General features: G+C 37.8%; 4 protein-coding genes and 1 long non-coding RNA gene across 6 annotated transcripts in view; 3 read left to right on the top strand and 2 right to left on the bottom strand.

Moving 5' to 3' along the window:
• Nucleotides 1–32,584: 32,584 nt before the first annotated feature.
• Nucleotides 32,585–35,549, top strand: LOC127964199 (taste receptor type 1 member 1-like). Its single transcript, XM_052564338.1, has 4 exons — nucleotides 32,585–32,893; nucleotides 32,996–33,748; nucleotides 34,046–34,258; nucleotides 35,394–35,549. Exons 1-4 carry the CDS (start codon nucleotides 32,585–32,587, stop codon nucleotides 35,547–35,549), a joined length of 1,431 nt encoding a protein of 476 aa, XP_052420298.1.
• A 6,112-nt stretch (nucleotides 35,550–41,661) lies between these two features.
• LOC127963628 (anthrax toxin receptor 1-like) lies at nucleotides 41,662–98,145 on the top strand. Its single transcript, XM_052563640.1, has 18 exons — nucleotides 41,662–42,149; nucleotides 49,930–50,001; nucleotides 50,300–50,371; nucleotides 51,199–51,280; nucleotides 51,556–51,589; nucleotides 52,995–53,074; nucleotides 54,743–54,811; nucleotides 55,005–55,085; nucleotides 57,204–57,264; nucleotides 58,040–58,138; nucleotides 70,120–70,189; nucleotides 70,316–70,394; nucleotides 72,544–72,639; nucleotides 83,348–83,389; nucleotides 85,683–85,778; nucleotides 87,008–87,175; nucleotides 89,113–89,193; nucleotides 96,523–98,145. Exons 1-18 carry the CDS (start codon nucleotides 42,007–42,009, stop codon nucleotides 96,928–96,930), a joined length of 1,833 nt encoding a protein of 610 aa, XP_052419600.1. The 5' UTR covers nucleotides 41,662–42,006; the 3' UTR covers nucleotides 96,931–98,145.
• Nucleotides 62,228–68,284, bottom strand: LOC127963621 (uncharacterized). The gene has a single exon (XM_052563626.1). It carries the CDS (start codon nucleotides 68,188–68,190, stop codon nucleotides 62,695–62,697), a length of 5,496 nt encoding a protein of 1,831 aa, XP_052419586.1. The 5' UTR covers nucleotides 68,191–68,284; the 3' UTR covers nucleotides 62,228–62,694.
• Nucleotides 98,146–101,447: 3,302 nt separating the features above from the next.
• On the top strand, nucleotides 101,448–108,252 carry LOC127963112 (uncharacterized). Its single transcript, XR_008154735.1, has 8 exons — nucleotides 101,448–101,950; nucleotides 102,648–103,122; nucleotides 103,537–103,832; nucleotides 104,038–104,105; nucleotides 104,897–105,083; nucleotides 105,162–105,298; nucleotides 107,552–107,569; nucleotides 108,077–108,252. It is a non-coding gene; the product is annotated as an uncharacterized LOC127963112 (long non-coding RNA).
• Nucleotides 108,253–119,091: 10,839 nt separating this feature from the next.
• Nucleotides 119,092–144,179, bottom strand: part of LOC127963746 (glutamine--fructose-6-phosphate aminotransferase [isomerizing] 1) — a 37,420-nt gene continuing 12,332 nt past the window's right edge. Inside the window, exons 10-18 of one of the 2 annotated variants that reach the window (XM_052563812.1) lie at nucleotides 143,329–143,424; nucleotides 141,647–141,744; nucleotides 137,936–138,056; nucleotides 137,696–137,853; nucleotides 126,218–126,332; nucleotides 124,037–124,164; nucleotides 122,790–122,957; nucleotides 122,431–122,592; nucleotides 119,092–121,287 (exon numbers count right to left, since the gene is read on the bottom strand). In XM_052563812.1, the coding sequence (XP_052419772.1) occupies nucleotides 121,243–121,287; nucleotides 122,431–122,592; nucleotides 122,790–122,957; nucleotides 124,037–124,164; nucleotides 126,218–126,332; nucleotides 137,696–137,853; nucleotides 137,936–138,056; nucleotides 141,647–141,744; nucleotides 143,329–143,424 (1,091 nt within the window). In that variant the 3' untranslated portion in view covers nucleotides 119,092–121,242. Of the gene's footprint in view, nucleotides 121,288–122,430; nucleotides 122,593–122,789; nucleotides 122,958–123,476; nucleotides 123,680–124,036; nucleotides 124,165–126,217; nucleotides 126,333–137,695; nucleotides 137,854–137,935; nucleotides 138,057–141,646; nucleotides 141,745–143,328; nucleotides 143,425–144,179 lie in introns of those variants that run through there. The other variant, XM_052563813.1, reaches the window with a different exon arrangement.

Below are 144,179 nucleotides of genomic sequence, written 5' to 3'. Positions count from 1 at the left end.
GTCCTGAGCAGTTAAACTGTTCATTATTCTTCAGAAAAACTCTCCATCTAACATGGGAAACATACAAATCCTGGAAAGTCACCTATAGGAAAAATAAAATAAAATAAATAATAATCCATGGCAATGGTTTTGCAATTTATTCCCTCAGTTTATAAACCATACTTACCAATTCTTAAACTGTCCCATTTGGTGGTACTTTAAAAATGCTCACATTTAATTATCATTACAAACAGTAAACTGTGCTATTTTGGGACACCATAAATATAAACAAAAATGCACTTTTAACATACTCTCTTTGTATTCAAAAAATGTATTTAGCCACAACTTGTAGAACACTTCAGTGTAGTAGTGTATGAAAGATGGGTTAATTGTACTACGAGTAGTAACTAAATACATTTTTAAATACAGAGCTAGTACTTTAAAAATGCATTTTAGTTCAAATTCATGGTGTCCCGAAATAGCAGAGTTGAGTACAGTGTTAGTTCACCCAAAAATGAAAATTCTTCCATTAATTACTCACCCTCATGTCGTTCTAATCCCGTAAGTCCTCTGTTCATCTTACTGACCCTCTTGACCCTCCTATAGACAACAATGTAATTACCACAATCAAGGTTCAAGCAAGGAGCTTGGTAAAATAATCCTTGTGACATCAAGGATTTAACCACAGTTTTATGAAGCTAAAATAATACTTTTTTTTGTACGCAAATAAAACAAAAAATACAACTTTATAGCCTTATGTGATGACACGGCTGAGTCAGTTAGATCCATCTGCAGCATTTTATTAATACAGGTAACTAAACAGAGAACAGCAGACATAAACTCTACTAAAGGCTGGCATCAAAAGGGAACTCAGGCAGACGTTCGTAGAGAACTCAGATAAGTACAAACAGAGGGGCAATTTGGCATACGAAGTCTGGCAAACGGCATAGATAAGGACGGGTAGCAAAGGATAATTAATCAGGTTTCAGAGTCCAGAGATAATACTGAAATGTGCAACACAGACCAGGGGTAAATCAAAACTTCACAAATAACAAAGGGAAAAGCAGTCCAGATAAAGGAGAAAAGACAAGGTGCAGGTGATAAAACTAAAGGTAATGAAGATAATTAAGCAGGGTTAGACGGGGATGATTGCGGAGAGGGACACTGGGAAATGCAGTCCTAATATTCAGGAGAGAGGGATCTGATGCCGCCGGGGAGAGGAGTCCAGGATGTCCTGAGACCTGACCCAGGAGTGCTCCTCAGGACCGTACCCCTCCCAGTCAATGAGGTAATGTAGAACCCCGCCATAATGTCTGGAGTCCAGTACCGCTCGCACCCGGTAGGCCTCCTTACCGTCAACCTCAATAGGAAGATTCTGCACCGGCGTGTTCCCCTCTTGGACCTCCTCTCTCCTGGAGGTGAATGGGTGTCTGAAAAGAGACACATGAAAGGTAGGTGAGATTTTGTAATGAGAAGGAAGAGCCACCCTAAATGAGACAGTGGTGATCTGGCGCATAATTTTGAAAAGACCAATGAAGTGAGGGGATAGCTTCTTGCTGGGTAGTTTGAGACGGAAATCTCAGGCTGAAAGCCACACCCACTGGCCGGGACGGTACCGAGGACCCCCGCATCTCCTCCGATCCGCATAGTGCTGATATTGTATCATGTAAATGTACATGAGCAGCATCCCAAGTAGCCACGCTGCGCCGAAGCCAGAAATCTACCGCGGGGAGATCGGAGGGCTTGCCCACCCACGGGAAGAGCGGAGGCTGAAATCCCAGGACACACTTGAAAGGTGTCAGTCCAGTGGCGGGCTTAACCAAGGAATTCTGAGCGTATTCAGCCCATTCAAGGAAACAACTCCACTCCTGCTGATTTTGATGGAAGTAGGAAACGAGTTAGGTCCTGATTCAACCTCTCAACCTGCCCGTTGGCCTGAGGCTGGTAGCCCGAGGTGAGGCTAACATTAATATTGAGCTTTGAGCAAAGTTCCCTCCACACACAAGAAGTAAACTGAGGGCCTCGGTCAGTTACAATGTCCTCAGGAAGGCCAAAAAGCCGAAACATATGATTGAGGAGGGCCTCGGCGGTCTGTAAGGCTGTGGGAAGACCAGACAAAGGGATGAAATGGAATGATTTTGAAAATCGGTCAATTAAAGAGAGGATGATGGTGAAACCTTGGGACTGAGCAAGGTCCATGACAAAGACCACAGAGGCTGTAAGAGGCCAGCTGGTTTCAGGTGAGAAGACTTGACCATGTTACAGGTGGAACACTGATGAACAAACTTGTCAGCTCGAAGGGAAGTCCACCAGAAGCGATTGAAGAATAGCTTAGTGGTGGCCGTGATACCTGGATGCCTTGCGCTGGGAGTGCAATGAACCCATTGGAGTACACGGTATCAGAGCTCGGGAGGAACAAAGAGGCAGTTCCCCGGACACTCTGGGGGTGCTGGATGTCTTTGCTGAGCTGTAGAAACCTCGGTGATGATATCCCACTGCACTAGTGCGACAATGAGAGAGGAGGGCAGAATGGGGACTGGTTCTGAACACTCGTAATTACTGTCGAACTGGCATTAGAGAGCATCTGCCTTGCCGTTCTTAGAACCTGGTCTGAAAGTGATTTTGAAATTAAATCTGGAGAAGAAGATGGACCAGCAAGCCTGGCAAGCATTCAGACATTTGGCAGATTTGAGATATTCCAGATTTCTGTGGTCAGTAAGTACAGTGAAAGGATGACACGCCCCCTCCAGCCAATGCCTCCACTCTTCAAAGGCGGCCTTCATCACCAGAAGCTCTCGATCTCCCACATCGTAGTTGCGCTCTGCTTCATTGAGCTTGCGGGAATAAAAAGCACTGGCATACATTTTAGCTGGATTACCATGACTTTCTAACACAGGCACCCACGCCTGTGTTAGAAGCATCCACTTCCACAATAAACTCTCTCTTGGTATCTGGGTGATGGAGAATGGGTGCTGTGGTGAATCTCTTCTTTAAACTTTCAAACGTTGCAGTGCATTCCAAAGACCAGCGGAAACATCTTCCTCCTCCTTGGAGTAGAGAAGTGAGACTTGTCCTAGTGCTACAAGTGAAAGGCTGCCTGCGGGTGTCGCTGTTGGACAGTGTTTTCTCTACTTCCTGTTGGCCTTCTGTAGCAAATTGTAGCTCCGTGTAGCTGTTTTTATTTTATTTTTTCTCTAGAATCTTTATCTTACTTTCACTGTCTGTTTGTTTTTTTTTTTTTTTAAGTGGTAAAATATAACTTAATTCACACCATATTTCTGATATTATCGATCAATCTTATCAGATTAACTTTGATCGTTCACTTTTCCATGAGTGCAGTACACCTGCAAAGCGTTAGCACTCGTTAGCTTGTCATTAGCGTTTTCTTTTCTCCTCTCCTCTCTCTCGCTCCAGTTTTTCAAAGTGCATCAAACAACCGCAGTAAGAATATTTCATCAAGCACGTTGAGTAATGGCTTCGCCTGCTATCGTTATTTGCACCTCTTGCCACATGTACAGTTTATCTATCTCTGTCGCTGATGAGGGATTCACATGTGATAAATGCAGGGAAATAGTTAGGCTAACAGAGAAGATTTCAGAATTAAAGACAAGCATTCCAAACTTTAATTGAGGACAGTAAGAATGTTAGGGCTCTAGATATGGCTTTGGATGTGTCTAGCTCAGGGATTCCTGTACATTGTTAGATTCCGGAAACAGAGCCCCTGCAGCAGGGCAACTGGGTGACAGTGAGGCAGCGTAGTCGTGGGTCAAAACACCGCTCTTCTGTTCCGATCAAAACATTAAACAGGTTCTCCCCACTCAGTGATGCACCCACTGAGAAACCTGATGAAAGTGCTCTAGTTATTGGTGATTCTATTGTACGGAACGTGAATATAGAGACACCAGCCACCATCGTCAAATGTTTACCGGGAGCTAGAGTGCCTGACATCTTGGCAAATTTAAAAGTGCTGGCTAATGCCAAACGTAAATACAGTAAGATTGTTATTCATGCCGGCGCTAATGATGTTCGACTTCGCCAGTCAGTAAACACTAAAAATAACTTTAAAGAGATGTGTGAACTTGCAAGCACGATGTCAGACACTGTAATATGCTCTGGTCCCCTTCCTGCTTACCGTGGTGATGAGATGTATAGCAGATTGTCATCACTCAATGGCTGGATGTCTAAGTGGTGCCCACAGCATAACATAGGTTTCATAGACAATTGGACGAGCTTTTGTGGCAGACCTGACCTGTTTAAAAGAGATGGTCTTCATCCCTCCTGGGGTGGCGCCACTCTTCTCTCTAGAAATATGGCAAATAGTCTGAGAGTTCATACTTGACTAACTGGGGCCCAGGACAGGAAGCAGACAGACTGGCTAAACCGACCATCTGCTAGCTGCCTCCCGTCACAGAGGTCAGCTAATTCTCAGCACATAGAGACTCTTTCACTTAGATATCACACTATAGAGACTGTGTCTGTTCCCTGAACTAGAAAATACAAAAAACGTCCAAACCAAGTTAAGGTTAACAATTTAAGGTTCAAAAAATAAAAAAACAAATACAATATGGATAAACAAATGATAAAGCTTGGCTTATTGAATATCAGATCCATTTCTACGAAAACACTTTTTGTAAATAATATGATAACTGATCATAATATAGATGTGCTCTGTTTGACAGAAACCTGGCTAAAACCTGATGATTACATTATTTTAAATGAGTCCACCCCCCAAGATTACTGTTATAAACACGAGCCACGTCTAAAAGGCAAAGGGGGAGGAGTTGCTTCAATTTATAACAACGTTTTCAGGATTTCTCAGAGGGCAGGCTTCAAGTATAACTCGTTTGAAGTAATGGTGCTTCATATAACATTATCCAGCGAAACAAATGTTAATGATAAATCCCCTGTTATGTTTGTACTGACTACTGTATACAGGCCACCAGGCCACCATACAGACTTTATTAAAGAGTTTGGTGATTTTACATCCGAGTTAGTTCTGGCTGCAGATAAAGTTTTAATAGTTGGTGATTTTAATATCCATGTCGATAATAAAAAAGATGCATTGGGATCAGCATTTATAGATACTCTAAACTCTATTGGTGTTAGACAACATGTTTCAGGACCTACTCATTGTCGAAATCATACTCTAGATTTAATACTGTCACATGGAATTGATGTTGATAGTGTTGAAATTATTCAACCAAGTGATGATATCTCAGACCATTATTTAGTTCTGTGTAAACTTCATATAGCCAAAATGGTAAATTCTACTTCTTGTTTCAAGTATCGAAGAACCATCACTTCTACCACAAAAGACTGCTTTTTAAGTTATATTCCTGATGTATCCAAATTCCTTAGCATATCCAAAACCTCAGAACAACTTGATGATGTAACAGAAACTATGAACTCTCTCTTTTCTAGCACTTTAAATACAGTTGCTCCTTTACGCTTAAGGAAGGTTAAAGGTGCTGTAGGGAACTTTTGTAAAAAAAAAAAAAAAAAAAAACAATCAGAGCTGTGGTCCGTAACTTTGTTTGTGTTCAAAATGTAGAAAAATCTATATAATAAGCGAGTACACCATGAATCCATTTTCCAAACCGTGTTTTTGGCTTGTCCTGAATCACTAGGGTGCACCTATAATGTGTTTATATTCGGACTATTTTAGATTGCTTCGGGGGTACCGCGGCAGAGTAACCCAGTACCTTTGTGATTCTTCATAGACATAAACAGAGAGAAGTAATTCCGGCTACGATGTTCTTCCGCAAGACGCAAGCAGTTCTGTTTATTAACTGCTAGAGCGTCAAAAGTTCCCTACCGCAGCTTTAAGGAAAACAGTTTGACACCATGGTATAATGAGCATACTCGCATCCTAAAGAGAGCAGCCCGAAAATAGAGCGCAGCTGGAGTTAAACAAAACTAGAGGTATTTCGTATTGTTTGGCGGGAAAGTAACATATCCTACAGAAAAGCATTAAAAACTGCTAGATCTGATTACTTTTCTTCTCTTTTACAAGAAAACAAACATAACTCCAGGTATTTATTCAATACAGTTGCTAAATTAACGAAAAATAAAGCCTCAACAAGTGTTGACACTTCCCAACACCACAGCAGTAATGACTTTATGAACTACTTTACTTCTAAAATCGATACTATTAGAGATAAAATTGATTTCAAGGGCAGCTGGGATGAGAGGGAGCGGATAGCGGTATTTGACAGTTATCTCATTGAGCCCCCCATCTTGTGCAGTGTCGCTGGACCTGCACAAGGTCAAGAACAGGCAAAGAACATACACGAGGCAATCAATGTAGCAATGAGAAAACGCTTGGTAGAGACAGGGGTTAGCTGGCAATACTTCGCAATCTGTTGTACAACTGAGCTGGATTTAAACAGGAAGCTACAGGAAGTGGAGGAAGAAGAAGAGCACAGTCAGTAATGAGGAGATGGCGCCCTCTGGCGGCTGGATGAATGGATGGTTGATGTTACAGATTCCTCCCCCCTAGGAACACCTCCAGGTGTTCTTCGTGGACGTCCCCTTGGTCGAGGTGCTGGACGATCCGGATGTGCATGATGGAAATCCCGGGTCAATGATGGGTCTAATATGTCCTTGGCGGCCACCCAAGATCTTTCTTCTGGGCCGTAGCCCTCCCAGTCCACTAGGTATTGTAGCCTGCCCCCCCGACGTCTGGAATCTATGATATCCTTGACCAGGTAAGCCGGAGCTCCATCAACATCCAGTGGTGGGGGAGGCTCCCTCTCCTCGGAGGCAGGACCGGAAGCAGGATGAGCGGGTTTTAACAGAGATACATGAAATGAAGGAGAAATGAGATAATGAGCTGGGAGCTCTAACCTGTATGTTACTGGATTAATTTGCTTTATTATCCGAAATGGGCCTACATACCGTGGACTGAGCTTTTTGCAGGGTAGCCGTAACCATAGATCTCGAGTCGATAACCATACTCTCTGACCCGGCTGATAGTTTGGGTGGGGACTTCTCCTACGATCTGCTTGGGTTTTCTGGGCTCTGATTGCCCTCTGTAGCCTCACATGAGCGCTGTCCCAGACTCTTTCGCTTCTTCTGACCCAGTCATCCACTGCCGGAACTTCTGAAGGTTCACCCGACCAAGGGAACATGGGGGGTTGAAATCCTAAAACACACTTGAAGGGGGTGAGTCCTGTAGATGAGTGAGTAAGGGAGTTTCTTGCATATTCTGCCCAGGGTAGGAATTCATTCCAACGTTCCTGTTCTTGACTACAGTAGGATCTAAGATATCGCCCAATTTCTTGGTTTACTCTCTCCACCTGTCCATTTGCTTGAGGGTGATAACCTGATGTTAAACTGACATTAATGTCTAATTGTTTGCAGAAGGCTTGCCATACTCGGGACGTGAATTGTGGGCCTCTGTCAGAAACAATATCCTCTGGTATGCCATAAATTCGAAAAACATGTTGAAATAAAGCTTGTGCTGTCTCCATAGCTGTGGGTAATGCTTTTAGTGGAACCAGACGACAGGACTTAGAAAATCTATCAACAATTACCAGTATGGTGGTGCAGCCGTTAGAGCTGGGTAGATCTGTGACGAAATCCACTGCCAGATGAGACCAGGGCCGCCGAGGGATAGGCAAGGGTTCCAAGAGACCAGCTGGAAGTTTTCGTGGTGTTTTTGACTGTGCACACATGCTGCAAGATTTGACATACAAAGAGACATCCTTTGTTAAATTAGGCCACCAAAATGAATTGCGTATCAGTTCCTCTGTCCGCTGAATGCCATGATGTCCGGAGCTCAGAGATGTATGGACCCATTGCATGATGCGCTGCCGAAGAGATCCTGGAACGTATTGGCGGTTAGGGGGGCAACCTGATGGTGTGGGTCCTGTTAGTTGTTTTCTTTGAATTTCCTCCATTATATCCCAACGAATAGGTGCCAAAATGACTGATGGGGGTAGAATTGGTCCTTGGCAGCATGAAGTTTCTTCTGACTCATATATTCGTGACAACGCGTCGGCTTTACCATTCTTGCTTCCTGGGCGATATGTTACTGTGAAATGAAATCTTGTGAAGAATAATGACCACCGAGCCTGCCTCGGGTTCAGACGTTTAGCACTCTTGATATACTCCAAATTTTTGTGTTCTGTAATCACCTGAAATGGATGACGTGCTCCCTCCAACCAGTGTCTCCACTCAGACAGTGCTTCCTTGATGGAAAGTAGTTCCTTGTTTCCTACATCATAGTTTTTCTCTGCTGTGGTTAGTTTTCTGGAAAAGAAAGCACATGGAAAAACTTTACCAGGGTTTCCTTGTCTCTGGGATAGAACTGCTCCGATGCCGACGTCAGAAGCATCTACTTCCACTATGAATGGTAGGTCAGGGTTTGGGTGTTTCAGAATTGGAGCAGTGGTAAAGCTTGTCTTCAGGGTATCAAATGCGGTCTGGGCAAGCGTTGTCCATGATAGTTTCCTTGGTTTCCCCTTAAGCAAAGCAGTGAGTGGTGCTGCAATGGTACTGTAGTCTCTGATGAATCTCCTGTAAAAGTTAGCAAATCCTAAGAATCTCTGTATTTCCTTTACCGTAGTGGGACGTGGCCACTCTGTAACTGCGTCAACCTTCCTTGCGTCCATCTCCACTCCATGATGACTGATCTTGTAGCCTAAAAAAGTGGTATGTGAGACATGAAATTCACATTTCTCAGTCTTAACATATAAGTGGTTTGCCAGTAATCGAGACAGAACATCTTTCACATGTTGGATATGTTGGGAGTGGGTACCTGTTCTTGATAGTGATGGAGTTTAGACCACGATAATCGATACAGGGGCGTAGGCCACCATCCTTTTTTTCCACAAAAAAAAAAATCCAGATGCTGCTGGTGATGTGGATGGGCGGATAAAGCCTGAATCCAGAGCTTCTTCAATTTATTGAAGAAATCTGCGGGTCGTGAATGGTTAGCCAGGGATTTCCTAGTATTATTGGATGCTGGGGTGTAGTTGTAACATAAAATGAGAGGGTTTCAGAGTGGAACACACCAATCTTGACTGTAATAGGGATGGTTTGATGAGTGATACCTTTGCCAATGGGTTGAGTGTTGATGGCGGTGATGTGAATCAGTGGTATGCAAGGGATCACAGGGATGTTGAGTTTAGCCACCAATTCATGGTGAATTAGGTTCAGAGCCGATCCTGAGTCAATTAATGCTGAAACACATTGTACGTAACTTGCATAAGTGATGGTCATAACGAGAGTCAAGCACTTGGTGAATAGATTACCTGAATGTATACTCACTTTAGATGGTGTGGGCTTGTTGGGGCAGTGACGGCATTGATGACCTGGTTGCCCACAGTAAAAACATAGTCTCTGTACACGCCGTCGTTCACGTTCCTCCATTGAGATTTTGGTAAGGCCGATTTGCATGGGTTCAACAGGTTCCAGGCCACTAGCAGTTGTGGCAGACATTGAAGTTGTTAGGGGACAGGTGGGATGGTTACGTATCAGATTATCAATACGGATTGTGGTGGTTATAAGTTGCTGTAAGTCCATATCCATGTCCTTACAAGCAATCTCTGATTGTAATTTGGGGTGAAGACCTCGCTTAAAGATTGGTTTAAGCGCGGCCTCATTCCAGCCACTTTGCGCTGCTATGGTGCGAAAATCTACTGCGTATTCTGCAGCAGTACGATTTCCTTGACACAAATCCAACAACTGCATAGATACATCTCTCCCTCCAGCTGGGTACTGAAAAACCTCAGTAATCTGCTTCGAAAAATAATCGAATGAGGTCCGTATCATATCATCTTGATCCCACACAGCAGATGCCCATTCGAGAGGTTTGCCAGTAAACAGTGACATCATAAATGAACATTTAGTGGTATCACGTAGAAAGGCCTCAGGCTGGATCTCAAAATAAATGGAACATTGACGAAGAAACCCCTTGCACCTTTCCGCTGTGCCATCAAATTTATCTGGTAAAGAAAATCTTACCGCCTCAGGTCGAGTCGCTGGGAGAGATTGTATGTAACGGGTGAGATGTTCATTAGCGGCTCGCAGAGATGAAAGTTGAGCTTGGAACTCCGTAATCCTCTCATTTTGATAAGCAAAGGCGGCCTGAAGTTGTGAAATCTCCGCTGGATTCTGGTCAGGCGAAGTATTCTGTAAGGATGACCGACTCGGTTGAGTATTTGAATCCATTTGCGGAGATGTTTATTGTGGAGAAAACCACACACAAGGATAAGGCAGATAATCGTGGTCAAATAACAAGCAAGGTCAATATCACAGCAAGCAGTCCGTACAGCAAACAAATCCAAATCGTAATCCAACAAACAAGGTCAAGAACAGGCAAAGAACATACACGAGGCAATCAATGTGGCAATGAGAAAACGCTTGGTAGAGACAGGGGTTAGCTGGCAATACTTCGCAATCTGTTTAACAACTGAGCTGGATTTAAACAGGAAGCTACAGGAAGTGGAGGAAGAAGAAGAGCACAGTCAGTAATGAGGAGATGGCGCCCTCTGGCGGCTGGATGAATGGATGGTTGATGTTACAGTGTTGTGTATTGTTAGAATGTGAGTTGGCTGGCCTGTCAGGCCCATATGGTTATCTTGGAATGTGTTTGAAGTCGGATGGGGAGACCAGAAAGTTGATCTGTACAGCATCTTCCAGATAATGGCAGTAAACATTGGCAATTTAATACCTTATAGCTGTAGACTATGGGGCCAGATTCTGTAATTTATATGCAAATATCAAAAAGTCTAAAAGGACTTCCTAAGGAATAAAGCCCAAGTGATCGTACATGATCCTAAGCAAATGCTACAGAATCCCCCCATTTTGGCTGATGAAGATCACCTGCAAATATCATCAGACAACAGTTTTCATGATAGTCGGACAGCAGGTGGATCCTGATTGTCAGATGGCAGGTGGATTTTGATTGTCAGATGGCAGGTCGAGCCTGATGGTCAGATTGCCCTAATGGAGAAACCGCCACTGCCCAGCTCTATTTACCATTAGACTCTAGTAGTGATTCTATTTCTCCCCTGCTAGCATGTTTAAAGGATATCAAAGAATGAATGGATGAACATTTTCTTCAGTTGAAGACCGAGGTCATCCTGTTTGGCTCCAAACCACAAATTGACAAATATAGTGCTTTCTTGGGGCATCTTCTGTCAAATAATCACTCTTATGTAAAAAATCTGGGGGTCATCTTTGATTCAGCTATGAAGTTTCACAAACAAATAAGTTTGGTGGTCAGGGTCAGCTTTTTCCAGATAATGTGACTTCGAAAGTTAAAACACGTTCTTACTTTTAGGGATTTGGAGACCAATATTCACACTTTTATTTCCCCAAGGCTTGATTACTGCAATGCCTAGTTTGCTGGAATCAGTCAGTCATCACTCTCATGATTACAGGTTGTCTAAAATGCTGCAGCTCATTTCCTGACTTAGACAAAAATGAGAGAACATATTTAACCTGTCCACGCCTCTCTCCACTAGCTCCCTTTAAAACAAATTGATTATAAGGTTTTAACTTCAAAAGTATTCAAAGCTATTTATGGACTTACTATTTATAAATCAGAACTTTTATGTTTTATTCTCCTCTGAGAACACAATCCAGCTGTTTTTAGACGTTCGGATCCATATGCAGAACTTTTATTATAAGAATGGTCAGACAGGCAATAATCAGTAATGGCGTCAGGTATGTCAGGGATGACCAGAATCAATAACAGAAACAAGCAGATGTCGGGGCAGGCAGCAGAGAATCAGAGTCAGTAAAACAATCCAAAGGTCAGGTATGAAAGGAACAAACAAGGAAAAACGCTCGGAAATGTCAGGCTGAACGAGACTTCGCAAAGTGTCTTAGTGTGAGTAATGGTTATTTGTGTGTGTAAATGAGGTGCAGATGTGGCAAGGAGATTAGCTGATGAATGAGGTGCAGGTGTGGCAAGGTGATTAGTGATGCAGTAACTCTTGGGAGATGAAGTTCGAGTGTGGTGCAACAGTATTGAGAGGTGCTAGTGTCCAAGTGATGATATGTTGACATCTGGTGGTTGATGGGTGGAATGGTCCTGAGTGGAGTGCCCTCTACTGAAGTTCATGGGCACTCCAGCTGATGATCATGACATAGCCACCCCCCCCCCCCAATGAGAAGCTACCAGACACTCAAAACAATGTAGGAGGGCGGTGGAGCAGAGGCGGAACAGGGGGAGGGACGGAGGGCCAGGTCCGTGTGGAAGTGCGGTGGCCGGGGTCCGCTGGCATAGCAGGTGAAACTGGAGCCCTTCCTGGGCCTAACATGGAGATCAGGAGCACTTCCTGGACCAGACATGGGAAACAGGGGCCCTTCCTGGGCATAACATGGGAAACAGGGACCCGCCGTGGGCTTAACTCGGGAACAGGGCTTAACTCAGGAAAAGTGGCCCGCCATGGGCTTAACTCGGGAACAGGGCTTAACTCAGGAACAGTGGCCCGTCGTGGGCTTAACTCGGGAACAGGGACCCGCCGTGGGCTGTACTCAGGAACAGGGGTCCACCAAGGCATAGCAGGTGGCGTAGGAGCCCACCAGAGCAGAGTAGGTGGAGCTGTAGCCCACCAGGGTGGAGCAGAGGACCACCACAGCCGAGAAGATGGGACAGAAGCCCATCATGGCAGAGCAGAGGACCACCAAAGCTGAGAAGACTGGACAGAAGCCCACCAGGGCAAAGCAGAGGCCCACCACAGTGGAGTCGATGGAGCAGGAGAGTAAGTCTGGTCAGGCAGGACTGAAACAGAGAACATAAACAGGTTAATGGCGGCCTCCGTGGCCATGATGAGGTGGTTAGGGAGTTCCCAAATGGCCTCCATAGCCGTGTCAGGGCAGACGGTGATTTCTTGGATGGCCTCTGTAGTATGGAGCTAGACGAGTCTCAAAAAAAGATAAATGCACTGTGGCGGGGGAGGTGTGGTTTAGCGAAGTCTGCAACGGGAGAGCGAGTGAAGAAACGAGCGGCGGTAAGTGGTTCAGGTGAGAAATTATTAACAGCTGGATCTCGTTGCAGTGATTGGCGTGGGGAACCAGCATTTAAGCGGCGCGACAGCCGCCAGAAGAAGAGAGAGACGGGGACTCGTGATTGTGTGAAGCGGAGGAGCTGTCGAGCCGGACAGACGCAGTAGTGAAGCCACAGTACATTTATAGAGACGCGCACCTGCCGCGCTGGTTATAGAGACGCGCACCTGCCACGCTGGTTTATTTTGTTGTTTGTTTCTTTTATATAAAAGAATAAAATCTCTCACGAGCCCCTACGCCGACTCTGGTCTCCTTCCTCTACCCTGATCGAACAGCATTACATGCACACACTACATTCACATATGCACACACAGGATTCATACATCAACACACACACATGATTCATAAATACACACAGAGGATACACAAAATGCGCACAAAATTCATAAATGCTGTAACGGATATGTAGGTCATCGATTCATGGGTTAAATACAGGCATACAAATGAAACCTTTTTGCACTAAATGCCTGGCCTGGCGCCAGCCTGGCTGGACTTAAAATATTTACAATACCCGTGAGATCCTCAAAGGGGACATGAAATCCCCCCCCTCCCCACACACACACATAAGCACACACACGCAAACAAACTTTTCTTTATACTTTTTATGTAAGTCCTTAATAATATGTATTTTGAATATGTTTGTGGGTACAATGGTTAATCCTTGTTATGCAAGGATTATAATTTTACTAGCTTATAAGTGGAAATGTCTCTCCTCATTCTAACTCTTTCTCAAATAGTCATGTTTATGTAACCCCCACTCCTTTGCAGCTCATAAAACTTTATGACCCCCCTGGGCAACAGTACAGGAGAGAAGCCAAGTCACTGGTTTCTTTTCCCAATGCATTCTAAACTATTACCTTTTGTTTTTATGTTTTCTAAATGTATTACGTATTTCTTTTTGGTACAGTAGATGTTTCCCATATAAATTGGGACTATCTGCAATTTATTAGCGTGTGTTAATCTTTAAATGTGTGTAATTCTGCATTTGAATGTAACTTCGTGTTTCTATCAGTTATATATATGTACTGTTTGGTGTTTTTGTAATCGTCATGTTTTGACAGACCTACTTATCTAAAGCAAAGTAATGAAAAATGTATTATTCTGGAATTACGAACTTGCTAGAATATCCCTCATGAAATCTGACAAGCCCTAAATCATTAGGGTGGGTGTCTCCACAGAGACAAAGGAACTTTTCCCTCCGCTTCAGATCGCCGACATTCATTGGTTGTTCACGCGAAAAGAGGCGTGAACCATCCCAAGCCATAAGAATCGACCGAACAAGGTCCGCCTCTCTCTTCTTCCTCTCTTCGTTCTCTGACACGCTGCTCTCCTGTGCGACCCTCGTCACTCCCTCGAGTCCCTCGGCGCGGCTACTAAATCACCTTTCATCATAAATCACCTTTATTTATATAGTGCTTTAAACAAAATACATTGCGCCAAAGCACTGAACAACATTCATTTGGAAAACAGTGTCTCAATAATGCAAAATGATAGTTAAAGGCAGTTCATCATTGAATTAATTGATGTCATCTCTGTTCAGTTGAAATAGTGTCTGTTTTAATTTGCAATCAAGTCAACGATATCGCTGTAGATGAAGTGACCCCAACTAAGCAAGCCAGAGGCGACAGCGGCAAGGAACCGAAACTCCATCGGTGACAGAATGGAGAAAAAAACCTTGGGAGAAACCAGGCTCAGTTGGGGGGCCAGTTCTCCTCTGACCAGACGAAACCAGTAGTTCAATTCCAGGCTGCAGCAAAGTCAGATTGTGCAGAAGAATCATCTGTTTCCTGTGGTCTTGTCCTGGTGCTCCTCTGAGACAAGGTCTTTACAGGGGATCTGTATCTGGGGCTCTAGTTGTCCTGGTCTCCGCTGTCTTTCAGGGCAGTAGAGGTCCTTTCTAGGTGCTGATCCACCATCTGGTCTGGATACGTACTGGATCCGGGTGACTGCAGTGACCCTCTGATCTGGACACAGACTGGATCTGGTGGCCACGGTGACCTCGGAACAAGAGAGAAACAGACAAATATTAGCGTAGATGCCATTCTTCTAATGATGTAGAAAGTACGGTGTTATGTGAGGTGTTCCGGTTCCAGTTTACCTAATTAATGCAGCCTAAAAATCCTTTAACGGATTTGGATATTAAAAGCATATTAGTATGTTATGTGTATGCCAGGTTAAAGAGATGGGTCTTTAATCTAGATTTAAACTGCAAGAGTGTGTCTGCCTCCCGAACAATATTAGGTAGGTTATTCCAGAGTTTAGGCGCCAAATAGGAAAAGGATCTGCCGCCCGCAGTTGATTTTGATATTCTAGGTATTATCAAATTGCCTGAGTTTTGAGAACGTAGCGGACGTAGAGGAGTATAATGTAAAAGGAGCTCATTCAAATACTGAGGTGCTAAACCATTCAGGGCTTTATAAGTAATAAGCAATATTTTAAAATCTATACGATGTTTGATAGGGAGCCAGTGCAGTGTGGACAGGACCGGGCTAATATGGTCATACTTCCTGGTTCTAGTAAGAACTCTTGCTGCTGCATTTTGGACTAGCTGTAGTTTGTTTACCAAGCGTGCAGAACAACCACCCAATAAAGCATTACAGTAGTCTAACCTTGAAGTCATAAATGCATGGATTAACATTTCTGCATTTGACATTGAGAGCATAGGCCGTAATTTAGATATATTTTTGAGATGGAAAAATGCAGTTTTACAAATGCTAGAAACGTGGCTTTCTAAGGAAAGATTGCGATCAAGTAGCACACCTAGGTTCCTAACTGATGACGAAAAATTGACAGAGCAACCATCAAGTCTTAGACAGTGTTCTAGGTTATTACAAGTAGAGTTTTTAGGCCCTATGATTAACACCTCTGTTTTTTCTGAATTTAGCAGTAAGAAATTACTCGTCATCCAACTTTTTATATCGACTATGCATTCCATTAGTTTTTCAAATTGGTGTGTTTCACCGGGCTGCGAGGAAATATAGAGCTGCGTATCATCAGCATAACAGTGAAAGCTAACACCATGTTTCCTGATGATATCTCCCAAGGGTAACATATAAAGCGTGAAGAGTAGCGGCCCTAGAACTGAGCCTTGAGGTACTCCATACTGCACTTGTGATCGATATGATACATCTTCATTCACTGCTACGAACTGATGGCGGTCATATAAGTACGATTTAAACCATGCTAATGCACTTCCACTGATGCCAACAAAGTGTTCAAGTCTATGCAAAAGAATGTTGTGGTCAATTGTGTCAAACGCAGCACTAAGATCCAATAAAACTAATAGAGAGATACACCCACGATCAGATGATAAGAGCAGATCATTTGTAACTCTAAGGAGAGCAGTTTCAGTACTATGATACGGTCTAAATCCTGACTGGAAATCCTCACATATACCATTTTTCTCTAAGAAGGAATATAATTGTGAGGATACCACCTTTTCTAGTATCTTGGACAGAAAAGGGAGATTCGAGATTGGTCTATAATTAACTAGTTCTCTGGGGTCAAGTTGTGGCTTTTTTATGAGAGGCTTAATAACAGCCAGTTTGAAGGTTTTGGGGACATGTCCTAATAACAATGAGGAATTAATAATAGTCAGAAGAGGACCTATGACTTCTGGAAGCACCTCTTTTAAGAGCTTAGATGGTATAGGGTCTAACATACATGTTGTAAGTTTAGATGATTTAACAAGTTTATACAATTCTTCCTCTCCTATAGTAGAGAATGAGTGGAACTGTTCCTCAGGGGGTCTATAGTGCACTGTCTGATGCGAAACTGTAGCTGACGGCTGAATGGTTGCAATTTTATCTCTAATAGTATCGATTTTAGAAGTAAAGTAGTTCATAAAGTCATTACTGCTGTGGTGTTGGGAAATGTCAACACTTGTTGAGGCTTTATTTTTCGTTAATTTAGCCACTGTATTGAATAAATACCTGGGGTTATGTTTGTTTTCTTCTAAAAGAGAAGAAAAGTAATCAGATCTAGCAGTTTTTAATGCTTTTCGGTAGGATATGCTACTTTCCCGCCAAGCAATACGAAATACCTCTAGTTTTGTTTTCCTCCAGCTGCGCTCCATTTTTCGGGCTGCTCTCTTTAGGGTGCGAGTATGCTCATTATACCATGGTGTCAAACTGTTTTCCTTAACCTTTCTTAAGCGTAAAGGAGCAACTGTATTTAAAGTGCTAGAAAAGAGAGAGTCCATAGTTTCTGTTACATCATCAAGTTGTTCTGAGGTTTTGGATATGCTAAGGAATTCGGATACATCAGGAAGATAACTTAAAAAGCTGTCTTTTGTGGTAGAAGTGATGGTTCTTCGATACTTGTAACAAGAAGTAGAATTTACAATTTTGGCTATATGAAGTTTACACAGAACTAAATAATGATCTGAGATATCATCACTTGGCTGAATAATTTCAACACTATCAACATCAATTCCATGTGACAGTATTAAATCTAGAGTATGATTTCGACAATGAGTAGGTCCTGAAACGTGTTGTCTAACACCAATAGAGTTCAGAATGTCTATAAATGCTGATCCCAATACATCTTTTTCATTATCGACATGGATATTAAAATCACCAACTATTAAGACTTTATCTGCAGCCAGAACTAACTCGGATGTAAAATCACCAAACTCTTTAATAAAGTCTGTATGGTGCCCTGGTGGCCTGTATACAGTAGCCAGTACAAACATAACAGGGGATTTATCATTAACATTGGTTTCTCTGGATAATGTTATATGAAGCACCATTACTAAATAGTAGAGCGACCACCAGCAGCCGGTGTCATCACACGACCCGCTAGGCTACTGCCTGTCAAATCTCCATTTCAGGTCCTTCGTTGACCCAAGTTAATTGGCTACTTAACTGTCTGACTGTTTGCATCAGTTAGCCACAAAATTCTCATAAACCGCACAGCCCGTATGAATATAGCTCGTTAAACGTAGAACAAACTTGCATTGGTCTTTTTGTGTGTGTGTGCTGTGCTTCTCTCACCAACAGAGAGTCAGGATGTTCCAGGCATCCAGTCCAGCAGTCCACGGGGGCCACCTCTCGACATGGTTGAAAGCAGTGACGACCCCCTTCCTGCCCAAGGACGCCAGTAACCTGCAGCACCCAGAGCAACTAGACACCGAGCTAGATGAACTGATGGCACGTGATCCAAACCAAAGCGACTACTACAAAGAACTCGCCAGGATCTTCGGAAGCCTAGTTCACATTCTCGTCGCCCAGGCACGGCTCGGTGAATGGAGCAACATCGCGGAGGAGGCCTGGAAGGACCAGGCCCCAACCCAGAGTCATCTTGATCAGCTCCTCCTCGAGACCCAGAACCAGCGCGAGAAAGAGGACGACACCTGCCCTGATGCCAACATTCCTGGGCAGCCTTGTCAAAAAGGGGGTGGGCCGAAAAGGAGTCAGCAGGGAAGACATGATCGACACAGGATTAAACCTGACAGTGATCTCATCTCACCTTTTCAAAAGACTCCAATTTGAAGCTAAGAGACAAGATCGAACTCTTACACCTCAAACTTATGAACTGAATGTACAGGCGTACAGACAGAATGACATCCAGTTTGAACAGGTTGTTTCCATTCACCTGACAATCGTTCTGATGAGTCTTATACATCCCATGTATGTCCCACCAATGAACACTCATACATTTCTCATCGACAAAAACCTGCTAGAACACTTTGACCCTTTTCTGATCCTCAAACAGCTAAAAGACTTTGCTCAAGTGCGAGAACCTCTTTCCCGCCAGCCACACAGGTTCCTAGAGCCAGACTGTCAGGTCACAGAGGTCATGGGAACTCCCACAGAGCCAGACGGTCAGGTCACAGAGGTCACGGGAACCCCAGTAGCCAGCCATGAGTACAACGCCCTAACGACAGGCTCAAGTTCAAGCCTCTGTACCTTAGTCAACAAACAGGGTACGGTGGTACCAGCTTACACCAAAGGGGTCGCTGTTCGGCTCAACCTGCAATGTGGTCAAACCTTACACCACACGCTGGGTTTCTTCCAATCCTCACCTGAATGTGTGGAACTCGGACTCACACTTGCAAACAACAAGCATGTCAAACAAAAACACCTGTTCCAGCAATGTGATAACATCACAAAAACACACAATGTGATCGTGTACTGGAAGAAGGTAAAAGGACACTCGAAGCTACCAAGTGTAGACAAGGACTTAAAAGATCAAACTGACACCCTTGCCAAAACTGGCACACTAAACAACATTCTGTGGTCACTCCCAACCCACCCACCCACCCACCCACATTCAAGGTTGAAATAAACTTTAAAGATTATCTAAAACTAGGGAGGGATAATGTCAGATGAGTTATAATAGTGTTCTATGTATTTAAAGGGGGGGTGAAATGCTTGTTTTCACTCAATATCCTGTTAATCTTGAGTACCTATAGAGTAGTACTGCATCCTTCATAACTCCAAAAAGTCTTTAGTTTTATTATATTCATAAGAGAAAGATAGTCTGTACCGATTTTTCCTGTAAAAAAACGACCGGCTGGAGGCTTTACGTGTGGGCGGAGCTAAAGAATCACGAGCGCGAGTAAGCTTTTGCGTTGAGAGCGTTTGGAAGCTGTGACATTACCGTGAGGAAAAAAACATCCAAAACAAACCATGGCTAACAGTCAGATTCAGCATATATTTATGATCCAGAATCAGATCCAGAGGCTGAAATTTAACAAGAGCAGCATTAGCAACGACGTCTCTATGTGGTATGTACTGAAACTGTATATATTTGCTTAGCGGTTTTGGAAAATGAATTTTGGAAAGTTCCACTTTATGTCGTATTATTTTTTAAGCTGTACATGTGGAAAGTGCAGTTTGATGCCAACATCGCATGTTGTTTACTTGATGTGCTTACGCGCCGATATCTAAGTTAACAACACAGATATATTTGAAGCAGTTTTACTCTAGGCATGCGGTTCCAACACACGATCATGACCCTTTTTCGTTTGGACTGCATTATCCTTAAGAAATAAACGATGTGCAAATCCGGCGTCAAACTGGGCCTTGTTTGTAAACCAAGCATCTTCGAAATGCAGGGAACAAACAAAAACATTTGCACAACTCCGTTGATGCTCTGTAAAAAAATAAACTCCATCCACTGGTCCCTTAATGCTGTTTTTTTTTTTTTTTTTGGTAATCTGTGCAGGGTTGTCTTGCCCTGGCAACCAAAAACACACTTCTTTTGTGACATTTCGTGACACTCTCACTCTGATCAGTGAATGTCTGTGCTCTCAGTGCTCTGCTATACGGGAGCGCGCTCTTCCGGCAGAAGTGCTCTTAGGACCCATATAAGGAAATTCCGCTCCATCTAACGTCACACAGAGCCATACTCGAAAAAAACTTTCCGAAACTTGTGACAAACCGGAAGGAGTATTTTTGGAACAAAAATACTCTTTCAAACGTACAAACTTAAATTTTGTCCATGTTTAGCATGGGATTCCAACTCTTTAACAGTGTAAAAAATTCAGTATTCATGAAATAGCATTTCACCCCCCCTTTAAGATAACTATACACACAATCTCTGAACAAGCATTACACAGTTAAATTCCAAACATTTAATATAATAGTTGTATATAATTACATATGTTGAATTTAAAGAGCATTGTCCAAGAGCATAAACAAATGCTTATTATAATATAATATAAATAAACCATATATGTTCCCTGAATATACCATATATACATTTTCTATATATATTTTCCTGGTAATCCACAAGCCCCAATGTGAGAACTAATGCAGTAAATTTTATCTCACATTCACATTACTGTGAGCTGACTGGAGTGTAGTTACAATAGTATACAAGTAGTATACAATAGTTTAACATTTAATTTTTGGTATTTGTCAGACAGGCGACTTAAAGTGCATTCAGGCTATACATATCAGCATGTTCTCTGGGAATTTAACTCGCAACCTTTTGCACAGTTAATAAAATGCTCTAATAACTGAGCCACAGATACCTTATAGCAACAGTTGTAGTTAACATCTTTATTTTCATAAAATAAGTAAACTGAAAACAAACTATATACTAATTGCAAAAACTGACAGGTATCTACAGGGAAAGATGGCATTGTTGATACAATGGGTGGTTGAACATTTTTAGGCACATCAGCGCTATCCTGTCTCAGGGAGTATGAATGATCTTTTAAAATTTGTCCAGTGGGAACATCGTTTGTGGATAAAAACAAAACAGGGACATTTTTTCCCCCTGCAGGAAAATGACAGCTACAGATGCGAGAATGGACACTGGGCTTCCAGTCAGCTCGTCTAAGGATAAATTCAAAATAAGCAATGTTAGTTATATGGAAGTTACACCTTTACAGATTAAAATTACAAAGTGGGTGTAATAATAAACTTCCTAATCATCGGAAAGAAAGAGGCCGGAACCAGTGCACAATCAAAATGAAACTTTAATAATCACAAAATAAACAAAACAGCGCATCAGCCCCTCTCAGAAGAATTAACATAAATAACAAACATAAAAAAAAAACAGGTATTATTTTGAATATTTTAAACAAACACATATCTCGACGTAACATTGGCCTTTAATAAAACTGCAGCGGATCTAATCTATTAAACAGTGGCAAAGTAAACAAGGATTTAGATATTTTAAGAGAAAGACAAAGGTATTTTAGCTGTTGATTTGGTTATGAAAAACGTTTATTCTTGCTAGCTTTTCAACTCCATCTGACCGTCAAAGTAACAATAGTTTGTTAAGCAATATGCACCATTAAAGTTTCGTCGTGGCCACATGGAAATCATCGTAGTGGGAGCTTACCTTGTTTACGGCACGAACCCAGAGTCTCTGCTGGGTAACATCGGATGGAAAACGAGCATCTTTCATTCAACGACTTGTGCTTGCATCTCGGGACAAAACAAAACACCACTGTCGAACTACAGTCTCTCCACAGAAATAAAACTGCGGTCAAGCCAGTCGCCAAGTAATCGGTTGCCTTAATATCACAGAATTCTGTGTACAATAATATTTGTAAAAACTACAATTTGAAAAGACTAAATATATAACGTTAAGTAAATTAACTGAGGTAAACTTCTAAGAATGTGAGGCTGAAACGCCAGCTAGTGAGAGATTTCATGACGTCTAAAGTCCCCGCCAAAGGGATGTAGTCCCTTTTAGCAACTTGTTAGCAACCACCGTTTTTAAGACACAATAAAGTTTAAAAAAATCACAAGCAGTTTATAACTTGTGGGTTTTTATGTCATAGATCAAAATGTGAAAATATTTAGAAGCTTTGTTAACCACAGACCTTATTTCAGGCGATTTAGCAAAAGCCCATTCAAAAAACCCATAGACTTTAGGACGAAGGAACCCGTAGTGCTAAAATGCTAACTCACTTCCGCATTTTGGCCTACAAAGTGACATCATAACTTTGGCACTTTATTGAGTTCCAATGAGGTCGCTGTGTCCATTTCTTTTACTGTCTATGGGTGGCACTGGCACACCCGTGGCTACGCCACTGATCCAAAGCAAGTGATTTTAATACAACTGTAAAAACTGAGTTCAGAACATTACTGTTTGTTTCACAAAAGTTTGATTTGTACAATTTGATTTGAACATTTGTGCAATGTATGCACTGTATGAGAAGACGTTTGTGGTGTAATGCTCTATTTAAAAATGATTGACATGCTTTCTGAGTTAGATATGCAAATAGATGCCTGTATCAGTGAATATGGTGGTTTAAGCAAATTGAAGTGTATTTTAAGAAAATTAAGTTTAGAATGTAAACCTGACTGCATTTACATGGCTAGCCACTATACATTCCTATTTCTGGGCCAACGGACAATCTTTAACCATGCTTCTCAGTGGCATTTACATTTTGCTTGTGGGCTTTACTAATTGTTTCTTTTTCAAACATTCTTTGTCAATATCTGACTTCAGCCTGGAAGGAGTTTACAAATTTGGTGGCCTTTTCCTTTTGCATGAAATAGAACAAGAAACAACCTTGTTTTCTCCAGAGACCACTGAATGTTTCAGGTAAGCAAGGACCTTTTACCATTCTAGGGTTATCAGTAAGCAATACTTTATAATCAAAGCACTTTATTAAACAAAGTCCCATTTCTAAACTGAAAATGTATGTTATTAACTTCCTCACTTATGTTTTCAAGGCACATTTCCTCAAAATCTGGCTATCAAATGATGCAAGTAATGAACGTTTGCTGTTGAGGAGATTAATAACTCCACCACTCTTCTGCCTAATATTTCTCTGTGCTATAAAGTTTTTGACTACTGTTTTAATATAAAGCATTTAAATTCAGCCTTAAAATTTCTCAAAGTATGGCTCAACAAAACCTAAAGTAACACCCAACAACTATCAGTCTAAAGTGATTGCTGTAACAGGACCATATGGAAGCTCAAGAGGTATGACTATTGCACCACTGTTCACAATGGACCTCATTAACATGGTCAATTATGTGTTTATTTTTTTAAAATAAAATTTACATGACAAAATATACACTTACTTCCCAGCTTTTGTTCAGGGCAATTAAGTTACTGTATGTGTTTTCATCTCTTTCAAACGTGTATAATGGAGCTTCTAGCTATGCATTAACAAATGAACTTAGGTATCCTTTTTTTCATAAAAACAATCCCTACCAACAAAGACCTCATAGAGATGATTATTACATAAGTTGTTTAACAAGTATTTAAAGGGGTCATATTTTATTAAAAAGAAGTTTATTTTGTGTATTTGCTGTAATGAAATGTGTTTATGCGGTTTAAGATAAAAAAAAACATTATTTTCCACATACTTGTTACGGAATACCAGGACAGGAGGCTGTAAGTAACAGAGACTTTATTGTGGCACAAGCAGAGGAGCGGGTAGTGCTGGGTGAAGTGATGTTGCTTCAATTTATAACAAAGTTTTCAGGATTTCTCAGAGGGCAGGCTTCAAGTATAACTCGTTTGAAGTAATGGTGCTTCATATAACATTATCCAGAGAAACAAATGTTAATGATAAATCCCCTGTTATGTTTGTACTGGCTACTGTATACAGGCCACCAGGGCACCATACAGACTTTATTAAAGAGTTTGGTGATTTTACATCCGAGTTAGTTCTGGCTGCAGATAAAGTCTTAATAGTTGGTGATTTTAATATCCATGTCGATAATGAAAAAGATGCATTGGGATCAGCATTTATAGACATTCTGAACTCTATTGGTGTTAGACAACATGTTTCAGGACCTACTCATTGTCGAAATCATACTCTAGATTTAATACTGTCACATGGAATTGATGTTGATAGTGTTGAAATTATTCAGCCAAGTGATGATATCTCAGATCATTATTTAGTTCTGTGTAAACTTCATATAGCCAAAATTGTAAATTCTACTTCTTGTTACAAGTATCGAAGAACCATCACTTCTACCACAAAAGACTGCTTTTTAAGTTATCTTCCTGATGTATCCGAATTCCTTAGCATATCCAAAACCTCAGAACAATTTGATGATGTAACAGAAACTATGGACTCTCTCTTTTCTAGCACTTTAAATACAGTTGCTCCTTTACGCTTAAGGAAGGTTAAGGAAAACAGTTTGACACCATGGTATAATGAGCATACTCGCACCCTAAAGAGAACAGCCCGAAAAATGGAGCGCAGCTGGAGGAAAACAAAACTAGAGGTATTTCGTATTGCTTGGCGGGAAAGTAGCATATCCTATAGAAAAGCATTAAAAACTGCTAGATCTGATTACTTTTCTTCTCTTTTAGAAGAAAAACAAACATAACCCCAGGTAATTATTCAATACAGTGGCTAAATTAACGAAAAATAAAGCCTCAACAAGTGTTGACATTTCCCAACACCACAACAGTAATGACTTTATGAACTACTTTACTTCTAAAATCGATACTATTAGAGATAAAATTGCAACCATTCAGCCGTCAGCTACCGTATCACATCAGACAGAGCACTATAGACCCCCTGAGGAACAGTTCCACTCATTCTCTACTATAGGAGAGGAAGAATTGTATAAACTTGTTAAATCATCTAAACCAACAACATGTATGTTAGACCCTATACCATCTAAGCTCTTAAAAGAGGTGTTTCCAGAAGTCATAGGTCCTCTTCTGACTATTATTAATTCCTCATTGTCATTAGGATATGTCCCCAAAACCTTCAAACTGGCTGTTATTAAGCCTCTCATAAAAAAGCCACAACTTGACCCCAGAGAACTTGTTAATTATAGACCAATCTCGAATCTCCCTTTTCTGTCCAAGATACTAGAAAAGGTGGTATCCTCACAATTATATTCCTTCTTAAAGAATAATGGTATATGTGAGGATTTCCAGTCAGGATTTAGACCGTATCATAGTACTGAGACTGCTCTCCTTAGAGTTACAAATGATCTGCTCTTATCATCTGATCGTGGGTGTATCTCTCTATTAGTTTTATTGGATCTTAGTGCTGTGTTTGACACAATTGACCACAACATTCTTTTGCATAGACTTGAACACTTTGTTGGCATCAGTGGAAGTGCATTAGCATGGTTTAAATCGTACTTATATGACCGCCATCAGTTCGTAGCAGTGAATGAAGATGTATCATATTGATCACAAGTGCAGTATGGAGTACCTCAAGGCTCAGTACTAGGGCCGCTACTCTTCACGCTTTATATGTTACCCTTGGGAGATATCATCAGGAAACATGGTGTTAGCTTTCACTGTTATGCTGATGATACACAGCTCTATATTTCCTCGCAGCCTGGTGAAACACACCAATTTGAAAAACTAATGGAATGCATAGTCGATATAAAAAATTGGATGACGAGTAATTTCTTACTGCTAAATTCAGAAAAAACAGAGGTGTTAATCATAGGGCCTAAAAACTCTGCTTGTAATAACCTAGAACACTGTCTAAGACTTGATGATGGTTGCTCTGTCAATTCTTCGTCATCAGTTAGGAACCTAGGTGTGCTACTTGATCGCAATCTTTCCTTAGAAAGCCACGTTTCTAGCATTTGTAAAACTGCATTTTTCCATCTCAAAAATATATCTAAATTACGGCCTATGCTCTCAATGTCAAATGCAGAAATGTTAATCCATGCATTTATGACTTCAAGGTTAGACTATTGTAATGCTTTATTGGGTGGTTTTTCTGTACGCTTGGTAAACAAACTACAGCTAGTCCAAAATGCAGCAGCAAGAGTTCTTACTAGAACCAGGAAGTATGACCATATTAGCCCGGTCCTGTCCACACTGCACTGGCTCCCTATCAAACATCGTATAGATTTTAAAATATTGCTTATTACTTATAAAGCCCTGAATGGTTTAGCACCTCAGTATTTGAATGAGCTCCTTTTACATTATACTCCTCTACGTCCGCTACGTTCTCAAAACTCAGGCAATTTGATAATACCTAGAATATCAAAATCAACTGCGGGCGGCAGATCCTTTTCCTATTTGGCGCCTAAACTCTGGAATAACCTACCTAACATTGTTCGGGAGGCAGACACACTCTTGCAGTTTAAATCTAGATTAAAGACCCATCTCTTTAACCTGGCATACACATAACATACTAATATGCTTTTAATATCCAAATCCGTTAAAGGATTTTTAGGCTGCATTAATTAGGTAAACCAGAACCGGAAACACTTCACATAACACCGTACTTTCTACATCATTAGAAAAATGGCATCTACGCTAATATTTGTCTGTTTCTCTCTTGTTCCAAGGTCACCGTGGCCACGAGATCCAGTCTGTGTCCAGATCAGAGGGTCACTGCAGTCACCCGGATCCAGTACGTATCCCGACCAGATGGTGGATCAGCACCTAGAAAGGACCTCTACTGCCCTGAAAGACAGCGGAGACCAGGACAACTAGAGCCCCAGATACAGATCCCCTGTAAAGACCTTGTCTCAGAGGAGCACCAGGACAAGACCACAGGAAACAGATGATTCTTCTGCACAATCTGACTTTGCTGCAGCCTGGAATTGAACTACTGGTTTTTGTCTGGTCAGAGGAGAACTGACCCCCAACTGAGCCTGGTTTCTCCCAAGGTTTTTTTCTCCATTCTGTCACCGATGGAGTTTCGGTTCCTTGCCGCTGTCGCCTCTGGCTTGCTTAGTTGGGGTCACTTCATCTACAGTGATATCATTGACTTGATTGCAAATAAAAACAGACACTATTTCAACTGAACAGAGATGACATAACTGAATTCAATGATGAACTGCCTTTAACTATCATTTTGCATTATTGAGACACTGTTTTCCAAATGAATGTTGTTCAGTGCTTTGACGCAATGTATTTTGTTTAAAGCACTATATAAATAAAGGTGATTGATTGACTACCAAAGACTCTTTTTCATCAATTTTTCATGAAGTGATGTCTTCTATTGCTGACTTTTCCTGTGATGTTAGCGTTGAGGAACTTCTCTCCAGATTTAACTCCACCTGTTCAAATGTTTTAAATGCTGTGGTTCCTTTAAGGATTTTTCAGTCTAAAGCCCATTCTGAACCCTGGATTGCTGATTCTATTCGTTCTCTCAGACGTTGTTGTAGAAGAGCAGAACGAAAGTGGAAAAAGGACAGGCTTCATGTTTCCTTTGAGATTTTAAAGGACTCTCTTTTTAAATATCAGAAAGCAGTGAAAAAAGCAAAATGTCGACATATGTCAGATATTATTAACAAAAACTGCTCTAGACAAAGACTCTTTTTAACATTATTAATGCTACTCTTAATCCATCGGCCTGTCGGTTTTCTGGGGAATCTTCTCTTTCATGTGAAGAATTTTTATTATTTTTCGATGGTAAAATGAGGGATCTCCGGCTGGGGATAACTCCCTCGTTTTGTAATCCATCTAATTACTCTATCGCCAATACACTTTTTAGTCAGTTTAAACTAATCTCTCTTCCAGATTTGCTGGAAATAGTTTAGCACCTAAAGCCCTCGGACTCGTCCTTGGATATTATTCCTCCTTTTTTATTTAAGAAAGTTTTTATTTACATCGCTCCATATCTTTTGTTCATCATTAATCACAGTTTTGAATCTGGCATTATGCCTGACTGTTTAAAGCATGCAGTGGTTTACCCACTGCTTAAAAAACAGAATCTGGACCCATCAGTTTTAACAAACTTTAGGCCCATTTCTAATCTGCCTTTTATCTCAAAGATTCTGGAAAAAATGTGTTTTCACAGTTACAAAATGTTTTATCTGACAATTCAATGTTTGAAACATTTCAGTCAGGTAAATGCCATTCTACCGAGACTGCACTTTTGAGCGTTCTTAATGATATATTGATATCATGTGATTCAAGTGATTTTGCAGTCCTGGTGCTCTTGGATTTGATGGCTGCTTTTGATACAGTCGATCATGCTATTCTCATTGACCGTTTAGAACATTGTGTTGGTCTAAGAGGTGTTGCTCTAGATTGGTTTAAATAATATTTTGCAAATAGGAGATTTTCAGTCAAGATGGGTGAACCTTACTCGAGTTACGCTTTTTTGCCCTTTGGGGTTCCTCAGGGTTCTATTTTGGCTCCTTTGCTTTTTTTCCCTCTATTTGCTCCCACTTGGCTCAATTTTTTAGAAAACATGGTTTGTCATTTCACTGTTATATGGATGACACTCAGGTTTATTTGCCTGTCAAATGAAACTCTGTGGGTCTTGAGTCTCTTATGACATGTTTGGCAGATGTTAAGACTTGGCTTTCCTTAATTTTTTTTTAATTTTCAATGAAAAAAAAACTGAAATTATATTTGTTGGTCCATCTGAATTTTCAAATTCCCCAAAACTGGATTTGGGAGGGATGACTCTGTTTAAAATCATGGGTAAAAAACCTTGGCTTCATTTTTGATGATGGCTTAAAGTTTGACGGACAAATAAATTCAGTTGTCAAATCTAGCTTTTTTCAGCTGCGTCTGCTTTCTAAAACTAAGCCTTTTCTTTCTTTTAAAAATTTTGAAAAAGTAATTCACGTTTTTATTTCATCAAGGCTGGACTACTGTAACTCACTTTACTTTGGGATTAGCCAGACAGCTTTATCCCGCTTGCAGCTTGTTCAGAATGCTGCGGCTAGACTCTTGTGTGGGGTCAAAAGGAGGGAGCATATTACTCCTATTTTATGCTCACTAAATTGGCTGCCTGTTTGTTTTAGAATTGATTTTAAGATTTTGCTCCTCATCTTTAAATCTCTGTAAGGTTTGGCTCCACTTTATCTCAAGAAGTTGCTGACCGAGTATAAACCCTCTAGATCCCATCGGTCTTCCAACCAGGATCTGTTGTTTACCCCAAAGTTGAGGCTTAAGTGCAAGGGAGACCGTGCTTTCTGTATTGCTGCCCCCAGGCTTTGGAACGCCTTGCCACTGTCCATTAGACAATCCTCTTCTCTTAATATTTTTAGTAAGTCCAGGCTAAAGACATTTTTATTTTCAAAAGCGTTTGGCTGATGAGATATTTGTACAATTTTATTTTATTTTGTTCGTTGTGTGCTTTTCTCTGTTTTTAATGACCTAGTGGAAAGCAAATTGGTAGATGGAAGTTGTAGTTAATTGTGCTATATAAATAAATTGTCATTGTCATTACTCTGCCAACACTAGGAACTGGTTCCAAGAGTCCTGGTGGCCATGGCAAAAGGTACGGAGGAAGCGGCCAATCTCCTGAACCTTCCTCTCTGGGGACCTCTATCAGAGATGATGTCTTCTGAAATGCCAAAGTATCTGAAGACATGATTAAACATTAACTCGGCCGTTTCCATGGCCGTGGGCAGACCTTTTAGAGGGAGAAGACGACGTGATTTAGAAAATCTGTCAACACTGATCAGGATACATGTATTATTGTCGGAAGGAGGAAGATCAGTGATAAAGTCCACCCCTAGGTGTGACCACGGGCGATTAGGGACGGGCAGAGGGTGGAGCTTGCCTGATGGTAGATGGTGTGGACTCTTGGAGATGGCGCAGTCTGTACATTCGTACTCATACCTTCTGACGTCAGAAGCCATGTTGGGCCACCAGAAGCGTTCCCCTAGCAACGAGAGGGTTTCATTGACCCCCGGATGACCAGTGCCAAGAGATGTATGAGCGGAGTGCGCCGTGTCCTGGGGATGTATTGGTGTCCCGGTGGGCAACCCGGCGGGGTGTTGGCAGTGGGATTGAAGGAAGAAAGGGTCTCTGCGGACCAGGAAATGAGGCTGACAATGACTTTCTCAGAAAGTATGGTTTCAGGCTCTTCTAGGTTTGCTTCGGGGGTGTGACACCGGGACAGGGCGTCAGCCTTCACGTTCTTGGCATCTGGGCAATATGAGATGGAAAAGTTTAAGCAGGTGAAGAATAGCGCCCAGCGGGCCTGTCTTGGATTCAGCCTCTTTGCGACCCGCAAATATTCAAGGTTCTTGTGGTCTGTGAGGACTAGAAAAGGATGTTTGGCTCCCTCCAGCCAATGCCTCCATTCTTCCAAGGCCAACTTAATGGCCAGCAGCTCATGGTTGCTGATGTCGTAATTCACCTAATTCAGATCGATGGCACAGTCCCACGGCCAGAATAGGATAACCAGTGATGCAGCCCTGGAAACAGGTGTCGCCCCGCTTCAGGACCTCGCCGGTCTTCCACGAGGTGACTGGATTATGCTGCTCCAACCACGGGCAACCCTAGGATGATGTCAGTGGTGGATTCCTCCAGAACCAGCAGGTGGATCTCCTCTTGATGGAATAGTCTGGTTTGGAGGGTGATGGGGCCCACACTATAACGAACACATCTTTGATTCAAAGGCTTTCCAGTTATTGTGTGGACCTGGTAAGCTGACGGCGTTGCCGTGGTAGCAAGCTTGAGTTGATGGCAGAGGGCACTGGAGATGAAGTTGCCGGCTGACCCAGAATCGAGGAGGGCGGAAACTGGAAGAGAGATGTCAGCAGCAGTAAGTGTCACTATAGTGGTGAGTGGTTTCATTTGATACTACGAAGGGAGAATGGCACTCATCATGGGATGAGGAGGACGGACAGGGCATACGGAGATGATATGCCCCGGAGATGCACAGTAGAGACACCGATTCTGGCCCAGCCGTCTATGTCTTTCAGCAGCAGTGAGTCGATAGGAATCGATGAGCATGGGCTTGCTTGCTGGTTCTGGGGAGCTGACTGCCTCTGGTCAGCAGAGTGGCGAGTTGGCATACGCCTGGCCCCTGGTGCTCTTCGAGGCATGACTGCATACGGGTGGAAAAGCGGATGGAGAGTTGAATGAAGCATTCTAGCCCGATGGTGTCCTCATATGCAGCGAGATGCAACCGCACTCGAGGTTCCAATCCCTGATGGTAGGTAGTAAGCAAGGCCTGCTCATTGCATCCGCTGGTGGCCGCTAGAGTCCTGAACTGAAGAGCATATTCATTGACAGACATTTTCCCTGTTTCCAGTTATAAAGCTTCTCACCAATAGAAGAGTCCCAAGCTGGTTTGCCAAAAACTTCTCGGAAATGGTCGATGAAGCTAGAATAAGACTGGATAACTGGGTTATTTTGTGTCCAAATTGAATCGGCCCACTGAAGTGCTTTACATTGCAATTGAGATATCAGGAAGGCCACCTTAGATCTTTGGGTAAGTGCGGTTGCATCTCCAGGACCAGCGAGCATTGGAACAGGAATCCGCTGCAGTCCTCCGCCAAACCAGTGTTGGGCGCCGGCTAAATAAAGATAAATGTCTTGCTATATAATGTGTTTATTGAACCAATCAGATAAGAGTAAATGGAGAGTCAGCGAGACCCTCATTTAATTGGCTACAAGAAGGTGGTGGACCAGCCCTCTCCCTCACACTTGCAAAATTGCTAGTCGCATGTTTTGTGTGTTTGATTTCTTTCCAGGTGTCCCCCACGTATTGTGTTAATTTGCCGAAGGTGTTTCCTATTTTGTTACATTAGTACCAGGTGTTCCTCATTCTCCCATTTGTCTTTTGGGACAAACAAAACCAAAATGATTCCAGTTTAGAGTTCATTTGTCAGCTGTTAAACATGTTCTGTGAGTTTAGGAGGTTACCCTTTGTTTCACAATAGTTTTATTTGAAAATGTGTGTGTGTGTGTGTATGGATATATATAAACAGCATATGAGGAGACATATGTGGTTTAATGCTCTATTTATTAACTGATTGACATATGCTTTGAGAGTTTAGATATGGAAATGGACTTATGTATCATTGAATATAGTGGTTTAAGCAAATTGAAATGTGTTTTAAGAAAATTAAGTTTAGAATATAAGCCTGACTGCTTTTAAATGGCTAGCCATGGCACATCCTCTTTTCAGGACCAACAACCCATCATAAACAATGCTTCTTAGTAACATATACATTTTGCTTGTAGGCTTTACTGATTGTTTATTTTTCAAAGTTTCTTGGTCAACTTCTAAATTCAGCTTAGAAGGAGATTACTTATTGGGTGGCCTTTTCCCTTTACATGAAATAGAACATGAAACAACCCTGTTTTCCACAGAATCCACTGAATGTTTCAGGTAAGCAAGTCCTTTTACCATTCTAGGGTTATCAGTACACAGTAATGTGAATCAAAGCAGCATTTCCATGTGAATCAAGTCACAATTCTAAACTGAATATTCAATTGCATACTACTAACTTACTCACTGATGTTTTTAAGGCACAGTTCCTCAAAATCTGGATATCAGATGATGCAAGTAATGAGATTTGCTGTTGAAGAGATTAATAACTCAACAACTCTTCTGCCCAATGTGTCTCTGGGCTATGACATTTTTGACCACTGTTCTAATATAAAGAATTTAAATACAGTCTTAAATTTAATCTCCAAGAATGGCTTAATAAGACCTAAAGAAATACTCAACAACTATCAGCCTAAAGTGATTGCTTTAACAGGACCATATGGAAGCTCAAAAACTATTACTATCGCACCACTGATCACAATGGACCTTATACCATTGGTAAATTGTTTATTTTTATAAAGTTTAAATAATGAAACATATACTTCCTACCTTTTTGGATTATCAGGTTGCTACATATGAGTCTTTACTTCTCTTTTAAAGGTGAACTATGGAGCTACTAGCTATGCATTAAGCGATAAACGTCAGTATCCTTCTTTTGTGAGAACAATCCCTAGCAACAAAGACCTGATAGAGATGATTATTCACATCATACGGTGGTTTGGATGGAACTGGGTTGCCTTTCTTGGTAGCCAAGATGATTACAGTTCAGATGGACTAAAGCTGTTTAACAAGTATATAAAAAATACTGGCATTTGTTTGGCCTATCAAGAGGGTCTAAGTCTAAATGCAAACTATGGTCTAACACTTAAAAAGATTGATAAGCTCAAAATTAATGTCATTGTTGTTTTTGCTGTGCCACAATATGCAAGCAAAATTATCAAAGCAGCCATAGCAAACAACATCCAAGACAAAGTATGGATTGCAAGTCAAGCATGGGCTATGAATCAGCAACTTCCAAGAGAGCCAGGAATTGGAAAAATTGGCACAATCATTGGCATTACAGAGAGACTGTTGTCATTGCCTGGATTCAATGAATTTGTCTATAAAATCAGTAGAATAACCGATATTAGCCATAATTATAGAGCTGAGACTGGCATCCTGGGGATGAGAAAGACATGTAATCAAGTTTGTGATTACTGCTCTTTGTTGACTGCAGAGGAGATCATAAATGAAAATCCCACATTCTCTTTTGCCATCTATGCTGCCATATATACCATAGCTCATGCGTTACATAAGGTTCTGCAGTGCGACATGAATGAATGCCACAAAAACACAATGCTCAAACCATACATGGTAAGTGAATTTATCTGAATCCATGACAAGCAAACTATTTTTAAAATTACATAATTGAAGTAATGTTTTAATTAATTAAATAATGAATTATCATATATCTGTTTACAAAATAAATTATATACTATATATTGTAGTATTGTTTAATTATGTAACTTTAATAAAATAGAAGTAATTTAAATGTTATTAATTTTATAGTAATATGATAATAATAATAATAATAATAAATGATGATGATGATTGTTATTATTATTTAAAAGTAATGTGTCTTTTTTTTTATTTGAACACACCTCACAACAGCTTCTTAAAGAGATAAGTAATTTGGATTTTCCACTCAATGGCCGTCAGGTGAAATACAATGACCATTATGATCCAACAATCAGTTATGCAGTTGTGCTCTGGCGCACTGATGTGAATCCTCCACAGTTTGAGATGGTTGGCACATATGATACTCATCCTGAAATTACTTTTAGTATCGACAACTCTCTCATGCCATGGAATAACAATGGTTCTGTAAGTCATCTTTTTGTTAAACCTTTATATGAACATTTAGGTTAACTAGTTTGACCAATAACATGCAGGTATGGTACATAATCGACCGATCGTGGCGTGTGCGAAGGTGAGATCTACAGAGAACGATCAAAGCAATGCAAATGTACGTACATGTCAGGTGTTTGTTCGTTCATTCAACTTGAAATATTGAACATCCTAGAGTGCTGAATGCATGTGCATATTGGGTGTCCTAATGGGCCTATTTACACCTGGACACTTAATTCTATTTGATAAAAAGTTTCCATTTACACTTGGCCACATAAATGTGTTTTCCCTTAAGTTGTATATAAATCTGGTCTTCAATTTAACAGAGTTCACACCAACGAAAGCAAGAGATATGCACTGCATTTTATGTTATTCATTATCAGCTAATTTCAAGATCAAATACTACAACAGGAGAGAGTGTGGCATTAGCAGGAAAGATAGGTTAGTCTCAGTATTTTTAATGAAGTGTGCTGAGTCCCTGCATCTTACTTTCAGTTTCATTTGTTGTGGTTTGCATATTAGCTTGCAGAAGAGATACTCTGCTACTCATCCATGGTGATGCGTGTTGCAATGGCGTTGTCATATCTGACTATAACATGCCACATAGCCTATAAAACATTCTCACACATTCATTTTTTTAATATTTTGGGAGGAAAAAAAATTGCATATGTGGTTTCAACAACCATATGCATTTATACTTGTCCAGTTTCGTCTGGAATGCAGCCATGGAATTTAAATCAGATCGCTCAAACCACTTCAGGAGGTGGTCACCTCCTGAAGTGGTTTGATCAATCGGATTTAAATGCATCTTGAAAGTGTTTTGGAGAGCATTTTCACCTGTTCTTTTGACGATCAGATAGCTATCAGATCAGAGAAAACACATTAAGTGACCAGGTGAAAACAGGCTCAATGTGTCAAATTTACGAGGACACAAAGAGACACACTTTCTGAAACTTTTTTGCATAAATTTTCCATTATCTTCACTGCTGCACACTACAAACAATTGGCACCTGAAGACAGAAAAGCATGTCATGGTGTTGACATTCATTGTAGTAAATTTCCATTTTGAAAGGGAACTAACTGTCTGTACACATTTACTTGTTCTTTAAAGGTTATATTCTCAAACTGCTCTGTTGAGTGTAAGGCGGGATATTCAAGGCAAACTGAAGGATTTCATAGTTGCTGTTTTTCCTGTAAAAAATGCCCATCCAACAGCTATGTGGATTTTTCTCGTAAGTACCTTAAGCAGAGGTTGATGAGATTTTAAGATAAAGATAGTCTACCTAAAAAATTTAACTGTCATTACGTACAGTGCCTTGCGAAAGTATATTGACAAAGCAAAAACAGAACTGTCACATCTTAGTAAATGCTTAGTAAGTGCTGAAGCACCTTTAAATTCCATCAATTGTTTGGCCAGGACTTCCAGTTCTAGGAAGAGTCAAATTTTTCAATGAAGCAGAATTTTTTTCTGAACTCTTCCCAAGATGTGTGGCTTAATGCAAACCTGTTTCTGAGCTCTACAGGCAGTTATTTTGACCTCAGGGCTTGGTTTTTGCTCTGATATGCATTATCAGCTGTTAGACCGTTTATTTAGACAAGTGCCTTTCCAAATTATACCCATTCAATTGAATTTGTCACATGTTAACTTCACTCAAAGTGTAGTGGCATCTACAAGCAATATGAATTCCTGACTTAAATTTCAACTGTCCAAGATAAGAGTATGAATACTTATGCAATGGAATCATTTTAGTTTTTTAATTTGAATAAATTAGCAAAGATGTTAATAACCAGGTTTTTCTTTTGGTTTACCATTATGGTGTATGGAGTGTAGATTGATGTGGAGAAAAAATAATAATTGAAAGTTTAACAGTTTAACATAAGGCAGTAAGATAATAAAAATTGGAAAAAAATGAAAGGGTGTGAATACTTTCGCAAGGTACTGTATAAATAGGCATTTATGTTTTATGCAGAACCCAAAAGAAGATATTGTCCCACATCCAGTTACTTTTTAGAAGAAAAAAATGCAACTACTAGACATTCCAATTATTTCACTGTTTTTTTTTTTTTTTTTTCAGGGGACTTTTATACCTGTTTTCCATGTGCAGAGAGTGAATGGTCTGAGGAGGGCAGTATGGCATGTAATACACGTTCTGTTGTCTATCCTCAGTTCACAGAAATCCCCTCCATTGCTATCATACTTTTTGCCGCATGCCTAATTATTCTCCTTATTGCCATATTTTGCATTTTCGCCTACTATTACGACACACCAGTGGTAAAGTCTGCTGGCGGCAGCATGTGTTTCCTAATGCTGACCAGTTTGATTTTGTCTAGCATAAGTGTATTCTTTTTCTTTGGAAAACCTACATTTATATTTTGCCTCCTAAGAAATTCCATATTTGAATTTTTCTTTACTGTCTGTATTTCCTGTTTGACTGTCCGTTCCTTTCAAATTGTTTGTGTTTTTAAAATGGCTGCTCAGTTCCCTAAAGCACACAGCCTTTGGGTAAAACACAATGGCCAGTGGCTCTTCATTGCGTTTTCTTCTTTCCTTCATTTAATTTCTTGTGTGATATGGATGACTCTCGATCCTGTCAAACTCGTTGCAGACACATGGACTTATAAAGATCAACTTATGCTCATCTGTGAAATGGGGAACACTATAACATTTACCATAGTTGTGTTCATAAGTTGGTTTCTTGGTTTCCTGTGTCTATTGTTTTCATATATGGGAAGAGATCTGCCCAAAAATTACAATGAGGCCAAATCAATAACATTCAGTCTCATTTTGTACTATCTGACCTGGATTGCATATTTCACAGCATACCTCACTATCAAAAGCAAATACATCATCATTTTAAATGCAATTGCCCAGATATCCAGTATAAACGGAATTATCTTTAGTTATTTCATACCAAAATCTTACATTATAATATTCCAACCTCAAAAAAATACTCCTGCATACTTTCAAACATCTATTCAGAATTATACCCAAACCATTAGTAGGACTTAGACTCCGACATAACGCTGTGGCTAATACTGCCCACAGCACATTGTGTGGTAGATGAGGATTTGATTAGAACTAAAAACACGCATAAAAAGTCTTTAAAATTTATTAGATAAAGGGGTTTGATTGATAAATAACCAGTATCTAACCTGTTGAAAAAATATTTACACTTTTTTTAAACTTTATTATTAATACGTTTGATCATTAACTTAAATGCATCATCCAAACATATGAATTTAGTTCTCGGATTGACACACCTGTGACTGGCAGATCAACATGCCTGTTGATTTCACTCCAATATGGTAGTAAATTTAATTAAGCAAAATATGTAAAATGTTATGATGATATTTAACAAGGTGACTGACAGTGCAGTTTAAAAAGTGACATGATTCACGTAACTAAGCAACAGAGAATCCATTAAAGACAAAATAATGAAAAGTACTATGTCCCAAAGCTTGCCTACTATTCTGCTACATACTAAAATGTATATACTTTATCTTCACAAAAAGAGTACATAATTTTAGGGCATAGTATAAATGAGGATGCCACATTAGCCTGACTCAAACTTTGTTTAAAACCTGGCTTAGATTCTTTATTATTATGTTACACAAACACAAAGGCAGAGAAGGGGGATCTATTCTGGGGATCAATCTGCATTATGAATTTAAATCTAAATGGAATGTAAACACAAATATTTGTTGTTGTTGTTGTTTGTTTGTTTGTTTTTTACTTGTAATAAAGAACATTTTCAAGGCCTCAATAATATGGTGTCAAGTCAAGTCACCTTTATTTATATAGCGCTTTAAACAAAATACATTGCGTCAAAGCATCTGAACAACATTCAGCAGGAAAACAGTGTGTCAATAATGCAAAATTACAGTTAAAGGCAGTTCATCATTGAATTCAGTGATGTCATCTCTGTTCAGTTTAAGTAGTGTCTGTGCATTTATTTGCAATCAAGTCAACGATATCGCTGTAGATGAAGTGACCCCAACTAAGCAAGCCAGAGGCGACAGCGGCAAGGAACCGAAACTCCATCGTTGACAGAATGGAGAAAAAACCTTGTTGGGGGGCAGTTCTCCTCTGACCAGACGAAACCAGCAGTTCAATTCCAGGCTGCAGAAAAGTCAGATTGTGCAGAAGAATCATCTGTTTCCTGTGGTCTTGTCCTGGTGCTCCTCTGGGACAAGGTCTTTACAAGGGATCTGTATCTGTGGCTCTAGTTGTCCTGGTCTCCGCTGTCTTTCAGGGATGTAGAGGTCTTTTCTAGGTACTGATCCACCATCTGGTCCGGATACGTACTGGATCCGGGTGACTGCAGTGACCCTCTGATCTCTGATCTCCGGTGACCTCAGAATAAGAGAGAAACAGACTAATATTAGCGTAGATGCCATTCTTCTAATGATGTAGCAAGTACATCGGGTGGTATGGGAAGTGTTCCGAGTTCACCTAATTAGTTCACCTAACGGATTTGGATATTAAAAGCATATTAGTTTGTTAATATGTGTTTCGACGGGCCGCGAATAAAAATAGAGCTGAGTATCATCCGCATAAAAGTGAAAGCTAACACCATGTTTCCTGATGATATCTACCAAGGGTAACATATAAAGCATATCGTACTGAGCCTTGAGGTACTCCATACTGCACTTGTGATCGATATGATACATCTTCATTCACTGCTACGAACTGATGGCGGTCATATAAGTACGATTTAAACCATGCTAATGCACTTCCATTAATGCCAACAAAGTATTCAAGTCTATGCAAAAGAATGCTGTGGTCAATTGTGTCAAACGCAGCACTAAGATCCAATAAAACTAATAAAGAGATACACCCACGATCAGATGATAAGAGCAGGTCATTTGTAACTCTAAGGAGAGCAATCTCAGTACTATGATACGGTCTAAATCCTGACTGGAAATCCTCACATATGCCATTTTTCTCTAAGAAGGAATATCATTGTGAGGATACCACCTTTTCTAGTATCTTGGACAGAAAAGGGAGATTCGAGATTGGTCTATAATTAACTGAGATCAAGTTTTGGTTTTTTGATGAGAGGCCTAATAACAGCAAGTTTGAAGGTTTTGGGGACATATCCTAATGACAATGAGGAATTAATAATAGTCAGAAGAGGATCTATGACTCCTGGAAGCACCTCTTTTAGGAGCTTAGATGGTATAGGGTCTAACATACATGTTGTTGGTTTAGATGATTTAACAAGTTTATACAATTCTTCCTCTCCTATAGTAGAGAATGAGTGGAACTGTTCCTCAGGGGGTCTATAGTGCACTGTCTGATGCGATACTGTAGCTGACGGCTGAATGGTTGCAATTTTATCTCTAATAGTATAAATTTTAGAAGTAAAGTAGTTCATAAAGTCATTACTGCTGTGATGTTGGGAAATGTCAACACTTGTTGAGGCTTTATTTTTCGTTATTTTAGCCACTGTATTGAATAAATACCTGGGGTTATGTTTGTTTTCTTCTAAAAGAGAAGAAAAGTAATCGGATCTAGCAGTTTTTAATGCTTTTCTGTAGGATAGGTTACTTTCCCGCCAAGCAATGCAAAATACCTCTAGTTTTGTTTTCATCCAGCTGAGCTCCATTTTTGGGGTGTCATACTGGTTTCCTTAACCTTCCATAAGCGTAAAGGAGCAACTGTATTTAAAATACTAGAAAAGAGAGAGTCCATAGTTTCTGTTACATCATCAAGTTGTTCTGAGGTTTTGGATATGCTAAGGAATTCGGATACATCAGGAAGATAACTTAAAAAGCAGTCTTTTGTGGTAGAAGTGATGGTTCTTCCATACTTGTAACAAGAAGTATAATTTACAATTTTGGTTATATGAAGTTTGCACAAAACTAAATAATGATCTGAGATATCATCACTTGGCTGCATAATTTCAACACTATCAACATCAATTCCATGTGACAGTATTAAATCTAGAGTATGATTTCGACAATGAGTAGGTCCTGAAACGTGTTGTCTAACCCCAATAGAATTCAGAATGTCTATAAATGCTAATCCCAATACTTTTATCTTTTTCATTATCAGCATGGATATTAAAATCCATGCTGTACAATATGAAATATTTTTCTCATAATTTACAAGTAGTTGAAAACATTAAATATATTGTTAGTAATCAGCTGGACAAAATAAATAACACTAGCCTAGTGGTTTTTGGATATTTTACTTCAAATATCTTACAAATTGTACCTTTAAGTCATTTGTGGATTAATGCGAATTGGAGACGTGAACTGTTTAAAACGATTCAGTTCGATTTTGTGAACTGGTTAAAAAAGATCGCGAACTGGATATCACAAACTGCTTTGTTTTGAACTCTCTCACAACAGACACGGAAGAGAAGACAATGCTGAATAAAGTCGTAGATGTTGCTATTTTTGGGCCAAAATGTATTTCCAATGCTTCAAAATATTCTAACTGACCCTCTGATGTCACATGGACTACTTTGATGATGTTTTTCTTACCTTTCTGGACATGGACAGTGTCCCGTACACACAGCTTCAATGGAGGGACTGAGAGCTCTCGGACTAAATCTAAAATATCTTAAACTGTGTTCCGAAGATAAACGGAGGTCTTACAAGTTTGGACAACGTGAGGGTGAGTCATTAATGACATAATTTAGATTTTTGGGTGAACTATCCCTTTAACAACTCAGATATTTTAATTTAAATATATCTGACTGATAAAACATAATAATTCCTCTTGTTGTGTATCATTCCTTAATGTATATATTTATCATTAAAATTTATTAAAATATAATATGATCCTTAAGCTTTTGAGAAACATTTATTTGTTCCTCTCTTCACTGTATTGCATTGTTTTTTTTTAAATTAAGCATTTAAAAATCATACAGTATTACTAAGACATATTATTGAGTTGTATAATAATTTCATATTATTATAGAGTGAATTAATATTTATATAATTTCATGTAAATGATCTGAAGTAAATATCTCATTGATTACTTTACAGAATTTCATCATACATTTTGCCCATATAAACATCAGCAACTGCACAAAATTGCATATAAAAAACGCATGCTAACACATGCATACTTACATTATTTATATTTTTTCTAAATGTTCAATAAAGTAGTATACATATAGATTTTTTTATGTAAAGCTTTACAGGAAGAAAGTTTGGAATTCGATCAAATGTGATGCTGTCAATATACAAACATTTTCAGTAAAATTTCTTACCACTAGATGGCAAAATAACAAGCTTAATAACTTTTTGGGTTTCTTTATTACTTAAAAAAAAAAGAGTATGGAAAGTTGTTGTGGAGTCAAGGGGCTGAGAGAGACAATGATTTTGCGACACACACACACACACACACAAGCACACTCCATCAATCTAGCAGCAACTGGGGTAGCAAGCAGAAGTGTGTCAGACTTTGGGGTGCATGTGCACATTTACATGCATGCATTTGCCTTCTAGAACTTCTTTCTAACCAATAATCTTTCTTAAAGATATTTTCTTTTTCTTTTTTTTCATAAAACCTACACTCTACTGCCACAGGACAGAAACAAAGACAAATCTAATCTTTTGGAGAATGGTTTCTCCAAATTAACTGCAAAGAACAGCTGCAAGGATTACAAATTGTCAAGGACCCTGTGGAACATTCATTTTCTCTCATGGTCACATTTGTATTTTTCCTGTAGTCCTGATTTTGCTTGACTCAAACAGTGCTTTACAACATGTGCAGACTTTGGAGGATAGCAGTTTTGCTCTGTGTCAAATTGGTGGACACCGCGAATGGAAATAGAGCACTCGTGCCAGAAAGAGGGACAGCGGCTTCCTCCTGCTATGGAGGTTTTGACCTCTACTTTGTACTAGACAAGTAAGTTATCCTAAAAAATGTTTCAATACATGGTTAACACAGTGTACATGCTGTGTTGGCATCTGTATATCATGTAAGGCTCACTTTGTTTGAGGGCTTTAACCCATTGTTTTTAATTTTTTTTTTTTTTTTTTTTTTTTTTTAGAGAGATATACGGTCTATTTTGTGGCAAGGTTTTAGGTTAAGTGATGCTTTCATTTACTGTATTAATGTTTTATCCTTACTACAGTAACTACATTTTTACATCTAGGTTTTTTCTCCCCTTACATCAATTGTTTTGTACTTATATTGTTTTACTTTTTGTGAAGTATTTTGCCTGAATAGTGTGCATATGATATATTTCTTTAAAACAATTGCCATGTTTGATATTTCATTGTTTAGTGCATAATGACATTCACACAATGTTTGCAAGAGAGAGAGAGAGAGAGAGAGAGAGAGAGAGAGAGATTCTAACAATAAAGATAACTGTTTTCCCATGTCTCTTCCAATAACAATAATGCATGAGGTGGGAAAATGGCATGTTAGGGGTCAATGTGGACACGCTGGCTGGATGCAAGTGCTGCCCCTTGAGGACAGTTTACAAATATGCAGCAATGAGCCAAAAGACTGCAAGAGAAGGATAGATTAAACAGCTGGGTTAAGAGGCCATTTGCCATATTGGTTCCCACATATGCAGTTTAATAGAAAAGTAATCTACACTAAAAAAAAAAAAAAAAAAAAGTTCCTATGATTTAGGATTTGTTTTGAAATAGTTTTTACCTTGAAATTGCTATTAGATAAAAATAAAATTAAAAAAGCAAGTAATATTGAATTGTATTTGAAATTTTGAGTGTTTTCTTTTCAGATGTTACTTTTTATATTTTAGAAATGATTGTTGTGCATTATGACTACAAACTGAGGTTGTTTTACTCTTGTTTGATCATTTACTTGGCATGTCGCAAGCTACCTTGACCTAATTTTGGCAGGCATTGTTGCGAAAGCCCTAGGACTTATAAAAGCACATGGAAAATCAATTACATACAGTTCTAAAATCTGTCATCACACTGTGATGTTTACCTGTGTGCTGTTAGCTTTTTTTATACAATATATATGCACACACATGAACATAGAATAGATTGGATGTGGATCGCAGTTTCCAACTATTTTGTTTCAGTCTAAACTTTTAACGCTGCTTGGCAACTTTTCCACTGATTGTTACGTTCATGTTCGATAACTGTTTTAAGTATAAAAAACACAGCTGTGTAAAACATTCCTCACGACTTGCATGTCAGTTCAGCTGTGAATCTGATGTTATTGTTGGACAGATTCATACTGTTATACAGTGACATACAGCTATATGCCAACTGATTTCCACTTTAGTGCCTTGGTTACTGCAAATCAAATTAGTTTTCATTTCATTAAATTTTTATTTTATTTTATTTTTTCAGGAAGACAATTTTCCTGAACATGACGATATTGATTATGTTATTGTCTGTTGGTGCAAAGAACATTTATAATGCAATATTCATGTAGTGTTCAGTCATTATCAGCACCCAGTGGCTGAGCAACAGCATGATTTCATCATCTTTCATCATACACAAGACTTATGAAGTCAAATATTACGGTTCTACTAGATACACAAAATAAATTCTAGAAATGATATGGAGAATAAAGTTAATGAATGCCCTGATGACAGAACATGCCATGTAGTCCAAATTCCTGAAAATGCTAGTGCAAGTTTTCTATTTTGCATTTGTACAATTTAATACAACAATTTAAATTCAATTAAATTACATTAAAAAAATTATAATTATTGTTTTTATTATTCTTATATAAATCAATAATTAATTTGAAATTAGTGAAATTATTCTCTCTCCACCCTCGATAACACGACTTAGGTGCCCTTGAGCAAGGCACCGAACCCCCAACTGCTCCCCGGGTGCCGCAGCATAAATGGCTGCCCACTGCTTCGGGTGTGTGTTCACTGCTGTGTGTGTGTGCACTTTGGATGGGTTAAAAGCAGAGCACGAACTCTGAGTATGGGTCACCATACTTGGCTGTATGTCACGTTACGTCACGTTACATCACTTATATATACATTGTGTGCGTGCGTGTGTGTGTGTGTGTGTAAATTTTCTCTAGAATGATTTATAATGTGCTTCAATGGGAATAAAGCTCATAATTGCTTATAATTCAACATTGTAGCTTTTCTTATTGTACAAAATACTAAATCTTTATTTCCAGTAAATAATAAAATCTATTTGAACCCAACTGTACTATTGAAGCAAAAAAGCAAAGACAGAAACCGTCAAATGCAGTCAAATCTGACGTTTGCAATAGCCAAGTCAAGTCACCTTTATTAAGCGCTTTAAACAGTACAGGTATGATTCAATGATGCAAACAGAATAGAATTTTGCTGCAAATCAGCTCTAAAAAAGGAAGACAATAGTAAACAGTCATAAAGCAAATTCAGTTCACTGTTAATTCAGTTCAGTTTAAGTCAATCAATAATTGAACTGGTTTAATTAATCTTTAAAGCAGCTTTGGAGAAAACAATAATGTCATCGTCCAGCTCACTTCATTTCTTAATCAACAGTGTCAGGGAATTGAAGTCATTAATTTTGCCAAATATTAAGGAAAAATGCCTAACTAAGAAAGGTGAAAGTAGTAAGAAACCCAAAATCCATCGGTGACAAAAATGGAGTGAAAGAAAACCTTGAGAGAAACCAGGCTCAGTCGGGAAGGCCAGTTCTCCTCTGGCCAACAGTTGTCATATTCATGTATTTTAAAATGCTACAGCAGATATAAACATAACTGGTCAGTCTGTGTAAAAGTCTATTATCTTCAGCTGACAAGAAAAGATGCAACAGAATGTATTTAGTATTTAAAACAGAAGCCTTCTAACTATGATGGGATAATGCCCACCATTAAGTTCTGGTTGTGATTAAAACGGGTTCGTTTATCAACACAAATCAATCAGCAATCACTTGGATGTGAGTTATGGGAAAGTCAGAGCTTGGTTGCTCTACTTATGGGCCATTTCTGCGGCTTCACTTTATAGCTGTGGGCTTGACGGTTTTGGCTCCTGTGCTCAGGAGGGTCTGTGAAGGCCATTTACCATTCTCCTCCATTCATTCAGCTCAAGAGCTTCTGCAGACAGTGCAACAAGAGAACAGTTGAGAAACCGGTGGGAATGAAGAAACGTGTTATGAAACTAATAATGTCACTCAACTCTAATGACCAAGAAGGCCTGTTGTTGTTTCTGGAACAATTCTAGAGCTTCTGCTTCTATTTGGTCAATAATATCCAGTGATCAAAATATTTGAACGTTGTCCTAAATGTGTAACATACCTTTCTCTGCCAACTTGACATATCAACTTAGAATAACTAGTTGACAATTTTTCAGCAGTAACGCAACTGAATGTTAGTTTTTACCTTGCAATGAAGAGATGCAAAAAGCAAAACTCCGTTGCAAAAGCCTTTAAATGTCATCTGAAATGTTAATCTAAAAGTAGCAGTTTTATCTAGCTTATATATATATATATATATATAAAGAGAGAAACATATATAAAGTTTGCAAATTAATCTTTTGATCATTTTGGTTCTTTTGAATTTGTTAAACTGGTTCACACAATTTTCTGAATTATTTATGAATCGCATGATCTGTGATGAATCTTTACTTGATCGAAGAGAAAACACTAAATGTACCAAATAGAACAGACCTACAAAGGTTTGTATAGGATTTTTCGAATAAGGGACCTCACCTTGTGGAGCTGGAATTAGGGCACCACCTGCAGGTGGGTGTGTGGGTAGCAGAGGGGACCACATGTGTCAAACTTAGCTCCTGGAGCACCATTCTGCATACCATGGGAAATCAAATCATTTCCTATACAGTATGCACAAAACAGTATGCTGGAAGAGTAGTATGTCCAAAATCATAGTTTTCAAAAAACTGTGAACGAAAAGTACCCAGATCACTTACTACTTCCACCTAGATTATAAAGTGTGTAGTCGATGACACTACAATCCCATGAGGCCTCGGGAGAGGATTAATGAATGGCAGTGATGAAGTATGTCCAAATTTGGTTTATACTATTCATACTCATACTATATAGAGCATGCGTTTTTTAATGGTCATTTTTAATGAAGTAAGTTTGAGTTCAAACATGGTACCTACTAAGACAGTAAATGATTTTGGATGCACCTTCACTGTCCTGCAGAGTTTAGTTCTAACCAGCTCCAACACACCTGCCTGGAAGTTTCTGGGACTCCTAACTTCATAAGTGTGTTCATAAGTGTGTTTAATTAGGGTTTGAGCTAAACTCTGCGGACAATGGTCCTCCAGGTGCTCAACATAATTTATGTTTGTAATGTCAGTATTGATGAATTAGGAGTTGACTGTATGAATACATAGACTCAAGCTCTCAGCAAGGCTGCCATTGTTACAATAGGTCATGGCATTATTATTATTATTATTATTTAAAGAAGGCCTACCATACTATACTACCTACTATATTTAATTAGTTATATCAGTTGTTAGATTTTGGAACATATTTTTATATTGACCTATTTCAACTTTATTGTTTTGCTTATGAAAATTCTATACTTTTTACAACACTGTAATGATTTTTGTGACTGGCTGACTATACAATATACTTTGCTTAACTGAACAGTAAAGCATTCAATACTTCTGGTACAGTTTATAACCAAGCCTTCACATTATGATTTAATCATGGTTTTATTAATCATGTGGCTCTGAACACCAAACTATTCCTGATCAAAGGTTAAATATAATGGGAAACCTTATGTACTAGGCTAACTGCTATTGTTTTGAGCCCAGCTATAATTGAAATGCCCTCATTGAACTGTTCTCATTCTGAAATGAAAGCCAAGAGATGCGGTTGGGGGTGGGTTTTGCACTCTCATCCATTCCCAAGAATTATCTAAACCTTTGGGTTAGGGAGGAACTGAATAATGTGACAATCCAGTCCAATTTCAGTGAAAATGAATAGGCAATCTTGGGCAGCTGTATGAAGGCTAGTTCATTAAGAGTTATAGCTATATAAATACATCCTTCGCTTTTACACGCTCACACACACATACCAGTTGCCTCTTGTTAAACCATTTCACCATCAGCTCCAGATGTCCCAAACCCGTCCTGCTTTGGCTGCTTTAGAGGCCTGGATCTCTCTAACAATGGAAAAACAGTGAGAGGGAGAGAAAAAAAAGAGGGAGGAGGACTGAGGCAGTGCCTAAACAATCCAGATACCTTTGCCACATTATCTCACATCATCTCAATGCAATAAATAATTCTAAACGTATAATGAGTCGGAGCAGAACCTTTTTTTTTTTCAGCTAGTGGCCCCAAAGGGTATTTGGACACACTTGTGTTTCTTCAACTACAAGAATTTTTATGTCCCAGCGAGTGGCTTTTATTCAAACTAACAGATTTTTATTTTTATTTTATTTCGCTGTTGTTAGGAAAGTGTCTTGTAAAACGTTTTTACTGACTGTTCCATCATCACTTATTTTTGTTACTTTTCTAATGTCTTTTACTTTTTGTACTATTTAGTTCTTGTCACAAAACCGTATTTTCAGTTTTCAGAAGGATTCTCTCTATATTAACTAGTTGCTTATTAGCATAGACATTGCTAGCATATTGGTTGTTTATTAGTATTATTAAAACACATAGTAATGCCTTATACTGCATGATCATATTTTAGATCCCTTAATCTCTACTTCAAACTTAACAACTAGCTTACCAACTCTTAATAAGCAGCAAATTGTAAGTTTATTAAAGCAAAACGTTAACATAATACCTAGCTAATAGTGAGAATTGGTCCCCAAACTAAATTTTGACTAGAGTTTTCTATTGGCTTTTGGATTATTGCAGACAATAAGCTCTGTGACCTACAAAAACATTTTGTTCATTATGATAATCTTGATGAACACAGTGAAGCTTAAATAGTCTCTACAAGTAAAAAGTTAAACACAGGGGTTTTAAACATAGGTTTTAAATTACACCATGGTCGAATGACTTTACAGTAAACTTGAAACAACTCTTTCAGTCTTTCCTGGAAAGTTTGAGTTGAATAGTTTACAGGATTGTGATTATAAACACAACGATGTGAAAGCAAACTAGTAATTATGAGTTTACCTATTCATTGTGTTTAGAGTTTAGTTTAGAGTCCCTGACAACCACTGTAGCCCATTTAGCCACTTGTTAAAACCACCTGACATACAAGCTTTAAAAAGCACTACTGAGGAATTTTTTTTTTTTTTTTTTTTTTTTTTTTTTTTTTTTGTAGATTAAATGTGCCAATATATTGTGCTTGTGCTACTGGACATATAACATATATGAAATCATATATATATATATATATATATATATATATATATATATATATATATATTTCACATGATTTCATCACAATTTGTTTGCTCATTTGCAAATGTAATACCTTGCGACTTTAGAGCCCCCTCATATTTAACATGCATTACCTAACCCTGTAGCAGATCTTTAACGGTGGAGCTGGGGAAGGTGGAGGGTTTTTGAAGTACTGCAACTGCTACAGCAAGCACTAGCCATGTATTTGAATAGCAATGATATTACTAGTAGACTGATTTATGGACCTATCAGTATACACCTTCTAAAGTTTCATTACAGAAGTTTGCATTAAGATTCGTATTATCCTAGTATTATTGTTAAACAATGAATGACCAATAATGTCTCAACACCAGCAGCCTTTAATTCTGTTTATGAATATAGAATATACAATTATATAGAATTCTAATTAATATGCCAAATATGCATACATTTCCATTCTTTTAAATCATATTAAATACAGTATGAATGTATCTATGAAAGTTTCACTGTGCCATTTCGTGAAGATAAACTGGTATAATTTACAGTGTGCCAAATCATACAGCATGCCTTGAGTACCTTATTGCTTTTATAAATGGCTTACCACTGCTCTCTTTTAAACATAGCTTTAGAAAGTACACAAGTTCTTTCACAGGCAGATTTCCAAAATATTACTGGCACTTTACTTTCTGTGGATGTAATTGTATTTGTTTTAGAGGAGTTTTCCTTCTGTCACACCCCTAGACTGTTTTGTTGTATTCCGTGTTCCAGTTTCTCCCCAGTCTGATTAGTTTGATTGCTTATTTGATTCCAGGTGTGTCTGCCTAGTTCCTTCATTGTCCTGAGTTAAAAAAAAACCAGTCAATTCTGTTTGTATTTGTCGGTTCTACTTGTTGGATTGTCTGTATTCCCTTGTTATTCCTTGGATTAAGGACTGTGTTCACTGTGAAATCTCCTGTGTATCCTCATTCCCTCGATCCGCACTCCTCGCCATCACAAATCGTGACACCTGCACAGAATCCTGCATAATTGTCAAACTAGTCATCTGTAAACTGAAATACGGAAGAGAAAACTAATTAGAAAAGAGTTGAATTTAATTAAAATTCCCAAGTAAAGTTTCACATGCATTACTACTGTATAATATAAAAAAGTATTAAGATTGTTGATCTTTGTCTTAATTCAGAGTCAATGGAATATTGACAGCTGGCATTACATTCATTCAGTCAGACAGCTGTTCTAGGAAGATAGTCGATACTCGAATGATTTCCCTCAAAGGAGCCTAAAAATGCGTCGATGTAGTTTTTGAACTGCTGCTTTAAAAAATCTTTTTCACACAGCTGTAAATCTCAAACTTGGCTATTCCTCTCAGCTTGTGAATCTTTATTGCTCCATTGATGTTCGACTTTAAGTGTCCAATATGTCTGTTTCTCCCTGCAGATCAGGAAGTGTGCAGCATCACTGGAATGAAATATATAACTTTGTGGAACATCTGGCCCATAAATTCATAAGGTAGGCAGTGTCAGAGTCTCACAAAAATCTGTGAATCTGCATAACTTTTTCTATATTTTGTGGATGAAAAAAATAAATAAATAATAATAATAATAATAATAATAATAATATACGTTGAGTGATATTGAGTGATTAGTTTCATCTCTAATTTTTATTTGGCTTAATAAACGTTCTGTAAATTATTTCAGTGAAGTATAAATAGGAATATGTGGGATTGCATTGAGACATTTGTACAATTAAATTGTGCTTTTTAAAATGATAATCTTAGTCTAACATACATGTTTGTTGTTGTATCTAGCCCTCAGTTGCGGATGTCCTTCATTGTGTTCTCTGATCAGGGCAAGATTTTGATGCGGCTTACAGAAGACAGGTGAATTAATTATTAATGTTCTCTATAGTATTTTGTGATTTAACTCAAGTCGTTCACACAAATCCTTTGCGGCATATCAGCTTTTGCAGTCTGCAAGGGTTTTTATTGTAGTATGGGTACATGCCAACAAATTACTGTAGTTTCACACTTCTGTTACCAAAAATAAAGGTCAAATCTGTCTGAATAATTTATCTGGCAGTTAATGACCCATAAAGAATGGCACATCTGCTGTAAGCCTAAACCCCTGGTCTTGACGATTGTCTCCTTAAAGGGGTAGTTCACTTAAAAATTTATATTCTGTGATTATGTCTGTTGTTCCAAACCTGAATAAGATTATTTCTTCTTTTGAACAGAAAAGAAGATATTTTAAAGTATTTTGGTAACCAAATAGAAGCCAGTAGTTTTGAATGCCATAGTAAAAAAAAAATACTATGGAAGTCAATGGCTACCAGCAACTGTTTGAACTGAGTGAACTATTCCTTTAAAACAGCACTTCAATGAATTCAACATGTGGCTCACAGTTTCTAAAGTTTGTATGCCAAATTCATTGTGACTAAGACTTTTCCATGTTTCCAGAAAACTGCTGGTTGTTAATGGTTGTCAGTGCCAATGAGTATTATTCATGGTATAATTTGTCTGTAGTTGTTGAAAATCTACTCCTTCCAGAATAAACTTACACTCCTGGTCTCCTGAATCCTCGTGTGTGTTACCAATGTTTGGTGGTTACAGTGAAACGATGCACAGACGTAGCAAGGATAAAGCATGATTGTGGCCATGAGGTATTTTTCATGCCCTTTTCTCTCTCTTTCATTGTTTGCGTTTGTCAGGGAACAAATACGGAAAGGTTTGGAGGAACTCAAAAAAGTGCTGCCAGGTGGAGACACTTTTATGCATGAAGGCATTCAGCGGGTAAGTGAACCAATAGAAACCATCTTGGCGTCAGTACCGCCCACCCAGCTATGACAAATAGCTTGAAATATCCTTCACGAAGGTTATGTTTGGCCACTACTCAGACAAATGGACCTAAAAACATAAAACAGTTCAGATTTTAAATTATCTTTCACAGCTGGTTAAATATATTCCTCATCTGTCTGTGAAATAACAAGTAACTGCGAATGTTGTTTGATCTGCTTGAGATTACAATATTTCTGATGTTTTTCTTTTCTCTTTTTTTGTGTTACTAGGCCAGTGAACAGATTTACTATGGTAACACTGAAGGTAGGCCCATTTTTGAACACATCTTGCTGAAGTTTAGACTAGTTTAAAGGTGCCATAGAATGCATTGATACAATATTGTAAATTGTTTTCTGATGTCCTCAGAGTGTGTATGCAATGTTTATCTCAAAATTCCCCACAGATCATTTTTTATAGCTTCTTGGAATTCCCACTTTTAGGGTATGAGCCAAAACGCTCTGTTTATGTGTATGTCCCCTTTAAATGAAAATGAGCTGGTGCTCCTGGCTCCCTTCCAGTGTTGCCAAGTCTGTGGTTTTCCCACAGAATTGGGCTTCTTTACACTGTTGCTGCATTTTTTTTTATGTCCGAGGGAGGTTTTGTTTTGCGAAACCTGGCAACACTGCTGCCCTCTCAGAAGAGTGCAGAGCTTCAAGATCTCATGCTCGAGGGCATAACAGTGTTACTGTCCTCACACATTGCTTTCAAACACAATTTTTAACTACCACATTCCTATTCATGATCATTTTGGTAGCACGTGAGGGCAGCATTAGTGAAAACAGGCATTGACAATGGTAGCTTTAGCAACATTATCCTTACAAAGAGACAAGAATCTCTTTGAGAACAAAACATTATGTGTGATGCTTACTTTGTCTGGATCTTTGCACAACTCCAGTGCTGAACTGCCCCCCCTTTGTGAGGCAGTCGAGTCCGGTGTAAAATGTTAGTACAAAGTATAGGACTTTTCCGGGGGGGGGCAATTCCTTCGAAAATTAAATGTAACCACCATGTCCTTAGCAGTCTATGGAAACTCCTATGTTTGTTGATGCATCCCAACACAAGACACTTTAAATGGCTTTTTGGTTCTGAAATTGTACCTCCAGCAGCTACAGCAAGAGAACAGTAATGCTGGACCGCAGCTTCTGACTCAGTATCACTCACTCACTGTGTATATGCTAATAGGGCAGAGACCATCAGAAATGGACAGGACTTTCACCGACTATGTCGTCATAAAGCACTACTCAGTAGACATTTCACATCGAATATGTCACGGAATGTACATGGGGCTACATATTGTGGGTTTTCGTCATGAGATCAGGCTTGAATAAATGATGACAGAAATTTCATTTTTGGGTCCTAAAACCCGTACCTGATAGCACATGTACATAGATCTTACAGATGTCTGTCAGATGTACACAGCTGATGCTTTCCAGATTAAGCAATCTTTAACAGATGTCCTGCAGATGAACATGTGCTATCTGGGGTATGACATTGTTGCTTATACTACGATAACCTGCAAAGCAGTCTGAACTGGTTATTTAAGCTGGTGACTAGCTGAGCCAATGTAGCTTGTTTAAGCTGTTTCAAATGGTAAAATGGATGAAAAAGGTGTAACTCAAAATCTGGCATTAAGTTGCAAACATGATGAAAACTTTGTTTCTATGTGAAGGATACCGCACAGCCAGTGTGATCATCGCCCTTACAGATGGAGAACTGCATGAAGATCTCTTCTATTATGCTGAGAGAGAGGTGAGAATGTTTAAAGCATCAGGAAGAGAAAGAAAAGAGTGGAGGACTTGGCAGTCCCTTGTAAGAAGTATGCTTTATGTTAAGAGTTTTTTATGGAAATAAATAATAGTTAAGAATATATTTAAACAAACTGAATGTAATGTTTTTGGACACTTGATTGCATGTTAATGCAATTTCATAAAAAAAATATTTTAATTGCATTTATAAGATGCCACTATGACCCTCTTAAGTAGGACTTACTGAAAGTAAATCTTTGTAATTTATAATGAAACAAATTGTCTTTAAAATATAGTTAAAGGTTTCTGCCAAATGCTTTATTGTAATTTCTGTTGTAACTTGTATATCATGTACGTAAATATATTTGTAATTACACATTTGTATGATGAAATGGCAATTTAGTGCATTTCAAAATGTTAAGACATTAAAAACACAATAGAGTTATAATTATAATTAAGTACTTTACATGTGCTTTAGAATGTTACACATCATAATCTTAAGTGTACTGTACTTAAAGCATGACAAAATATTATTAAAACATAAAAATTTAAAATCTACTTTTTATCACTTTTTATTTGACATTATTACAAAATGCATTTTAAGTCCATTTAAATAGCATTTTATTTAATTAATGTTATACTATCTACAAGTTTTTTATAGACTTTTTAGAATTTGAAGTACACTACAAGTGCACATTCATTAAAATTAAGTGTATTTCATTTTCGCAAGGGGTGTCGTCACTGAAAGCAATGTTTACTTTGGTGTTCACGAGGTAAAGTCAGGGTCATCGGTGTCCCATTTGAATTAATTTGCATGCTGGGAATTACATCACACGTTTCTCTTTTCTTCATCATCCTGTAATACAGATGGTAACAATATTACAACAGTATCAACCTATAAGAGCCATTGCTTAAACAAATTAATAATAAAGAACAGCAAATCTCATGAGCTATCATAAACCGGTATAAATCATCAACATGTATTTTTATGTACAAAATATCAGCCACACTCACTGAAATAATAAGTCAACAAGCTTGCCCCCCACCCTCCCTCCCAATTTTGGGTGAAATGCACAGTTCACTGGCTGCCACAGAGCCAGAGACAGACACCTTTTTTGCACTGCACATTATAACCAACGATTCTGTTGAGTTTATAACTGCAAGATGAGATGACTTTTTGAGAGTGCTTGAACTCCCTAGACTGAAGTGAAATTGTTCTTTGATAATGTAAACTTTATTTTCTCTCTCTCTCTCTCTCTCTCTCTCTCTCTCTCTCTCTTTTGTACAATGAAAGTGTTATAATTAGTAATATTTTTTTTCAGCAGTGACATACTGTTAGCCTGTATCAGTTTGTTGCTGCTTTGTGTCACATGAAAAGCAAGAGAGCCCCCTCCCCTTCACTCATATCCCTCAAAAATGATTACCCTGACACTACAACACATTGCCAAATAAATGAAACATGATGGAACATAAATTTTTGTTGAAATTGTTATATAGATTATCTCTAGAGATTGCACTGATGCATGATACAGTACATAAAAATGACTGAATCAACAATATTAGGTTAATAAGTTAAAATGAATTTTAAAATTGTGTCCCCTAAAAGCACAAGTGATGATCTGTAGATGAAGCAGTTAATGTGATTGAAGTGTTTCTGCTCTGTTTCTCTCAGGCCAATCGCTCTCGCAGCCTGGGTGCCTCTGTGTACTGCGTAGGAGTGAAGGATTTCAATGAGACTCAGGTGTGTTTGTGTGTGTGTTGTTTGGTGGTATGGTAAGCTTTAAACAAGATCTTGGCACTTATGCCAAAGTGTTACAAGATTTTTATAAATTATGATTGGGGTGTATATGGACTAGCACTTGTTTAAGTAAGTATACTTTATACAATTTGTTGTAATACTTTTTATTTATTTATTTACTTTTCACTTTTCCTAGCTGGCCAAGATCGCAGACAGCAAAGATCATGTCTTTCCAGTAAACGATGGCTTTGAAGCTCTACAGGGTGTCATTGGTTCGGTGAGTGTTTATGTAGATTATTTAATACAGTACACTGCATTCTATGTGAAAAATTCTGTTATGGGCAAAGTCACAATTAAATTTTTATATAAAACAAATACCATTATGATTGTTTCCATTCATTTACCAATTTTATTTGTCAGTTTTATTATTATTATTTTTTTATTTTTTTTCAGCATTAATTTAATTCAAAGTAGTTAAAGAATTACAGTGCACCACTGCAGATTGTTATTTTGGTATCATGTCGATTTAATATTTTAAATTAAATTAATTTTAAGCAATTAAACTCAAGTTTTTATTTAAAAATAAGATGATTTGTTTTACAGTGAAAAGTTCATCATGACCAGTCATTCATGCACTCTCTGTGCATTGCTTTCTTTATGCTGAATTAATTTAATACTAATTTGACCAGTTTAAGAAAAGTTCCTAGACATCCATCAGGACTTCCAGTATATATATACACACATTTTAAATTAACATAAGGTAGTGCTACTTTTATGCTAATTTTATATATAGCATAAAAGTAGCACTGCCTTATGTTAATTGGAAAAATTGTGTTCCCTGTTCACAGACTAAACACATTTCTAAGTGCACTATTGGTTAAAGTGTTGACTTCCTCCTTATTCACATTTTTAACAATTGTATTTTTTTGTGAAAAAATGTATAAGATTGCATAATCAAGAATCATATTTCAAGTTTTTTTTTTTTCATAATTTATTTCAAATAATTTATTTCTAATATATATTATGCAACATAAATATCAGTTTCATTTTAGCAATTCTTATGCAAGTGTTATATCTTTAAAATAAATAGTGTGATATCGTATCAGCTTTATATTGACCATCTACCACCCTGCTGTCTAAGATAGCGGCCTTCACAAAATCTGTTTTCGTCAACCACTAATATTAGTGGAGAAAGATGCTTCAGCGACAGATTTTACAAACAAGGACAAACAGAGCCATGTCAACCTAACAATGCTTGACCTCATGGGTAAAAATGAACCTATGAATCAGCCTCTTAATGAAAAAAGAAGAAGAAGAACAGAAGAATTAAAGAAAAACACAGAAGTGAAGAACAACAAACAAGAATATTCATTCAGTCCCATCTGATGATGCTGGATTGTCTCTAGTATCAGTGAGACCTGCCATGCCCTGCCTGGACCGCTTTGATCCCACAGTCAGCTGGAGTCTGTCCGAACAGCATCAAAGCCCAGTCACTGTGTCCTTTCTTTTTTGCAATGAAAACCAAAGATTGAGATTTTTTAAAGCTCTGAATCTGAAGTGGAAGAAACTTGGAGATGTTTGGGTAAAGTCTCATCTCGCCCATGCAGAGGCTGACTGTTTCATGAGCTGAGACTGGGGTCAGTCCAGCTGGCCTCCATCTGCTGTCAATTAGCTGCATGCTGAAAGATCTTGGCTGAAGCTCAGGAGAAGAGTGTTGTAAATCAGCAGGGAGCTCGGGATCTGAAAACATACTTCCATGGATGACAGAGAAAGGCAGTAGATATGTAGATCAAAACAACCTCGCCACACATAGGTGCTGGTATGGCTGATGAAGGCTATTTCCAGGATGAGAGGAAAGAGGCGGAGAAAGCAGATTTGATGTTCAAAACAAAAATGCCACATGAGGATTGTCCAGTTGAGGCTCTGAAGGAGAAGTGTTGCTATAATTGGTGGATTCTTAAAAAGAAAAGTCTTCTCCATTTTCTATTTCCATTAACTGTTTGTTAGATTAATTTAAAGGGGCTTTTCACATCTAAGCATTCTGCCATGAGTTACTCACCCTTGAGTTATTCCAAATCCTGTATATCCTATATATGTAAATGCTGTTGAAAATAAAGAAATGTATTTTAAAGAATGTTGGTAACCAAACGGTTTCTGGTCCTCAGTGATTTCCACTGTATTATTTCTGTACTATGGAAGTCAATGACGACCAGTAACTGTTTGCATTCTTCATACTATATTATCTTGTATTCAGTAGAAAAAAAGAACAATTCAAGGGTGAGAAAATTGACAAAATTGTCAGTTTTGTGTGAACTGGCCTTTTAAAGACATTGAACTGAATGGTCATTTAGCATTAGCTCAGCTGACCCACTGAGTTTATCTTTGTACCCATCAGATCTTGAAGAAATCCTGCATAGAGATCCTTGCTGCGGAACCTTCCAGTATCTGTGCTGGAGGTAAGTACAGTTCTCACTAGATCAACTGCTTGAGTAACAGCAATAAGGTCTGCTCAAGCAGCAATATATAATAGGTTTAATAGGTTTGATACAGAAAGTGAACATCTGATCAAATTGATGTGTTGATTTTAATATTTAAAAAATATACCTTACATTACATACCTTACGCAATCACACATCTGGAAAAAAAAAAAAAAAAACAGACTGAAAACACAGACTGAAAAACCCCCAAAATGTGTTCTTGGAACGTTAAAAAGGCACTTAAAATAAATTAAACATTTGATTTAATTTTATTTAGAAGTAAGTTGTTGACTTCAACTATTCAAAATTGCAAATGTTCTTTTAATAAATGCTGTCTGGTAATTTTCTCAGACATTATCTACTAATTTCAATAGGAATGCACACAATCTGGAACTATGCATGAAGCTGAAAGATTCTCGCCCAGATTTCACAATGGGTTCAAGTGGGTCATGTGAATTTGCTGTGTTGACCAGCAGAAAGCTGTTTGGTTTGAAAGTGTCTTTGATATGAGCTGTGCTTCATACAGTTACAACAGACAATGGACCTGTCCACCCACAAAATTTAGAAGAAATATTGATAATATGAAACAAAACAAAACAATAAAATAATAAAAATACAATGAAAAAAAAAAAAGCTTTGAACCATGTTTTTTTTTTTTTTTAGAAAAAAATCTTCTGATTTGTTTTCTCGCAACTGTCTTTCAAAATTTGCCACGTGATTAAATATTGTTATTTGTGAACTTCTTGTTTTAAAGAGGCGTTCCAAGTCGTCGTGAGAGGAAATGGATTCCTACATGCTAGAAATGTGGACAAGGTTCATTGCAGCTTCAGAATAAATGACACTCTTACCAGAAGTAAGTACCTTGACATTTTTTCAAACTTTGTGCCATTTAAAACAAATAAATAACAGTTCACCCAGAAATGACCATTCTGACATTATTTACTCACACTTTATGTTGTTTCAAACCTGTATGATGTTTTGGGCATCACTGTTTTTAAATAAGTACAAATCATGGTTACTATGAATTGTCAAGTAACAAAAATGCATCAAAGAAGCATCATGAAGGTTTGTTCAGTGAACAGACCTGAAGAACAGACCAGAGGTATCAAATAAAAGTTTTGTTTTATGGAAAGATGTTTTGTCTTTCACAGAGAAAAAAACAAAAAAAACAAACAAAGTCACTGACTACGTTTACATGCAGCCGATAACCCGTTCAAAACCGGGATATTAGCAATAACCCGGTCGCGCACGGCCATGTAAACACCGGCAAAAACCCGGATATGCTCATATTATACCTGGGGTACCCCTTTTCTAACCCGAATATTTGGTCTTTTGAGTCTTTGGATACAGGAAGAAGAATCGGAAATGACGCATATTGCGTCTTACGTCCAGACGCTAACCGTGCATCGCCGTTTACATCGGGATATTGGCGACTGATTACACATTCCATGTATACTGGAGTAACTCTCTCTGCTCACGCATGTAAACGGGTTATCCCGAATGTTTCAGAAACCCGAATAGTGACCTTAACCCGACCATAGCCCGAATTTTAACAGCTTGTAAACGTAGTCAGTGATGGTGTTATGGAGTGACAGTTTTCATTTTGGGGTGAACTATGCCTTTAAGCCAACTATTACATTACATTGCATTACCAAGACCACGTATGCTGAACACATCACAGGCTCAGTGAAGACTATTAAAGGCTAAATGTTGTGTGGGATGACAGCAGTCTTATATAAGACATTTCTGTGCCTTTTTGCATAATTACCATATGGTTGGAATGATTTGAGTCAGAATCTATAAACCAGCTGATTAGCTATCATTTTTCCACCAAATGTCCCAGAAGGCTAATTTTCATAAAAACCTTGGAACAGCCGAGAATGCCATGCCAGTCCCATTTGTATTTTTGGCTAATAGTAGTTTTTAAAGGCTGCATTAGGAGTTTTACAGGATGGATTCTTGCCAAGGAAATATAAGAAAGAAACACTTGCACACAAAAGGCTTACCGCATTCGGATAGCCCTTCAGGCAAATGTCAGCTCTGCAGGTCTCATGTTTAAACAGGACCTGTGTATTTCTTGCACAAAGTGTTGCAGAGCCTGGTGGATGAGTCACAGGAATGATTAAATTAAATCAGTATGCTATCAGAAGTACAGTGAATCATAACCGAATTTTGCTTTAGGACGAACATTTTATGTTGGACATCAAATGGTAAGAAAACCATTCTTCATAAAATGCAAGTCAGTGGCTGCCCGTTTACGAGAATAATAAAGCTTTATAATATAAAGCTTAATAAAAGCTTAATTAATATAATAAGGCTCCTGACGATATATTGAGGTCTTATGAAGCGAAACAATAAGTCTGTGCAATGCTATCTCATGACCAATTTGTACGTATTGTACGAGATGGCTAATTCGTACGTATTTGTACAACCTCACATGATTTTTTATGATTTGTCTAGACCCCAGTGACGCGTAGGTTTAGGGGCGGGGTTAAGTCTAGGTCATTCATTCAAATTCATAGGAATTGTGCAACTCGTAAAATACATATGATTTAGCACAATTTAAATGAATTAGCCACCCCGTAAAATATGTACGAATTGCTGTGAGATCAGGCTGGTCTTTGCAAGAAACTATTATTTAAAGCATTATTACCTGTAATCCACAGCATAATCATAGGACATAAAAATATAGTCTTACAAACTGATAACTATAAAGACAAAGTTATTGTTTAAATGACAATTTTCAACTTTAACAATAACAGCACAGAGAAACGATATTGTTGTATTCAGTTTCTAAACAATTAATGATGAACAATTAACATTATCTTGAGCATTTGAAGTGGTAGACAAGACAAAATAATAGCAGCATGCAATAATAAAATGCAGAATGTCTTTCTTTTAGCCACTAATTAATCAAAAAGTAAAATAGTTACAAATTGCCAGTGTTGTTGGCAACAGATTTGCAATACATGGCATCACCCACTTGAGAACTTTTACAAAAAGCTTTGCCTTTACAGAAACAAAGAGTTGTTTTCTGCTTCAGCGGCTAGCAGGACAGAGAGTCATGGTTTACATATGTCCCATGATGGCTCTTTTTTTTTTCCATAACTGCCATAGTAATTAATTTAAGCATTGTATAATAAACTAAATCTGCCTTTAATTGTCTGGTGACTTTCTCTTTTGAAGTAAAGCTATTAAAGTTCAAGTGATTCTATGTTGACATTTCATATGCAGCAATACTGTAATGGTATTAAAGCTTCAGGGAGGGTCTCATTCTCTACAAACAATCGTAATTTCATTCAAATTGGCACTGGTTGTAGATCAAAGCCCAGTCATCTGACATCAATCCCATTTTACAGTATCAGTAATGGGTACCAGCTCTGATGCGTCTTATCTCTTTGCCTGTGTTTGCTCTGATTAAAGCCGGACGTTTCAATCATGGCACCATGCTAATTGTTTGTGTCTGATAAAGACCAGAACATCCGGTTGATGAGTGTAACTGTGTCATGGAAGTAATTTGACCTTTTTTAGTCCACTTTTCAGCAAACTGGTCCCACTTTCCCCTCCTCAAGGCACATGCCCAGACCTACAATAAATCTACTCTGACTTTGAGAAGGCCTGTTGTTTATTTGCTCTTGACCACTGTAAACACTAGAGAGGATGTCCTGTAAATGAATGAAAATGTCCATCATGCACAAACCTGCTCTCCTTACTTTGAACCCAAGACTGATGGCAGGCTGTCGGAAAAAGAGCCATGTGTGGTTACAGCGCGTTGACCTTCTGTCTTGCTTCTGACTAGTCTGTAGATTAGAAATTTTCATACTGTCCTAATTAGAATACAAGATGACTTTTAGTGCATCTAAATATAATGAAATACATGGTTGGACAAAATAATATAAATACCCATTATTATATGGGTTTATATAATTTGTGTAGGGGTACAATAAAAATAAAAATAAAAATATTGTGTCCAAACAACACAGAACTACTGCAGCAAAGTGACAACAAACCTCAATAGTCACTTTGAAGACCCTGTTTCCTCACAGAGACATCATTGACATCATTGAATTCAATGATGAACTGCATTTTTGAATTGTTGACACACTGTTTTCCTATTTAACGCTGTTCAATTGCTTTGTCACAGTTGTTCAAAGCGCTATATTAATTAAGGTGACTTGACTTGACCGAGAACTTCCAATGAAGCCAACATTCATGAAAGAGCAAAAATTAGAATAACAGACACCAATGATAAAATGTGAAAAAGATGGTGTCGTTGTCATAAAACTTGGACAGCGGGAGCACCATCATGAACTTCAACATCACCTCACTTGAATAATATCAAACCACTGTGGATAGTTTTGGAGAGACGAGTAATAAGCAGATTCCCAATCTATACAACAACAAAACGGTGGACTATTCAGACGTTGTATGAATCTATTCTTAGAAGGTTGGAAGCTTTATTAAGGGCAAAAAACTTCAGTAAAGAAGTGCCTATGCCTATTTCCCCAGGTGTTCACATTTTTGTCTGGCCTTGGATTTGCTTTGATGGTATGGAGTTTCATACGTATACTAATGTGCGCCAATGCAGGCTGATTGGGTCAATATTGCCCACAATCCCTTCTGTAGCAGACCCCGCCCGAATGATGGCCCAAGCTTTACTGATGTTAATGAAGTTTATTGAGTCCGTTTTCACTCAAAAATCACCGTAAGACTCCAAGAATCACCGTAAGAGCTAAACCAACAAAGTACAAGAAGCGCGAATTACAGACTAGTTCAAACCTCTATCATTAACATACAGTGAATTACACAAAACAGTCATTACAACAAACAGTTATCAAATATATACAGACCTTATGCATTTTCGGGGGGTGCTTAAAGTTGCAAACGTTATCTGCGACACAACTCTGATGAACTTGAACTGCGTGCTCTCCCTTTCCTTCCCTGTAGACTACAACACCCGTCAAAATAAAAGTCCCTCTTTAGTAAGACAGATAATGCATTTCTTAAACCCATTTAAACTCACAGAAAGTCTGTTACACTCCCACCAAATTATAAATGTTATTTTGACATGCATAATTTTCAAACATAAGTAATTTTAACTTATAATAACCATTTTGTGTGCATGTGTGTAAAGCAAAGTCCTTTTGAAGATTTGTTCACTCCGCTTCCAATAATAAGACCAACTTCTGAGCTGGTCTCTCTACGACTGAGACCTTGTTTACCCGTTCTCCTTTTTTGTTTAGTTTTTTGTCACCGAGTGCTATTGTGACTTTCCTTACTAGTCCATCTTGGCTAGTTACAGTGTCTATGACCCGTCCTAGTCTCCACTCATTTCTTGGAAGGTTCTCATCTGTATCCATGACCACATCACCAATCTGCAAATTCCTTTTTGGAGCATGCCAGCATTGTCTAGCCGTAATGTTGTGGAGATACTCTTTTTTTCCATCTACTCCAAAACTGTTCAGTAAGGTACTGCACCTGTCTCCATCTCTTTCTCCCGTAGATGTCTTCTCTTATGAACTTTCCTGGTGGTGGTAGGACCGTGGTGGCTTTCATGGTAATCAGATGGTTAGGTGTGAGTGGTTCTAAGCTCTTGGGGTCGTTCAGGTTATCCACTGTAAGGGGGCGACTGTTGACTATCGCCATGGCTTCATAAAATAAAGTGCGCAGTGAAGCATCGTTAAGCCTGCCTGATGAGAGGGAAACTGTAGCATTAAGAACACTCCGTACAGTTTTGATTTGACGCTCCCATACACCACCTGCATGACTGGAATGAGGGGGATTCATTACAAAATCACACTGTTTATCTGCAAGGAAAGCGGTGAGCCTTTCTGGGTCAAGCTGCTGTAATGCTGAGTTCAGTTCGTTTTTTGCGCCAACGAAATTGGTACCTTGGTCACATCTGATCTGCCGTACTGTGCCTCGAATTGCAATAAAGCATCGCAAACTGCTGATGAAAGCATCTGTGGACATATCTTCTAACATTTCTATATGAATGGCTCTTGAACAAAAGCAAGTTAGAAGCAGACCATACCTTTTGTGCTGTTTTCTTCCTTCTTTAGTCATGAATGGACCAAAGCAATCCATACCACAATACACAAACGGTGGGGAAGGCTCTACACGTTCTGTGGGAAGATCACTCATCCGCTGGCCTTCCACAGGTTTTCTCAACCTTCTACAAGGTACACAGTTGCGAATGTAAGATGTGACAGCTCTGTTTATTCCAGGTATCCAATAGCCGGAAGATCTGATTGCATTAATTGTGAAACCCTTTCCTTGATGCTTTACACTTTCATGATAGTGTGCAATAATCAACTTTGTTACATGATGATCTTTAGGAAGGATCAGTGGGTGCTTGAACGAGTGAGTGCATGATGAGTGGATAAGTCTTCCTCCCACCTTGATCATACCATGAAGGTCTATGAAGGCGTCCAGGTGATGAAGTTTATTATAACCTGGAAGTTGTTTTCCTTGACTCAGGACATCCATTTCTTTCTGATATGCTTGTTTTTGAACTCCTTTTAGAATCAAGCCTTTTGCATGTTCCTGTTCACCTACAGAAGCTGGCGCATTAGTTTTATCCTTCTTAATCCGTCTCACAAGGCGTGCAATAGCTTTGACAGCATTAGACCAAGATGAGAACTTTGACAAATGGTCTACAAGATCTTTACTTTCTGTGGTTTCTGTTTGAAACGTCTGGATCTTTTTAACTTCTGGATCTCCTATTGGAAGCTCCGGTACAACATTTGAGGTCTCTATTTCTTTCTTCCACAGGAATGAAGGACCTGAGAACCAGTTGGACGAGAGCAATTCATTTATTGTTCTTCCTCTTGAAGCATTGTCTGCTGGGTTATCATCTGTTGGGACGTATAGCCATTGTTTGGGTGCTGTGCTTTGGCGTATTTTTTGGACTCTGTTGGATACAAACGTATGAAAACGACGGGCGTCGTTATTGATGTAACCCAAGACCACCTTTGAGTCAGTCCAAAAGAATTCATTGACATTGGTGAGGTCAAGCTCTTCTCTGAGCATATTGCTCATTTGGACTGATACCACTGCTGCCGTCAACTCTAACCTTGGAATTGTAGTAATCTTTACAGGAGTAACCCGGGCTTTGCCAATGAGGAAAGTGCAATGAATCTCATCCTTCTCATTGATTACTCTCAGATAAGAACACTGACCATAACCACAGGTACTTGCATCAGAGAAATGATGTATTTCCGTTTTTACAATTTTACCGAAATCAGCAGGCACATAGCATCGTGATATGTCCACCTTTTCCAGATTGACAAAGTCATTCTGCCATTTCTCCCACCATGGGCTAAGAGCAAGGGAAAGTGGATCATCCCAGCCTGTACCCTGGTGACACATTTCCTGTAGGATCCTCTTACCATTGAGAACATAGGGAGCTACAAAGCCCAAAGGATCATATATGGAGGCAACCGTTGACAATATGCCACGACGTGTTGTAGGTTGACCTTTTAGTGGGATATGGAATTGGAAGCTATCACTCTGTATGTTCCAATGAATTCCCAGCGCTCTTTCAAGTGGCATGTCATTGAAGGTAAGATCCTTTGTTTCAAAGTTTACAGCACGTTCTGATGCTGGTATGCTCTGCAGAACAGTGTTGTCATTTGACACAAACTTGTGAAGTCGAAGACTTCCCTTTATGCACAACTCTCGTGCTTCCTTTGCCAGCTGAATGGCCTTTTCCACCGTCTCTACACTTGTGACTCCATCATCAACATAGAAGTCTCTTAAGATGAACTGAGCGGCTAATGGGTATGATTGACTATGCTCACTGGCTAGATATCTTAGTCCATAGTTTGCGCAACCAGGCGAAGAAACCGCGCCGAAAAGATGCACTTTCATCCGATAATCTTGAAGCGCTGAATTTGTGTCTCCGTTTTTCCACCATAAGAAGCGCAGGTAATCTCGGTCATTTTCCTGGACATGAAACTGGTGAAACATTTTTTCGATGTCACATATTACAGCTATAGGATGCCTTCTGAACCTAACAAGGACTCCGGTGAGATTGTTTATCATGTCTGGTCCTGGTAACAAATGTTCGTTGAGACTTGTGCCTTTGAATTTTGCGGAACAATCAAAAACGACACGTAGCTTGTCTGGCTTTTTTGGATGGTAGATGCCATGATGAGGTATGTACCACTTTTCGCCAACAGTTCCATCATCATTCACTGTTTCTACATCACCTCTTTCAATGATGTCATTCATGTAAGCAATGTAGTCTGTCTTATATTTCTCGTTTCTACAGAATTTCTTGTTCAAATGATTGAGTCTGACCTTGGCAAGCTCTCTGTTATCAGGTAAGTATGGCCGTTGTTTGAACGGAAGAGGCATTTCATAATGTCCTTGAGCATTTTTCTTTATACCTTCTTTGAGTTTGTCTAGGAACACAATATCATCCTGAGAAATTGTCTTTTCATCTGCTGTGACATCCTTAAAGTCCGACTCGAGTACACGGATGGCATCCATAGGTGTCAAAGCTGGAATCTCCTTTGTGGCTATTCTGTGACACAGACTGACTGATGTTGATCCGTTGATACCTGGTGTGGAGCAGCCCACAACACTCCATCCTAAGTCAGTTAGAATAGCATAAGGTTCATCATCTTTTCCTAGTATAACTTGCCTGGGAGCTAGCACTCTGTGGCAGTTGTAGCCAATAAGTAAACCTACTTCACAGCTGAGAAGAGGTGACATTTCGTCTGTGATTACCTTCAAGTGACTCCAGTTCTTTGCCGTTTCCTGCGTTGGTATGTGATCACGATTGACAGGAATACACTCCTTGGTGTATACTGGAGGCAGATTGATATGTACTGATGAATTGTACCCTCTCACACGAAGATCAGACACTCTTTTACTTTTAATTATCATACTATCTCCCATCATGGTGGTAAGTTTGAGTTTTATTGGCTGAGAATCCACTTGCAGTGTATTACTCACTTCTTCATCAATGAAAGTGGTGTCACTCTGAGTGTCTAACAAAGCATAGACAAGCTGTTCATTGGATGGATTTTTGATGGATGACACCCACACAGGTACAATCATGGATGTAATGACTGAACGACCTTGTCTTGTGATATTAAGCGATATGGCATCTGTAATCTCACTCTCACGTGCATGCTCCATGCTTACCGTTGGTTGCTTTCTGTTTCCGTTATTCTCATAGTTGTAGTCATGAAGACATGTGGGATGTCGCAGTTTGCATACATCACATGTGTGGCGATGCCGACAATCCTTAGCACAGTGACCTGGTTTCATACACCCAAAACAGAGTTTGTTGTCTTTGACATAGGACCTTCTGTCTTTCAGAGACTTTACCATGAATTCTGGGCACTTACAGAGTGGATGGCTGTCATCTTGACACAACATGCATGGTGTTTTTAACTGTCCTTTAGCCATTGTCTGTTTGTCACTGTTTTCTGTTGTTTGTGTTTTGAAGACAATCGCCTTGTTTCTTTTGGTTTCATTTGAGATTCTTCTCTCATGAGGTGACTCGCGTGAATGAAGAGCATGTAGAGAAGTGATAGGATTACACACTATTTCTGCTTCAGTTGACATGAATTTTACAAAGTCTTGAAAGCTTGGAAATTCCTTGCCATCCATAAGTGATGTTGTGACTTGGCGGTTCCACCTGGAGGCTGCCCAGTCAGGAAGTTTCTGTACCAGCTTTTGATTCTCTTCACAGTCGTTTAATATTTCCAGGCCTTTAACATGAGGTATGGCTTGCAGGCAGGCATTTAAGAAGTCTGAAAATGTTCTCAGGCCTTCTGCATCTTTGGATGGTATTCTTGGCCACTTTGACAGCTTTTCACGGAATGCTCTTTGAATGACAAATGGCTGCCCGTATCTTTGGTTAAGCTTGTTCCAAGCATCTTTGTACGCTTCTTCATCATTACGATAAAAGGTGCCTTCAAGATATTTGTGTGCTGAGCCACTGACATACTTTTTCAAATAATAGAGTTTATCAGCTGCAGAGATGCCTTTTCTATCTATAAGTGACATAAATGAGGCTTTCCAGTCCACAAACTGAATTGGGTCTCCATTGAACACTGAAGGCTCGGGTATGGGTAACCTGTTGATGGCTATGCTGTCCTGAACTGCCTGAGCAAGATGGGACACTTCACTGAGAGGTGTTGACTGAACAACACTGCAATGATGTAACATTTCATTTCTCTGCCCTTGATGATCATTCGGTATTGACTGACTTCTTGTCTCTTGTTTTATTTCTTCATCATAGGATTTTATTCTGGCTCGAGCAACCTCTATATCCTTTTCCACCTGCAGCCGTTCCAGTTCAAACTTTTGAGTTTCTAACTCTCTTCTGAGTTGCTCTTCTAAAGTTCTTATTTTTTCCTTTTGTTGCCTTTCTGTTTGCATCATCTTATATTCAGCCTCTTTTGCAGCCAGTTCTGCTGCAGCATCTGCACGTTTGCTTGTTGCACTAGAGGATCTGGAATGGCTACTGACACTTGTTTTTGAAGCACTGGAACCATATATAGAGCGAGCATAACTATGTGCTAAAAGTTCACGCAGCCTGCCCCTTTCTCTTTCTGCATCAAATTCGCCATCTACAAATGCCATTCTTTCAAGCACTATTTTGATTATGTCATTGGTCACAGCTTCACATGCATCAATTTTACGTCTTAAATCTGCAGTAGGTGTAACATGTTCCCTTATGTCACTGAAGAGTTTCAAAATATTATTTTTTTTGTCCTCAATAGAGTCAGCCATTTCAGCCAGCTGTTTATCAGTTATGTCAGTTTTTAAGCTCTGTCTTGCTTTACGAGCTTCTATCTTCCATTGCTCATACAAAGTGTTTAATCTTTTTTCTTTCTTACAGCATTCATCTTTCTGATAAGCAAGCATTTTCTCCGTGGGCATATGCGGACGTTCTGAACGTCGAGTGAGTTCTTTACTGTCTTGCTTTTGACACTGAGATTCAGGTTTATCTTTATCCTTATTTTTAACTGCTTCATTTTTATCCTTTTCACCTTCAATATCCGTCTGAAGCAGGCTTTCAGAATCCGGTTCGTCCGTATCCATTTCCATAGTGAACTCGTTGACTACAGCGACTCTGCTCCGTAGACCATCACGCTGATTCCGACGTGCAGCAATCCGTCATATTGCCATCGTGAGCATGCACGTGCATCGCGGATCTTAACCAGCGAAGGTAAAGCTCTTACTGTAGCAGACCCCGCCCGAATGATGGCCCAAGCTTTACTGATGTTAATGAAGTTTATTGAGTCCGTTTTCACTCAAAAATCACCGTAAGACTCCAAGAATCACCGTAAGAGCTAAACCAACAAAGTACAAGAAGCGCGAATTACAGACTAGTTCAAACCTCTATCATTAACATACAGTGAATTACACAAAACAGTCATTACAACAAACAGTTATCAAATATATACAGACCTTATGCATTTTCGGGGGGTGCTTAAAGTTGCAAACGTTATCTGCGACACAACTCTGATGAACTTGAACTGCGTGCTCTCCCTTTCCTTCCCTGTAGACTACAACACCCGTCAAAATAAAAGTCCCTCTTTAGTAAGACAGATAATGCATTTCTTAAACCCATTTAAACTCACAGAAAGTCTGTTACACCTTCTGCTACACAAAAGCTTGTGATGTTACACTAAAGCCCAAAATGTATACTTTATTTCCGACACAAATTGTAGCACACGTGTACTGCCAAATACAAGTTGAAAAAGTAAACAGACATGCTATTGTGTATTTTTTTCTTTTGCCACTGGGGCAAATGAGTATGCCAAATATTTGCTATTTGTTGTAGTTTCCATTCAAACTAGGACAACTTTGCTTCCGAGAATGGGAATTTGTTTTATGTATTTTCATTTTCACAGGTTTTTGCTTGATCGCAGTATGCATCAGACAGTGAGTGAATGGACTGTGAGTGTTTAGGGGTTTGGGGGTGTTTAGAAGAGCTGTCTTTGATTTACATTTCCTTTCTTTAACCTTGAAAATCCTCAAGTAGTCAGTTGATTGCATACGAGACACAATGGCTATTGAATTCATCTCAGTGGCCATTTCCCTCTTGAAAGACAAAATTTGGTATCAAACAATCATTCTTACTGATTTATCATGTAAGTCGAAACCATGTGCACATCTTTACTTAGTAGTACAACATGACCTTCCCTCGTGTGCTATGGGTAAACAGCCCAATAAAGCACAGTGACAGCATGACCCTCTGCCAGAAGTTTGATTCTTTGGGATTTGAGCCGACCGCCTACACCAACAAACAGATTTCTGCAGGAAAAGAAAAACACAGAAGTGTTATATTTGTCATTTTTCTTCTGTGTTCTTGCTTTTGCTGTGTCAAGAGCTAAAGCAACAATTTGTCCATTAGATTTTTTGAGTGTAGTAATTCAGAGTTGCATCTGAGAGATACAATAAATATTCTATTACATTGTTTTTTTGGTTGATATTGGCGTCTCAGTTGGTGGCCCTTGACAGTCAGATTTTGGAGCAATGGCCCCATTACCCCTGTTCTGTAATCCGTGACCAACTTTGATTTTCTTTTGGATGCTTTAGGGCTACAAGGGGTTATGTGCTTTGCATAAGAGTTGATTCTAGGTTCTAGCCTTGAACATTTAAATCCAATGTGATAAAGATGTAGTTGATTTGTTTTGCAACTACTAAAAATTAGATGCAGTCTTTCCTCAACAACTGATTAATTTTTTCATCAATTGTCTTCTTATGCAACAGGAATCAGACAAGAATATGCAAATATTTCATGCTGTATTTTCCAGATTTGCTCTTTGAAATGTGATCGAGTATTTGTCTTTTTTTTCTTAGTGGTGAAGCCATTGGTAGTGGAGGACACGTATCTGCTCTGTCCAGCTCCTGTTCTTCGAGAGGAGGGAACGTAGGTGTATCAGATACATATTTCTACTTTCTTTCTACTGGGAGAAATGTTAACTGTGGCTTATTAAGGAATGCAATGTAGTATTTTCAAAGGATTTAAGTACTTTTTACATTATGTGTATTGCAGGGCAGCCTCCCTTTACGTTAGCATGAATGAAGGCCTGAGTTTTATCTCTAGTTCTGTTACTATCACCACTGTAAGCTGTGTAAGTATTATTCTAAATCATATTTTGAGCTTTGTTTCTTGTGTTTTGTGTTTGAGACAACCAGTGGTTCCCAATCCAGGGGTCTCATTTATAACACTCTCTGTACATTTAATCCTACAAGGGTATGTATGCAAAAAAGCAAAATTTTGAGAAACAAAATTTTTCTGTTTTATAAAATCATACGTACGCCAGAACCTGTTCAAAAATCTCTTTATAAATCCCAGTCAGGGGAAGATTGTATGTACGTGCATTTTCATCATCTCAATTAATGAGAGTGGAATATTTAATGTAAATGTGTATATCGAAATGAAAACAGATTCTAAAATCATTGCTTACTTCATTACTTTTCTCACACCAGGAGAAAGAGTGTGTACCTGTGTCCGCATGATGTAGAATGTCCGTTAGGTGTGTACATATTTACCCAAAGTTTATTTTTTATATATCCCGATATGTGCTTGGAAAATTACGTCCGCAATTTCTATGTCTATTTTGTGCGTACCAACGTTTATAAATGAAACCCATGGTCCTGGAGAACCCTCAACACTGCACATATTAGATGTCTCTCTATTCAAACACACCTGATTCAACTCATCAGGTCATTAGTGAAGACTCCAAGACCTCAAACGGTGTGTCAGATAAGAAAGACACCAAAAATGTGCAGTGTTGGGGGTTTTCCAGGGACCATGATAGGGAACCACTGCTGAACACTACTGTTTAACAGTTTGTTGTCAGTAAGATTTATTTATTAATTTATATAAAAGATCAGTGTATTGGCTTTCCCAAGCCAACTTAATAACTGTTTCAGATTTTAATAAGTTTTAAAAAAGTAGTTTATTCCAATTATGTTAAATCAAAAAATGTTAACGTCAATACTCCAGGCTTCAGTTTCACATGATCTTTCAGAAATTATTGAACAACTGTTCCTTAAAATGGTGATACTTTTTTTTTTTTTCATGTTTAATTAAATTTTATGTAACATTCTAAAAATCATTTACTTTTGATCTTTTAATGAGCTCTTGCTGCGTAAAAGTATAAATCAATAACCAATAAATAAAATAAAAATGTACCCCAAGCGTTTGATTCTTGTTTCCAAATTGCTTAATGTTGGAAAAAGTAGTGGCTAGAGCTCCACTATTCAGAATTCAGCTATGTATTAATCGTAAGGCTTGAGCCATGCATCACTCAAAATTATTCCCTAACTAACACTCATTGTTGTAGTGTTTTAGCTTTTGAAAATGCAGCCAAATTACTGTGAAAAAATTTGTTAAAGGGTTGGTTGAACCTTAAATGAAGATTATATCATAAGTTACTCACACACCCATGTTGTTCCAAACACGTAAGACCTTTGTTCATCTTCAGAACACAAGTTAAGATATTTTTGATGAAATCAGAGAGCTATCTGACCCTTAGACAGCAACTGAAATGTTCCCAGGTCCAGAAACGTAGAAATTACCTTGCTAAAACAGTCTATGTGACATCAGTGGCTCAACTTCCGTTTTGTGATGCTACTAGAATACTTTTTTTTTCTCAAAGAAAACAAAAATAACATAATTTACTCAACCAAGTTACTTCTTCTGCTATTTTAGAAAGTATTACAATGCATACGCACGCTTACCCACAAGTGTAAACAATGCTTATTACGCAAATTATGTTCACATGCGCACTTTCCCCCTGAACATAAACAACGCTGATTACGTCCAAGAATACATTCTTGGGTACTCTTCAAAATTGCAGAAGACATAACTCAGGGGAGGAAAATGGTTGATTAAACTGTTATTTCAGGATTCTTTGTACAAAGAGAAAAGTTTTCTCATATCATTGCAAAACTGAAGTTGAGCCACTGATGCACACGGACTATTTTACTGAAGTATTTACTATGCCATTGGGTTATGAGATCTCCTGGTGAGATCACTTGTAACTTAGTCCATCCCCTCATTTAATAACTATCCCTTTCAGCACGCATCATCTGTTATTTTCATAGCTAGCACCTTTTCATGCAAACATTGTTTGAACTAAAGAGACTGAACAGGTGTCATCATCGTATTGTTCCATTACATTTTCCAAATGTTTTTATGTATGTCATTTGGATCTGATTTTATAACAAAAAAGTCCCATTTAGAGTAGTGTTCATATATGTTCCTCCCTGCAGTCTGATGGTACGATCCTGGCCATAGCACTACTGATAGTGATGCTACTGCTGATTCTGGCTCTCCTCTGGTGGTTTTGGCCCCTCTGCTGCACTGTGGTGAGTCTTCTGCGTGGAAAATCTTAAACTTACTCACATAGAAGTCCTACTACATATTAGAACATCAAAATCTGCGTCTCCAGAATTGCACAGAAAACTGGATTTTCTAACCTGGTGTGGGGTGCACTTCCAATAAAGCACCAACTATGGTCACAAGTTCCATTATTACCAACACAGTTTAACAATCTGGTGTTTCCTCAAACCATAGTCTTAACAAACATTCACAAAGAGCATTGCAAACTTTTGTGGTCGCAACTACAGCTCTCATTGGAAGAAAACTACTGTTTGTTTTTTATGACATTTGGAGAGAGTGCACATGCGTTTGAGTCTGCATGGGAAACTTGAAGGAGTTTGACGTAAGAGGGACGAATGATAAAATCAAAAATCTGGAAATAAAGCAAAACAATAGTTAAACCATAATTTCGAGGTAGTCCTCAGGTGCCATGTTCATTATTTTCAGGAATAATGCATACGCAATAAAGTCACCCACGAAAATGCCTTTTATCCAAGCCCTTTTATCACAAATGTCTTTAGTATATCCTGACAGTATTTTTTAACCCCAAAACATGTTTTTGCAGGTACAAGCTGCAAATAAATTTGGCCCGTAATCTATATTAGTTGACCTTCAAGCCCAAAGTATATTAAGGCCATGTGCACAGCATTGGCGTGAGGTCAACTTTGAGTCAATAGATGATACTGCACGTGTCAAACTCGTCCATCTGTGGTTGAAAATACTTGCAAATTTAAGTATAGCCATGCCTTTTGGATGACATGTACTGTAGTTGCGGTCATATTTTTTTATATAAATTTTAATTAACTTTTTAGAATGTGTTAGTTTCTCTGGTCAAACAGATACACAGAGTGCATGTTAATATAAAAGAACAATGGGAAAGCAGTGCATTGGAATGCAAAATCATGTTCTGTGTGAATGACGCCTGAGTAGTACTCTCAGCTGCACATTTCAGCCATTTATCATCAACCTAAAATGCAGCCAACCAAACATAAAAGTTTCACTGTTTATTTTAAAAGGTCCACTGTAAAATCAGCATCCAGCGCCCAAACAAACATTTTTGCGCTTGTGAAGGATTTTACATGGATATTAGAACGTGAGTGAAGCATAAAGCCATGTTTAGACTACATAATGAATAATAGTTATGTAAACAAATGTTACAAATATTTTTTAAACATTTAAATTCTTGTGGTATGAGACAGGCTCGTGTACCCAGTGCCGTTTCAGTTTAGCTTGACATTTGTATGCTGTTCATAATGAATGTCACTATAGGCTAATTTGTCAAGTCAAGTCAAGTCAAGTCACCTTTATTTATATAGCGCTTTAAACAAAATACATTGCATCAAAACAACTGAACAACATTCATTAGGAAAACAGCGTGTCAATAATGCAAAATGATAGTTAAAGGCAGTTCATCATTAAATTCAGTGATGTCATCTCTGTTCAGTTTAAATAGAATCTGTGCATTTCTTTGCAATCAAGTCAACGATATCGCTGTAATAATTAATTCTTTACATTTATATAGCGCTTTTCTAGACACTCAAAGCGCTTTACATAGACAGGGGGTATCTCCTCATCCACCACCAGTGTGCAGCATCCACCTGGATGATGCGACGGCAGCCATATTGCGCCAGAACGCCCTACACACCAGCTTACCGGTGGAGAGGAGACAGAGCGATGAAGCCAATCAGTAGACATGGGGATTGTTAGAAAGCCATGATGGTCAGAGGCCAATGGGCGAATTTAGCCAGGATGCCGAGGTCACACCTCTACTCTTTCCTTCTACTCTCTGTAGATGAAGTGACCCCAACTAAGCAAGCCAGAGGCGACAGCGGCAAGGAACCGAAACTCCATCGGTGACAGAATGGAGAAAAAAACCTTGGGAGAAACCAGGCTCAGTTGGGGGCCAGTTCTCCTCTGACCAGACGAAACCAGTAGTTCAATTCCAGGCTGCAGCAAAGTCAGATTGTGCAGAAGAATAATCTGTTTCCTGTGGTCTTGTCCTGGTGGTCGTCTGAGACAAGGTCTTTACAGGGGATCTGTATCTGGGGCTCTAGTTGTCCTGGTCTCCGCTGTCTTTCAGGGATGTAGAGGTCCTTTTTGGGTGCCGATCCACCATCTGGTCTGGATACGTACTGGATCCGGGTGACTGCAGTGACCCTCTGATCTGGATACAGATTGGATCTGGTGGCTACGGTGACCTCGGAATAAGAGAGAAACAGACAAATATTAGTGTAGATGCCATTCTTCTAATGATGTAGCAAGTACATCGGTTGTTATGGGAAGTGTTCCTGGTTCCAATTTACCTAATTAATGCAGCCTAAAAATCCTTTGGATTTGGATATTAAAAGCATGTTAGTCTGTTATGTGTAACCCAGGTTAAAGAGATGGGTCTTTAAAGGTGCCATCTGTAATGTTTGGCAAAAAAAATCAAGTCATACTCCACATTCCATACCAGATGGGGGCAATATGCCTCAATAAAGTGAATTGGTCTACTCTAGAGTAACAAACGAGAAATGGCATAGTCTCTATGCGCCGCCCCTACCTTCACAACAACACTACAGCCATAGCCGAAGCCTAACTGTGCGTTCACACCGCCGGCGTCTAGAGCGTCAAAAATTGTTCTTGCCGCTCTGCTCACGACGCTGCAGAAAGATTTGTGAGCGCTCAGATGCTCTAACGTAGATCGAATGCTTATTTTGTATTTAAAGCGGCCGCAAAGCAAACAAGCTTGTTGATCTCGTGCAGACTAACCACAAGGAGTTATAAGTTAACCTCATTAAATATTGTTGTGGACGAAATATTATGATCCTTTACTTAAAATGAACAATCTCAGACACCTTGGTCCACATATCATTTTTAATTAATTTTTTATGTCCTTGTACGCAAACAGGGACACATCATATATTAATACAAACGCTAAACAGCAATAATCAACCTGTCCTTTATTCTGTGAGACACACGCAATTGACTCTTTTCACACGCTTTCACGCCACACATGAATTTTGAAATGAACACATGAACACAGAAAAACCACGAAGCAAACAGGACAGGGAGACCAACAGACTAGACAGAGCAGGTCAGTTATGATATAATAAAATAGGCAACGTTAAGTTAAAGCTAGCTAATTATCAAACGCAGCTACGGTTAGCCATCGCTAATATTAGCACGTTTATCGAACAGCCTTCGATACATTTCTATGTTATAACTTCCCGAAAACAAATACACAAACATATAAAACAAACTTCTAGCGAAATACTAACAGCATCTAACTTACCAATCGAAAAGAAATGTTGCAAGTTCAAGTCCATCAGTTGTCTCCAGTGATTAAAAGCAGTGCCGATGTTTACTCTGGTTCGGCTCCTTTTCTTATCGGATTTGATTTGTGATTCCGAGCGCGGTTGTTTCCCTGTAGCGGGTGGCGGTCTCTTGCCAAGGGCTTGAGCCATAATTTCTCTCTCTTCCCTGAACTGAAATGAAGTACTGTGCTGTACATTCCACATGATTGACATCAGGTTCAGGCACGCCCACAAGACGTGCGAGTTATTTGTGTATTGCAGGTTGGCTGGTGGTTATATTGCCCGCATATTGCCCGCATACCGCCTCCCATGGCCGAAACTGGTATTACGACACCTGTCGGGCCGGGGCTAGTAATGCTAATGCTAATTAAGGTTGATATCTCTGCAGCACTATAACTTTACATTTTTTTTATGACATCATCGCCCTTATTTCTCATTCTTTTGATGTGTGTAGGTCATGTTATGGATATTTTTACCTAAATTTTTGCATATGGCACCTTTAATCTAAATTTAAACTGCAAGAGTGTGTCTGCTTCCCGAACAATGTTAGGTAGGTTATTCCAGAGTTTATGCGCCAAATAAAAAAAGGATCTGCCGCCCGCAGTTGATTTTGATATTCTAGGTATTATCAAATTGTTAGTTTTGAGAACGTAGCGGACGTAGAGGATTATAATGTAAAAGGAGCTCACTCAAATACTGAGGTGCTAAACCATTCAGGGCTTTATAAGTAATAAGCAATATTTTAAAATCTATACGATGTTTAATAGGGAGCCAGTGCAGTGTTGACAGCACCGGGCTAATATGGTCATACTTCCTGGTTCTAGTAAGAACTCTTGCTGCTGCATTTTGGACTAGCTGTAGTTTGTTTACCAAGTGTGCAGAACAACCACCCAATAAAGCATTACAATAATCTAACCTTGAGGCCATAAATGCATGGATTAACATTTCTGCATTTGACATTGAGAGCAAAGGACGTAATTTAGATATATTTTTGAGATGGAAAAATGCAGTTTTACAAATGCTAGAAACATGGCTTTCTAAGGAAAGATTGCGATCAAATAGCACACCTAGGTCCCTAACTGATGATGAAGAATTGACAGAGCAGCCATCAAGTCTTAGACAACGTTCTAGGTTATTACATGCATAATTTTTTAGGTCCTATAATTAACACCTCTGTTTTTTTTCAGAATTTAGCAGTAAGAAATTACTCGTCATCCAGTTTTTTTATATCAACTATGTATTCCATTAGTTTTTTCAAATTGGTGTGTTTCACCGGGCCGCGAAGAAATATAGAGCTGAGTATCATCAGCATAACAACGAAAGCTAACACCATGTTTCCTGATGATATGCCCCAAGGGTAACATATAGAGAGTGAAGAGTAGCGGCCCTAGTACTGAGCCTTGAGGTACTCCATACTGTACTTGTGATCGATATGATAACTCTTCATTCACTGCTACGAATTGATGGCGGTCATATAAGTACGATTTAAACCATGCTAATGCACTTCCATTAATGCCAACCAAGTGTTCAAGTCAAGTGTTCAATTTTGTCAAATGCAGAACTAAGATCTAAACTGATTTGTGCGCAAGGATCTGTGCACTTTTCTACTTTAGATTGATAAATGAGGCCCACTGTGTGGTCTTATTAAATGGTTAGATGTCAATATACAAAATATCTTATTATTTTGTTCATAAGTACACAGAATGGGCCACAGCCATGGTTCTTATTTCATGGGGTATTTTGTGACTGAGAATGGACCAATAACAAATTAAGAAGATTTAATTTTAATTTAATTTAAATTTGATTTCATTTAATGTGGGGAAGAGTACTAATCTTTCAAAACTCATTTGAAGTTTTTGCCAATATAAGATTTTTATATATTATTGGCTGTCTCTTAAACTGTATTTCTAAATTAATATATTTTAGGACGATGAAGTGCACATCTAAAATTTTCAACTATACCACTCTGAGTTTTTGGAAAATCTAACCACTACATACATTGGTAAATGGTTTGCTTACACTGGGTTAAAACTGCACTCCCCTTGTATAAAGATGAATGTATTCAATTAGGATTCATATTTATCAGGTATGAATCCTAATTGAATACATTCATCTTTTATACAAGGGGAGTGCAGTTTTAACCCAGTGTAAGCAAACCATTTGGATTTCTATTTTTCTAGTAATTATATAAATACACCAGGACAACTTGAGCTAAACTCCATTAACCAAAGAGACATTTTAGATGTGAGGCCCATAGGGACACATGGGTGAAGATATTTGCTTTAAAGGGTAGTTGTACCTTTCCACCTTTAATCTAGATGACCTTTGGTTGTTGCCTGATCTGTCTTCCAAGTTTGTTTGTTTTTTGACCATGGCTCCGATATATACATAAACCTATGAACATTCATCACCATAACTTATCACGAATGTTAAACCTTTTTTTTTTTTTTTTTTTTAATTTGCATAACATTGGATTAATGGAAATGCCATCATTTCACAATAGATTTTTTTTTTTTCATTCATAAAATATCGCAAATGTTTTGTGCAAATCTGCAATGGAAACCAGGCTAGTGTCAATGTTTCAGATTCTGAACAAATTTAATTCAGTTCTAAAACAAATGACAACAGTATTCAGCTCAGTTCCGTTCAACTTGTGTTCTCATCTGGTAATATCAATGCCAAATCAATGATATTACTGAATATTTCGTAACTTCATGTCCCAACTAAGAAATCCAAAAGCAACAGTGGCAAGGAACCCAAACTTCATCAGTTGACAGAAATAAAATGGAAAAATTGTGAGAGAAACCAAGCTCAGGTGGGGGACCAGTTCTCTTCGGGCCAAATGAACAAACTATGTGATACCGCATCACAACGGTATTGGGTGGGAAGGAATACATTTTAGTATCCATCTGTCATAGTAGGAGACTGGCTTATCAGTGGACTTGAATCTGTTTTCAAGATCTTTTCTATTTGCTGGGGTCTTCAGGACTTGTCATGTCGATGTCTTCGCTGACTGTGAAGGGACTTATGTGGAGGTGGGCACACTAACAAAGTGCTAAATAGCTCTTACTTGTTGGTCTCTTTTATACTAGCACAAACTGGGTGGTCATCCAGGTATACTAGAGTAACCAATGTAACCTTGGTAGTGACCAGCCAAAACAACCAAAACTTACTTCACACTGGTAGATAAGATGGTTTTGATAGATACTTTAAGATAATAAACAGTAGAGCCTGCTTTGATCTTGGCCCAAGGTGTCAAATCCTACTTCTGGCAGGATGAGTTTAGCTCCAACCACAATTAAACACATCTGGACTAGAAAATCATGAGATCACTAGAATATTTCAGGTCGGTGTGTTGGAGCAGGTTGGAATTAAAATTCTGCATGAAGGCATCGGACACCTCTGGTCTTTTCTAGCCATGAAAGATTTATTCTATAGATCAGAGGTGTCAAATCCTGCTCCTGGAGGGCCACTGTCCTTTTTAGATTCAACCCTAATTCAGCTCCAGCCAGCTAATCAAGGCCTCCAGAAGTACCTGAAAACTAATTTTGTCAGGTGGTAGATGAAAGGCAGGTAGTTGGAGTAGGTCTGAGTTTAAGACCCATGCTAGATCCTGCAGAGATTAAACATTGGCCACGGGACAAAGTGTCTAATTACACCTCTTGAGACCCAAGCCTGGCCTTTCTCTTGATTTCTGATGGTCATATAATAATTCAAACTTTCAGTGAGGTCCAACTAAGAACTATCAGAAGAACTGGACATGTCTGGAATTTGTCTGGAAATGCACAACAGGAAAAGAGAAGAAATGAGTCATTGCCGTGTTAGAGGAGTGTTGAGCTGAAGTTCATGGCTGGACCAGCTAAACAGGCTGAAATCCCACTCAGCCACGATCATTTTCCATAGAGACCAGCTGTTGGCCACCATGGACTGAATTAGCATTAGCTTATTGCAATGTGTAAAAGCTTGGCTTTATTTATTAACACAGGGCCATTTAGTCTTTAAATACCATGTGTGTTGGTCAAGTTCAAACCTGCTAGGCAAAATTCCTTACAAAATGAATATTTTTAAAAGATGTGTCTGTTTATATAAGGTAATAATGTCTGTCTGCCACTTAGAATCTCTCCATGAAATAAAGGGGGCACACTCTGTTTGGGAATGTTATTCTTTGTAACCATGGAAAATGTAATTGTGATTTGACCTTTGAAATAACATGGAGGAATATTGCCCATTCTCAGTTTCATTAAGCTTGTCAAGTAGTGTAATGCTAACGTTTTACTGGAGGTACAGAGCCATATTTGCAGCATTGTGACATGGCAAAACTGGAACGCTCCCCCTATAACAAACAAAGCTGTTTTTACTGTAAGATACCCAGTATATGAACCACTAGCTAGGCCTATATGCTCATTTTATCTTCAAGAACTTCTTTCTGGCAGTTTCTGCCCATAAATTTGGAAATCTTAATTACAACATGATGTGTGTTAAAGTGATTTTTCATGGAATAAATTCGAAACATTGGCCTATTTATCCTTTTTTCTTATCTATATTATATATATATATTATATTATTAATAGTCTATCTGTATTTTATCCTTCTCAGCCGCTGACAGTGATGGGCAGATTTGTTGCACAAGGGTCTTAAACCAACTAAATGAGCATTATATAAATCAGCTTTATCAACAGAACACCAACTTGTACATCATGGTACTGTACCTAAGGCTATGGCACCATCATGATTCACAATTGCATGTTCAGTGGCAATTTGCTTCAACCATTAATTCTTTAATTGACATCTTGGAAAGCGAGGGTTTAAAAAAAAAAAATCTCACTGGTAATTGTGACTTTATGGTGTTGTTCAGATGCTTTCACTCGTAATTACAATCATTCTGTCATGACTAGAACACAGCAAGAGACCACAGAACTGTTTATTAAAACATTCAATAAATCAAATCATTTTCCCTTCAGTCCAAACAGAAAGCAAAAGAGTTGGAATTACTACTACACTCTGGCATTTTAAATGTCTTTGTCCTTGAAATGTTTTACACATGATTCCCAGAATCCTAGATGAATTTCAGAACAATAACAATATATGCTCTTTCACAATTGTTTTGCATGTGGATTAATAGTGGATCTCCTTTTTAAATACTTTATGAGTTTCAACAGTGACACACAATTTGCCTGCCTTCATTAAATTATTTTTCTAAATGTCCTTTAAAATATATATTATGTCACATCATATAACCGAAGCCATAAGTTAAAATAAATAATAATAACAATTAGCTGTTTGCTGTAAACAGGCCAACTGTCATTCTACACAGAGTTTAGCAAAAAAAAAAAAAAAAAAAAATTATATTATATTTTAACCAGGTATTTGATAAGAATTTACAAACAGTTGTTCCCTGAGGTCAAAGGATGGAATTTGTGAAGAATTATGGTAAAATTTGTGATATTAAATGTTGTATCCCTTACAAAACTTAACCATGGTTTTACTACAAATAAAATCAACTATTAACCATGGTTTTGTTTCACTGAAAATAGTTAACCTCTTGAGACCCTGTGGCCTCATATGAGGACATTATATTTTTGTGAATTTCTCTGAGTCTGTTCATGCCACAGTTTTAGATCTGGATGTCCTGTACAGAGCACATTCAGGGCTTTTCAGATATACCAAATGATTGGATGTTTCACATGACCACTCCCTCTCCTTGGTCATCAAAATGTCTGAAATTAATTTAGTGACACTCTTATAGAAATATGATAATATTTCTATAATATATTGTAGTTATCATTTAAATCTGTCTAATTTTTAAATTCTGTGTCAGAAATCAACATCTCAGAAATATGTTATGGGGTTTCAAATCAAAATATGACTTTCTGTTACTAAACAGGACATTGATTTCATACATGTCCTCAGATGAGGACACCGGGACTAAACGCATGCTTATGACGCATTTTTGGAGACATAACAAATGAATAGAGAAAGAAATTATATTTCAATATTCTATGAAATATTATATATTATTATGAAAATCTTGACAATTATTACTCACATTATTACACTTCTTTTTTCATTACATGTTGCCCCAAAAACACATTTATATGCAAATTAGATTTAGTTTATAGATACATTGTATATAATTAGAAAACCCATTAATGGTAATTTTACACACATTTTGCAGAAAGAAAAATGTTATACTGAATTATTCTGTTATACCATATTTGAGAATCATCTTTATACAAAGTTTGGTAAAAAAAAAAAAAAAAAATCTTGAACATTAAAAATTTATTGGTGATTTAAAAAAATCTATTGTTTTTGCCTATGCATTTTCATTCATGTCTTTTCATTTTTTTTTTTTAGAAATTGAGTCCCGATGTCCTCTGCCGAGGACATAACATAACTTTATAAATGAAATGCATGAATGCAGAGCACAAGGCTGCACTGGGAAATCCTGTGTGCGATGCATGACATGCAATGTGCATCTGTGCTTGCAAAGTGAATGAAACTGCTTTGCAGCATTTCACATCATGATAGACCCACTGTCCTCACATGAGGACATCTTTTTTCTGGGAAAACTACTTCCTGTACAAAAACAAATTTTAGGTATTATACTTATTAGGTCCTACATATCCCAAATAGCAAGAAAAATTATAAAATGCACAACAGGCAATCTCTCGGGTTTCAATGGTATTTGTAGTAAACAAAGTGGTTATAGAATAAAATATGGTTGCTACACTTTTACTACAATAAAACCATGGTTAATTTTTATAAGGGATTAGAAAATAAATCACATTGTACATTGTTGAATTATAATTTTTTATATATTGTTTACATTTAATAATAATACAAATTATTATTATTATTATTATTATTATTATTATTATTATTATTATATTTATCATTCTGAATTGTTATGATCAGTGACTGAAACATTATTCTGAGCTAAAAAGCACCCCCCCAAATACCAATGGTCAAGTGAATGTTGTATAATCATCATTATATGATTGATTTTGTGTCCCTGATGCTCTGTGCTGTTTTGCTAATTGCTAAATTGCTAAATACTCTCTTTTACTTCTCTGAAAGACAAATTCCTGGAAAAGCTTAACTCTTTTAGCACTTTTAGCATTTAGATCTGGCCTCCAGATTTTTAGGTCATTTAAACTTGCTTGTAAACACATGAAAACGGGAAGAGGAGGGGTCACACACTGAAAACATTACTTGGGTCTTTTGCCATGTCAGTGGAAGAGAAAAAACTTTTTTCTTTTTTTTTACGTTGGAGAGCATGTGGCCTTACATGCCAGTATGAGTGGGCTCATGTGATTTTGTTTATCATTTTATCCGTTCTCTCTCTCTCTCTCTCTCTCTCTCTCTCTCTCTCTCTCTCTCTCTCTCCCCCTCTCTGCAGATTATCCATGAACCTCCACCACCAGTAGTGGATGATAGTTCGGTAAGAACGTTTTTTTAATTATTTTTTTTATTTTATTGATCTGTACATATCACAGTCTAATTAAGCAGTATTGCTCTTGCATTTGTGTTGTCATACTATGATCTGGCCATAGGCACAATATGTTTCAGACCAAAACCGGTCAGTAAATTTATTCATTTCTCACTCACCAACAAAAATAGTGCCAAAGGAAGATAAAGCTTCAAGATTTGCTTGTCACAAAGCAACACACAGACTGAAAGCTGGTCTGGAACAGCATAAGAATTCCTATTTCAGTTCAAAGCTTTCCTTAATCACGCCCCGTTCACCTACTCTGGTCTGAAAAGTAAATAAAGTCATTTGTATTGCAGATTACTAATAATACATAAATTATTACTGAGAAATTGTGCCAGTGTTCAACTGGTTTTTATAAGCAGTTTTCTACATTACAATCGATTGTTTTCATTGGCTAAAGATTTAAGGTAATCTATTAGTAAGATAATAAATACCCTGGTAAGTAGCCATGTAATATGTAGGATAGTGTTTTGTCAGTTGGTCATTATCACTTAAACAAACCCAGACACGGCCATGACATAAGACAGGGGTCTTGTAACATGCTAAAGGGGTTTATTTAGTGATAATGTCTGACTGCACACGGTATATCTGAAAATGTGTTGGTATTATGCTATGGAAACAAAATGTTACCAAGGAGCGTTTATGGTGATTTTCTTCCTTAACTTGTTTATCTTGGTTTAGACTTAATCCTTGTTTACTAAAACCATCGCTGAGATCTAATTTTCCAAGTTCACAGGTTAAAAATGTTAAAAATATTAAGACCATTGAGAGGGTCAGATTTGGAAGTTATTTTTGTAATGATGTTATTCAGATCTGGAAGTGAAGGTCAGAATTTTTCAGCTACTTAACAGGAACTTTGGGAAAGACTTTGGACTCCATAAAACTCTCCGGATCTTTGCAGGCTGTTGTTTAACCGCTCTGACTCTGCTGCGCTAAAATGAATGAGTTCAGTCAGACCTGTAATAAGATGGCATATTTTCATAAATCTTTCATCAGTGATGTAACTTTTTTAAGACTGTAAGAATGACAGAAATGGAATGGCTATGGGTTTGGGAAATTTCCTTGAAGGTTTTTTTAAGTTACGCTAAAGTTTCAGGATACAAAAAATGTGATGGGGAATCAAGTGGGTGATCAAATTGAAATATGAAGCATGGGGATGGCTTTTAACCTTTTTGATTAAGTATGGAGACATTGATTAAAAGATGTCTGTTCAAATCTTGAGGACTGATTGTTTAACAGGGTTAAATTTCCTCAGAGCTGGAAAAATAAAGTCATAACTTGAGTGAGCCAATATGGATTTATTTTATTGGATGAGGAATAGATAGGGAGGGCGTAAGTGTAGCTTGTGCCTGTCTGAGAGGCAATAAATGAAAAAGTCATGTTTTAAAGGAGTGAGTCACATCTCATTTAGGAAAATGTTCGGCCATTGGAATAAGACCCGAAAAATGTGTACTTGGAACAAACAAAGAATCTTTACAATAGTGTTATTGTTTCGTTTACTAAGATAGCTACCCAGATTTTGCATTGGACAAACATATTCTGTAATGTGTAACCTATATTTAATGTGGTCTAGGTTACATTTATGTTTTACCTTTTTTGTTTACCCAAAAGTGGGTTTTCACAGAAGCTGTTCTTGGTTCCTCAAAATAAATTTTCAGTGAACAGTTCTTAAAATAACCATCTTTTTTACAAGTTCTTACAGTTCGATAATCTAAAGAACCCTTTTCCACTTATAAAGACTTTATTTAGTTATGTATTTATTTATTTATTTATTGCAGTGGAAAGTTTCCACACACACAAAAAAAGGGTTCTTTGCTGGCTTTGATGGATTCTTTAACATTTAGCATCCACAGAATCTTTCCATTAGGTAAAAGGTTCTTTGTAGTAAAAAAGGTTATTTCGATATCAGTTTTATACGGAACTGTCCACTGAAAGACTCTTTGGGGAAACAAACATTGTTCTTTTATGGCATCACTGTGAAGACCCCCTTTTGGAACCTTTGTTTTTAAGAGTGACATTTTTTTCATGGAACTATCAGTGATAATATGAAACCTTATTTTTTAAGGCCGTTGTGCAGTTTTGTTCATGGTTTTCAAAGACTGTGATCACTTTGACGAGTACATTGCACCAAGATTAGCTTCTTCCCTGTTGTTTGTGACCAGAACATATTTGTGGTCAACCGGTAAAGAACCTTTGGGCTTCATTTTGGTCACATTTGCATTGTCTTTGTTTGCACTATAAGGATGATGAAGAGGATGGAACTCCAAAGAAAAAGTGGCCCACAGTCGATGCGTCCTACTATGGAGGAAGAGGAGTTGGAGGCATAAAAAGAATGGAGGTAAACAACAGTTTTATCACTCACTGGAGGGCACTAGCCACTAAATTAGCAAACGCTCAGTCTCTTAACAGATGTCTATCATTCAGAGGAAGCAGGCCGTGATTCTATAGGAACCTAGGGTTAAGAGTCTTTCTTGGGAGATGGATTCTGTCAGTAAATCTCCAGTTGACAGTTTGCCCCAAGTTGGAATGAAACCACTGTTGTTTATATTACATGCCAAGAGACTTCAGCACATAATTGAAATCAGCGATGTTGCCGAAAGCGAATGCCACCACTGTGAAGAAAAACAGGAAATACAGAAGGAAAAAGGAAAATGTTTGTCAAATCCATTAATTCGCAAAACTATGCTTGAAATAAATGCATCTGCTTTGCAAACACGAGGCCTCATCAAAAAATGAAATGACAAAAACAAGGGGGAAAATATTTTAAGCCAACATGACATGGTCTGTTATCTAGTTTGCTGGTTTTAAAATGGTTTAGGACACCAGAACTTGCTGACCAGCTAAATCATCTGAAGATCAGCTTGATTAGGCTGGGAGACAAGCTAAGCAACCTTTGGCATGTTAAAGAAATTTTCTTTCATCAAACAGCTGCCAGTAAAGTAAAGTTTACAATCACAGCAAGATTTAGGAAAACAAGACACAGGTATTACAAGGAGAGGGTGACTTATGAGGACATAACCCATGTCCCCATTTTTCAAAACGCTTATAAATCATACAGAATGAGTTTTTTTGAGAAAGTAAAAATGCACAAAGTTTCCTGTGAGGGTTAGGTTTAGGGTTAGGGTTGGTGAAGGGCGATAGAAAATACAGTTTCTACATTATAAAAACTATTACGCCTATGGAATGTCCCCACTTTTCACAAAAACAAACGTGTTTGTGTGTGTGTGCATTGTACAGCTCATCTGCTGGTTGGAATCCTTCCTTCTGTCAAAAATTCTGCCTCAGTTACCAGCAGTGCAGAGTATGCAGTTTGATTGTCTCAAAAAATACCTTTCAAGAAATATCTTTATTTGAGAAAACAACATAAAATATGCGTTCTTTGTTGGGATTCACAGTTTTATACTACTGAGTTAACACTAAAAATCTTAAAATTTCCTCCAGGTTTTGGAGTAAAATTCATGTGCACTTTTTTTATACAGAAGGACAGATTTTTTTGCTTCCATTTAAAGTTTTTTGGATCATTGTCAATGCCGGATAAAATGACTATAGCTTTCTCCTTCATTACAGGTTCGCTGGGGTGAGAGAGGTTCTACCGAGGAGGGTGCTAAACTGGAGAAGGCGAAGAACGCGAGGGTAAAGATGCCTGAGCAAGAGTTTGAAGCTCCTCCTGCTCGCATCCTAAATAATGGCATGCGGAAACCTCCAGGCCCTCGTAAATGGTACTCACCCATTAAGGTGAGAAGAATGCGTATTCGGGTACAAGCTTACTAAAACTCAATAACACTTTAGTTTAGGGAACATATCTCACTAATAACTATTTGTTTATTAGTATGCCTATTGACTGTTGATTAGTACTTATAAAACACATATTAATGTCTTATTCTGCACAACCATACTTTAGATCCCCTAATCCGACCCCATACCTAAACTACTTTACTATCAATAAGCAGCAAATTAGGAGTTTATTGAGACAAAAGTGGTATTTTGTCCCCAAACACAAAAACACTCAAGAGCATTGTGTATGTTGTATTTTGTTGTAAAAAAAAAAAAACAACAAAAAAAAAACAATTGGTTGTAATTTACATTCCAAGTAAAAATAATTTGTTTAACCCAAGCTAAAGAATAAAAATATACATTTGATTGGATATAAACGCAGTCCAAACATTATGAGATGCATTATTTGAATGCTTGGCGAGAGATTTGTTTTTAATCTAGATTTAAACAGAGAGCGTCTCTGAACCCCGAACATTATCAGGAAGGCTATTCCAAAGTTTGGGAGCTAAGTGCAAAAAACTTTACCTCCTTTAGTGGACTTTGCTATCCTAGGAACTACCAAAAGTCCAGCATTTTGTGACCTTAGGGAGCGTGATGGATTGTAGCGTGGTAGAAGGCTAGTTAGGTACGCTGGAGCTAAACCATTTAGGGCCTTATAGGTAAGTAATGATAATTTGTAACTGATATGGAACTTAATATGTAGCCAGTGCAGATAATACAGAATTGGGGTAATATGATCATATTTTCTTGACCTGGTAAGGACTCTAGCTGCTGCATTGCTTGTTTATTGAAGATGCAGGACAACCACCTAGAAGTGCATTAGAATAGTCCAGTCTAGAGGTCATGAATGCATGAGCTTTTCTGCATCAGAAACAGGTAACGTGTTTCATAGCTTGGTAATGTGTCTAAGATGGAAGAATGCTGTTTTTGTAACTTTGATTCTCGTTGTTGCCACCTGTGCAATGTTGTGGAGACGCTGTTTTGGTTAAATGAGGTGTTTTAGGAGGGCGTGGATGAGTCTTTGAGTATTTATTTCCTCCTTTGTTTGTTAATCTCTGTATTTAATGTGTGTCTGTGTTATTTTCCACTTTTTGTATCCCAACTTTACATTCAAATCTCCCAAGATGTCCTTCTGTTCTTTTCTTGCCTCATTAATTTTCTCTGTTCATTTCTTGTGCAAAGAGTGTTGGTTGTATTTATTAGGAAGTTGGGTCGAGGCTGAGGGACATCGGAATGTTGTATTTTAAAGGGTTAGTTAAACCCAAAAAAGAAAATAAGCCCATAAATTACTCAAGTCATCGTAGGTGTATATGTCGTTCTTCTTTCAGACAATTCCAGTTTGAGTTATATTAAACAATTTCTTGGATATGTTAAGCTGTTTAATGCCATCAGCAGGTATTGCATGCAGCAGTCCAAAAGAAGTTAAACAAAAGCGCCCATACTCATACAAAAAAAAGTGTCTCACACGGCATCGGGGGTGAACAAAGGCGTTTTATATACACCTAGGATGACTTGAGGGAGTAATTTATGGCCTAATTTTCATTTTGGGATGAACTTACCCTTCAATAACCATGGGGCAGATAGTGAAGGATTGATTCATTCAAAACTCTGGCTTTGAGATGTATCTGTCTCATTTGATAGTGAGCCAGAGAGGTCACATGTGGGATGTTGGGTTCAGGAAATCTCTTTGTTAATGAAACCCATTTCTCCAACCAGCTTCAACACATTTTCCTGGAAGATTCTAGTGCGTCAGAAGCACTTGATTAGCTGGTTCAGGTGTGTTTGATTAGAGTTGGAGCTAAACTCTACAGGAACCTCCAGGAACAGATTTTGACCACTGGTCTATATACACATGCTTGCTTTTTCAATATTATTTTCTTGTGTGTGCTGATGCACAGGGAAAACTGGATGCATTGTGGGTACTACTGAAGAAAGGGTATGACAGAGTGTCCATCATGCGACCACAACCTGGAGACAAGGTAAGACTCTATATTTGTTGAAGTATAACAAATGCATATTTATATATACACAGAGCCTTGAGAAAGTATTTATCCCCCTTCATTTATTTCACGTTTTGTTATGTTGCAGCCTTAGGTTAAACTGCTTTAAATTACTTTTTCCCTACATCAATGTACACGTCATACACCATAATGACTAAGCAATAACATTACTGTCACAACTTAAAAATAAAAACTAAAATAAGTGCAGGTCAAACAACGATGCAGAATATTCATAACTATGACTGGACTGTCACACCCATATCATTATAATGAAAACACCATTACACTAAGACGCTGTGAATTTTTTTGGTTTCAGCACATTGTTTTGTGAAGAATGCGTCCACAAAAGGAGTTCATTCAGAGCCACTCAGACACGTTCATTTGCATTCAGGCTCATTTTGCAGATAGCCTTTAAGTCCTAACATTAACGTTATGTTGTATAAATAACAAAGCATATTCTATCAATAAATTATTGAGTATAATCCCATTAAAAACTTGCTATCAAATGCTCACTCTACTGGTCATCTTCAGCATGTGCAGCTCAAAACAGAAATGCAGAACATTAATAACTACCTACTGTCATATAGGCTAACTTTATAATGAGAGCACTATTGTAAAAATTGTGAATTGTTAAGGTGTCGGTGACGTTTAGTGTTAACTATCTTTTAATCAAAACATAAAAACATTTACCCCATTTGTATCTGTGAGGCATCTGTTACACATTTTCCCTGTTTATATTAACATCAGTAATTAAGGCTGTCGAGTGTCTGATTAGACCTAATGTATTTTGCCCCGCCCCCAAACATATGATCAGTCGAATATCAGCAAGATTCGAAAATTCTGATTCGACTATGAAAATGCTTAGTCGGGGACACCCCTAATGCATTTAGTGTGAATATGCACTCCGTTAAAAAATCTTAGTAGCCTTAGTGCTTAAAACAGCAAGAATACCAGAATACCACATAGCAACAATCCAGTATCAACTTTTGTACATGTAACATCACTCACATTTTCTTCAGAAAGTTAGAAACTCCAGATGCATCAAGTCTAGAATGTGCAATGTGATTAATCTTGTTCTTACAGTGCACTGCCAATAACTTGATGGCTCCTGCAAGCCTAAGACCTGCTAAATCAGGCGGTAATTTTCTCCACTTCAAATAATGCTGCTTTATTTTACCAAAGTAAAGAGATGAGGTCCAATGTCAACAGATCTGTTTGGACGTAACACCATGTGCAGAGGGTGGTGTCATTTATAACTGAGGCACACTGCAAAACTCAACACCCACACCCACATTTTCTCTGAGGAGCTCGCTTAGTAGCACTAAATGTCTCATCCCACTGTATGTTTGGAGGGTCAAACTGTGAGTCACATTTGGCTTCAACTTTGGACCTAATCCTCTTAACCCCTTAACTGTCACTCATATTTTTGAACATAGACTTTGTAGTGCACGATCCAAACTTTTTAACTTTTGATCCAAATTTTTTATTATTCATGAATGAAAACATTTTGTAACATGATATTGATGTACAATTTACATGGTAATGCAATGTCTGATTTTAAAATGGGTTTTAAAGGATGAATTTTGAGATTTTAAGTTTAAAGTTGATATATAATTTCTCATGATTTCTAAAATGTGTTAGAGAAAAAGGCAACAAAGTCGTCTTGTTTTTTTAACAAAGGTCAAAACTCCTGTTATAATGTAGATTTTTGAGTGTGCACTCTTGTCATAAATTCATCTATTACTTTTCCTACATAATTTTTGACAAAAAACATTGGTAAAACGATATATAGTTTGGCAAGATTAGATTAGATTTAATTGTAATATAGTGAAGTAAATGTAGGCGTCCCACAGAGGGGACGGGGTGACAGTTAACAGGTTAAAGAGACCTTTCACAGATTGCACAGAATAACCACCTTGCTGTTTTGTAGTATCCTGCAACAGCTCCATGTATCTGCTGGTTAGAAAGAGTTGGTCAGATATTTGCTGGGCGATGACAAGAAACTGAACTCGCATCATAGATTGACGTACATTGATACTCAACAGAACTGTCTACCCAACAAACAATTTGATATTTTTACAAGAACCATAAAAGAGACCTAGGCCTAAAAGATCCAACTGAGAATGCAGACCAATGGGCAGAAACAATATAGTCTAGACTTGTAAATCAGGAAAATGATACAATTGCTTTACAAGAGAAAAGCCAAACATAGAACAATGATTAACAGCACTGGGGAGGTGACACCCTCAGTGATTAGAGTGTCTGATGACATCACACTATGAGGTAACACCATTACCATTTCACTGCAATGCATGAAGCCACTTGGACACATGCCGAAACTCAAAAACACATCCAGATGCTCCAAAATAAATAGGAAAAGACATGAACCTGGATGACTTAGTGTTCACAGCCCTTATGAACAATACCGTTGGTCAATCAAGTCACCTTTATTTATATACAAATGAGTTTGTTTCAAAGCAGCAAAAAAAATAAAAAAAAATAAATAAATAAATAATAATAATAATGCAAATGTTATCAAATATGAGACACATCCAATTTCTGCTGTAAAGCAGCTAAAAGAAGACAACCCTCTCATTATTCAGTTATGAAATAAGTTCAGTTCAGCTTTAAGCAGCTCTACAGATGACAGCAGTATCATTATTCCATTATAGCCCGTTCAAATACAATTTAGTTTAGTAACAGTGTTGATGTAACAAAATGAGCTATATTTACATTTACAATATACAGACAATAGTGTAAAATATTCAGCCAAGGTTATGTAGCGTATGGACCAGATCATGCTAACAAATTCATTCTAATTTTCAGAAAGATTTTTAATCTACTGACTGACCTCATGTAAATCACAGCTTAGAGCCAATGCGTCAGCAACAAACTGTGACATTGACACCTTTAGGGTCCTGTCTGAGCATCACCAGGAACACCTCTACTTTCTTAGCTCGGACTCATAACAGGTTGTGTTTTTGTTTATGAGTAAAAACTGCCATGACTCTTTGTCTTGCGCGTGAGCTCTCTCTCTCTCTCTCTCTCTCTCTCTCTCTCGCTCGCTTTCTCTCTCTATCCATGCCTTCCTTGCGTTGGCATCTATGTTTAATGTGTATGTTTGTGTTTAGTCAGATGTTTCATGTTCCCCTGTAGTGTAGTTTAATAAACATCCATATGTATTCACACTTGGTTGTCTGTGTTTGCTGCTCACAAGACGAGGTCACTTTAATGGGAGCAATGTATTAGTAGTCAAATAATTTTTCGTGGGCAGAGAAATAATTTTACTTAGAGTCAATAAACGATGAACACTGTCTGCCCTGTGGATGAACAAATCATATTATTAATGCTACAATGCTACAAGTAATTCCTGAAGATGAATGTAGTTAATAATAACCAATTATGATTATGTACATCTCACTTTGAGCTAATTTGTTACAGTTAGTTCGAATTTTGTCAATTTTTGACTTTTCTGAATATAACTATAACTGGGGGAAGTTGTGGACTCGTGGTTAGAGAATTTGACTCCTAACCCTAAGGTTGTGGGTTTGAATCTCGGGCTGGCAATACCACAACTGAGGTGCCCTTGAGCAAGGCACTGAACCCCCAACTGCTCCCCGGGCGCCGCAGCATAATTGGCTGCCCACTGCTCTGGGTGTGTGTTCACAGTGTGTGTGTGTGTGGGTGTGTTGTGTGTTCACTGCTGTGTGTGTGCACTTTGGATGGGTTGAATGCAGATCACAAATTCTGAGTATGGGTCACCATACTTGGCTGTATGTCATGTCACTTTGACTTTCAAACCCCATGCAAGAAACCCAAATTCAGTTAAGTGATAGAAGTGGGGGAACTAGATTTGATGCAGTTATAGTATGGGCTGGCAATAACACAATATTTTGCAGCATTTCCCATTAATTACCTAGAGTCTGATGGTCTACAATGATGTAATGTGTCCCTCCACAGTTTCATAATAAAACTGTGAATATGTATAAAATAAAATGTCATGCATTCGGGAGCATAACAGGCACCAGTTACAAATTATATTTATATTTGATTAATTTCCCAAAAAAAAAAAAAAACAATTCACAACATTTATGAGACTTATATGTAAATTGTAAGAAACTATAGTTTTCAGAAACTATAGTTTTCTGCCAAAATAGAAGCTTGAGGGTTTAACTCTTGCAAGTGAAGAAAGACAAAGGTATATATCTATTGTCCATGTCCATTTATTTGGACCTTGGTTTTACCTCTTGTGCATGGGCCTTTCCAAGAAAACCACAGTATTAATGTCCGTGTCCATGACACATGGTGTTCCCATGGAATCATGTCCAAAAACTCTGTATCATGTAGCACAAATCAAAGCCCAAAATAGACAAACTGTTTCAAAATAATGTAAGACTTCGTTTGCAAACTATCTAAGTTTATGCTTTACGGTGCAGTGGTAGTTAACATGATAATATGCAGTACATTAAATAGGACAAACAGCTGTGAGCCGTGAAGCAAACACACACAGTTATGCTGCCCGAGCAGGGATGTTGTTGTCTGGCAAACCAGTCAGAAGATTCCAGTATCAGAAGCCAGCTTTAAAATGTTTTGCTTATATAATGAGGCACAGGATGTAGAGTTAGTCCAAGTTAACTTGTTTAGGGGTTTTGCAGACATTTGTTTGAAAGATATTGTAATCTTTCATGTAGGAAGTATTTACTTCCCTCACCTTTCCAAAACATTCCCATGTGTGGACTGATTGCCTTGAAAACTGTATGTATATCCAGTGTTACATTAACTAAATTACTGACAAAAATGTTTGTTTGACAAATATTAAGGAAGCAAAACAAAAAATATGAATCATGAAGCAAAAGACCAAAATTATACAGAATTTCAGTCATTGACTAAATTGATAGTGACGTTTATTTTCATGCATCAGATATCACTTTTGATTTTATGTACTAAGAAATGTTGAAATTAGCATCAAATAAGATTAATAAATGCTTTAGAAGTAGTTCATGTTAACTATAATGTTAACAACTAAAACTTTAACTTTGTTACCCAGTAATTTTGCAAAAACAGTCAGCACTCTGGTGGATGTGTGTCAGTTGATGGAGATTGTTTGATTATCTTGCATTGGTGGACCTGATGGTCGTGGTCATCTCTCTGCATACAATAATTTAACACACAAAACAATGTTTAACATATCTCAGCATTATAAACATTAAATATCTCAACAGAGCCTGTATTTAAAATATTTAAAGATTTTTTTTATTTTTTGCTTTAGTTGGCAGGTTGCCAAGTGATTATAATTATGCACTTTTACATTGTGTTAAAATAAGTGTACTTAAAGATGGTTTGGTCTTGAAGTCCTTTGAAGTTGGCATAAAACGAAAATTCACCTAATCTACCTTTTAGAGTCTAGAGTATGTATTAATATGTGAAATTACAAATAAAATCTGGCAACCCAGTTATGCATTAAAAAAGGTTATTTAACTTAAATTGGAGTGGAAAAACTGCATATGAAAAAGACTAACTATTCCAAGGCAACCAAACGCGTGGTTGGCTCTTTTAACTGAAACTATACTATAAAGCAGGTCTTCTGTACCTCCACATTTGCTATTGCAATTTCTTCCATTTGTTTTTCTATGAGTAGTTGGTCACTGTATCCTTATTTGTCTTCTAGAGCAATACACAACAAATCATTTCAGGCTTCTGTTGTTCTTAATGACACTACATACCATAAGCTCTTAACTGCAAGAACTCACACTATGTGTGTGTGTGCGCGCGCGTGTGTGTGTGTGTGTTTCCTGGGGCCAACCTGGAGTTCTTCATTAGTTAACAGGAAATTGGGACAGAGTTCTCTAATTTTCCATAAATGTTTCTAGTAAATAACCAACAACTAGCCTTTACTCTGTGTATGATTAAAATGTGTTTGGCATTTATAGCTTGCTACAACAGACAGAAAGATCAGCATGCCTCTCAGCATGGCAGTCTACCTCTGTGTTTGTCATGTTATTTATTGGCAGTGAAGTCCATCATGATTGCTGCCCATTGCCCAACCACATGTATTCAGAGATTTAAGACTACCGGTAATACTCCTGGCTTGTTCACTGCATCTGAACTGGAGTCAAATAACATAACAAACGTTTCTCATCTGCCACGTTGTCCTACATCATGTCCACAAAAAAAGCTTTTTACAGTTTGACTTCTGAGGCTTATTTCCTATCAACCCTTGAGTTAGTTTTCTAATGCAAAATGAATGATTCAATGAAAGGTGTTTTGCCAGTTAATGTTATGGGTATTTTCCGAGCTCTGAGAGTTTCTGTTTACCACAACACTGTAGTGCTTTCATAGAAGGTACATGGTAACATGCTAAACATCACTCAGAACATGTTATGAACCACATAGTAACCACAAAGAATACAAAAATGCCTGACAACTACCCAGAACACTGTAGCAACTGCATTGCCAAAAGCCACTAAGAACATTTTAGTCACCTTAGCAACTTCACAGCAACATGCTAAAAACTCATTAAAATATGTTAGCATGTCCTAGCAACCACCCTAACAAATACATGGCAACATGCTAAAAACACACTCATAACATAATACAGTTTTTTTTTTTTTTCACTGGATTGCAACAACTTGACAATGACCCAGAACACCATAGCAACTCCATGGCAACATGATAAAAAACAACAACAACAAAAAAAAAACACTCAAATTCTCAAAATATGTTATTCTGGCAACAGCTAAAAACTACTTAAAACATTTTAGCCACAACACATCAACACCCTGGCAACAATGCCAAAAACTGTAACAAGTAACATAGTATAGCATAGCATAATAAAATGCCTAACATGCTACCCACTGTAGCAACAACTATACAATGACCTAGAACACCATATCAACTCCATGGCAACAAGGTTAAAAAAAACAAGCTGAAAACTATTGAAATCATGGTATCCACAACATAGCAACCACCCACAGCAGCCTAACAACAGCCACATAGCAACAACCTGGCAACCACCAACAGCAGTCTCACAACATAGCAACACCCTGGCAACCACCAACAGCAGCCTCACAACAGCCACCACATAGCAACACCCTGGCAACAATGCCAAAGACTTAAGCAATTGAATGACAACATGCTAAAAACCACTTAGAACTTGTTAGACACTCCATAGCAACACCCTGACAACCACCCAGAGCACCCCATAACTCCATGTCAGTCGCCACATAGCAACACCTTGAAAACATTGCACCATATTTTCTTTCAAAAGATATTATGTCTGAAATTATTTGTTATTCTTTTCTCTTTCAGGGTCGCTGTATGAACTTTACTCGCATTAAGTCTAGTCCTCCTCCACGCTATCCATCCTACAACCACCATTCTTCACCCATCTACACCCCTCCATGCACCCTTACCCCGCCCCCTCCTCAGGGCCAGCTGCCCCCTCCTCCACACACTCCACCCACCTCCCTGTCCTCAGGCTTTCCCCCGGCACCTTCTGCCCCTCCACCTCACGTCATTAACCCTTCTCCACCCATTACTCCTCCTCCATCCTATTCTCCACCCCCTATGTGGTCTTCATCTCCTAACACTCTCTACTTTTCTCCGCCCACATTTCTTCCACCATCCCCTCCTGACTCACTGCCCCCGCCCCCTCAAGCCCCGCCTCCAGGAAGAGCTCCTCCTCCAGATCGCCCACCTCCTCGGCCTTGTGTGTAATGCGGCACATCTGAGTGGACTACTGAGGACTGGAAGTAAAAAGGAAATAAATATGTTTTATATCCTCCTCAAAATTCCATTGCTGTGTGGCATAACGCAATAATAATCAATACAATGACTCACCTGTGGCATCAACGGCATTTGCTCCTCTTATAGAACAATGAAATGGAACACAAGCCACCATGAAACTCTGCAGGAAGCAATGCTGAGAATCACAAAGGGAATTGCAGGAATCGCAAAGAAACTGATAATTCACCCACAGAGCTTCTCAGAAGGCACCATTTATGAGTTTAACCAAGCTCTGAGAACGAAAGTGGCTGGTTCCATTAATGGATTCATGGAGGTTTCACATGCATGCACATGGGACCATCTCATGAAGGAGATATCCATAAAAGAGGAACGATGATTTTTTTTTGGGATCTTTATCATTCAGAGCGACTGAGAAAATATATGCAAAATTTTGATAAGCGTCATCATATACAGGTAATCTTCATTGAGTGGCAAACACTAAAAATTGGGTCTCATTTACTAAATATTGCATGGGTTTATAAACATTTATACACACAGAAAAATAAAATTCTGCCACACACATTAATTGGTTTTTAACTTTCTAATGCTGAAAGACTGCATACCCTTTGATTACTAATTTGCATAAACACACCCATCTCTATATAAGGATTTGATGTAGAATAGAGCACAACAGTAGGGTTCTTGAAGAAAGATGGCATTCATTACCTATGTTTCCTTCCACCTACTTTTTTGTGCATTATCAAAAAAAATGTTGAATGGAAATTTCCAGATACGCCAAAATTCTAAAATTGCACATAAAAACCTATGAGCTCAATTAAATTGGATATGTTTTTTTTCCAATAAGAAAACATGCAAATAAATTATAATTGAAACACACAAAATGAATTCCTTAATGCACATCAAAAATGACATGCGATGACAATAACTGGATTGAAACTTGCTTTATTCATGAAAGTTTTATGTGATATCCCAAATTTGCGCATAAGTTCAATTCACAACTTTAAATGGAAACTAGTGCTGTTGAACAATTCATCAAGATTAATCGCATCCAAAATAAAAGTTTTTGTTCCCATAATATGTGTGTGTACTATGTACATTTATTATATATATTTAGTACACAATCAAATATTATATGAACAAAAACTTCACACACATTCAGTATATATTTTTAATATATTTACATGTATTTTTACATGTACACTGTATATTTATATTCATATAAATTATATTATTTATAAATGTATTTAAAATATAAACATAAAATTTTTCTTAAATATATACGTGGATGTGTGTGTATTTATATACACATAATACACATAAACAGTACACACACATATATTATGTAAACATTTTTTTTTTTTGGATGTGATAAATCACGATAAATCATTCAACAGCACTAACGGAAATATAGCTTTTTTTCTCCACAGAGATAAACCTTTAAAGACAACCTTGTATAAATATTTAACTTCAAATAAATATTTTTCTATTTTATGAGATAAAAGTTCTTTCCCTCACTCTTTTTGTCCAATTTTCTTGTACATTTTTGCTTCTAGTAAAAGCTTGTAATGATTTGATTCTCCTTATAACCGGCTGGTTTGGTTCATGGCTTACAATGCTTTAACAAAGACTTTTTTTTAAATCCCTATTGAAAAAATAAATAAATAAATGAATGGGAAAATACTTTGGGACCCAGAGCTGCTGAAAGAAGTGGGCAGGCACAAATGCACTCTATGGAATATAAATATACATTTTATTGTAAATCTAGTTATACATTTTTTTGTAAAAAAAAAAATAAATACATAAAAATAAAAATGCTGATGTATCTCGATTTCTGTATGAAAATGTCTGTTCCTGCAGTAAGTAAATGAGACCCAGTTGTGTTTGAAAGGTTTTCTTTCAAAAACTAAATGTATTTACAAAATTCAACCATTTCACTAAAATGTTTTTGGTAAAATGTCTTGCCATACGAAGTCATACGGCTTGTTAAGGTAACTGACATTTATTTGTGCAATAGTGATTTAAGTAGCTTTGATCGGGATGGGGAGCATGTTGCTTTTTGGTCTTTGAATTTATTTACAAAGTACCAGATCAAAATGAACTAAAGGAATAGTTCATCCAAAAATAGGAATTCTGTTATCATTCAATAATGATGAACTTTTCATTCAAAAAAGGTTTATCTTTGGCTGACCTGTTTCTTTAGGATGATGTATGTTGAAGAGACTTAAGGTGTTTATGGGCATGGACTTGAAACATCAGTGAAAGATCTGAAATCTATGTAAACTTAACAACATCACCTTACTTTGCACATGTTACAGTTGTAAAGGTGTATGGGTGCATTATAAAAAAAAATAGTACAAATTATCATACATTACACATGCTGTATGTATAAATCTATGTATCCCTGTGTATATTTTTTTAAGGTTTTCTTTTTTTGTTTGTGTGGTTCTATATATATATATATATATATATATATATATATATTGTTGAAGCATTTATTGAGATTTTGAATAATTCAGAAGCAAAAGAAGATCACCCAGCCTCTGCTTTTATCCACCATGAATAAACACAGCCGAAGATTACAAATAGCTTTTGAAAATTGGAAATGGGTTTTGCCAAAGAAACTATTTACAACCCTGAATCCAACACATTTGATAGATGAGTTTGTTTTTGTTCGTAATTACATGTTGTTTATTATATTGTCATAATACATCACAGTGTCAATTTCCACAATCCTTTGCTTCTAAAGAGCCCTTGTCATCTTCTGTTGAGTCTAAGTTATTGCAGTGCCACAATGATGCCAATGTTGTGTTTCTATGACTCCCAAACCCTGTTTTGATGAAGGTTTTATGGGTAATTAACATCAGAGAAATCATATATGTCCATGTTAAATCTTATATGCTTTCAAAGGAATCATGTAAATGAATCATTCTCTAAATGACTCAGATCATGACTACATTGCTTGTTTTATTAGTTTTTTTTACTTTTTAACTGTTCTTTTGTTTTGAAATAAAATATTGTCATAAAAGTCCCATTGGTTTTCTTTTTGCATGCGTTTCATGGGTGTTGTGAGTCTTTACCCTAAAGTCTTTTTGTTCAACCCTGTTATACTGTGACATTTTCCCCTTTAAAAATAATGGTTTCAGTTTTCTAACGTCATATTTAATGGTGTGACGAAAATTGTGACCAGATGGTTTGAACATAATAAGATTGTCCTACAGTCTTTATTATATATAATGCTGGTTACACTTTATTTTAAGGTGTACTTGGTACTAGAGTTGGGTCCGAGTCCACCTTTGTCGAGTACGAGTCAAGACCAAGTCCACAAACATCGAGTCCAAGTCCGAGTCCGAGTCCAAAAGGGGCCGAGTTGGACTCAAGTCCGAGTTCTTAAAGGCCGAGTCCGAGTCGAGTCCGCCCGAGTCCAGAAAGTAATTAAATTAAAAAAGATTATAAATTGGTATTGTACATTTTTACATTAATATTTTAACCTTTCAACCCATTAAACCAATGGCAATATAAAAATGTAATAAAAAAAATACCACTGTTACATCTAGTCATTGCCATTGAACATTTTTATTTTATGTCAACAGAACTAGTTTCCTTTCAAAAAAGTTTTCAAAGGTTTTATTGTATTACAAGTGCATGAAAATACAAATGAACCTATTTTATTATTGTATCACACTATATTGTCCTCCAGTTAAAGATGACATTTCAGTTATTTAATGCCTCTCCCCCACATTTGACAGAGGTAAAGTGCAGCCAATGAGGAGATCCTTAATGATGACATTATGAATTTCTTGTTGTCTTGGAGAACTTGCATCATAAAGTTGCATTGCTTGTTTGGTCAGTTCTGGTCTTGCAAATCCTGCAATGCTGAGCTGTGCAGCATCTGTTGGTTGTTGCTGCTGTCTTTGGTAGTCGGTTGCATCGTTTTCGGATCACCAGTACACTGAACCGAAAACCGTGTCTTTCGGAGGCGTCCGATTTGAGAACCGATGAACTGATGATACTGCGCATGCGTGTAATTTTTCAAGTATTTTGTTAAACATCGGAAAGTGTGATAAAACTATATATATATATATATATATATATATATATATATATATATATATATATATATATATATATATATATATATATATATATATATATATATATATATATATATATATATATATATATATATATATATATATATATATACGTTTTCTTTTTTAAGATAGGGGCTACATGTTTCTAATCTGTATATTGTAGATTATGTATGGGCCAAAGGGGTTTTCAGGGAAGTTGGACAATAATTAAGACTCTAAAGACTCCATGTTTAATATGAATAAGGGATGATTTATGAAATATCTGTACTGTATTTATAGTTAATGATGACAGATTCACAAACTGAGTTTGTAGTAAACAGAACATGAACACGAGTAGAGCAGCTGATGATACTGAACTGCAGCACGTGCCGGTGTCCTGACATTTTATCCTACCCTCCCAGACAGCAAGCCAACATTGAATAAACATTGTTTTTCCATCTGAATCATCATTATGGTTGATATTGAAATTTCAATGCAAAATAAATGTTGAATCACCATTACCATATCGATGAAAACCTGATGTTATTAATGTTGATGGCAACAATATTGGAACAACATTGATCTATAGTTATCTTTATGATTGATTAAGCATTGATATTTGGTTACCGCGGGTGATCCCTGAATGTGTTGAAAAGTAATTGATTTATAGTGGACAGAGAAACGATGCGGTTGTTTAAAAGTCATCGAAATATAGTTGACCGGGAAATATGATTGAAAAAGCATCGAAATATAGTTGACCGGGAAATATGATTGAAAATGCATCGAAATATAGTTGACCGGGAAATATGATTGAAAATCCCTCGATTTTTGGTTGACCGGGAGATCAGCGGGTGGTATAACTTACCCAACGTACTAAACCGGACACAGCTCGTTTGTGGACCCTTGGCACAAGCGTACAGGTACAGTGTTGCCAACTTAGCGACTTTGTCGCTAGATTTAGCGACTTTTCAGACCCCCATAGCGACTTTTTTCCAAAAAAGCGACTAGCGACAAATCTGGCGACTTTTTTTGACAGACCTTATTTAGTCTCTGAGACTCTCCGGTACTGCCGCACGAGCTCTCTCTCTCTCTCTCTCTCTCTCTCTCTCTCCCAGCGTGCGCACACGCCCCTCTCTCTCTGCATCTGCTTCTGCTATGTTCAGCGAGCAGAGAGAAGCAGCACTTTCAGTTAAAAAAATATATTCTGTTGCTTCTAACTCTATTTTACATACAAGTATAGCAGAAATCACAGTACAATCATTATCTTAATCTTATGTGTATGTGATTTAATTAGACAATGTCGTGAATAGGATTTTAGTGCAGAGATTAACATCTTTGAGAGCTGGTTATGTATTCTTAATGGACCGCGTTTCAGTCATTATAATATTAATTCCGTTGTCGGACAACAAAAACATTAAAATATAATAATAAAAAACTTTTATTGAGAATTTTGGCTGCCTTAAAACGCAGTACATGAGCATAGAAAGGGCGAGATAATATGACGCACTTACGTCATGAATATGCTAATTAGCATATGATGTCATCTAGCGACATTTAGCGACTTTTCAGGCAGGGTTTAGCTACTTTCCATTGAAAGAAGTTGGCAACACTGTACAGGTAAGCTTGCTTAATATTCGATATGAACCCAGACAGCACAGGCACGCGGTGTGTTTTTATACAGTCTGTGGGCAGCTGAAGAGACTGGCTCATTTTCAAATAATGTTACCGTTAACTTGTTTAGACAACGGTCACGGTAAATTAATGTTAAAGCCTTGCGTTTCCAGCAGTTTCTCGGAGGGAAAATGTAAAAGCGGTTTATTAAAGAGAAGTCCTGACTGCTTTATCGTCGTGTTTTTCACTCTTTTACAGGCTGCCAGAAAGAATCCGTCTCTATAGTGAGTGATTATTGAATGAGGCTGTACATTATAAATGTAATGTTTTAACTCGAGATATTTGTTTGTGTGAATGCTGTGTGTGCGGTGAGTTCTGCGCGAGCGGGGAGCAGAGTTGCCATGGAAACGGGGCGTCAACACAAAAACCGTTACTGGCAAGCGGTAATCTCCGTCTCTCGCTGCGGTTTACACTGTTTTAGGTAAGTTTAGTCACTAAAATCATACAAATATGATATACAAATGTTCCTGACACGTTTCTTACTTGTTATTGCATATTTCAATTAAATTTATTTTATAGAAATGGTTTAATGTATTCGAAAAATCCGTTAGCGTCTTAGCAGTTTTCAGGTAGGCTAACTCTATAGATTTAGCTCTTGTTGATGAAACTCTGGGCTTTAAATCAAATCTTCGTGTGTGTGTATGAGATATTTTGATGGCTCTGAATGTTTTGCTGTTGATTTGTCAGTGTATTTTTTTTTGGAAAAGGCTGATTTACTGAATCGATGACGTCGCTTACACTGAGAGTGTAACGTTAATCGGCTGAAAACAAGTTCACATGAGTTTTGATATTTCATGATAAACAGATATTAATACAAATTGTTCTGTGATTTCAGGATGACAGAAAGAAACTCTACAGAACAAAGTGAAACTCCAAGATTTTTGAAAAGAAAATTGGTGAAATATATTCTGAAAAAGGCATATTAATGTATTTCATGAGCTTCTTCAGTTCACCTGTATTTCTAAGTCAGTATCTCCCTTCAGAAATGTTGCTGACGGGAGATACTGACTTAGAAATACAGGTGAACTCAAAAAGCTCATGAAATACTCATGAAAGAAGCTCATGAAATACATTAATATGCCTTTTTCAGAATATATTTCACCAATTTTAAGAAGTCCCTGACATCAAAACGTAAGTCACACTCAACCTAAAATTAAAAATATAGATTCCGTTATTTTAAGATTATATTATTATTAGTATAATTTTTATATCACATATGTTATTATTGTTGTTATATATATTATTCTGTCGTTTATCTGCATTTTACCTCTGCTTTATCTTGTTTCCTTCTAATGAACCTGGAACTGCAGAGTAAATATTGTTGTCTCTGTGTCAGATTGCTTGTTTTGTTCCTGGACTCTTCAGTGATGATGAGCAGAGTCTGAGTGAACCTGCTGTCAGACAGTAAGTACCCTGAGTACCCTGGGGTTTCAGTCAGGGCCTTCAGTAAACAACTGAATCAAACAAAATCCTTAAGGGTTAATAGTTACTAGTTAATATATTATTAGTCACTTATAAATCATTGAAATGTCAACATTGTACTATTATCTCAATAAACATTATAAATCATTTACAAAGCTTTCTGCACCCCCTAATCTAAAGTGTAAACTATTCATCAGTTGTACTCATCGGCTTTCATTTGCTTGTGGATGTTTGCATCGCAAGTGATACAGCATTGTACTTGCACAAGCATTTTACTTCATTTTAATACCACGCAACATATTAAGTAACTTCATTGCCCTTTGTCGAAATTGGTCTTTTCGCTCGCTTCATTTGGCTTGCTCAGCTAAATATGTCTGTAGGCGTGTGGTTGCGTGTGTCAATGCGCCCAGTTAACACACATGCACGTGCCTGAGGTGTCTGTCGTTGCTAGGCATCCATCAGCTGGGATCTCCGTTACAACAAGGACATTTCAGTAAAGGATTTCCACCACTGAAAAACCCTTGCTGTAACTCTGGTACAGGATTTATTTTCGAAGAAAAGTAAAACAAACCCTGCAGTGTTTTTGTGCACCCCGTTTTTCAAAAACAACGGGGAATTTCACCCCGAAGGAAGCTGATTGAGTCGGTTCTAGTCACATGACCTGGTGTGCTTGCTTTTTTTTCTTGGTGGAAGCTGTGCATTTGTTTAGCTAACAAATATTAAAAATGTATTCAAAATGGTGTACAATTGTTTAATTATGTCATCCTGGTTAGGGTTGGGCCGATAGACGATTCCATCGTCCATCGTCGATGGCTGATAGACATCACGATGCTGCGCCAGCAAACAGCGTCATGAGCTCCAGTATCTCGTGCGTGCATCCGTTGTCATGCAACAGAGAAGTTGCGTCTATGGACAGTTGTGAACGCGCTGACAGCTGGTTGCCCAGGCTTTGGGTTAAAGGTAATACTGTTGTAAGTAGTGTTCATTTTCTTGTACAGACCAATAATTTATTTTCATTAGATCTCAATGTGTCAACAGGAGCCACCGGTATTTGGTCCTGTTGTTTTTTTCTCAAAAACCGGCAGCCGCTGACTTGCATTTAAGAATCACCAAGGGCAACGGTTTCACCTAAAAACCTTTACTGTTCTACTGCAAAAACCTTGGATGACCTGAGGGTGAGTAAATTAACAGCAAATTTTCATTTTGGGGTGAACCATCCCTTTAAATGCAGAGTAAATTTCCCTACATGCAATATTAATATTAATTATTATATTGATCATTAAAGTTATTTCATAGATTACCAATGTTAAAAAAAAAACTTTAAAATGTAAAAAGGAAACCTATTAGTAATAGTAATGAACACACTCTAACAAGGAACAATACTTCTGCAGCTTTCCTTAATGTTACAAATGGACCCTTATTGTTAAGTATTACAATTTAATTTCAACAGTCATGCTTAAAGGGTTAGTTCACCCAGATAGCAAAATTATGTAATTAATAACTCACCCTCATGTTGTTTCAAACCCGTAAGACTTCCGTTTATCTTCAGAACACAGTTTAAGATATTTTAGATTTAGTCCAAAAGCTCTCAGTCCCTCCATTGAAGCTTTGTGTAAGGTATACTGTCCATGTCCAGAAAGGTAAGAAAAACATCATCAAAGTAGTCCATGTGACATCAGAGGGTCCGTTAGAATTTTTTGAAGCATCGAAAATACATTTTGGTCCAAAAATAGCAAAAACAACGACTTTATTTAGCATTGTCTTCTCTTCCGTGTCTGTTGTGTGAGAGAGTTCAAAACAAAGCAGTCTGGATATCCGGTTTACGAAAGAATCATTTAGTTCACCAAATCAAACTGAATCGTTTTAAACGGTTCGCATCTCCAATACGCGTTAATCCACAAATTACTTAAACTGTTAGCTTTTTTAATGTGGCTGACACTCCCTCTGAGTTCAAACAAACCAATATCCCGGAGTAATTCATGTACTCAAACAGTACACTGACTGAACTGCTGTGAAGAGAGAACTGAAGATGAACAGCGAGCCGAGACAGATAAGAAGAATCGAGGAGCTGATGATACTGCGCATGTGTGATTCAGCGTGAAGCAGACTGACACACAGAGTGCCTGAACCGAACTGATTCTGTGCTAGTGTTATGAGCGCAGGTAAACCGAAGGCCATTACGTCGAGTGCAAAAGAACCGGTGAATCGTTTTCTTCAACCGGTTTATTGAATCGAACTGTCCGAAAGAACTACTGGTGATCCGAAAACCGATGCAACCGGTTCTTCACTTGTGAACGAGTCAGTCTATTGTTCGTTATCTGTCTCGGCTCTGTGTTCATCTTCAGTTCTCTCTTCACAGCAGTTCAGTCAGTGTACTGTTTGAGTTGGTTAACCGACGCAGTGCTGCATTCACTGAAATTGATTTTCATTTTACCAATATGTCAAAATCTGCCAAAAGTACTTCGTGGTTGTCTTCTATGTTATAAAGTTAGCAAAACCTCAGAGTCCAGTCTATTAGAGTCTTCCAGTCTTCATAATAGAAACATCTTGCGGCACGAATGTATCAATACAAATAAATATAACATCTCCAGTTATTTAGCTGAGCATCAATTGTACGTTAGTACAATAAGTTTAATTTAATAAGAGGCGATCTAGAGTTGAAATGTTTTATTTTTTATTATTTTTTTATCAAGTGATCAAAGTGTTTGTTGTCGCTGCGATCAGTGGCCCGGATGCTGTGTACAGTCTGCACTGTATAAGGTCTGCAATCGGACACGCGCTTCAATCCGTTGTGGAGACCAGACGGTCTATTCGTTCCGGTGAAATTACTAAACATAAATATACACAAACGTATCCCTGTCTGATATACAACAACTGATAAACATAATCAGTTTTGATAAATACATAAAAAAAAAAAAACATACAAGTGTGGTTTAAAACCCAAACCCGGACCTCTGACACGCTAGGCAAAAGTTCTACCACTGAAACATTTGAGCTGACAAACAGATATATTGTAGCTTGATATTCACTATAGGAAGAAAGTGCAGCATAAAAAATAGCATATTTTAGCATTAAAATCTCTTACACATTTATGGTGATCTGAGAGGGCGGGGGAGTCCAGTTAATGGGGCGTAATTCATTAGCTTTAATGAGAATTTTATATTTTATAGGCCTACATTAAAGTGTATTTTGTTTCTTATATTTTACATTTATTTCTTGAATGCTACTATAACATCAACTGTAGCTGAAAAGAATAAACCACTGTATATTTAATTTGTATATTATGTTGTTTATATACTTTGTTTTTAGATTTTTAATAACAGATTGGTTACCGGAGTACATATGTATAAAGTACAGTCACACTGTATGATTGTGAATTTTAATTGCTGTTTTTAACAGAGATTTTTGTCTTTTCTGTTCTTTTACAGATCACTATTGCACACCAAGTAAGCAAAACAACATTTTTGATTTCATTTTATTTTATTTCTGCAAACAACTTGCATCACTTGCAATTGGTTTTCCAGCCCAAAACCTCGTCAAAAACTGAATGCAACGGTTTTTATCTATGATTATTTTGTCAAAACATCTTTTGTCTATGGTAACTCTAATCTACATTAACTATTTAATTAGTATCCAGTTATTTATATTAAATTTGTGGTGTTAACAACTACTTCTGAACTAATAAAATAATAAACATAAATTTTTTTTGAGTCAATTGGCCTCATACATTTTCCTTATGAAAGAGGTCACTGCAAGCTAATCCTTTTTGCCTCCCTTTAATTCGAATACATCCATGAACAGGCAGTTTTGAAAAGTGCTTTGAATATAGGGGAAATATGATCTAGCCTACAACACTGCTGCTCCTACTGCACTACTGAATTAGTTCAAGTATATGTTCTGTTTAACTTAAATGCTATATTTTTTTTGCATTGTGATTTTATCTTCTCTTTTAGATACTCTTACTCAGCAGATGGGGACAGCTACCATCACCCAATTTACACCCAAAAGTGGCTGCGCTATGCGCCAGACCGGGGCAGGAGGGACTGGGCGACAACTTATGCAGGCATCAGATGACAGTGAAGTGTAAATAAAGAGTAGAGAGGCTAATAAACATTAATTTGATTTTAAATTGTATGGTGTGTTCTGTGTTTTATTCAAGATTTAAAACGTTCCATTAATTTTTAACATCCTGGCTGTAGATAAAGCAGGCTATTTAATTTATGGCATTACATTTAAAATTAACATTTAAAAACGATTGAAATTCCATTGAAATCACGTTGATCCTTAGTTCAGTTGAAATTTCAACATTGTTTCAATATTCCTGATAATTGAAATACCATTGAAATTCCGTTGATCTATGGACAGAATTTCAACATTGTTTCAATATTAAATCAGGGTGCAAAATGATGTTGAATCAACATCAGAGTTAGATGTTGATTCAATGACTTAACGTTGACAACAGAATGTTGATTCAGCATAGTTTCAATGACTGTTTGCTATCTGGGCTGTCAGATTTCCTACCCGGGTTTTGAGCGATTCTCGTTCTCGAGTCAAGAACCGGTTGTATCAGTTTTCAGATCATCAATAAACTGAACCGAAAACCGTTTCTTTCGGACGCGTCCGATTCGAGAACCGAGGAGCTGATGATACTGCGCATTCGTGATTCAGCATGAAGCCGAATGACTCACAGCGCGTCTGAACCAAACTGATTCTTTTGGTGATTGATTCTGAACTGATTTTGTGTTAATGTAATGAGTGCGGGTAAACCGAGGGCTTGAATGAAGGGCAATCTGACGAAACGTAAGTTCATTTAATAACAAATACATCGCAATGGATTATGTATCCGGTGAACTGTTTTTTTTTTCAAACGGTTTATTGAATCAAACCGTCCGAAAGAACCGGTTCGCGGAAAAGAATCGAACTTCCCATCACTAATCCACATTGATATCCAGTGAGTGGTGCGTGTGCGTTTTCGTCTGCAAGCAGGGTGTGGTGCGGTAAAATGACAGAAGGGGAGACATTCATTAATTTATCATTTCAATTTTATGCTGGTTTTATTGTTACACGTGACGCGGACTCGACTGTACTCGGAATATTTTCCGAGTCCAAAATGTTCAAGTCCGTGTCAAGTCCGAGTACAAATTCACCCGAGTGCGTGACAAGTCCGAGTTCATTCAAAATTGGACTCGAGTCCGGACTCGAGTCCGAGTCCAAGTTCGAGTACCCCAACTCTACTTGGTACAGTGTAGATATTCATTTAAATATTGAGTAATTAAATACATGTACTTACTATATTGTTAGGATTAGGGTTTGGCTTTAGGGTTACTTGCATGTAATTATGCATCATTTATTGTTATTATGTACATATTATACATATGCACTCCGCTTTAAACACACCACTCAGGGAGATTAAAGCTTTAGATTATCCACTGCTGTTACAAAACGTGATGAGATGGTGACGCTAAAATACAGAACTCTTAACAGTAAACAGAACCTGACTATAATTTGTTATTTTTTATTGATTTATATCTTGAAGATAAATTATTATTTGTTTGGCGATCATCATATTTGCATGAACATAACAACATAAAATTATTCATTATTGATATTAAAGGGTCACTTTAACTTTAATCTAGCTTGTGTTCACAGTTGTAAACCGAGCAGTTCTGGGGTAATGACATATGAGAGATCAAAACAAAACAACAGTCACTAATTAGAAGTACAAAACGAGGATTTGTGAAGAAGAATGTCGGAGAAATTTGATATAAACCAAGAGGAGACTTGTTTTCCATTGCTAAAGTAAGGAAACTTTGCTTCCTTTGCTCCTGTAAACAAATGTTGTTTTCACGAGACTCGAGACACTTTCTTTACATACTGAATATAAAGTATGTACCCATTTGAAAAAGCAATTTCTGACAAATATATTCCAGATTTAGTTGAAAAGGTTAAGGTGCATATTTGTGAATCCTTGAAGAAACACAGCTCCATCTCAGTAACTGTTGATATTTGGTCAGACCGAACATTTACGTTCATTAATGTTACGTTTTAATGTTTACAAGCTGGACTTATTTATTTCAGATTGTAGACATTTTCCAAGTAGACACACTGGTGAAAACATCTCAATGGCCTTTGATGACATAACAGAGGAGTATGGGATTACAAGCAAGATTGATTACATCATAACAGATAATGTGACAAACCTGAAATGTGCCTTTAAAGTGAAGTTACCTCAGCAATCTGTTGACCCTGCAGATGACAATGAGGAAGAAATGGATAACTTGGAATGATGAGGAGCTGTGGGAGGATTTATACAGCAACCAAGAAACCCTGTTAGACATGGCCAGGTTAAGACAACGATTGTGATGCTTTGCCCAATCTTTTCAGATGGTGATTGGTGATGGGCTGAAGGAAGCCAATTTCATATCCCTGGCCATAGCAAACACATCTAAGCTCACTTCTCTACTACATAGCAGCTACTAATGAAAAAAAAAAAAAAACGCTTCGAAGCTACTTTTGGCATTGGGAAGTCAATACCAGTGGCGAATGTAACGCGCTGGAATTCAACGTTCAAGCAGGTGCAGGCCATCACAAGTCTTGACTTCAAAAATCTGGAAGAGGTCTTCGTTAAAAAAATTTGATACTGTGGTGTTTACACTCCGAATGGATCCAACTTCAAGAGCTGAGAGCAATAATTGGACCATTTTCAGAAACAACTAACCTAACAAAAGGCAAAAAATCTTGTCTTCCTACTGTTTTAGACCTAAACTGACATCTTCTGAAAATGGGTGAAACAGGATTAAGGTGCCAGCCTTTGATTAAGTCTCTTCACACATCTCTACAAAGAAGATTTTCAGGAATATTTGTAAGGGCTAAAATGGCCAGAGAGTGTAAAGCACCCATGCCTTTTCACCAAATGTGTACTTTCTTTCTACAGTACTTTATCCGCAATTTGGTCTGAACTGGATTGACTTTGATGTTTCCATCAGTGATGCTTCATCACTAAGGTTAGGTTAGGTTAGGTTAGGTTAGGTTAGCACTTCATCATGCTCGATTGGGTAGCACTTATCCTCACTTATATATTTTTTAAAGTATTCATGCCCATCTGTAATCTTCACAACTTCTTAAGGTGCACACACTTCAAGGCATTGTAAAGATATTAGCAGTCATTATTTATGTAAAAGTTGTTACAGTTGAACATATGCAGGTATAGTGGTACAGTAATGTTACTAGTAATATATAAATGTATATATATGTGGAATTACGGTATAGATTGGTACAGTAATGTTATGTTTGCTAGAAATGTTATGTGGACGTATATAGTGGTACAAACACTGATGTTCTCTATTATAGATCAGTGGGTACAATGATGTTATGTGGATAAGAGCACTTGATACTGACAAGTAACGAGCAGTGTTGGGCAAGTTACTTTTAAAAAGTAATTAGTTACAGTTACTAGTTACTTCTTCCAAAAAGTAACTAAATTAGTAACTCAGTTACAAATTTTTAAAGTAACTAGTTACTTAAGAAAGTAACTATTGCGTTACTTTCAAGTAAAATTTAATTTTAAATGCTCAAACGTGACCCCACCTCTACCCCTCTTTAAAGGAACTTAAAATACATGTGCATGTTCAATTATTTATGATAAATCTGAATATTATAATGAAATGGACACTTAATACAATACATTATTAACAGAAACATGAAACATTGTACACACATCTAAAAAAAAAAGTTGCTGTGGGACAAAGTGAGACTAGCCTCCAATCAAATGGCATGTATGTAGATATTATGTTTATATAGTGGATCAATGCAAATAACACGATAGATTTTTGGGAACTTTTGATATTTCCTTTTATTGTTTCTTTAATTTCTTGAAGGAAAAAGTAATGTATATACTTCTATTTAGAGAAGGCTACTTTTGGATTATTTGGGCTCGTCGCCATACTTGTCTCTCGTTGACTGACTGGCTTGTGTTGTTCGTTGTGTGTCCTGTCCTGTCCGATGATGGGTCGTTCGCGAATGAGCGTTAGTGATGATGGATCGACTCGTTCGCGAATGAGCTTTTGATGAGTCGTTCGCGATTCGCGAATGAGCCGACTCTAAGAGCCGGCTTTTTTAGTTGAACTTCGGGAGCTGGCTCGCATATCTGAAGAGCCAACTCTATTTTTTCAAATTTAGCCTATAGAAATTAAATAATTATGTAATAAAAATTGAAATATTATAGTCAAAGTCATTTAAAGAGCCGTTTGTGAGCCAAAGAGCCGGCTCTTTTCAGTGAGCTGAGTCAAAAGAGCCGAATTCCCATCACTACTATGCGTGCTTTCGAACACCCGCCCAACTCTACCTCTGATTGGCTTACAATGAAATTTTACTCTACCTCAGCCAATCGTCAGCATTTATGCGCTTGTCTCGTGCTCTGCCCACTAACCAAGGAAGAACAGTAAAAAAAAGTATTTGCCTCTCGCTCAGAGATCTAGTTGGTCTGATGAAAAAAAAAAAAACAGCTTCATCATCAGTTATAGTAACGCGCCGCATTTTTTGGCAGTAACGGTAACGGCGTTATTAAGATGAGAAGAGTAATCAATTAGATTACTCGTTACTGGAAAAAGTAATGCCGTTAGTAACGCCGTTATTTATAACGCCGTTATTCCCATCACTGGTAACGAGTCATCATTGTAATAAAATTACCTTTACCTACTATGTGGCCTTTTTACCCTTAGCTGAAATAAATATTTTTCAAACCAATATCATTCATAGAAAATTACAGTGTACATGCCATGCTATATTTGATCTACTGTTTGAGTAAGGTGACAATTTTAATGTTTCCACCAAACATGTTATATATTCTTGAAGATTTCATCAGATCTTGTCTCAGACCCAACCTTATGTGGACTAGGACTTGTCCTGGACTCCAACCTCTCTGGTCTCGGTCTTGACTCGGACTGAACCCTCTCTGGTCTCAGACTGAACCCTCTCCGGTTTCGATCTTGACCCGGACTGAACCCTCTCTGGTCTTGATCTTGACCCGGACTGAACCCTCTCTGGTCTTGATCTTGACTCGGACTGAACCCTCTCTGGTCTTGATCTTGACCCGGACTGAACCCTCTCTGGTCTCGGTCTTGACCCGGACTGAACCCTCTCTGGTCTTGATCTTGACCCGGACTGATCTTGACCCGGACTGAACCCTCTCTGGTCTTGATCTTGACTCGTACTGAACCCTCTCTGGTCTCGGTCTTGACCCGGACTGAACCCTCTCTGGTCTTGATCTTGACTCGGACTGAACCCTCTCTGGTCTCGATCTTGACTCGGACTGAACCCTCTCTGGTCTCGATCTTGACTCGGACTGAACCCTCTCTGGTCTCGGTCTTGACCCGGACTGAACCCTCTCTGGTCTCGATCTTGACCCGGACTGAACCCTCTCTGGTCTTGATCTTGACTCGGACTGAACCCTCTCTGGTCTCGATCTTGACTCGGACTGAACCCTCTCTGGTCTCGGTCTTGACCCGGACTGAACCCTCTCTGGTCTCGATCTTGACCCGGACTGAACCCTCTCTGGTCTCGGTCTTGACTCGGACTGAACCCTCTCTGGTCTCGATCTTGACTCGGACTGAACCCTCTCTGGTCTCGATCTTGACCCGGACTGAACCCTCTCTGGTCTCGATCTTGACCCGGACTGAACACTCTCTGGTCTCGATCTTGACCCGGACTGAACCCTCTCTGGTCTTGATCTTGACCCGGACTGAACACTCTCTGGTCTCGATCTTGACCCGGACTGAACCCTCTCTGGTCTTGATCTTGACCCGGACTGAACCCTCTCTGGTCTCGATCTTGACTCGGACTGAACCCTCTCTGGTCTCGGTCTTGACCCCGACTGAACCCTCTCTGGTCTTGATCTTGACCCGGACTGAACCCTCTCTGGTCTTGATCTTGACCCGGACTGAACCCTCTCTGGTCTTGATCTTGACCCGGACTGAACACTCTCTGGTCTCGATCTTGACCCGGACTGAACCCTCTCTGGTCTTGATCTTGACCCGGACTGAACCCTCTCTGGTCTCGATCTTGACTCGGACTGAACCCTCTCTGGTCTCGATCTTGACCCGGACTGAACCCTCTCTGCTCTTGATCTTGACCCGGACTGAACACTCTCTGGTCTCGATCTTGACCCGGACTGAACCCTCTCTGGTCTTGATCTTGACTCGGACTGAACACTCTCTGGTCTCGATCTTGACCCGGACTGAACCCTCTCTGGTCTTGATCTTGACCCGGACTGAACCCTCTCTGGTCTCGATCTTGACTCGGACTGAACCCTCTCTGGTCTCGGTCTTGACCCCGACTGAACCCTCTCTGGTCTTGATCTTGACCCGGACTGAACCCTCTCTGGTCTTGATCTTGACCCCGACTGAACCCTCTCTGGTCTTGATCTTGACCCGGACTGAACCCTCTCTGGTCTTGATCTTGACTCGGACTGAACCCTCTCTGCTCTTGATCTTGACTCAAACTCAACCCTGTTTTTATCATCCATCTCTGGCAGCTCAGCCATCTCTGCTTAACTAATCCCCTTTAGACCAGGTGTAATTTAGTCCAGACAGCCGCTCTGTCCACAATTTGCACAGAAAGCTGGCGTCCCATGAGACAGAAACTATAAACCACTCTCACCATCATAGATGTGTTCAATTTTAAGCAAGCACAAGCTCAGCAAGGTTTGGCATGAAATATTTCAAGCGCAGCCAAAGATAAGCAAATGAAACTCTGCTGGAATAATAAACTGGAATTAGGATGCATTTTCTCCAGCAGAGCCGAGGAACCCATGAGACCCGTGTAACCTGTTTTGTGTTAGGATCGATTACGAAAATGAACTCTGATGACTAGTTGGTGTTCCTTCAACTCTGTCTCTCTGTCTTTGACCCTGATATTCATGTTTTATATGTTTTCTTCACTTTTATCCTATCATTCCTTCTCCTTTCACTCCTCTTTACCTCCTTGTTTTTCCTACAGTTATTAATGTTAAATACACTGTCTAACCACACACATCTGTGAGCAGTGCTGTGTAGTAACTGATCACATATAATCTGGTTGACATTATCAGATTCCAAAAACACAAGTAATTGTAATTCGATTACTACTGTTTCTTTTTATTGATTACATGACAACATATTATTCACAAACGCACACACACCCACACACACAGAGAGAGAGAGAGAGAGATAAATAATAATAATAATTAAAAAAAATCAGAATTTACTGATTCTCCATAATTATTGACTACATTCAAAAAGTCTTTCAGTTTTGTGAACATTCACAAAAGACCAGTCACTAGTCAGTGGTTATACTTCGCATTTGAACACTAAATTAGCAAGAATTATTTCAGTTTTCAGTGTTTTAAACATTGCATCAACTACTGATAAACACATGCATTGTTATTTGAATTATCACTCAGTGGATCATTTAAATCTGTGTTTGGAAAGCTTTTGTCTCATGAACTTATGAACCCCCAGCAGTTCCTTCACAAAACACAGTTTGTAAAGTTTAATGCACTTCATGATTTTAATAACGACGAATGGACCATATTTTCTTTCTCTTTGTATACAGCATATATATATAGGTGCATCTCAATAGATCAAAATGTCATGGAAAATTTCATTTATTTCAGTAATTCAACTCAAATTGTGAAACTTGTGTATTAAATCAATACAGTGCACACAGACTGAAGTAGTTTACATCTTTGGTTCTTTTAACTGTGGTGATTTTGGCTCACATTTAACAAAAACCCACCAATTCACTATCTCAAAAAATTTGAATACTTAATAAAACCTATACATTTTTTTTTTAATTTAGTGAAATGTTGGCCTTCTGGAAAGTATGTTCATTTTTACATGTACTCAATACTTGGAAGGGGCTCCTTTTGCTTTAATCACTGCCTCAATTCGGCGTGGCATGGAGGTGATCAGTTTGTGGCACTGCTGAGGTGGTGTGGAAGCTAGGGTCAAGGCATCAAGAGCCACCACACACAGACATGTCAAGGAATTTGCTGAACTACAGACAACGTCAGAGGTGTCTTACCTGGGCTAAGGAGAAGAAGAACTGGACTGTTATCCAGTGGTCTGAAGTCCTCTTTTCAGATGAGAGCAAGTTTTGTATTTCATTTGGAAACCAAGGGTCTAGAGTCTGGAGGAAGGGTGGAGAAGCTCATAGTTGCTTGAAGTCCAGTGTTAAGCTTCCACAGTCTGTGATGATTTGGGGTGCAATGTCATATGCTGGTGTTGGTCCATTGTGTTTTTTGAAAACCAAAGTCACTGCACCCGTTCAACAAAATTTTTTGGAGTACTTCATGCTTCCGTCTGCTGACCAGCTTTTTGAATATGCTGATTTCATTTTCCTGCAGGATTTGGCACCTGCCCACACTGCCAAAAGCACCAAAAGTTGTGAAGGATCAATGGTGTTGTTGTGCTTGACTGGCCAGCAAACTCACCAGACCTGAACCCCAGAGAGAATCTATGGGCTATTGTCAAGAGGAAAATGTGAATATATATACATATATATATCTGTCTGGTACAAGATTATCCTATTTAAATTACTTTGATAAATGAGTAAGGTCAAAAGTCATTTAAAAGTAGTCTGATCGTTAACCTAAATGAGTTATGTAATGTATTAGGTTTCTTACAATAATTTTTGTCATGTAATTTGGAATCATTGCTGCCTCTGAATATGCATTCTTCTGTACTTTACAATAGGCAAAAACAATAGCCTATATGAAAAAATTAATTTGTGTTCATTAAACAGTAGGCAAAATGTACCCGGATCAATTGCTATTTCCAATTAAATTTTTAAGTGTGCATCCAATGTACAGGTCTCGGAGTTATGCCTGAATTATTATAAAGTAGGCCTACTTTGTTATGGTCACAATTAATAAAGTATTTCTTAAAAAGAGATACCTGCTAAGAGATTATACGATTTTACAGTTACACGTCGAGGGGGTCAGAAATGTAAAACCTGGAGTGATTACAAAATGACTTTCGCTGCTCCGCTCCATTAGTTTACAATAATTCAAACTGGCTTTTGAATCAGTGCGCTGCTTAATAACACACACACGCACATGCACACACACACACGCACACACACACACACACACAAACTATCTGACTAAACATGGTCTAAAATGCAAGTTATTAACATCTTGTCTGTAGAACTGTTGTATCAAAGCTAAATATCACAGTCTTGTGATACTACAACTTCAATGTTGTTGCCACAGAAACATTGTTGAACACAAATGTTTCTGAAACATTTTGACAGGCCAAAATTTGTCTTGCAGGAAAAGTGTTCCATTATTATAGTCTCCCTGCTGATTTGAATGAATTATTACTTAAATGGCAACCAGGCCAATGTAATATTTATATTATGTGTCTGGCAGACATTGCATCCAAATGAGAAATAGCTGTGGCTGGAGAAACCGTGATTTTACCCACCCAAGGGAGTTAAACAGTGCTCAGACTTTGCAGTAAACTGTCAGTTTACCCATACTGACAAAGTGACAGCATATGAAGTGGATGGCATGTCAGAGATGAGTTGCTGTGAATGACAGGCCTTTCTTTCTTTAGACATTCAGTGGAGTTTGCATTCAGCATCAAACACCCTGACCCACTTTCTGCTCTGGCCAATAAAGCAATCCAGTCATCAACAACCATGACACAGCTCCAGCTCCAATCCATCCACGCTGCCAAGAGCAGTCAGAGCTTAAATGTTTTCCTGCTTTTGAAGAACACCACTTAAGAAAGACATACAGCTCAGATCATCAAATCTCTGGTTACTATTTGCCATCAAAGGAGCGGAAAATAGTGCGAGTCTATGGCTTCAGTGGAGTGGGAGAGCTCCATGTGTGTGTAAATGTCATTGCAATGCACAAAAGCTTCTTTATAGTGGAAAATGGTTCCTTTAGACACTGGTGCCCCGGTGGGCACACTTGCTTTTACATCGTTATAACAATAAGATCTTAGTCTAAACCTAAAGTAATATTATAACCTAAAACATACTGACTTTTTTTTCATGACTGCTTTTTGATATATTTTTCAGAGCAACTATAATTTATTATTGTGTAACAAGGGTTGGCCTACTCATCAGTCAATGAGTTCTGAACTCTTTTGAAATAGCAATGCATATGTCAATACAAACCTCTTTTAATTTTCATTTATTTTTATTTTTTTATAAATGTCTACCAATATATAGAATAAAAAAGCAGATCCTCCGTTTGCGATGCAGCGTGAACTATAACACAATGCAGGGTCTCGCTGCATGTCTTTTACGTGTTAAAGGTTGAATTCAAATCAAATATACTCAAAAATATCAAATAATAAAATATCAAATACTGGTTGATTAATCAAACTAAGCATTGCATTCGTAGACCACTAGAACTGCTCCATGTACTAGATCAAACTCTTTATGAACTAATATTCAGTTTGGTGCAGTACACAATTTTTTTTTTTTGCCAAGTACAGAAATATATAGATTTTTTAAATATTACAGAAAATATGAAATCCCATAAAATTGTGACAGTTATAAAGTAACATCATTTGGAACCATCTTATGGCATGAGAAGAAAATTTTATTCCTTTCCTTTTTTCTTTTTTTTTTTACTTTTTAAAACTGACTTTTTCTAAAAATATTGAGAATAAATAAATAAATAAAATTCCCCACCTAGCAAGTCTAAAAGTGAAAGGCTATATTTGAAATGTATATATTTTAATGTGTTTATTTTTGATGTGAATTGCCTGTGAAACAACAACAACAAAAAACAGATCACATAATATATCATATTTGGTTTAATTTTAACAAGGACACACTTCTCCATTCACTGGCTTTTTGCTGAGATAAAGAGAAAACTTCTGGAGTCCCGTGCCCTATTTTGTATCCGATTCGAACAAAGCGTTTCTTCACTGTAAAACTTTGCCAAAGTTGAATGAAAGCAACCAGAGAGTGAGAAAGAATTAATGTTTTATTAACTCTCTTGATCATAACTGCAAATTCAACACACACACAGACCCAAAACACATTACGAGATGCTTTAACCTTAAATAGTGATTAAGGCCTCGATGCCGGACATCATTTTGCTGGATGTCGCCAAACAGTTGCTGGATGAGGATGGCAAAACTGATCTGAAGAAGAAGAAAAAAAACTACCTACCACACAAACCTTTAAGATGAAAAGTTAAGATGCTATCGTAAAACATAAAAGCAAAGCAGTTCAGTGCACCACTGACCAAAGAGCAATGCTAGTATATTATCCTGTGAAATATAGAAAACCCTCTTTCCATGAGTTGAATATATTATTCATTTAAAAAATATAAGCACAGGACTATAATCGCACCTTTAGAGCTATTGCCCCATAAGACCCTTCTTCACCCTTTGGTTACATGCCATTAATAGTAGATATTTTTGGTTCATCATGCCCATCTGGTGCTTTGAACAAAAGATTCAGATGATAGAAATCTTTATTCATGTTGATTTTATCCACAACAAAACGTAAAAAAAAAAATCAAAAGGAAGTACATAAGCATTTTAACTGAAAATAATGCAGTATATAAAAATATAACCCTTCTATACCCAATAAAAATAAAACCTAAGAGAAAAGACAAGAAAATGGTCCCCTGGAAACAATCGTAGCTGTCGGTGGCGTTGTATGGGGCAGTCCTCTCATTTGAGACACTAAACAAGGCCTCTCAATTTTCTACAGTAAAGGAATTGGAGAATGGAAGCCAACAAGTATACCTTCGGATGAATCTCAATAACTGATTATTATAAATCTGATTCTCGTACAGTAACTACAGGCACAGTACTGCAGTGCAGTGATTCACTACAATCACTGCTTTGGCTTCAAAACCTCCTGAATCAACTTTCTGTGGGAAGCAGAGGTGATTCCTCAAAATGCAATAATCAGACATCACCTTCTCTTCATGTAAACATTTCATTTCTAAATGGTTGACGTTCAACAGGCCATACATACATCAAACCAAACGTGACCAATCCTGTAACCCAATTTGGCAAAAGCACATAGAAACTTTGATGACTAAACAAACTGATCAGATAATACATTAACTTCATATTTGACCCTTCATGTAGATGACTGGGGATTGTATTCATTTAACCCGACTGTGACCTTGATATTTGACCTTATTTTTCATTCAGTTCTTTGCAACATGAACGAGATGAAAACCTTATAGTTTATCTATCATTAGTTATTTGCATTAATTAATGCATCTATGCGTCTAGGTTAATTTTAATTGATAAATATGAATATATATCTTAAATACAAGTTTTGAATCATATTGTAAACTATTAGCCCACCAATATTATAAACCGTTCAAATTATGTATTAAAGTCTCAAAGCACAAATGCATTGAGAAGACATGATCGCTAGATCAAACATCAGCATCAATTCAATGAATACTGATTTGAATAAGAGTCATTGTATCAAAGTTCACACCGGCCACAGTGAGAAATAAACATGGTTATGAAATTCCAGATGATTAAAAGTCATCCTGGGAAAAATATGCTCATAGGTAACAACTACATCCACTTAAATAGCAGCAAACTGGAGAAACAAAATATCGTGCAAACTACAAAACACTGATTCACATTTTTGTTTTAGTGCCACATATCACTAGAATTGTGTGGGGGGGTTCACAAGGAGAACGGATAATGGAGAGTTATGAGGCTCTTATCTTGGTTACACAAATGCTTTTGTGTATTTGATGAGAAGCATCTAGAAGTCTTTCTGGGTCAAACTAATATTTCAAACAGAGCAAACTAATAAAAAGCCATAAGACGAATGTGTTAAAGGCCGCATCAAGAGACGTCGAGTTAAGAGTGCAGCTCTTATAAAGCCACCCCATACTACGCCACCACACACACACACAAAAAAAGATAACAGTTAACAGTAATGATATGAAACATCCAAAATCATGCTCTGAGATGAGATACAGGTATATGGAGGTACACTTCAGGTTTTTTAGGATCAAGAAAGCTGGCATGTATAAAACCCTCTCTTCATTAGTCTTCATGTCTTTGATAGTCTGGACGTGTGTGTGTGTGTGTGTGTGTGTGTGTTTGAGGCATCAATCGGGAAGCAGTTACTCAACAGTCACAGACTTCGCCAGGTTTCTTGGGCAATCAACCTGTGTAGAGCAAGAAAAGAAGAATTACTAAAAACAAAGCACTAAGCAATATGGAATTATATGTACTAAACATGAAACAAATCTTTTTTTTTTTGTGTTGAGTATTGAAGTTATTTTTGCTGCTTTATAGGCCTTGAACACTAAAATACATACACATGTATGTGTCAAACTGCCCATCTTTGCAAGAATTCTCATAAACCGTAATTTAGGTCTTAAGTGAAAGCAAACCGCTGAGAAAGAAAACGTGTGTAAAAGTATATTGAATCCGGGCAGCTCTTAAAGTGACAGCAGTCACTTTTGTAACTTTAATAAGAAGAAATATACAATCAATGTACAAAGTGTGTTTATACATTTGATTACTTCATACAATGTTTTTATTTTTTCTTGGTTCTGCTGCAGATTCTTTGTCCTATTGCTTTTACTCGTTTACTCGTCTTTGGTGATCTTGAGGTTGTTTTTGTTTTTTTTGGTGTTATCGTTATGTTTTGTCAAATCATTTTTTTGGTCAACTTATCAGTATTAGTTTTCTGTGATATGAATACTGGTCACAAGAATTATGCAGCTTTTTAACAGCTTTCATCTCGGCACAGCAGTGAACTGCACATTCATAATGCGTTAAAACTGACTAAAACGCTTCATACATGTCTCAAATCAACTCATTCTTCCATTACACTAGCAAAGACCTTTCTACTTGTTTAGAACTCACTGCAATAAATATTACATAGTCCATGTTTACATTACATTACTAATTATTCCCAAATTGTCTTCTTTTGTAGATATGGTAAAGTTATTAAATGACTAACTGTGTAGACCTTCAAATAAATCTAACGATTTTGATAGCATTTCATTTCTTTTTTTTAACATTCAGAATATATTTCAATAATGTACAGGATTACTGTGGAATTGTCGCAAATTACGGTTTTATTCATTGTTGTATTAGGTTTGTTTTCTGAACTTAGGTTTAACAGTATGTAAATGTGCGAATTGGCCTAGAGTTTTGGTGGTGTTCCAGTTTATCCCGCATTGACTGCTGTTGTGCTCACTGTGCGAACAAAATCACTTTTGTGTAGCACTTTAAGTCTTTACTGTCATTTTGGATTGATTTAATGTGTCAGTGCAGAATAACAGCATTTATTTACTCACGTCGTATCCGCGGAGCACAGCGAGGTGGAAGGCCAGCAGCTGTAGCGGGATGACGCTGAGGATGCCCTGCAGACAGTCCACACAGTGAGGCACTTTGATGGAGCGGCTGGAGTTTTTGATGGTCTCATGGTCATCCTTATCACAGATCACGATGGGACGGCCCTACAACAGCAACACAACCACATCCTCTTAAACAGAGAAAAAACAACAGGGACTGCTAGGGCTGTCTCTAGATAGAAAGCATCACTAATCATTGTACCACTGCATTTTAAACTATTTTATATCTTACAAGCAGTAGCATAACCTTCAGGACATCCAGATCTAGTAATGATAAATGTGGACATTTGAATGGCTCTGACCTGCCTGGCCACGACCTGCTGCAGTGCGTTCTGGCACTTGGTGTATGTGTGGTCTCTCATGATGATCATGATGACCGGCATCAGTTTGTCCACAAGAGCCAGCGGCCCGTGCTTCAGCTCTCCAGCCAAAATCCCCTCTGAATGCATGTACGTGATCTCCTTGATTTTCTAAATGACCCACAAACACAAGCTTTAACATGGGAACTATTTAACAAAATATGAATTAAACCAAGAAAGCACAGGAAAACCAAAACCAAAATGAGAAAGGCAAAATAAGGCAAAACATTAAAATAAAAGCCAGAGAAAGGCAAGGCAAACAAAGCAAAACAAAAAGTAAAAGCCAAAAAGTAAAACCAACGCAAAACTAAAAACATAAGGGGAATGAAGAAAACTCAAAAGCCAAACCAAAAGCACAGCAAAACAAAACCAAAACTAAAAAAAAACTAAAAAAATCACAATTTAATTTTAAGGTCCAATACTCATTATAACCAAATCAATAAGTATGACTTTTGTCAGTTGTTAAGTTTAGGTATTGGGTAGGATTAAGGATGTAGAATATGTGCTTTATACGTACAAATAGCCAGTATTTAAAAATCATTAAATCAATAATATAAAATTTGCAAAAAAATGCACTTTGGTTGCATAACCACTTTTGGAAGTGGAAAACTCTAAAAGTACATACGTTCATCTGGTCAGAGCTTGCTAATGCGTCAATGACAGATTCATCCTCACTTCCAGAGTATGTGGGGGGTTTCTTAACGGTCAAACTGCTTCCTGTGTTTATCTGTGGTTAGGCTAAACAAGGCCAGACTTCTGGAAAATTCTCAAGTCCATCAGTTAAGATTCTCATTTTCTTTCCTGTAAGACTTGGATGTACACGTCGGCTCATTCTTGAATGTGGAAGCAAAGTTTCAATCAGTGTAAATTACCCTCAAATCAGAAATAGAGGGATACATGGGAGACTCGGGTAAAGGGAAAGTTCATCCATAAATCACTTTAAAAATTTGCAGTATATTAAAATTACTTTTTTTTTAAAAATGCAATCTCATACTAAAATGTAAGATGTTAAAAAGGGATCATATTCTGCATTTTTGAAGAACTTTTTCCCATTTTTTGAGAGCTATGATGAGAAAATTGAGAGCTATAATGACTTTAATTTGGGTCTGTTTTTCCCCTGAAGTTATCACACGGTTTAAGGAGGGGAGTGAGTTCTAGATGGGTGGAAGGAGAGAGGGAAGCGGTCTAACCAGAGCTCCCTCCAGGCAGGTGGCGTAGTGGTATCCTCGGCCCATGATGAGAACACTCTTCTGCTGATACAGCTCCGCTGCCAACTTCTGAATCTCCTCATCCAGGCTCAACACCTCCTTGATGAGATCTACAGAGAGACACAGCTATTTACTATGACATCAATGAGAATACATCCCAATTACAGAAAATCAATAGCTAAGTAAGCTAAGTATCACCTCTTTGTTATGTGAGTGAAGGCTCTAAAACGTCTGGTGAAAAAAAGCAAAGGATTTCATGGAACAGAGCTAAATGAATATGCAGTGTTTCAACTGTACATCTAAATGTCCAGTCCTTTTTTCCTTTCCTTATTATTTATTAGATTATTTTTTTTTAATGGAGCAGAAGCTGTCAGAAATGTTTTGTAAATTACTAAGTTTTTGTGTTCACAAAATCATGACAAAATTAGTAAAATACATTGGGTCTCATTCTTGAAACACGAGCAGAACGAATTTTTGTGTAAATCGCGTGTAAAGTGGTTCTGGCGTAAATTTTTCCAAATGTTAGTTGGTACGAAATAAATCTACACCTGTTCCCAGCCACGCGTAAATAGTGCGTTTAACGTCTGAACGTTTTGCTCATTAATACGGCTGCATTTTAATTCATAATCGGGTACATATTTACACAGCATTTTGAAAAAAACATTATATATAGTAATTACATATGGTTTTTCTTTTCACTTCTGGGACTGTTCGATTAACAGATGAAACTCTATTAACATCGTCTGTTATATTATGCCAAGCTTCCTTTTTTTAGGACCTGATACGCCACTATGTATGCTTGAAAATAAAACGTGGCGTTTTGAATGAACTTCTGATAATAAAACTTCAATTTCTGCAGCTGAGAAATTTTAATTTTCATTCGCTTTTGAAAAGACGTGTTGGAATCATTCGTTTGGTGTCATAATATGATGCTCTTATATAGTTGTCAGTCGGATTTAATAGGCGGGAATGAGCGTGCACGCGCGTCCCATTTACGATTTAATGGAATTCTTTAACACACACACACACACACACATTTTACTATCACATCTGACATTTACGAAGTTTTTGTGAATCAGGAGAAGAGTTTTCGCGAAGTTCTCTTTACGCGCAAATCACTCACATATTTACTCGTATATTTACCAATGTTTCATGAATGAGACCCAGTAACTTCATAACACACATTTTTACAGACCTATTTTGTTTTATTTTACATTACAAAAAATTATATATATATATATATATATATATATATATATATATATATATATATATATAGAGTCACTTATGTAATATAATTTATATAGTTAATACTAAGTTCATAAAATTCAAAAAATCTGAAAAATCAGTTTGTAATATACATTATAGTTTACAGACTTTGTATAATAAAAACTGATTTCATTTTATAGTTTATATAATATTTGCCAAAATCAATTAATTTTTCTAATTTATTTTATTTAAATGAATGCAATTTTCATATATATATATATATATATATATATATATATATATATATATATATATATATATACACACATATACACACACATACACACACACACACACGTACACACACACACACACACACACGTACACACACATGAATCATCCAAACTACTGATCCATTCAAGACATGAGCTGAACTTCAAAAGGAGACAACTGATATGATACCTGCTTGCAACATTTGTACATTATGGGCTAAAGACTGCAAACACACTATTCAAAGCATGTTATCATTAAATGGCAGAATCAGCAGTTCTTCATATGAACAGTGAGCTGAAGAGCAGGGGGGTCAGTAACTGGCTGCCAATACATTCCTGACCTCACTGGCTTGGAAGCAGAACAAAAACTCCACAGAGGGAGAAAGCAAGAACTGGAGAAAGATGGGAGAAGGGGTGCCCCAGCAGACTCTTGCGTTCCAATAAAGACTTCCAGCAGTGACAGAGAGAGCTGGCCGAGGCCGTCTACTCCTCTCTGCACACAGCCCCTGAGTGAATGCACTTACACGCACATGGAGCTCTATGATGTCAGCATTACACCATCGTAAACGTACACAAAAACACAATTTATTAAGATTTACTACTGTAACTAATGACTAAGATCACATTAGAAGCAATTCTAGACCACTCTAAAACTCACACACACAGTGGTATTAGTGTTTACCTGGCAGCACTTTGAGGCCTTGTATGATTTCTCGTCTGCGCGGCTGCATTGAGATTCTGTCATCACACATCAGAAGAGCGAACATGATGAGAGCCACGAACTGACTTGTGTATGCCTGAAATGAATACGAATAAACGGCACAAAACTGAGTTCACATGTGCTCAAAATGCAATTTATTTTATTGTTAGAAATGGGGGTCAATCCTACAGTATACTCTGGCCCACAGTGACCCCACAAAGTAGTTGAGACACTGAAGACATGGATAAAATAAGTTCACATATCATGGCATTAGATAACTGCATATAAACCAAGAGGTGGTTACTCTGCTAGCATAGATGTTTTAAATCTGATGCTTCGAACATCCACACACAATTTTGGATGAATATCAAAACTAGACAAGTATGCATAAATCAAAATATGTGAGTGTGTGTGTGTGTGTGAGAATATTAAGCTGCAAAAATATTATTTAAACATGAATCCTGCATGTTCTGCATGTCTCTTTGTGAGCACATTTTTTGATTGTTACAATTTAATGAAACCATTAAAATGCAATCCAGAAAATTAATAAAAAAAAAACAGTCTGGTATTTAAAAAAAAAAAAAAAGAAAAAAAAGAATAAGAATACATTTTTGTTAAATTGTTTATGTTAAGCTGCTGTTAAATTGTGTATGTTTCATGATTTCAATTAATTAGACATGCTTTTTGATTTGTATTTTTAGTTTAACCATTAAAAGGGAGTCTAGAAAAATTAAAATGGAAAAGAAAAATGCAATGCAGAAAAATCTAAATGTGTGTGTGTGTATATATAAAGCTGCAAAAATACTATTTAAACTTGAATCTCTATGTGAGCACAATCTCCAGAACTGCTCCGAGTCACATTTTTTCATTTCTTTTGCGTTAAACAAACATCATATCATACACAAACAGAAAATTAAATGTCTTCACAGCAACCTGTCAAAATAAACGATCAAGGATGTGTTACTTAATGTAATGAAACTACTACTGCTACGACTACTAATAAAATTATTATTAAAACATTTTTAAGTAAACACACACACACAAATAATAATAATAATAATAATAATAAATTGATAAAGTAAATTAGATATGATTTTGATTGTAACAATTTAATGAAACCATTAAAATGGAACCAGAAAATTGATTTAAAACACAGTTTGGTAATATAATAAATAAATAAATTAATTAATTAAAGTCTTTAAAGAATAAATTTCTGTTAAAAGCTGCTGTTAAATTGTGTACGTTTCACGATTTCAATTAATTAGACATGCTTTTTGATTCACATTTTTAGTTTAACCATTAAAAGAGAGTCTAGAAAAATAAAAATGTAAAGGAAATATGGAATGCAGAAAAAAAACTTGAAAAAAATATATATATTTATATAATAATAATAACATTTATTTATTTATTTGGAATATATATATATATATATTTATATAATAATAATAATAACAATATTTATTTATTTATATTTATTTATATATATATATATATATATATATATATATATATATATATATATATATATATATATATATATATATATATATATATATATATATATATATATATATATATATATATATATATATATATGGCAGTCTGACATTTTAACAGTGGCTTATTGGGGCCACCAAGATTTTGACAGATGTTTTCCATGAACCAATTAAATAAAAACGGCATGTGTATATGTGTATTTGATCTGCAGGGTCTCCTTCAATTAGGAAAAAAGGCACATTTATAATCCAAAGAAATTAGGTTGCCAAAAACACTATATAGTTTTTCAGGTGTCATTAAAAAAATCTAAAGAAAGAAAACCAAAACTGATTTGCCAAGTAAGGCTGGGGAAATGAGAAAGAAAAAGTGCTTCGCTTAAACAGCATTCCTCAACACATACGTTGTCACAGTACGTCTAAATGTAATCTGATGCATGCCATTATCTTTCAGAGCATATTAAAGCCACTCTAATTCAGATACGAAGCACATTTAGGAAGCATTTAGGACATCTGACAACATTCTCTGGCTCACTTATGGTTCTCGGAGTTCATGTGAGACACTTCCAGTGATGGTAGAGGAGCCATGGACCAGACACACTCACAAATCACTACCACATGAGCACTGGTCCATGGATACATTACTTTGTCTCTTATTATTTACAGATGCTTTTCGTTTGTGACACTTCACTACTTGCAGGGATAAAGTTCTTGTACAAATCTGAGATTATGTAGTTTGGTCAAAGGAGAGATGGCGACTGGGTTTGACAGATTATGATCTTTAACCAATTTACCAGAGTCCCAATGCATAGTAATCTAAACCATCTGCGTAGTTTTAAAAGGCAACAAGTTTCTCAAAATTAAACAAACCTTGTGCAAAGCGGCTGCAAAATGAGCAAACACATCGAACATGTTTACCTATTCAGAAAATCATCATCCCGTGCAGATTTATAATTTGTTAATGCATTATGATTTCTGTGAGGCGGAGTGAAGCACAGAATCCAGTCATGACAATGAATTTACAGCTAGCTAATTATTATTTTATTTATTAATGATAAATATAAGTTATTAAACTAATAAATAATCAATGGTAAAATTGTCTTGCTTTTGATGAACGAAATTTGAATAAAAACATGCTTTCAAATAATTGTCGATAAGAGATTGATCGATTAAGGCTGAAAAGGGTTAACTGATGTAATGTTGGGCTGCGTGCGGCTCATGCGCAGAACACGTGCGAACGGCTGTGAGTTACATTGACCGTATCATCATTCATTCACAGTGTACTAATTAATTTTTTAATGTGATTTAAACTTTAAAAGTACATTATAATAGAAAGATCACAAAAGTCATTCAACATGAAAAGCAATAGAAATGTAGTCATTTCATCAGATAACTGCACTCTGCAGGGCTGCGGGATATAGGACAGATAGACTATTAATTCCTACAACTGGTTAATTCGTTTCTACTACTTATTATTTGTGGCAATTGTCCATGTTTCGTTAATTTTGTTCCCTAAATAACCCATGATTTAACTGAAATAAGGGAACAAATTAATAAATCGAACAAATTATTAATTCATGAAATCATTTAATTTCCCTTCCCATGTTTACCACACACAGTAGCCTAAGAGATGCGATTAAAAGTGAAAGATAATTAAAATAAACCTGCGAAATTAGAAGATTTAAGAAAAGAAACCGGTAAACCAGAACAAATTAAGCCACATTAATGAAGGCTATACAGTATCTCGAACGGCAGAGGCATGGTCATCTAACATTTTCCTAATGTTTTTTTCTCTCTCTCTGTCTCAGCTGTTTCGATCGCGTCGGAGCCTGGAGCACACGTATATTCAGGCGATTCAAACTTACATCGCAGTCTGTTCATTATCAAAATAAAATACAGTCAACTAAACATTTAAAATGTTACACTGGTCAGTTTAAATAGACCGTACACCAGTCCTCTCTGCTGTTCCAAGGATGTTTTTGCTCATATGAAGAGGATCATCTTTTCTGTGTATGTGCAAATGTGCAAGTAGTTTACATTATAAATAATAGTTTAACATTCAGATACATTGCGAATATGGAAACATTTGGATTTGTGCCGAATGAGACATGAGCAGTAATCTCCAAATAAATCTAGTCAAAGCCGCGCTCGCTCGTCCGCGTCTACACGCACGCGCTGTCATGACCTAATGCACTGTATGCTTGATTTTTTAAAACAAATAGGTAAGGCCTACCGGAACGCAAAAATTCTAAATCTGACATTTTCTAGAACAGAATCCAGCAGGATCAAATCAATGTGAGCAACAGTGTTTTGCTGCATCAGCGCCGATGGATGCGGTTCACTTAATGCATAGCGCAGTCACACGCGTGCCACAGTTACATTTGGGATCATTTTATTTTAAATGCCTTAATGTCTGTTGAAAACATTGTAATTGTGTTTTAAAATACAACAACGAGCAGTCTCTGTGCGGGAAAGGAAAGTCAACAAAGTAAATTGATCTCAAATGTATGGCGCTCATTCTTCATTTTATAAAATAATCCTAATCACATCTATTCATTTTATAATCCTTGTACTAGCATTTTATTCAGACTAAAGCCCCCTTTAATTCAAGTGAGAAAGCGTTTTGTGTGTGTGTGTGTGGCTTTAGCACATTCTTTCATGCCAGTGACTGCTGCCTGCAATAGATCCATTTTGCAGCATTATGGTTAACAATTAATAGATAAATTGATTGTTAATTTAAACGACAATCGATTATGGAATTAATCAATATTTTGCATCCCTACTTTCAAACATTGTTCAATTACAAATGCCTGCAGAGATAAGCTCCAACCTGGATTAAACACTCCTACCTGCAAATTTGTAGTGTTCCTAAAGACCTTGATTAGCTGTTTCAGGTTTGTCTGATTAGGGTTAGAGCTAAACACTGCAGATCTCAAGGTCCAGAGTTGAGGACCCTTGCTCTAGATCACAAGTGTCACACTCAGTTCTTGGAGGGCCACAACCCTGCAGAGTTTAGATTCAACCCTAATAAAAAAGCACTGGATCGAGCTAATCAAGTACTTCAGGCTTTGTTGAAAATTAAATGGTTTATGTGTTGGATCTAATCTCTACAGGGGAAGGGGAAGTTGTGGCCTAATGGTTAGAGAGTCAGACTCCCAATCGAAGGTTTGTGAGTTCGAGTCTCGGGCCGGCAGGAATTGTGGGTTAGGGGAATGCATGTACAGTTCTCTCTCCACCTTCAATATCACGACTTAGGTGCCCTTGACTTAGGTGCCCCCAACTGCTTTTTGGTAACTTCTGGCACCACTATGGGCAGCAACTGTTTGGTGATGCAACAGTATTATAAAACTCAAGTTCGGTCCTAGAGAGCCCCAGTCCTGTAGAGTTCAGCTCAAACGTTAAATCAAGCATACCTGAACAAGCTAATCAATGTATTTAGTATAACTAAGGCTATAGGCAGGTGAGGATTTTTTTCAGTGTTGGATCGGAATTCTGCAGGACTGTGGCCCTCAAGGTCCAAATTGGCCTACCCCTGATATAACTTTATACCATGGCAAAGTCTAAGTTCAAGAAAGTGCATGCGTTTCCATCCAGTGAGGATCAAGCAGAGCCACAACAGACTTTAGTGAATTATAGCCACTGAAGGGAGAACATTTTTTTTTTTAAATCAGTAACAAAAACGGACCCCTAGTGAAGCACTGAAAGTTTTAAGCATGGAATTATGAAGGAACCTAAGCTTGCCAGAGCAGGAACATTCTTGAAGAACAGAGTTCTTATGGGAGATGGAGGACTGCAATCACAGCAAAATCAGGCAAACAAGCAATGTCACATCTTCATCAAATACAGCAGCTCATAAGATGGGTTGGGCATAAGCTAACTGGCTGCGAGCTGTAATGAAACTGGTGAATTTTGGCAAATTGAAAGTAACAGTTGAAGGGTGTCTGTCTGCAAAGATTTTTGTTGGCAGATATTTGGATATATTCTTGGGTTGAATGAAGTCGGCCTAACCATCTACAATGTGCAAAAATATGACCACCAGAAATCGAGCCAGTGAAGTTACCAATCTAATGTACTCAAACCTTACACCCATGTACGGAAATGTAAGGGGGAAAAAAAAATAACTGGCGCCTACATGATCCTTTCATTTCTCAGTCAGCAAAAGGTCATCTTCTTCCCTAGCTTAAACTTCCTAATTTTGCAGTTGCAATCCAAATTATTACAGCTGCAATCTGGAAACCCAGGAGCATAACACTCCCAAGTAGTTGTGGGTGTGGGTTTAGAGGTTCCTCTGAGGGATTGCTCTGGTACTGTGCAGACATGGGCGGAGAGAATGAAAGAGCCTGCATCTGTGGAGAAAAACCAACGATCTCAAAAGTCCAGATATTTAAAAAGTGTGGTTTAAGAATAATTACACGGCAAGTAAAAAGGCCAGATAAACTCAACTTGAGTGTGCATGATTGTATGTGTTTATGCTTTGTAAAAACACTCAACAAAAAGTATTTTGTGGACACTTAATGCCCTGATCTGGAAAAACATGAGTTGGGAACTAATAAGTGGGAGGATAAAAGAAAGAATGAATGGATGGATTTCTACTTTTATTGATGGATAAATGAGAATGTCAGAGTGTCATTCTCTTGGTGATGAGAGTTCCAGTTGGGGAAATGGCTTCCAGAATGACCATAACTCCAAAGGGTATTCATCGGAGACTCTTGAGAAATTATTATGACCACAATGGACCACAGAAAACAGATCACCATTTTACAGAGCAACAAAGTTGAAATTTCATGTTCATGAAACTTAAATCGAATACAGTAACAACAGAATTGTAATTCATCACCACAAAACCAGGGCCGGTGGAATCCATTTCCAGTCATTTTACTTCCTGTCATAGAATGGCAACATAAACATTTTAACAGGACAGGCACCCCCAGGAATAACCTTGAGGTGCCTTACTCAAGGGCACAAAGGTGAAAGCTCATTGATCACTTCTTGGAGGTCCTGAACCGACTACCTTCTGATTACCAGGCTTGCACCATAATCACATGACGACTGTATGTTTATCATTAACATCAACATGAATTCAACCTGTAATGTAATGTACAGCATGTGAAACATTGGGAATTGCTTGGACTGATCATCTGTCCAGGGTTTTCACCACCTTGGCCTGAGATGCTGTGATTGGCTGCAGCATCCTCCTAACCCTTTATAGGAAAAGCAGTTTCAAGCATGAAAGAAATGGATGGATAGAACTGTTCAAATCTTTAAAAGTGGGCATATGTAAAATATTAATGAAAATTTGCAGTCAAAAGACTAACTCCAGTTTCTTTATTAAAAGTAGAGATGGTAAATTTTGATTTCATACGGACTTGAATATGATCTAACGAACAATCTGCTATAAGATCTCAGCATAAATTCAGTATTTTGTGACTATAATGTTTCTAAGCCCCAACCATCGCAGTAATGACTTTGGTAGGGGGATTTCTTTTACAACTATGTAACACGTGGTCATTAACAACATTTGGGAGTTTGTTCAATCACAACTGCATCATAATTATTCTTGAATACAGAAACAAATAAACCACCGATCTAATGAGAGTTTGATCCTCAACTGTAGGGTCCTGCATCTAATTTGAAACCTGGATGACATCCGAGGGAATCTGTAACTTCTAGCTCAAACTCATTGAAAATGGCCTGCCCAATAGTTCCAAAAGCTAAAGAAAGAGGGACTAAAATACCAATGGAGGATTTTGGCAGCTGTCCTGGCTCCTCGTTGTTTCACTGCAATTTGATACTTATATAGGCAATTAGATAACCTCATTCAGCCTGCAGGCATCTATATTTCTATCCTAATGAAGCCTAGTCATAAATTAAATAGATCTCCCTTGTTTTTCCTTGCATGACAAGCTAACAGTTAGAAATGCCATTTTTCCTCTTAAGAAGTATGAAAAATTAAGGGATAGAGTAAGGCCGGAGGAGCAAGAGTATGAAAAGTGCATTCTCCTTTGTGGTCATATTTCTTCTCTCAGCATTATCATCTCTCATCCAGCCAAATCCAGCTGCTCAGACGCTTGATTCCAAGAACAGTTTTTTCTTTTCACATATTTGTTGTGACTTCATTGGACTTGCATGTGGTTGGTTCGCATGTGTGGTGGTTCTCGATATTTTGAGTTGTAGTTCTCAATTCTTTTCCATTTTCTCACATTCAAGTCAGCACTCTTCAACTCAACAACTTTCTGTTAAAAGTGCATCAAGAAGTTCTTTAGCAAGCATGTACTTATAGATACCACAACGGTTCACTCTTCAGAGAGCAGTCCTTGCCTATCCAAAAAACTTTGGATGGGTTAAATGCAGAGCACGAATTCTGAGTATTGGTCACCATCTTGGCTGAATGTTACATCACATATTGATAAATCTTTATTTTTTAAGGAATAATCACATTTGTTTTCTTTTTAAATTTTACCAGTAAACCTAAGGTTTCATTTAGTGTTGAGTGAATTTTTGCTAGAAGAAGTAGCATGCAAGTGTCTTAGAGCCGGCAAAAGCAATAAAAAAGAGTGAAGCACTTTATCTCACGGAGTATAACGCAGCCTCCAGAAGTGACATGCATGCTTGTCACCACTAGAATTACCTACTGTAGCCAAAGAAAAATAAACTCGTTTAACCTGTCCCATGGCCCATATTTACAAAATAGAGACTATGACTCCTAAAAAAAAAAAAAAAAAAAAAAAAAAAAAAACACCTTCAACTTGAGCATCACTATGCAGGATTTTCTCTGTACTCAAATCTTTTCACCTTGTGTTCCATTATGTACAGTGCACAGCACATAGGAGTAACCCCCCTCTGAATAAATATAAAAGATGTATTTTCCTAATGATCACTAATATAATTCATGGAAAGATCTAACATATCTAACATAAAAACAACAAAATATATGTCAATATTTTCTGTAAGATAAGTAATTAGCCAATTTTGTTTAAATAAATGATTTAAGAAATGAGTACACCCTAGATTTAATTCAGAAAATGTGTAATATTCTAGTAATTAGTATGTCATCCAGAAGTATACTGCTCTGACTCTTCTTGGCACTGAGTGTGCAAGGTCATGACAAATTTCACATCTGTCCTGTTTAACTTCTGGAATGAATGCTCTGGTCTTTGATGGGAAGTGTTGCTTAGCTCGTCTCTACAGAATCCCCCACAGCTGCCCAAGAGCATTAAGGTTGAGTGAAATACATGTCCACTGAAGGATTTTCTCCTTGGTAGAATGAATATCTTTATTGTCATGCTGAAAAAATGCCCAATAATGCAGGGAATGATGTGAGGGTAGCATCTTCTGTTTCAAGTTTTTGTATTACATCACACAGTAGTGTGTAAATTCATGCCAGCATTGATAAAGCACAACTCCCTAACAGCTTCAGCACTCATTCATCCCTGTATAAAAGCTTTACTACCACTGAACGTCCCTGTGGGTACCAAGCACTTCTCACTGTACTCCTTTAGCAACACCAGGACATGTTGGATGCTTTTGGATCCGAAATGATTGACTTGGTCTCTTGAGACCAGAGTATGAATTCCCAGAAGTCTCTATTTTGTAAAATATGGGCCGTGGGACAGGTTAAACGAGTTTATTTTTCTTTGTCTACAGTAGGTAATTCTAGTGGTGACAAGCATGCATGTCACTTCTGGAGGCTGCGTTATACTTTGTGAGATAAATGTGTCACTCTATTCATAGCTTTTGCCGGCTCTAAGACACTTGCATGCTACTTCTTCCAGCTCTTTTTCTAGCAAAAATTCACTCAACACTAAATGAAACCTTAGGTTTACTGGTAAAATTTAAAAAGAAAACAAATCAATATGTGATGTAACATTCAGCCAAGATGGTGACCAATACTCAGAATTCGTGCTCTGCATTTAACCCATCCGAAGTGCACACACACAGAGCAGTGAACACACACACACACACACTGTGAACACACACCTGGAGCAGTGGGCAGCCATTTATGCTGCGGCACCTGGGGAGCAGTTGAGGGTTCGATGTCTTGCTCAAGGGCACCTCAGTCGTGGTACTGCCGGCCCGAGATTCAAACCACAACCCTAGGGTTAGGTGTCAAACTCTCTAACCACTAGGCCACGACTTCCCCAATATTGCATTAGCAGTAGTAGCATTAAGTCTTAAGACTGCTAAATAGTAAACGTTAAAGTATAACGGTACTTTTATTTTGACGGATTGTCGTGAGGAACTTGCAGCTGCTGTGTATGTGATATAACCGTAGTTTTCTCAAATAACAGCTGGAGATGATATCCGTGTGTTCATATCATCATAGTGAGACAGCAGAAGCTGAAAACACCACAACCGTTGTCCATGCTTTAGTATGTGTGTAAGTTACGTTAGTAAACAAAACGGTTCACTGCGGCATCTGCCATTAATTTACTGATTGCAGAAATCATGGAGCCTTAGGCGTGATATCAAATGCTTCTGTAGATTTGTAATGATAAGATTATGTTAATTAGATCTTGTTTTAAATCTGTGCTGAAATAAATACCGGAAAAGATCGATTCATGGCTTTTGAGAGTCAAAATCTAAATGACGTCATTTAAAAAAATAAAAATAATAATTTTTTTTACCCAGCCCTACTTGTCACAAGTCCATTGTTTTTGAATGCCGGTGCTACCACTGCTATATTAACACACTTAAAACAATCATTTTTGTGCTAAGAAATAAGTCACCTGGCAGTTCTCTCCCAAGTGGTTAAACTGCTGCCAGCATTATGTCAAAGTATGATTCAGTGTGCTATATAACACTTTTAATTGCAAGGAAATTACTTGTCTTTAAAAGTTTTGGATCAATGTCTGTCGCAAAACTCGGCATTTGAACAGTCAACAGCAAATACTTAAACTAGTAACAAAACATACTTGGAGCAGCCGATTCAGAAGTGTCAGATTGCCGTAGCAAAGTCAGAATTTCATCCTCTCCTAGGTTCACGAAACGGTCGTCCATAAAATGTGTTGCTGTTCTGTTGTAACTTGTAAATAATCTTAAAAGAATCCTCAATGCATCTACTTTCGTAAAGCCAAATAAAGTGCTTTTTCTTTCTCCTAGATACACACAGCATCTCTCGGACATGACTGCTTCAAAACTAACTGAAACCACTCCTTTCTTTGCGTGAACATTTGGACAGCATTACACAAATATTTCCACACAGCGACGTAGACATGTACAGGGCATATTTGAACGAGCCGTTTTAGAGGGGCATGTAAAAATATGCACATATGACCCCTTTTATATGCAAAGAGTTTTAAATTAGCACCAAACTACTGAATGCACCTTTTTAAAAGAGTGGTAGTAGTAGTATATATTTATTTAATTCCATGTCATCATCTTAGGCTATTTTTTACTCCGTAGTAAAAAGGATAACCAATCACCTATGTCTAGTTCATCTCGTACTACTGAAGCATATTGAATATGTTTCTAAGTAGGTAAATTGATGGATACTTTTTGATATGGGATAGCCACAGGTTATAGGCCAATTTCTAGCACATAATGAGGGCTTCCATATGGTCCATTCACTTGGTAATACACAGTAATTGGTGAAAATAATTTGTTGTACTGTGCATTGAATGCAAATTGGTGGAAATGGGTTGGAGAATGGTGTGAATTACAAGGGGAATTGCAGGGGGGCCTGACAACCAATTAGGGTTTGAACTTCCCAAATTCAAGTGTCAACTGTACATATGTTAACAGTTTTAACCCTACATACTACATAGGGAACACTTCAACACTGTTTTCAAAAAACATTTTTGTAACCAAAAGAGTGTTTGTTTTCAGAAACATACGAATAGAAGAGGCATTCATCGTAAAATAACAATAGTCACTGTGGGCTGCTTGAGCATCACCATCATTAACACCATTTACTCCCCCTACTTCAGCAATAAAATGACTTGATAAAAAAAAAAGAGAAGAAACCCACCTTGGTGCTAGCCACACCAATCTCTGGGCCGGCATTGATGTGAACACCACAGTCCGTTTCTCTTGAGACAGAGCTGCCCACAGTGTTGGTGATGCCCACCGTGAGGGCACCTCGCTCCTTACAGTAGCGTAGAGCCAACAGGCTGTCTGCCGTCTCTCCTAAACACACACATCACCATTCAGATGACTGTCCTACCTCAAAACCATAATTCATAACAAACACACAGGCACGCAAGCCCACCTGACTGGCTGATGAAAAAGCACACATCATCTCGGAAGACAGGCGTGTTTCGATCCAGGAAATCACTAGCCAACTCCACCATGACAGGAAGTTCAGTCAGTTCTTCCAGTACCTGACGAGTCTAAGCCAGAAACAGAACCAGCATGAACCAGTTATTATTGTAATCAGACGTGATGCAATAAAATGATAAACAGATAAAAGGCATTTATTTTACACTAAAGTCAACTTATAACTGTTAGTCAAGGGTTTTTTTGCAGTGTGTTTGTGTTTTTTCATGATAATTGTTAATTCTTTCCAGTCATTTAAGCAAAATATCAGGAAAATTGGTTCATTGATTACTGCCAACAGTGTAGTGCTTTATGAAGTCACTTTCAAGCCATGAAGCTTTCTACTGGTAAAAATGGCAGGTCTGTGCAATCAACTTAAACCCTAACAAAAATCTGCATTGGGAAGTCACAAAAGTCCAGACTGTGTGGATTCATATTAAATTCACTGTATTTCACCCACAAATATACCTTTAGAACAAAATAGGACATTTTGGTCACTTGATTTTTAAGTCCAATTCTCGCCATTAACAAACTATTAACTACACATTAATAAGCTATATGCTTATAGTGAGAATTGGTACCTATACTAAAGTGGGTTAAATTTTAGTTTAGGGACCAATTCTCACTATTAACTAGTTGCTTATGAGCATGCCTATTATTAACATATTGGCTGTTTATTAATGCTTATAAAAGCACATATTCTGCATCGATAATCCAACCCAATACCTTAACTACCTTACAAACTATTAATAAGCAGTAAATCATGAGTTTAAGGCAAAGGTCATAGTTAATAGTTTGTTAGTATTGAGAATTGTACCTTAAAATAAAAGTGTGACCCTAAAGTGTCACAAAATTTTAATACACACACATATGCATATATATACATATAGCTGTAGCTTTAACATTATGTAAATTCCCACTTTATAAAGGAGTCTGTGCTTCTTCATCTTTCAATAGCTTACTATTTACTTAACATTACATTGTTTTTGCCGTTTGGTTTCATTTATTATCTTTTTTTTTACAGATATTTTCAGAGGATATTTTTCTTTTTCCTTATATGACCCCTTTAAAGGCTGGATTTAAACTTGTACAAGTCTCTGTGACCCCCTTTCAGAGATGTATGATAACAAAGTAGAACTACTTCACTACTGTACTTAAGTACTAAAAGGCGGTATCTGTACTTTACTAGAGTATTATTTTTGGTCACACTTTATTTTAGGGTCCAATTCTCACTATTAACTAACCATTAACTATGACTTTTGCCTGAATTAACTCCTTATTTGCTGCTTATTAATAGTTTATAAGGTAGTTGTTAAGTTTAGGTTATTGGGTAGGATTATGGATGTCATGCATTATATGTACTTTATAAGCACTACTAAACAGCTAATATGTTAATAATAGACATGCTAATAAGCAACTAGTTATTAGTGTGAATTGGACCCTATACTAAAGTGTTACCTTATTTTTTTCTCCTACTTCCACTTTTACTTCAGTAAATATTTTCGCTGAGTTTAATACTTTTACTCTGATATTTTTTTTATGTGCTGCATCGTTACTCGTTACAATTATAAAAATGTTACGAATTATTCCATTACAAACCACTGCCAGAACTGTACATGGCATGGCAGGTTTGATGAAGCTGGCACATCATTGAGCGAATCAAGCGATTAAGAAGACTGCGCATGCTGACTGAACTGATGTGAAGAGAGAAATGAACACCGAGCCGAGCCAGATAATGACTCGTTCACGAGTCAAGAACCGGTTGCATCGGTTCTCGGATGACCAGTAACGTTAGTTCTTTCTGACAGTTCGAGTCAATAAACCAGTTGAAGAAAACAGTTCACCGATTCTTTTGCGCTCGACGCAATGGCGTCATTGTCGTTGACTGCACCTGGGCTCATAACATTAACACAGAATTAGTTCAGAATCAATGACCAAAAGAATCAGTTCGTTTCAGACGCTCTGTGTGTCGGTTTGCTTCACGCTAAATCACACATGCGCAGTATCATCAGCTCATCGGTTCACGAATCGGACGCGTCTGACAGAAACGCTTCTTGACTCGTGAACGAGTCATTATCTGGCTCAGCTCGTTCATCTTCAGTTCTCTCTTCACAAAAGTTCAGTCAATGTACTGATTGAGTCAATTAATTACTACGGGATATTGGTTTGTTTTGACTCAGAGGGAGTTTCAGCCACATTAAACAAGTTAACAGCTTAATTCATCTGTGGATTAATGCGTATTGGAGACGCGGACCGTTTAAAACGATTCAGTTCGATTTGGTGAACTGTTTCAAAAATATCCGGTTACATCGAACGATTCGTTCGCGAAGCGGATATCACAAACTGCTTTGTTTTTAACTGTCTTACAACAGACACGGAAGAGAAGACAATGCTGAATAAAGTCATAGTTTTTGCTATTTTTGGACCAAAATGTATTTTCGATGCTTCAAAAAATTCTAAATGACCCTCTGATGTCTTAGGGGTTTGAAACAACTTGAGGGTAAGCTATTAATGACATAATTTAGCAAATTGGGCTAACTAACCCTAGTAACCGTTTTTTGTTTACAAGAAGTTACAGTCAAAGGAATTGTGATTGTCCTTTAGGTTAATCATTTGAAATAGTAAAAACAATATGTTCAAACTTTTGACTACTTTCTTTAATAGCTACATAACACAATACTTCTACTTTTACTTTCAGTACTTGAGTAGTAAATTTTAAAATAGACTACTTGCAATACTTAAGTACAAAAAATGTTGAATACTTTAGTACTTCTACTTAAGTGTGGTGCTTAAAGAGCACTTCAACTTCTACTCAAGTCACTTTTTTGATAGAGCACTTGTACTTTTACTCAAGTATGGGTCTCTAGTACTTTATACATCTCTGCCCCCTTTACACATTACAATAACACGTTTCATATTCAAACCATCTTCAGCTGGACTGCATTTACACCTTGGATTCCAGGTCTCCAATGTAATCAGATTTCAAAATGTTTTCTGTCATATGACGGATGATAAATAAGATATCTAGTCTATTGCATTTCTCTATTCAGAAATTATTTTAAGTGAGAAATGAGTGAAGATTCAACACAGACAGACCACAACACACTGAGAATATTTGTTTTCATTTATTGAAACTTTTCCAATAATATGTTTTGTAGCATTTTCAACTATATTAAATGTTGTTAGTCATCCCTAACCAGTAGGGTTGCTCCGATCACGATCGGCCGATCGTTAATGCGCATCTAAAGACGGTTCTCTAATCAGCGGTTAATTCCATCAGGTGAGTGAATTCACATAGAGCAGCTGTTACTACACAGAGCCGTTGTTAACTGAGAAGATGTGCCAAAAAACGCTGAAAATGAAGTGGATCTGCGCATCTTCTCAGTGAACAACGGCTCTGTGTAGTAACAGCTGCTCTATGTGAAATCACGCACCTGATGGAATTAACCGCTGATTAGAGAACCGGCTTTACTGACGAGATGCGCATAACGATCGGCCGATCGTGATCGGAGCACCTCTACTAACCAGCTCCAAATGTGGCATCACAATGAGTCTATATGAGATCTATTCGCTGGAAAACCCATACTAATGCCAAGTGTGAAGTGGACCTGTGTGTGTGTGTGTGTGTGTGTGTGTGTGTGTGTGTGTTTAATGATGTACATACTGCAACTCCAGCATGGTAACTGGTCCCACAGGCGATCATGATGAGCCTCCGACATCTCTGGATCTCTTTAATGTGGTCTTTCAACCCTCCCAAGATCACTGCAAACACACACATAAATTATGAAAAGCTGTTATAAATGTAAAAAAGAATCCTGTAAAAATCAGCTATTCCCAGTAACTTCTTTGTCTTCTGTTTCACTTCAACAATTAAGGAATGATCAATTAACAATTAACAAAAACAACTAACAATTCCTAACACTGTGTCTACACTGCATGCGAAATACTATAGAACCACTGATCTATAATAGAGATTCATTATATATAGATCAGTCAATAGAACTCAGTTTAATCATTGATGCTGTCTACACTGGATGCGGCGTGGCATGACAGCACAAATCCCTGACAGTAAACTGCTATTGCGTTCGGTTCATGATATGCTGACACAAAATTAGACAGACTTTAGCTGATGCAGCTCGGTGCCACACGTCATCATTCGTGTGCGGTGTAGACACTGTGTAATTAGAGATTACTGAAAAACATTTTCTCAGAGGATTACTTTTTCTCCGCTCGCTTCTCGCACTGACTGTCATCCGAAGTGCGTGCATACAGCGCGCGATCCCAATAAATTCACACATATACAGAATTACAGTATTTCAGACACAATATGCTCTGTCTGAAGTGAACGCTTAGGGAACTGTTGGGGAAAACATCTGAGGTGTAACATTATATTAGATCCATGCATTACAGTATAGGACGTCTGTATCATTATCATAGTGTTAATCTAACAATAAAAGAAAAGAGGGAATCGCTGCACTTCATTGAACGGCTAAATCAATTTATGATTGTTTTTCGGACATGAATGCTTTAGAGATAAAATTATAAAAGTAACGAATTGTTTTTTTTTTTCTATGCTATTTGTTCTACTGTTTTTTTTTTTTTTAGCATCTGTTCTTATTTATAATACCAAAGATAAAAATAATAACAATAGCTGTATTGTGATTATTAATATAGTAATTAATAATAAGAAGAGATAAGAGGACTTCAAATGGGTCACTAATAAATTTTTTAATTAGTAATTTTTGTGTCGAATTCCAAAACATCATAAATCATTTCGAAGGACTTTTAATGGAGAATTTCACATCTATTCATTTTATAAAGCTGCTACTAGCATTTTATTCAAACTAAACCCCTTTAATTCAGGTGAGAAAGTGTTTTTTGTTTTGAGTGTGTTTAGCATTGTGTCATACAAAAGGACAGTGTGCTGCTGCAATAGATGCATTTTGCAGCATTAAGGTTAACGATTAATGGATTAAATTATTGTTAATTTAAATGACAAACGATCATGGAAATGATCTAAAACTGACATTCTTAGTTCCAATATAAACTTTTAAAAGAAGTAGATTAGGCAGAAACGTTCTACTTGCCATTCCCCTGAAATCTGACTCATTTCTCAAAAGTCCTGTTTTATTGACAATGATGCAGTTGACTGACAATTCAGTTCAACTAAAGTCAACACATCCAGTAAGTGTAAAGAGTCATCTGGTAAATGTTTATATCGACACGCATTGTTCCCGTTAAATAGCCTTTTATCGGACTATCGTAGCAATACATCTAAATTCACAAGAACTATGAATTCCCTAGAAGCTTTACTTGTGTCTGATCGCTGATCTGAGCTGGCCTCACCTGTGTTGTTCTCAAAGTTAACTCTTCCTCGCATGGTGTTGACCACAGACTCTGGCTGCTCGAAGATCTCTTTCTGCATGAAAGAACTGAAGTTTCCTGTTTTTAAAGAAGAAATAGAGTCAAGTTAGTCTCATTGCAGCAAAAGGGAGCTTTCAGGTGATAAGCGTCACAAAATCACTGCATTCAGTTGTACTGTGAATTATTGGGTCATATTTTTGAGCAAATGTCATCTGGACAATTTCTGCTCTCGTCTTCAAGGGCATCTGGGAGGCGTCCTAAGACATGACTGAAAAATCCGGTAGCACTTTATTTTACAGTCCTGTTCCTCATGTACATACTACGTACTTATTATAGTAATTACAATTACTATGTAATAACCAGGTACTAACACTGAACCTACCCCTAAACCTAACCCTACCCCATGTAGTTACCTTGTGTTACCAGAACTTTCTTAGATAAATACACTGTAAGTACACTATAAGTACATGTTTGTACACGTACTGTAAAATAAAGTGCAACCAAAAATCCTTATCATAAATAGCTGATTACAAACAGTCTGATGGGATCAAGAGATTTCAGCCACTGACGCCAAGCAAAAACCAAAACCCTTAATTTTCTGCTCGATTGGAAATTCTTGTTTAATTATTTTCTCACAAAATTATTGAGATACACAGCAGGAATGCAAAAATGCCATACCCAGAAATTAGGCCATGAGAATTGTATCTTTTATTTTTTTCACAATAGGTCAGATGAAATGTGGGGAGGGGAGGAGAAATGAGGGAAGGAGTGGATGGAGAGATGGAGGAGGAGCAAAAAAGGAGGAGAAACAAAGCAGTACACATCTGAAGCGA

This window comes from Carassius gibelio, chromosome B8 (genome assembly GCF_023724105.1).
Source record: "Carassius gibelio isolate Cgi1373 ecotype wild population from Czech Republic chromosome B8, carGib1.2-hapl.c, whole genome shotgun sequence".
NCBI classification, from domain to species: Eukaryota; Metazoa; Chordata; class Actinopteri; order Cypriniformes; family Cyprinidae; genus Carassius; species Carassius gibelio.
Note: the sequence above shows the minus strand (reverse complement) of the source record. Positions and strands in the feature narration are given on the sequence as shown.

Bases quoted from the DNA above. Each gene is read 5' to 3' on its own strand.
- LOC127964199 (XM_052564338.1), top strand. From the start codon at position 32,585: ATGTTTTTAAGGCACAGTTCCTCAAAATCTGGATATCAGATGATGCAA. The intron at 32,894-32,995 runs GTAAATTGTTTA...TCTCTTTTAAAG, and splicing joins CAATGGACCTTATACCATTG to GTGAACTATGGAGCTACTAG. The intron at 33,749-34,045 runs GTAAGTGAATTT...ACCTCACAACAG, and splicing joins CAATGCTCAAACCATACATG to CTTCTTAAAGAGATAAGTAA.
- LOC127963628 (XM_052563640.1), top strand. From the start codon at position 42,007: ATGTGCAGACTTTGGAGGATAGCAGTTTTGCTCTGTGTCAAATTGGTG. The intron at 57,265-58,039 runs GTAAGTACAGTT...CTTGTTTTAAAG, and splicing joins TTCCAGTATCTGTGCTGGAG to AGGCGTTCCAAGTCGTCGTG. The intron at 70,395-72,543 runs GTAAGTATTATT...TCCTCCCTGCAG, and splicing joins CTATCACCACTGTAAGCTGT to TCTGATGGTACGATCCTGGC.
- LOC127963621 (XM_052563626.1), bottom strand. From the start codon at position 68,190: ATGCCCACGGAGAAAATGCTTGCTTATCAGAAAGATGAATGCTGTAAG.